We start from the raw sequence: 144,179 nt of genomic DNA, 5'->3' as shown, positions 1-144,179 counted from the left end.
TCAAATTATCACTTTTTGCAGATGACATGATGGTATACTTAGAGAACCCCAAAGACTCTGCTAAAAAGCTATTAGAAATAATTCAGAATTTTAGGAAAGTTGCAGGATACTAAATAAATCCACATAAATCCTTAGCATTTTTATACATTACCAACACAATCCAACAGCAAGAGATACAAAGAGAAATTCCATTCAAAATAACGGTCGATAGTATAAAATATTTGGGAATATATCTACCAAAGGAGAGTCAGGAATTATATGAGCAAACTTGCCACAAAAATAAAGTCAGATTTAAATAATTGGAAAGACATTCAGTGCTCTTGGATAGGCCGAGCGAATATAATAAAGATGACAATACTCCCCAAACTAATCTATTTATTTAGTGCTATACCAAACAGACTCCCAAGAAACTATTTTAATGACCTAGAAAAAATAACAACAAAATTCATATGGAAGAATAAAAGGTCGAGAATTGCAAGGGAACTAATGAAAAAAAAGTCAGAGGAAGGTGGTCTAAGTGTACCTGATTTAAAGCTATATTATAAAGCAACAGTCACCAAAACCATTTGGTATTGGCTAAGAAATAGACTAGTTGATCAGTGGCATAGGTTAGGTTCACAGGGCAAGATAGTAAATAAAAATAGCAATCTAGTGTTTGACAAACCCAAAGATCCCAAATTTTGGGATAAGAATTCATTATTTGACAAAAACTGCTGGGAAAACTGGAAATTAGTATGGCAGAAACTAGGCATAGAACCACATTTAACACCACATACTAAGAGAAGATCAAAATGGGTCCAAGATTTAGGCATAAAGAATGAAATCATTAATAAATTGGAGGAACATGGGATGGTTTACCTCTCAGACTTGTGGAGGAGGAAGGAGTTTGTGTCCAAGGGAGAACTAGAGACCATTATTGATCACAAAATAGAAAATTTTGATTACACCAAATTAAAAAGTTTCTGCACAAACAAAACTAATGCAAACAAGATTAGAAGGGAAGTAACAAATTGGGAAAACATTTTTACAATTAAAGGTTCTGATAAAGGCCTCATCTCCAAAATATACAGACAATTGACTTTAATTTATAAGAAACCAAGCCATTCTCCAATTGATAAATGGTCAAAGGATATGAACAGACAATTTTCAGATGATGAAATTAAAAGTATTTCCACTCATATGAAAGAGTGTTCCAAATCACTATTGATCAGAGAAATGCAAATTAAGACAACTCTGAGGTATCATTACACACCTGTCAGATTGGCTAAGATGACAGGAACAAATAACGATGAATGTTGGAGGGGCTGTGGGAAAACTGGGACACTGATACATTGTTGGTGGAATTGTGAAAGAATCCAACCATTCTGGAGAATAATCTGGAATTATGCCCAAAAATTTATCAAAATGTGCATACCCTTTGACCCAGCCATTCTACTACTAGGCTTATATCCCAAGGAAATACTAAAGAAGAGAAAGGGACCTGTATGTGCCAAAATGTTTGTGGCAGCCCTTTTCATAGTGGCTAGAAGCTGGAAGATGAATGGATGTCCATCAATTGGAGAATGGTTGGGTAAATTATGGTATATGAAGGTTATGGAATATGATTGTTCTGTAAGAAATGATCAACAGGAGAAATACAGAGAGGCTTGGAGAGACTTACATCAACTGATGCTAAGTGAAACGAGCAGAACCAGAAGATCATTATACACTTCAACAATGATAATGTACGAGGATGTATGCTGATGGAAATGTATATCTTCAACATAAAGAAGAGCTAATCCAATTCCAATTGATTAATGATGGACAGAATCAGCTACATCCAGAAAAGGAACACTGGGAAATGCGTGTAAACTATTATTTTTACCTTCTGAATCCAATTCTTCCTGTGCAACAAAAAATTCGGTTCTACACACATATATTGTATCTAGAATATACTGTAATATATTTAACATGAATAAGACTGCCTGCCATCTGGGGAAGGGGGTTGGGTGAGGAAGGGAAAAAATCTGAATAGAAGTAAGTGCCAGGGATAATGTTGTAAAAAATTACCCATGCATATGTACTGTCAAAAAAAAAAGTTATAATTATAAAATAAAATAAAAATTAAATTAAAAAAAAAAACAAATCAAATTGATATCGATGAGAATGATCAGCATTCATTGGAATTAAATTAGTAATGCACAAAAAAGCAATGTTAACAGGGTTCAACATTTTATACAAAACCAACCATGAGAATTTTCATTATTACAAGTGTTAGTTGACTGCTACAAATGACCCAGAAAAAGGTGATAAATCTGTCACATCTCTATCTTTATGGTATGGTAGCTAGTAAGGATTTCCTTGCTTTACTTTGGTATTATTGGAAAGACCTCTGAGAAGGTTCCTCTATTACATATGATGATGGCCTTTGATTCAATCAACTCAAAACTTCAACCATGATACATTAAGATATCTCTTCTCTCACTATACCATTAACCATTGCTATTTGCCTTATTTGTTTATCCTTACAAGCCTGATATCTATTTTTAATTTCTCTCACAATTAATTATTTGGGAAAATCTTTCTCATAGCTCTTAGTACAGTTGCTAAAATAGTTTCCCATAGTTATCTTAATTATTTTATAAACTTACTGTTCATATACATTGACTAGCAATCAGGGAATAACTTTTGCTCTTATATATTTGTATCTTTCCCATATATATATATATATATATATATATATATATATATATATATATATATATATATATATATATATATATATATATCTTCAAATTGATTATAATTTTATTTCATTATGGGTAGTAAAGAACATATTTGATTTTTTCACATTTTATGTGATTTTTCAGCACTTTACATGGCCAGTTTTTATAAAAGTGCCATATGTTCCTGAGAAATCAGTTTTTCTTTAATTTTCACTCAATAACTGAAAGAAATATTTCATGTGTAATTTTAATAAAATTATATTTAACCTGAATAACCAGGTTAAATTCTTGTTATTTTTATTCGATTTGGCCACTTCTTAAAAGAGTACATTAAAGTTTTCACTTATAAATTAAGAAGGATAAGTACATATCTGCTATGTACCAGGAACCATCACTGTACATAAAAAAAAAGTTACTAGTTAAAATTAGCTTATAATTCATAAAGATAATTATAAGAATAAATGTATAAATAAATATAAATATAGATAAATAGATTCAAACATACATATGTAAACAAACATGCACATATATATGTAAATCTGTCCACATGAGTATCCATAAATATACATATACATATATTAAAATATATGTATAAATGTATATACATTTATGTCATATTGAAGTATTAATAGTATTTCATTTCAAATATCAATATCATATCAAGAATCATATATCTTTTAAAACAGACAATTTACCTGCTTACATATATTAATTATATTTATTTGTCTGAAAACATGATTGTTCTTGATCTTTCTCAGATTATATCTGAGATATAAAAACCTTATTTTAACTGTAATGTGTTTGCTCCATATACTTCTTGTGAATCAGATTATATAAATATATATATATATTATTACATATATGTATATATATATATATAAGTACTTTAAAAATGTTAAAGCGCTATACAAATGCAAATGATGATGATGATGATGATGATGATGATGATAAGAACAAATATGGGGAACTATTTTCTAATTCATTCTTGCTATCCTCCTTTGGTTTAAGGGTAGATTTATTCCTTCAAATTCACTTTTATGATTGCTAAATATACACTGTCCTCTATCATATCTTGTTATTTCCATACCAAATGTGTGTTCACCCTTTGTTCAGTTCCAATGAATGAAGTCCTTGAAAGACCCAAGTCCCACACCACTTCTTATATGCTTTTCTTATTGTCTACCCCATTTATGGAAAATTTAAAATCCTTGCTTTCTTTCTAATATCTTTTGTAATATATTCCTTCCACCTCTATTTTCATTCTTTTCTTTAAAACACATATAACAAAGAAACTAACAGGCCTCCCATTTTTCTTATTTAGCTCCTTCATGATCTAAAAAATTAATTTTGAAGCTTGTCCCCAACTCCAGAAAAAACATAAAATATAAGTATTTCATTGTTGTTTGGTCTAGTCCCTTATTACTTTCCTTCAACACTCAAGTTTGCATTTTAGAGGTTCTACATAGCTCCATTTTGCTTTGTGTGTGTGTGTGTGTGTGTGTGTGTGTGTGTGTGTGTGTGTGTGTGTATGTGTAACCAGTAAATTTTTGCAGTAAATTTCCTTGGTAATTGAATTCTTTCTAGATTCTTATTAATAAGTACTTTATTTTTCTTTGATTTGGAAGCTCTGGATTTTGACTAAAACATTTATGTTCTTTTCTGTTAGGCTCTCCTTCTGAAGATGTTCATTAGAGTAATTTGGTTTTTATTTTAACCTCCAATTCTAATGATCTTGTCAATATTTTTAATGACATCTTGAAATATGGTATCCAATTGCTTTTTTCTTTTTGTCTTTTGACTGGGAATGGTTTGTATGAAGCCTGACAATTCTAAACTGTCTTCCTTTATTCAGGCCATTTTTTTCTCATAGTGTATGAATATTTTTTTCTATGTAAAAAAATTCATTTTATTCTGATTTTTTTTGACTCATGGAATTACTGAAGTCTGTGATCCTCATACCATTTCTAGAGGATTCTACTACTTAGGAAATGTTTCTCCTCTAATTTTTGTCTTAAGCTTAAAACAAACAAACAAAAAACTCCACAGCCCTTTCTAAAATTTTTGATTATAGTTCTTACCTTATTGTTGTGATATGGGAGCCATCTATCAGTGGCTGCTAGCGGCTAACTCAGACCTGTAGAATGGATCTCTTCATGTGAGAGGATGAAGATGATACAAGGAGACTGAGAAGCAGTTGTGTTCTCTGACCTCTCTCCTCTTCCCTCTTGCCTCCAATTTATTTCATTCTCAATCCACAAGGAACATCTGCTTTAGTAAAGACTGCTTTGCAGCTCCTTCAAGTGTTATGATCCATAGATGCAGAGGCACCTGAATGAGAGACATAAACACAAGAAACAAAGAAGCAGCAGTGCTTGAGAGCTGTTTGGGAGTAGGATCCTCCCAGATTTCCTTCACTATCTGTAGCCCTCTACACCTTATGTTTCTGACTTTAAGCCATCCTTTTGGTCTTTATGTCCAAGTGATTTTCCCTTTCACTGATCCTTTGCTTATGGATTTACCATTTGAGCTTCCCTTAAGTAAGAGTATTTTTTTTTTCCTTGTGTTCAACATTTTTTTTAACTTATTTTTTTACCCTCTCTTTTTGGATTAGAATTCTGCATTGCTGTGTCCTCTGCAACCTGGATATCCTTACTGCTACTATTTTGAATAGAGTGACTAGAAGTAGAAAATACCTTCTGAATTAATTTTATCTTGGTTTCTTAGTGGTTTGTTGTAAGCTTTGTTCTAGGTCAATCTTTATGTCCTTTTGCATGATTAAATATCAAAAGATATTTTGTGGTTTCTTTGTTTTTCTGTCCCATAGTTGGGCTTTGATAATCCCCAGTCAGAGTTTCCTGGATCTGGACTCAGGTTTCCTTTGAGGTCCTACACAGGATTGGCTTTCTCATACTTATTTGACCTTATTTTTTGCTCTGGATTCTAAACTCTCACCAATTATGCATGAACAATAGGGGCTGGATCTCTCTGATTCTTATCTGGTAATACAGGTCCAGGTTGAGATTTGTGCCCAAGTATAGACTAACTTGATAGATATAATTTGCCTTTACAGGGGTAGGTCTTCAAAGCAGGCTCTCAGAGAATACCCCAAGTTTTATTGTTTTCCATTTACTTGTGATAACACTGGTTTCCCTAGTATGATTATTCATTCTAGCCACATCCCATCCCCCACATCAGTACTTGACTGCAACTTAATTCTCTTTTTCTTTAGTTTTCTATTATGTTTATATCTGTTTACTTGTCAGATAAATGCTGGGTTCTGTACTATAGAGTTGGGATTCTACATATTCACACTGCCATAACTAGAAGTTCCTCCACCCCCATTCCTATACTGATATTTCTAAAATTTCAATCTCATATTCAAATCTTCATCCTAACATCTAATTTTGATCATATGAAGATTAAGTATAAATTGAACTAGAAGGAAAACATATTCACCCATACTAAAATGATTAAGAATGCTTTTTTTATCTCCATTTCATAAGAGCTAGGCATCAGCTAGTATGTAATCATACTAAAGTTCTTCATTCTTTTAACACTCAAAGCTTTGCCTAAGCACTTATTGAAGACAAATATAATGATAATGTAGTAATGATTGCCAAAAAACTTAACTGTACTTCTGCAGTAAAATAGAAAATGGGATACGATACAAATGCATAGATATATATTTAAGTCAACTAATGTCTCCCAGTGGAAAGAATAATATTAATGAAATGGCAAAGTAGTGCCTACTGTTTGATAGACTAAGTATGTTGCTAAATTAAGAAGTAAAACAGCATATCTTCCTATTTGCAAACATTTGCATGTTTCAACTAAGTCAGTCAGTTTAAGAAAGCCCATGAGCGAAAATTTCTTTTGCATATTTTGCAAATGATATTTTTTCTTTTTGACATGTAGAATCATGTAAAACATTTGCAAATTGTATTTTATGCAAGAAAAGTTGAATAACAGGAAAGAAAAAAGGAAAGAAAAGAAGGAAGAAAGAAAGGAAGGAAAGGAAGGAAGAAGGGAGGGAAGAAAGGAAGAAGGGAAGAAAGGAAGGAGGGAAGAAAGGAAGGAGGGAAGAAAGGAAGGAGGGAAGGAAGGAGAGAAGGAAGGAAGAAAATGAAAAATAGTATATTTCCGTTGGTTTTCAGATAATATCAGTTCTTTCTCCAGAGCAGATAACATTTTTATCAGGAACCCTTTGGGATTGTCTTGGATCACTGTATTGTTGAGAAAAGCCAAGTCATTCACAATTCTTCATCATACAATATTGGGTTTACAATGTACAAATGTTTTCCTGGTTTTAATCACTTCACTTTGCCTCAGTTTATGTTTTTTTGTTTTGTTTTTGTTTTTGTTTTGTTTTGTTTTTCAGATATTTTTTGGAAGTCATTCAGCTCATTATTTTGTATACTACAATAATATTTTACTATAATCATTTATCACAATTGGCTCAGTCATTTCCCCATTGGTGAGTATCTTCAGTTTTTAATTCTTAGCCACCAGAAAGAAGAGTTGCTACAAATATTTTTGAACTTTCTTGCCATCCCCTTTTCTTAATCTCTGGGATACAACCTAGTAGTGGTATTACTGCTTCAAAGGATATGCACAGTTTTATAGCTCTTCCAGAATGGCTGGATCAGTTCACAACTCCACCAACAAAACATTAGTGGCCCAGTTTTCCTGCATTCTTTCCAATATTTACAGTTTTTTTCACATTAGCCAATATGTGGATTTTCAGCATTGTAGGAAAAAACACACCCCTAATGCCAGTGATATGCAAGGGATAATTGTAGTTGATTATGAAGTGAACAAAAGCAAATTATGAGTCAAAGAACCTGAAATTAACAGAAATGAAATTTACCAAGAGATTTACAACTTAATTTTTCGGGACACAGTCCAAAGAGATATAATGTACCAGAAAGAAAGTAAATATGAAAGTCTAAAATCCAGGGAGTCAGTAAGGCAAACAACTGTTTTTTTTTGTTTTTTGTTTTTTTTTTGTACAGTAAGAAATAGAGAAACTTTGAAACAATGACACCAATCAGTGAAAATATCAAATTGAGCCTGATGCAACTTTGGCTCTTGAAATCTTTTCTATTTCTCAACGTATAAATAATCCTGGAAACAACTCTATTAGGAAAGCAACTTCAGTCAGCAAACGATTCAGATTCTTGTGGATACAATTTGATGCTGAACAGATATAGGAGGATCAATTAACAGGGAAGATATATTTTTTTTTCCCATCTGAAGTGAGTATTTCATCGCCATTTAGAAGAATATTTCAAAAATAGCACTTTTCCCTAAACCAGTCACAAAAATTTATTGTTTACTCATTTTTAGTTGAGTCCAACTTAAATTTTGTTGTTAGCATTCTCTGTGTGTGTGTTTCTCTGTCTCTTTTTCTTTTCTTACTTTCCTTTCTTTCCTTCTTTCCCTTTTTCTTCCTTCTTTCCTTCCTTCCTTCCTTCCTTCCTTCCTTCCTTCCTTCCTTCCTTCCTTCCTTCCTTCCTTCCTTCCTTCCTTCCTCCCTCCCTCCCTTCCTTCCTTCCTTCCTTCCTTCCTTCCTTCCTTCCTTCTTTTCTTCCTTCCTTCCTCCCTCCCTCCCTATCTGTGTCCTTCCCTCCTCCCTCCTTCCCTTCCTACTTTCCTTCCTCTCTTTCTTTCTTTCTCTCTTTTATTTGGCAAAAACACTGGAGTGGCTTACCATTTCCTTCTCCAGCTCATTTGACAAATAAAGGGTTAAGTAACTTGCCTAGAGTAAAAGAGCTAATAATTATATGAGGCTGAATTTGAACTCAGGTCCTTGACTTCAGAATTTTTCTATTATGCCATCTGTTTCCATTAATATTAATTTATTATGGGATATTAATTTGTCCTTTTTGTCCTATGTAAGACAATACTTTAAAAATGTCTTTAATTTTATACATGGAGACAAATAAAAAGGTTTTGAATGAATCACCCAAAGGTAAGTAGAATAATTTAAAGAACATTTAATGGTATATGTATAACTCTTTCTTGCTATCAATATAGTTAGTTCTCTTTCAATTCCTGGAAGACAAAATTTTTTCATAAAGATCCCAGAAATTATGCTTGCAACAAGAAAATTATAAATTTAATTCATAATGTTGTAATTGTGTTTGTGTGTGTTTATATACACACTCCATATACTCTCCATATACACATACACATACTTTCCATGTATATATGGAGAAAGGAGAGAGATAGAGACAGAGAGAGAAAGAGAGAGAAAGAGAGAGAGAGAGAGAGAGAGAGAGAGAGAGAGAGAAAGAGAGAGAGAGAGAGATCATACTTTATTATCTGAAATTGTCAACTTTTTTCTGTTTATTAAAAATTTCTGACTAACAGAAAAATTTTATATAGTTATGTTCATCTGGCTAATATTAAGATTGAGCTATATATGTAAGGTTAATAATCTAGGACTTCTGTGTATATTGTTAATTTAATTTAATTTTTAAAAATGTATTTCTTTTTTAATACACATTGCTTTATGAATCATGTTGGAAGAGAAAAATCAGATCAAAAGGGAAAAATCAGATCAAAATGGGAGAGAGAAAAAAAAAACAGAAAAAAAAAGTAAAAGTAGTATTTGTTGATTTACATTCAATTTCCATAGTTCTTTTTTCTGGATTCAGTCGGCATTTTCTGACCAAAGTCTATTGGATTTGGTTTGGCTCACTAAACTACTGAGAAGTACCAAGTCTTTCATAGTTGATCAATGCACATACTTGTTGTTTTGTAAGCAGTGTATTCTTGGTTCTGCTTGTTTCACTTAGCATCAGTTCATGTACATCTTTCTAAAATCAGCTTGTTCATCACTTTATAGAATAATAATATTCCATTATTTTCATATATCACAACTTATTCAGCCATTCCCCAATTGATAAGCATCTACTCATTTGCCAATTTTTTGCCAGCACAAAAAGAGCTGCTACAAACATTTGTGCACATATGTATTCTTTTTCTTTCTTTATAATTTCCTTGGAATACAGACCCAGTAATGGTACTGCAGGGTCAAAGGGTATGCATAGTTAGATAGTTCCTTGGTATAGTTTCAGATTGTTCTCCAGAATGGTTGGATCATTCCACAACTCCACCAACAATGGATTAGTGTCCCAGTTTTCCCACATTTTCTCCAACATTTATCATCATCCCTTTCCTTAGTCATAGATTATTGATTTTAAAGACTAACAATACAATAAAATTATATGTAATTCATAATATTAGAAAGTCCCTAAGATATTATAGAGTAGCTAAATGGTGCAGTTAATAGAATACTAGTCCCGGGATCGGGAAGACTATATCTTCTTAAGTTCAACTCTGACAACATACTAGCTGTGTGACCCTGGACAAGTCACTCAACCCCATTTGCTTAAATTGCCTCATCTGTAAAATTAAGTAAAGAAGAAAATGTATGTTTGCATTATAAAATCCCAAATGAAGTCTTCAAGAATTGGAAACAACTGAACACCAAGGAAAACAAGATAGTATTTTATCATGGCATTTAGGGTTGGAAAAGTTCAAGATTATTATTCACAATAACTTTATTTTGTTCATTTAAGAAAATGATTTAATCATTATTTGATGAGGTATTTATAAATTCCTGTGAAAGGAGAGAATAGAAAGCAATTTTTAATTTTGAAATTCAGAAATCTTTCTTTAAGAGGAAAACACTCCTATAAGTCCTTTAGGAGATTATTACTGCAGATCATTGGGCTGAATTTTCTTATATATTTTTAATTTAATTTATTTCTTAATTTATGAAATAAAACATTTCCACAAGATAGTATAATTTTTAAAAGATGATTACACATAAAATATTAAATCTATTATGTCCAAATCATTATTCCTTTTAAATATATAATATATTGGAAATATGTTAAAAATTAATCATAACCTATATCAATTTGCCCACTGTCTTGGAGAGGAGGTAAAGAAGGGAGGAAGAAAAAATTGGAACTCAAATTTTTTTTCTTTTTTTTGTATTATATATTTTTAATATTATCCCTTGTATTCATTTTTCCAAATTATGTCCCCCTCCCTCCCCCCGATGACAGGCAATCCCATACATTTTACATGTGTTACAATATAACCTAGATACAATACATGTGTGTAAATACCATTTTCTTGTTGCACAATAAGCATTAGATTCCGAAGGTACATGTAACCTGGGCAGACAGATATTAGTGCTAACAATTTACATATACTTCCCAATGTTTCTTCTCTGGGTGTAGCTACCTCTGTCCAACATTGATCAACTGGAAGTGAGGTAGCTCTTCTTTATGTTGAAGATTTCCACATCCATAAAAATATATCCTCAAACAGTATTGTTGTTGAAGTGTACAGTGATCTTCTGGTTCTGCTCATTTCACTCAGCATCAGGTGATGTAAGTCTCTCCAAGCTTCTCTGTATTCCTCCTGCTGGTCATTTCTTACAGAGCAATAATATTCCATAACCTTCATATACCATAATTTACCCAACCATTCTCCAACTGATGGACATACATTCATCTTCCAGTTTCTAGCTACAACAAAAAGATCTGCCACAAACATTTTGGCACATACAGGTCCCTTTCCGTTCTTTAGTATTTATTTGGGATATAAGCCCAGTAGTAGCGCTGCTGGGTCAAAGGGTATGCAGAGTTTGATAACTTTTTGGGCATAGTTCCAAATTGCTCTCCAGAATGGCTGGATTCTCTCACAACTCCACCAGCAATGTATTAGTGTCCTAGTTTTCCCACATTCCCTCCAACATTCATCATTATTTGTTCCTGTCATCTTAGCCAATCTGACAGGTGTGTAGTGGTATCTCAGAGTTGTCTTAATTTGCTTTTCTCTGATCAATAGTGATTTGGAACACTCTTTCATATGAGAGGATATAGTTTCAATTACTTCATCTGAGAATTGTCTGTTCATATCCTTTGACCACTTATCAATTAGAGAATGGTTCGGTTTCTTAAAAATTAGGGTCAGTTCTCTATATATTTTGGAAATGAGACCTTTGTCAGAACCTTTGTTTTTAAAAAATATTTTACCAATTTGTTACTTCCCTTCTAATCTTGTTTGCATTAGTATTATTTGTACAGAAACTTTTTAGTTTGATGTAATCAAAATCTTCTATTTTGTGATCAATAATGATCTCTAGTTCTCCTCTGGTCATAAATTCATTCCTCCTCCACAGGTCTGAGAGGTAGACTATCCTCTGTTCCTCTAATCTATTTATTACCTCACTCTTTATGCCTAAATCATGGACTCATTTTGATCTTATCGTGGTATATGGTGTTAAGTGTGGATCCATATCTAATTTCTGCCATACTAATATCCAGTTTTCCCAACAGTTTTTTTCCGAATAATGAATTTTTATCCCTAATGTTGGTATCTTTGGGTTTGTCAAAGATTAGATTGCTATAGATGTACCCTTTTTTGTCCTTTGTATCTAATCTGTTCCACTGATCTACCGGTCTATTTCTTAGCCAATACCAAATGGTTTTGGTGACTGCTGCTATATAATCTAGCTTTAGATCAGGTACACTTAGACCACCTTCCTCTGACTTTTTTTTTTCATTAGTTCCCTTGCAATTCTTGACCTTTTATTCTTCCATATGAATTTTGTTGTTATTTTTTCTAGGTCATTGAAATAGTTTCTTGGGAGTCTTATTGGTATAGCACTAAATAAATAGATTAGTTTGGGGAGTATTGTCATCTTTATTATATTCGCTCGGCTTATCCAAGAGCACTGAATGTCTTTCCAATTATTTAAATCTGATTTTATTTTTGTGGCAAGTGTTTTGTAATTTTGCTCATATAATTCCTGACTTTTCTTTGGTAGATGGATTCCCAAATACTTTATACTCTCAACATTTGTTTGGAATGGAATTTCTCTCTCTATCTCTTGCTGTTGCATTTTGTTAGTGATATATAAAAATGCCGAGGATTTATGTGGATTTATTTTGTATCCTGCCACTTTGCTGAAATTTTGAATTATTTCTAATAGCTTTTAGCAGAGTCTTTGGGGTTCTCTAATTATACCATCATGTCATCTACAAAGAGTGATAGTTTGACTTCCTCATTTCCTACTCTAATTCCTTGAATCTCTTTCTCGGCTCTTATTGCCGAGGCTAGCGTTTCTAGTACTATATTGAATAGTAATGGTGATAGTGAGCAACCTTGTTTCACTCCTGATCTTACTGGGAAAGGTTGCAGTTTATTTCTATTGCATATTATGCTTACTGAAGGTCTTAAATATATGCTCCTGATTATTCTAAGGAATAATCCATTTATTCCTATACTCTCAAGAGTTTTTAGTAGGATTGGATGTTGGATTTTGTCAAATGCTTTTTCTGCATCTATTGAGATGATCATATGGTTCTTATTAATTTGATTATTAATATGGTCAATTATATTAATAGTTTTCCTAATATTAAACCAGCCCTGCATTCCTGGAATAAATCCTACTTGATCATAGTGTACTATCCTGGAGATGATTTTCTGAAGTCTTTTTGCTAATATCTTATTTAAGATTTTAGCATCAATATTCATTAAGGAAATTAGTCTATAATTTTCTTTCTCAGTTTTCGATCGACCTGGTTTAGGTATCAGTACCATGTCTGTGTCATAAAAGGAGTTTGGTAGGACTCCTCCATCCCCTATTTTTTCAAATAATTTATATAACATTGGGGCTAATTGTTCTTTAAATGTTTGGTAGAATTCACATGTGAATCCATCTGGTCCTGGGGATTTTTTCCTGGGGAGTTGATTAATAGCTTGTTCTATTTCTTTTTCTGAAATGGGACTATTGAAGCAATTTACTTCCTCCTCTGTTAATCTAGGGAGCCTATATTTTTGGAGGAAGTCATCCATTTCACTTAAGTTATCAAATTTATTGGCATAAAGTTGGGCAAAGTAACTCCTTATTATTTCTCTAATTTCCTCTTCATTGGTGGAAAGATCCCCCTTTTCATTTGTAAGACTAACAACTTGATTTTCCTGTTTCTTTTTTCTTATCAAATTTACCAAAGGTTTATCTATTTTATTGGCTTTTTCATAAAACCAACTCTTGGTTTTATTTATTAATTCAATAGTTTTTTTTTTTTACTTTCAATATTATTGATTTCTCCTTTTAATTTTTGTATTTCAAGTTTAATTTTTGGTTGGGGGTTTATAATTTGGTCTTTTTCTAGCTTTTTAAGTTGCAGTCCCAATTCCTTAATTTTCACTTTCTCTATTTTCTTACTCTAAAGATATAAAATTTCCCCTTATTACTGCTTTAGCTGCATCCCACAGATTTTGGTATGATGTCTCATCATTGTCATTATCTTGGGTATAATTATTAATTGTTTCTATAATTTGCTGTTTCACCCAGTCATTCTTTAATATGAGATTGTTCATTTTCCAATGACTTTTTGGTCTATTTACCCCTAACTTTTTACTGAATGTAGCTTTTATTGCATTGTGATCTGAGAAGAAGGCATTTATTATTTCTGCCTTCCTACATTTAATTTTGAGATCTTTATGTCCTAATATATGGTCTATTTTTGTATAGGATCCATGAACTGCTGAGAAGAAAGTATATTCCTTTCTATTGCCATTCAGTTTTCTCCAAAGGTCTATCATACCTAGTTTTTCTAATGTTCTATTTACTTTTTAAATTTCTTTCTTATTTGTTTTGTAGTTTGATTTGTCTAAATCTGAGAGTGCAAGGTTGAGATCTCCCACTATTATAGTTTTACTGGCTATTTCTTCTTGTAATTCTCTTAACTTTTCCTTTAGAAAAGTTAGATGCTATACCAATTGGTGCATATATGTTTAGTATTGATATGGCTTCATTATTTATGCTACCTTTCAGCAGGATATAGTTTCCTTCCTTATCTTTTTTAACTAGATCAACTTCTGCTTTTGCTTGATCTGAGATAAGGATAGCTACCCCCGCTTTTTTAGCTTTACCTGAAGCATAATAGGCTCTGTTCCAACCTTTTACCTTTCCTCTGTATGCATCTCCCTACTTTAAGTGTGTTTCCTGCAGATAACATATTGTAGGGTTCTGACTTTTGATCCAGTCTGTTATCCATCTCTGTTTGATGGGAGAGTTCATCCCATCCACATTTACAGTTAAAATTACTAATTCTGTATTTCCTGCCATCATATTATCCCCAGATTATGCTTTTTCCCTTGACCACCCTGATCCCCCTCCTCGATGTTTAATTTACAAACCCCCCTTTTGACGCACAGCCCTCCCTTTTTTTAGTATCCCTCCCCCCTCCCTCTAAATCCCTTCACTTATTCTCCTTTTCCTTTTCCCTTTTCCTCTCCCCCCTTTTAATGAGGTGAGAGAAAATTCTCTTAAAAACAAATATGTCGAAGATGGCGGAGAAGAAACACAGGACTCAGTGAACGTCCTCACTCCCTCGCAACCAATTAGATAAATTAAGTCTCAGAATTAGCCCAGGACTGATAGATACCACAAGGACTGGAAGCACGACTTACCAGCTGAAGAGAATCTGGAGTTTCAATAGAGAAGGTCAGTTCTCAGGGGAGGAAGAAGAGAGACCAGCACAGATGGTGGGGTAGGGGCACACTGCACCCATTGCGCTGGGAAGGGCTCTGGGATCAGAGAAGCCACTGAGGTAAAGGAATCTGGCACAGGCTGTTAGCTCTTCTCTGCTAATTATTTAGCAGTTCAGAAGAGAAAGCCAAAATATTTTAAAACTCAGATTAGATTTTCACCGGATCCTGGAGGTGACTCAGCAGATCTGGGCACCAGGGGGCGTGGCTTCAGCTACCTCCTGAGAATAGTTAAGAGATTGACAAGTGGGTGGATATGACCCAAGGCAACACACATTGCCTAGCTTAGCTGGAGGGAGTGGAACTCAGCTCCAGGAAGTCCCAGAGAAGCGGAACCTTTGAACTAGGGACCTTGGTTTCTGGCAGACACTTCCAGTTTGAGCACAGGGGCTTTTCACGTCACCTGCTGCAGACATCCACTCCCCACCCGGACACATAGGCTGGGCTTCGTGCTGTCTTTACTATTCTAAGCCCTCAAAGCACAGTAGTGCTAATCACCTCTGAGGCACTTCCAGGGAGGGGGTGGGGAACTCTCTCCCAGAGCTCTATCTTAGCTCAGGCGCAGGGGCCGCTGCATCCATCCTGTCTGGGAGGAAGCTGGTAAAGAAGTAAATAAATAATTTCCTACCCCAGGGACAGACCCCAAAAGATTTTTTTAAGTATGAGCAAAAAAGCCAAAAAAACTATAGATTCCTTCTACACAGAGAAAGAGCGGGTATCCAACCCTGAGGAAGTTAACAGCAGAGAGACAGCAGATAACAACCTAAAGGGGAACGATTCCTGCCCCCCATCACATAACTTTCTCCTAGAAGAAACTCTTAAAAAATTAAGGGAGATTAAAGGAAAATGGGGAAAGGAAAGGGAAGCTAAGATAGAGAATAACAACGTCCTGAAATTGGAGTTGGAAAAAATAAAGAATTCACAGGAGATGCCTGGAAACAAAATTTATGAATTAGAAAAGGTTAAAAAAACATAGGAAAGTAGGATTTCTGAATTGGAAAAGATAAAAAAGTCTCAAGAAAATAGAATTTCTGAATTGGAAAAAGAAAATAATTCTCAAAAAAAAAATTAGGGAAATGGAAAAAAATTCAATAGAGCAAAATAATTCATTTAAAAACGAAATTGGGCATTTACAAAAAGAACTAAAAACTGTGAAAGAAGAAAATAACTCCTTAAAAGTCAGTATGGAAGAAATAGAAATGAATGATTCACAGAGAACCCAAGAATCAGTCAAACAAAACAAAAAAAAATGAGAAGCTGGAGAACAATGTCAAATACTTACTGGGAAAATCTATAGACCTGGAAAATAGATCTAGGAGAGATAATCTGCGGATTATTGGACTTCCAGAAAACTATGACCAAAAAAAGAGCCTAGATTCTATTTTACAGGAAATTATCAAAGAGAACTGTCCAGAGATAATAGAAACAGAAGGGAAAGTAGATGTGGAAAGAATTCATCGAACTCCTTCTGAAATAGACCCTAAAAAAAGAACACCATGGAATATTGTGGCTAAGCTGCAGAATTACCACACAAAGGAGAAAATCCTGCAAGCAGCTAGAAAAAAACAATTTAAATACCAAGGTGCCACAATAAGGGTCACCCAAGATCTGGCTGCCTCCACATTAAAAGATAGAAGGGCCTGGAACCTGATATTCCGTAAGGCAAAAGATCAAGGACTGCAACCAAGAATGAACTACCCAGCTAAGTTTAGCATCTTTTTCCATGGAAGAAGATGGTCATTCAATGAAACAGAGGAATTCTATATGTTTCTAAGAAAAAAACCAGACTTAAACAAAAAATTTGATCTACATCCACAAGACTGAAGAGAAACAGAAAAAGGTACACAGAACCCTTGAGAACTGTAACTCTGTTGTGGGTATATAAAAAGTACTCAAGGATAATTTGATTTTACTGATATAAAAGAAAAAAGGGGGGTGTAGTAAAGGGAAAGAGGTCGGTTCAGAAAAAGGGGAAGGAATGATAAAAAGAGGGAAACTACATCCCAGGAAGAGGCATAGAAAATACATCATATCTGAGGGAACTTAGTGAGGGGGAGAATCATTGTGTGAATCTTACTCTCATCAGGAGAGGCTCAAAGAGTAAATAATTAACATATTTGTTTTTTAGAGAATTTTCTCTCACCTCATTAAAAGGGGGGAGAGGAAAAGGGAAAAGGAAACGGAGAATAAGTGAAGGGACTTGGAGGGAGGGGGGAGGGATCCTAAAAAAAAAAAAAAAAAAGAGGGAGGGTTGCGCGTCACAAGGGGGGTCTGGAAATTAAATATCGGGGAGGGGGATCAGGGGGGTCAAGGGAAAAAGCATAATCTGGGGAATAATATGATGGCAGGAAATACAGAATTAGTAATTTTAACTGTAAATGTAAATGGGATGAACGATCCCATCAAACGGAGACGGATAGCAGATTGGATCAAAAAGAAGAACCCTACAATATGTTGTCTACAGGAAACACACTTAAAGCAAGGAGATACATACAGAGTAAAGGTTAAAGGTTGGAACAAGGCCTATTACGCTTCAGGTAAAGCCAAAAAAGCAGGGGTAGCTATCCTTATCTCAGATCAAGCAAAAGCAGAAGTAGATCTCGTTAAAAAAGATAAGGAAGGCAACTATATCCTGCTGAAAGTTAGCATAAATAATGAAGCCATATAAATACTAAACATATATGCACCAAGTGGTATAGCATCTAACTTTCTAAAGGAAAAGTTAAGAGAACTGCAAGAAGAAATAGACAGTAAAACTATAATAGTGGGAGATCTCAACCTTGCACTCTCAGATTTACACAAATCAAACCACAAAACAAACAAGAAAGAAATTAAAAAAGTAAATAGAACATTAGAAAAACTAGGTATGATAGACCTTTGGAGAAAACTGAATGGCAATAGAAAGGAATATACTTTCTTCTCAGCAGTTCATGGATCCTATACAAAAATAGACCATATATTAGGACATAAAGATCTCAAAATTAAATGTAGGAAGGCAGAAATAATAAATGCCTTCTTCTCAGATCACAATGCAATAAAAGCTACATTCAGTAAAAAGTTAGGGGTAAATAGACCAAAAAGTAATTGGAAACTGAATAATCTCATCTTAAAGAATGACTGGGTGAAAGAGCAAATTATAGAAACAATTAATAATTTCACCCAAGATAATGACAATGATGAGACATCATATCAAAATCTTTGGGATGCAGCTAAAGCAGTAATAAGGGGAAATTTTATATCTTTAGAGGCTTATCTGAAGAAAATAGAGAAAGAGAAGATTAACGAATTGGGCTTACAACTTAAAAGTCTAGAAAAAGACCAAATTATAAGCCCCCAACCAAAAATTAAACTTGAAATACAAAAATTAAAAGGAGAAATCAATAATATTGAAAGTAAAAAAAACTATTGAATTAATAAATAAAACCAAGAGTTGGTTTTATGAAAAAGCCAATAAAATAGATAAACCTTTGGTAAATTTGATCAAAAAAAAAGAAAGAGGAAAATCAAATTGATAGTCTTACAAATGAAAGGGGGATCTTTCCACCAAAGAAGAGGAAATTAGAGAAATAATAAGGAGTTACTTTGCCCAACTTTATGCCAATAAATTTGATAACTTAAGTGAAATGGATGACTTCCTCCAAAAATATAGGCTCCCTAGATTAACAGAGGAGGAGATAATGCTTCAATAGTCCCATTTCAGAAAAAGAAATAGAACAAGCTATTAATCAACTCCCCAGGAAAAAATCCCCAGGACCAGATGGATTCACATGTGAATTCTACCAAACATTTAAAGAACAATTAGTCACAATGTTATATAAATTATTTGAAAAAATAGGGGATGAAGGAGTCCTACCAAACTCTTTTTTATGACACAGACATGGTACTGATACGTAAACCAGGTAGATCGAAAACTGAGAAAGAAAATTATAGACCAATCTCCTTAATGAATATTGATGCTAAAATCTTAAATAAGATATTAGCAAAAAGACTTCAGAAAATCATCTCCAGGACAATACACTATGATCAAGTAGGATTTATTCCAGGAATGCAGGGCTGGTTTAATATTAGGAAAACTATTAATATAATTGACCATATTAATAATCAAATTAATAAGAACCATATGATCATCTCAATAGATGCAGAAAAAGCATTTGACAAAATCCAACATCCATTCCTACTAAAAACTCTTGAGAGTATAGGAATAAATGGATTATTCCTTAGAATAATCAGGAGCATATATTTAAGACCTTCAGTAAGCATAATATGAAATAGAAATAAACTGCAACCTTTACCAGTAAGATCAGGAGTGAAACAAGGTTGCCCACTATCACCATTACTATTCAATATAGTACTACAAACGCTAGCCTCGGCAATAAGAGCCGAGAAAGAGATTCAAGGAATTAGAGTAGGAAATGAGGAAATTAAACTATCACTTTTTGCAGATGACATGATGGTATACTTAGAGAACCCCAAAGACTCTGCTAAAAAGCTACTAGAAATAATTCAAAATTTCAGCAAAGTGGCAGGATACAAAATAAATCCACATAAATCCTCGGCATTTTTATATATCACTAACAAAATGCAACAGCAAGAGATAGAGAGAGAAATTCCATTCCAAACAAATGTTGAGAGTATAAAGTATTTGGGAATCCATCTACCAAAGAAAAGTCAGGAATTATATGAGCAAAATTACAAAACACTTGCCACAAAAATAAAATCAGATTTAAATAATTGGAAAGACATTCAGTGCTCTTGGATAGGCCGAGCGAATATAATAAAGATGACAATACTCCCCAAACTAATCTATTTATTTAGTGCTATACCAATAAGACTCCCAAGAAACTATTTCAATGACCTAGAAAAAATAACAACAACATTCATACGGAAGAATAAAAGGTCGAGAATTGCAAGGGAACTAATGAAAAAAAAAAAAGTCAGAGGAAGGTGGTCTAAGTGTACCTGATCTAAAGCTAGATTATATAGCAGCAGTCACCAAAACCATTTGGTATTGGCTAAGAAATAGACTGGTAGATCAGTGGAACAGATTAGATACAAAGGACAAAATAGGATACAGCAACCTAATCTTTGACAAACCCAAAGATACCAACATTAGGGATAAAAATTCATTATTCGGAAAAAACTGTTGGGAAAACTGGAAATTAGTATGGCAGAAATTAGATATGGATCCACACTTAACACCATATACCAAGATAAGATCAAAATGGGTCCATGATTTAGGCATAAAGAGGGAGATAATAAATAGATTAGAGGAACAGAGGATAATCTACCTCTCAGACTTGTGGAGGAGGAAGGAATTTATGACCAGAGGAGAACTAGAGATCATTATTGATCACAAAATAGAAGATTTTGATTACATCAAACTAAAAAGTTTCTGTACAAATAATACTAATGCAAACAAGATTAGAAGGGAAGTAACAAATTGGGAAATATTTTTAAAAACAAATGTTCCAACAAAGGTCTCATTTCCAAATTATATAGAGAACTGACCCTAATTTATAAGAAACCGAACCATTCTCCAATTGATAAATGGTCAAAGGATATGAACAGACAATTCTCAGAGGAAGAAATTGAAACTATATCCACTCACATGAAAGAGTGTTCCAAATCACTACTGATCCGAGAAATGCAAATTAAGACCACTCTGAGATACTGCTACACACCTGTCAGATTGGCTAAGATGACAGGAACAAATAATGATGAATGTTGGAGGGGATGTGGGGAAACTGGGACACTAATACATTGCTGGTGGAGTTGTGAAAGAATCCAGCCATTCTGGAGAGCAATCTGGAATTATGCCCAAAAAGTTATCAAACTGTTCATACCCTTTGACCCAGCAGCACTACTACTGGGATTATATCCCAAAGAAATACTAAAGAGCGGAAAGAGACATATATGTGCCAAAAAGTTTGTGGCAGCTCTTTTTGTTGTAGCTAGAAACTGGAAGATGAATGGATGTCCATCAGTTGGAGAATGGTTGGGTAAATTGTGGTATATGAAGGTTATGGAATATTATTGCTCTGTAAGAAATGACCAGCAGGAGGAATACAGAGAGGCTTGGAGAGACTTAGGTCAACTGATGCTGAGTGAAATGAGCAGAACCAGAAGATCACTGTACACTTCAACAACAATACTGTATGAGGATGTATTCTGATGGAGGTGGAAATCTTCAACATAAAGAAGATCCAACTCACTTCCAGTTGATCAATGATGGACAGAGGTAGCTACACCCAGAGAAGAAACACTGGGAAGTGAATGTAAATTGTTAGCACTAATATCTGTCTGCCCAGGTTACATGTACCTTCGGATTCTAATGTTTATTGTGCAACAAGAAAATGATATTCACACACATGTATTGTACCTAGACTATATTGTAACACATGTAAAATGTATGGGATTGCCTGTCATCGGGGGGAGGGAATAGAGGGAGGGGGGGTTAATTTGGAAAAATAAATACAAGGGATAATATTATAAAAAATATATATAATAAAAAATTAAAAAAAAAATAAAAAAACAACAACAACAACAAAAAAACAAATATGTCAATTATTTACTCTTTGAGCCTCTTCTGATGAGAGTAAGATTCATACAATGATTCTCCCCCTCACTAAGTTCCCTCAGATATGGTTTATTTTCTATGCCTCTTCCTGGGATGTAGTTTCTCTCTTTTTATCATTCCTTTCACTTTTTCTAAGACGACCTCCTTCTCTTTACTACACCCCCCTTTTTTTTCTTTTATATCAGTAAAATCAAATTATCCTTGAGTACTTTTTATATACCCACAACAGAGTTACAGTTCTCAAGGGTTCTGTGTACCTTTTTCTGTTTCTCTTCAGTCTTGTGGATGTAGATCAAATTTTTTGTTTAAGTCTGGTTTTTTTCTTAGAAACATATAGAATTCCTCTGTTTCATTGAATGACCATCTTCTTCCATGGAAAAAGATGCTAAACTTAGCTGGGTAGTTCATTCTTGGTTGCAGTCCTTGATCTTTTGCCTTACAGAATATCAGGTTCCAGGCCCTTCTGTCTTTTAATGTGGAGGCAGCCAGATCTTGGGTGACCCTTATTGTGGCATCTTGGTATTTAAATTTTTTTTTTCTAGCTGCTTGCAGGATTTTCTCCTTTGTGTGGTAATTCTGCAGCTTAGCCACAATATTCCATGGTGTTCTTTTTTTAGGGTCTATTTCAGAAGGAGTTCGATGAATTCTTTCAACATCTACTTTCCCCTCTGTTTCTATTATCTCTGGACAGTTCTCTTTGATAATTTCCTGTAAAATAGGAATTAGGCTCTTTTTTTGGTCATAGTTTTCTGGAAGTCCAATAATCCGCAGATTATCTCTCCTAGATCTATTTTCCAGGTCTATAGATTTTCCAAGTAAGTATTTGACGTTGTTCTCCAGCTTCTCATTTTTTTTTTGTTTTGTTTGACTGATTCTTGGGTTCTCTGTGAATCATTCATTTCTATTTGTTCCATCCTGACTTTTAAGGTGTTGTTTTCTTCATTCACAGTTTTTAGTTCTTTTTGTAAATGCCCAATTTCGTTTTTAAATGAATTATTTTGCTCTATTGAATTTTTTTCCATTTCCCTAATTTTTTTTTGAGAATTATTTTCTTTTTCCAATTCAGAAATTCTATTTTCTTGAGACTTTTTTATCTTCTCCAATTCAGAAATCCTACTTTCCTGTGATTTTTTAACCTTTTCTAATTCACAAATTTTGTTTCCCTGCATCTCCTGTGAATTCTTTATTTTTTTCCGACTCCAATTTCAGGACGTTGTTATTCTCTATCATAGCTTCCCTTTCCTTTCCCCATTTTTCTTCAAACTCTTAGCTTTTTGATAGTCTCTTCGATTAGAGAGTTATGTGATGGGGGGCAGGAATCATTCCCCTTTAGGTTGTTATCTGCTGACTCTCTGCTGTTAACTTCCTCGGGGTTGGATACCTGCTCTTTCTCTGTGTAGAATGAGTCAATGGTTCTTTTTGGCTTCTTACTCATACTTAAAAAATCTTTTGGGGTCTGTCCCTGGGGTATGAAATTATTTATTTACTTCTTTACCAGCTTCCTCCCAGACCAGATGGATGCACCGGCCCCTGTGCCTGAGCTAAGAGAGAGCTCTGTGAGAGAGTTCCCCACCCCTTCCCTGGAAGTGCCTCAGAGGTGACTAGCACTGCTGTGCTTTGAGGGAGCTGTGTTCTAGTGGCTTCCCTGAGCCTTGAGACTGAACAGTAAAGGCGACACAAAGCCCAGCCTGTGTGTCTCGGTGGGGCGTGGATGTCAGTAGCAGGTGATGTGAAAAGCCCCTGCTCTCAAACTGGAAGTGTCTGCCAGAAACCGCAGTCCCTAGTTCAAAGGTTCTGCTTCTCTGGGACTTCCTGGGTCTGATTTCCACAGCCTTCAGCTGAGCCAGGCAGTGTGTGTTGCCTTGGGCTGGATCCACCCACTTCTCAATCTCTTAACTAGTCTCAGGTGGGAGCTAATGGCCACACCCCCCAGTGCTGAGATCTGCTGAATCACCCCCAGGATCCAGGAAGATCTAATCTATCTTTGAATTTTTAAAGTAGTTTAGATTTCTCTTCTGAACTGCTGTATTATAAGCAGAGAAGAGCTAACAGCCTGTACCAGATTCCTTTATCTCAGTGGCTTCTCTGATCCCAGAGCCCTTTCCAGCATGATCAGTGCAGTATGCTAGCACCCAGCTGTCTGTGCTGGCCTCTCTTCTTCCTCTCCTGGGAACTGACCTTTTCTGTTGAAACTCCAGATTCTCTTCAGCTGGTAGTCATGCTTCCAGTCCTTGTGGTATCTATCAGTCCAGCGCTATTTTTGAGGCTGATTTATCTAATTGGTTGTGAGGGAGTAAGGACGTTCACAGAGTCGTGTGTTTCTTCTCCCCCATCTTTGCTCCACCCCCCAAACTCAAACTTTTTTAAAAAATCAATGTTGAAAAATCATCTTTACTTGTAATTAGGAAAAATAATATACCATTAATGTTAAAAGAAAGAAAATGAAATTTAAAAATAATCATACAATATATGTGATATGTAATATGTAAATTATATTCCTTTTTTCTTCCCTCCCCTCACATCCCAACAAAAATTATGTACCAGAGGTAGAGTGCCCCAAGTAAAGAATTGTACAAAATAAGCACCCAGAAAACAATTTCTAACAATTCTACTAAAGACAATAACAAGCCTAGTTGAAACTCCTTGTTAGACAGAATACCAGTCTTGTATTTTAAGTTTCTGCAACAGCTTAGCATATCACTACCTATAATTAGGAATAAAATAAATCAACAGTTATAAAACATTTAAGTAGTTTTTGTTTGCTACTAATCAGTGTTAGGTGTTGGAAGAGATACAAAGATAATTAAAACTCAAAAAGGTCACTGTCCTTAACTTCATAGAGTCTGCAGTCTAGTATTATTATTTGGAAAGGAGGATGGAAATGGTGGAGGGGAGTAGCTAGGTGGCACAGTGAATATCCTAGTGAGCCTGATTTCAGGAAGACCTGAGTTCAAATTACTTATTTGCTGTATTATTCTGGGCAATTCACTTAAAACCATTTATCTCAATTTCTTCATTCATAAAATAAACTGAAGAAGAAAATGGCAAATCATTCTAATATTTTTGCCAGAAAATTCCAAATGGGTTCACAAAGTATCAGATATGATTAAACAACCACAATATTTTATGAATATTAAAATGTGTGAAATGACTCATAATAAACAATAACCATGTAATATTGAGGAAAGGTGCACCAAATATCAATTTTTCCTTCTTTCTTTCTTTCTTTTTTTTTCTTTTTCTTCTCTTGTCTTTTCTCTTTTTCTTTTTCTCTTTCACTCTCTCTCCCCCACCTCCTTTTCAAAATCCATGACTTGGTTTCAGATGGCATATTTCTGAGTTTCAATTTTGTAATTCCATATGTTTTATTTTTCTTTATGTTTAAATCTCAAGCTTTATAGTATAGCTCTCTTGAGAGTTTAGCTCTAATTAATATCACTCTTTTTGCCCTGACCCATTTTCAGCTGAATGCCAGTCTTCCCTGAGCTGACTTTGGAGAATCAAGCCTAAAAGCTCTCCAAATCTCTGCTAAAACCTTGCATATTTCTCAGCACAGAGATTTAAGATTTTTCTCACTCCAAAAACCCCAACTTGTAATTTCTCTCATGTAATGATTTAATCATTTCCCTTGTACTAAAGACTGTTTTAAGCTAGTCTACAAGTTCTCTCATGATAGTTTTTGATGGTGAATTTAAGAAGTGAGCTTTAGATGTTGGCAGACCCCTTCAATATTTTACAAAGCACTTACCCATTGCCGATCTTTCATCAAAACATGGGTTCTCTAAAAACTGTATTTCTACAGATGAAGAGTTCAGAGGTTTCATAGCAAAAAAATAGATGATATGATAAACCTAAAACTAAATGACAGAATGAGTAGGATATTCATATACTGTTAAGAGACTATTTTGTTTCTTACTGTAAAATGCAAAAAACAAATAAATATCAACAACAAATATAAATAAATAAATAAAATAAAATAGTCTTGCTTCCCCAAAATCTAAAGCCTTATGTTCATAGTCAGCAAGATACAGACTGATTTAAAGATTTCAATAGAAAACTTTATTTTTGTGTGTGGCTTTAAACACCACCATTCTACATCTGACATGATTTTTGATTGTTTGATCAATACTAGTTTAAGCAAAGATAAAATGAGCTATCCTCAGAAGTCGATGCCATCCACAAAGGGACCAATCCTGAGGCTTCTAAACAATTTTTCCTACAACTGAAAGCATTTTAATCCATCACTTCAAGAGAGATCAATGTACAGACACCTATCATATGGGTTGCTGGTGACTTAGTTAGGAGAAAATATACCTGTCTGTGGTAGGATTTCAATGAAGATGAAATAAAACTTTCTCTAAGATAGGTAAGCTTAGTTACTCAAAGATGGTTATTAACCAATTATGATTAAAAGAGCCCTATAGTGTATCCTTAGGATAGAGGTTGGGAGTGAGAAGAGATAATGACAACTTTTTAAAATAGAAATTTTGGGTTTGCAGATTGTTTCACTGAATATTAATGGTGGTTCTATAGAGTAATTACGAAAATTGTCCCTAGTTTAGGGATGAGAAAATTGAATCTCAAAGATCTTATAGGATGGTATGTTTAGAGAAAAGGGATCAGAGGTCATATATTTAAAATTCTTCATTTTGAAGATGTGGAAACTAAGACCAAATAGAATAAGTGATTTTCCATAGTCAAATTCTTCCCCATTTTCCCCCATTATTAATGCCCTTAGAGCTATATTTTAAAAAATCAAAACAAAAAAGTATTAAAATAAAATGAATTTTACAAAGAAAATGGAAGTACACAATCTAACTCAGCAAAGATTCTTTCTTTGAATCGTATGTTAATATTACTGTTTCTCTAGTTCCTCCTATTATTCTCATCCCCTTTCACATTCCTCCAGTATCTAGTATGTTAGGCAACAAGTCCACTCTGATTCATTTCTCAGCAAGACCAAGCATTTCTCTAGGCAAAATTTTATTTCAATTTCAAGATAGTCAGGTTCCACTACAGGAGCTCAGATTTTTATAACTGACACCACTGGAAGACATAGACATTGATGAATTCAAGACATGCATAATATTGACAGCCAAGAAAAGATGAAATCCCAGTAATTCCTTCTGTAGAATATTGTTTAAATAAAGGTATTGTATATAGTCAGAATCTTATCTTTTCTAACAGCTATTCAGCTCAGAACTTTGAAAAAAAAATGAGTGATGAAAAAAGTTCACCCTAACCCTATGGCATTTTTCAAAATATCAAATTATTGATCAGAAACATTTCAGGGGACAGTGTGATGAGTTTTGGTCGGGAGTTTTTATTATTGTTTAGTTTCTCTGTTTGTCTTTTTTAATGGATCCCTTTGGCAGTCTAGTAAAGTCTCTGTACTCCATAGAATAATGTTTGTAAATGCATAAAGTAAAATTCAAAAGATTTCAAAGGAAACAAATTGTATTGAAATATATCCCACTGACAGACTGTAATCAATTGTGGCCTATTACTCAGTCTAATAACAATAATAATTTCAAAGTCATGATAAGAATAAAAGATATCTCATAATATTTATAATAATGTTACGTGAAAATACCTGATTTCTATTGATGACAAACAAGTACTGCTAATGATAAGGTTTATAATTGGGGTACCTAAATGAAATTAGGTTTAATTAGGTCTAGTGGCAGGTTTGGGGTACAGGGAGTCAAATAGAGCTCCCCTGTAACCCCTTTGGATTCAGGGCAAGGATACAGTTAAATGAGGTCAAGCAGTGGCGCAAGAGTCCCTTGTAAAGGAATTTACAGACCTGAAAACCTAGATTGACAAAAGAAGTTTATTATGGGGTTTGGAAGTAAGGTTAAAAAGTGTTAGGTAAAGAAAGGAGGGCACCGGAACCAGGGTTCCAGTGGATAGAAATCCTTTGACATGCGAGGCATAATGCTGCCATATTTGGGACCTCTGCAAAAAGAAGACTCCAGCTTGTCTCTTTTATAATAGGGAGCTTTGGCTACAAGCTGAAGGGGGCTCATGGGTGGAGTCCCAGTTTAGCTCCAGTCTGGGTTTCAGATAGGGTTAGAATTTGAATTGAATTCAATGGGTTTTGGGTCTGAGCCAGATAACAAAGCAGAAACAGTTTGTGCTTAGGGTGGAGTCCCCTCCCTGAGGCAGAATCCGAGGAGGTTTTCTCCTTTAAGGATTTTTCAGAGTTTTGGGGTTTCCTTGTCACTAATACTATTGACTTTGTTACCCTCATTTATATTGGAAGGAAATATTAATTTTTACAGATTACTAAAAATGCAGATCTAAATTCATTCCCTCTTCTCCCTAAATTCACAAACTTCTTGGGAGTGTATGTACCCCAGGATAAGAATTCCTCAATTATATTATGGAGTAGTTATATTAAACAAATTTTCTGTTGTATTCCCAATCACTAGTTTCCTGCCTTGTATCTTCTTAGTCAATGGATGAATAGTTATTCCTTCTCCCATTCCCTTGGGAATAGATGTTTTCTTTTCCCTTGTAGCTGTCTCTTAACTGGCTACAACTTCCATCCAATAGCTTTTCCTTACTTTTATGAAGTTTACCTGAATCTGTGTCTAGCTCTTCTTGTGGTGTGAGATTGGAAAGTCCAGATGTTCTGAAATGTAAGACCCCTTAAAAACTGGATGACAAAACAAAAGTCTCTGAGCTTGCTTATGCTATTCCAATTCCAATGTGGCTCAAGTATAGAGGGGATATTACTGAGGAATATTTCTGAGAATTTAAATTCTATATTATCACAATTTTTTTTAGCTTATACAGTGCTTCTGTCTTCTTATGGTATAATAGTTACTCTCTTTCATATAATTCTTTTGTTGTTGTGGACATTTTAGAATCAGAAATTTTGTTTAATATAACTACTCCATAATATAATTGAGAAATTCTTATCCTGGGGTATATACACTCCCAAGAAGTTTGTGCATTTAGAGAGAAGAGGGAAGGAATTTAGATCTGCATTTTTAGTAATCTGTAAAAATTAACATTTCCTTCCAATATAAATGAGGGTAACAAAGTCAGTAGTATTAATGACAAAGAAACCCCAAAACTCTGAAAAATCCTTAAAGGAGAAAATCTCCTGGGCTCTGCCTCAGAGAAGGGACTCCATCTTAAGCACAAAATGTTTCATCTTTGTTATTTGGCTCAGTCCCAAAACCCATTGAATTCAATTCAAATTCTAACCCTGGCTGAAAGTTGCTCTATTTGTGAATGTAAACAGGATAACAGTGATCCCACTCCTTACTCTTTAGATCATTAAAAGTAGAGAAATTAAGGAAAGAAGAAATCTATTGAAAATTCAAGAAGAAATACAGGTAAGAAACTATCTTGGCAAGATACACTAATGATAATGCCATGATAATAAATCTATAAGTGTTTTTTTTTTTTTTTTTTTTTTTTTGGAATTATCTTTTTTTTTAATTATATATATATATATATATATATATATATATATATATATATATTTATAATATTATCCCTTGTATTCATTTTTCCAAATTACCCCCCCTCCCTCTATTCCCTCCCCCCGACAACAGGCAATACCATACATTTTACATGTGTTACAATATAGTCTAGGTACAATACATGTGTGCGAATATCATTTTCTTGTTGCACAATAAACATTAGAATCCGAAGGTACATGCAACCTGGGCAGACAGATATTAGTGCTAACAATTTACATTCCCCTCCCAGTGTTTCTTCTCTGGGTGTAGCTACCTCTGTCCATCATTGATCAACTGGAAGTGAGTTGGCTCTTCTTTATGTTGAAGATTTCCACTTACATCAGAATACATCCTCATACAGTATTGTTGTTGAAGTGTACAGTGATCTTCTGGTTCTGCTCATTTCACTCAGCATCAGTTGACCTTAAGTCTCTCCAGGCCTCTCTGTATTCCTCCTGCTGGTCATTTCTTACAGAACAATAATATTCCATAACCTTCATATACCACAATTTACCCAACCATTCTCCAACTGATGGACATCCATTCATCTTCCAGTTTCTAGCTACAACAAAAAGAGCTGCCACAAACATTTTGGCACATATATGTCTCTTTCCGCTCTTTAGTATTTCTTTGGGATATAATCCCAGTAGTAGCGCTGCTGGGTCAAAGGGTATGCACAGTTTGACAATCTTTTGGGCATAATTCCAGATTGCTCTCCAGAATGGCTGGATTCTTTCACAACTCCACCAGCAATGTACCAGTGTCCCAATTTCCCCACATCCCCTCCAACATTCATCATTATTTGTTCCTGTCATCTTAGCCAATCTGACAGGTGTGTAGTGGTATCTCAGAGGGGTCTTAATTTGCATTTCTCTGATCAGTAGTGATTTGGAACACTCTTTCATGTGAGTGGATATAGTTTCAATTTCTTCCTCTGAGAATTGTCTGTTCATATCCTTTGACCATTTATCAATTGGAGAATGGTTCGGTTTCTTATAAATTAGGGTCAGTTCTCTATATAATTTGGAAATGAGACCTTTGTCAGAACCTTTGTTTTTAAAAATATTTTCCCAATTTGTTACTTCCCTTCTAATCTTGTTTGCATTAGTATTATTTGTACAGAAACTTTTTAGTTTGATGTAATCAAAATCTTCTATTTTGTGATCAATAATGATCTCTAGTTCTCCTCTGGTCATAAATTCCTTCCTCCTCCACAAGTCTGAGAGGTAGATTATCCTCTGTTCCTCTAATCTATTTATTATCTCCCTCTTTATGCCTAAATCATGGACCCATTTTGATCTTATCTTGGTATATGGTGTTAAGTGTGGATCCATATCTAATTTCTGCCATACTAATTTCCAGTTTTCCCAACAGTTTTTTTCCGAATAATGAATTTTTATCCCTAATGTTGGAATCTTTGGGTTTGTCAAAGATTAGATTGCTATAGATGTACCCTTTTTTGTCCTTTGTATCTAATCTGTTCCACTGATCTACCGGTCTATTTCTTAGCCAATACCAAATGGTTTTGGTGACTGCTGCTATATAATATAGCTTTAGATCAGGTACACTTAGACCACCTTCCTCTGACTTTTTTTTTCATTAGTTCCCTTGCAATTCTTGACCTTTTATTCTTCCATATGAATTTTGTTGTTATTTTTTCTAGGTCATTAAAATAGTTTCTTGGGAGTCTGATTGGTATAGCACTAAATAAATAGATTAGTTTGGGGAGTATTGTCATCTTTGTTATATTCGCTCGGCCTATCCAAGAGCACTGAATGTCTTTCCAATTATTTAAATCTGATTTTATTTTTGTGGCAAGTGTTTTGTAATTTTTCTCATATAATTCCTGACTTTTCTTTGGTAGATGGATTCCCAAATATTTTATACTCTCAACATTTGTTTGGAATGGAATTTCTCTCTCTCTCTCTTGCTGTTGCATTTTGTTAGTGATATATAAAAATGCCGAGGATTTATGTGGATTTATTTTGTATCCTGCCACTTTGCTGAAATTTTGAATTATTTCTAGTAGCTTTTTAGCAGAGTCTTTGGGGTTCTCTAAGTATACCATCATGTCATCTGCAAAAAGTGATAGTTTGACTTCCTCATTTCCTACTCTAATTCCTTGAATCTCTTTCTCGGCTCTTATTGCCGAGGCTAGCGTTTCTAGTACTATATTGAATAGTAATGGTGATAGTGGGCAACCTTGTTTCACTCCTGATCTTACTGGGAAAGGTTGCAGTTTATTTCTATTGCATATTATGCTTACTGACGGTCTTAAATATATACTCCTGATTATTCTAAGGAATAATCCATTTATTCCTATACTCTCAAGAGTTTTTAGTAGGAATGGATGTTGGATTTTGTCAAATGCTTTTTCTGCATCTATTGAGATGATCATATGGTTCTTATTAATTTGATTATTAATATGGTCAATTATATTAATAGTTTTCCTAATATTAAACCAGCCCTGCATTCCTGGAATAAATCCTACTTGATCATAGTGTATTATCTTGGAGATGATTTTCTGAAGTCTTTTTGCTAATATCTTATTTAAGATTTTAGCATCAATATTCATTAAGGAGATTGGTCTATAATTTTCTTTCTCAGTTTTCGATCTACCAGGTTTAGGTATCAGTACCATGTCTGTGTCATAAAAGGAGTTTGGTAGGACTCCTTCAACCCCTATTTTTTCAAATAATTTATATAACATTGGGGCTAATTGTTCTTTAAATGTTTGGTAGAATTCACATGTGAATCCATCTGGCCCTGGGGATTTTTTCCTGGGGAGTTGATTAATAGCTTGTTCTATTTCTTTTTCTGAAATGGGACTATTTAAGCAATTTGTCTCCTCCTCTGTAATTCTAGGGAGCCTATATTTTTGGAGAAAGTCATCCATTTCACTTAAGTTATCAAATTTATTGGCATAAAGTTGGGCAAAGTAACTCCTTATTATTTCTCTAATTTCCTCTACATTGGTGGAAAGATCCCCCTTTTCATTTGTAAGACTATCAATTTGATTTTCCTCTTTCTTTTTTTTGATCAAATTTACCAAAGGTTTATCTATTTTATTGGCTTTTTCATAAAAGCAACTCTTGGTTTTATTTATTAATTCAATAGTTTTTTTACTTTCAATTTTATTGATTTCTCCTTTTAATTTTTGTATTTCGAGTTTAATTTTTGGTTGGGGGTTTATAATTTGGTCTTTTTCTAGCCTTTTAAGTTGTAAGCCCAATTCGTTAATCTTCTCTTTCTCAATTTTCTTCAAATAAGCCTCTAAAGATATAAAATTTCCCCTTATTACTGCTTTAGCTGCATCCCAAAGATTTTGATATGATGTCTCATCATTATCATTATCTTGGGTGAAATTGTTAATTGTTTCTATAATTTGCTCTTTCACCCAGTCATTCTTTAAGATGAGATTATTCAGTTTGCAATTACTTTTTGGTCTATTTACCCCTAACTTTTTACTGAATGTAGCTTTTATTGCATTGTGATCTGAGAAGAAGGCATTTATTATTTCTGCCTTCCTACATTTAATTTTGAGATCTTTATGTCCTAATATATGGTCAATTTTTGTATAGGATCCATGAACTGCTGAGAAGAAAGTATATTCCTTCCTATTGCCATTCAGTTTTCTCCAAAGGTCTATCATACCTAGTTTTTCTAATGTTCTATTTACTTTTTTTCTTGTTTGTTTTGTGATTTGATTTGTCTAAATCTGAGAGTGCAAGGTTGAGATCTCCCACTATTATAGTTTTACTGTCTATTTCTTCTTGCAGTTCTCTTAACTTTTCCTTTAGAAAGTTAGATGCTATACCACTTGGTGCATATATGTTTAGTATTGATATGGCTTCATTATTTATGCTACCTTTCAGCAGGATATAGTTTCCTTCCTTATCTTTTTTAACGAGATCTACTTCTGCTTTTGCTTGATCTGAGATAAGGATAGCTACCCCTGCTTTTTTGGCTTTACCTGAAGCATAATAGGCTCTGTTCCAACCTTTTACCTTTACTCTGTATGTATCTCCCTGCTTTAAGTGTGTTTCCTGTAGGCAACATATTGTAGGGTTCTGCTTTTTGATCCAATCTGCTATCCGTCTCCGTTTGATGGGATCGTTCATCCCATTTACATTTACAGTTAAAATTACTAATTCTGTATTTCCTGCCATTGTATTATCCCCAGATTATGCTTTTTCCCTTGACCCCCCTGATCCCCCTCCCCAATATTTAATTTACAGACCCCCCTTGTGACGCGCAACCCTCCCTCTTTTTTTTTTTTTTTTTTTTTTTTAGGATCCCTCCCCCCTCCCTCCAAGTCCCTTCACTTATTCTCCTTTTCCTTTCCCCTTTTCCTCTCCCCCCTTTTAATGAGGTGAGAGAAAATTCTCTGAAAAACAAATATGTTAATTATTTACTCTTTGAGCCTCTTCTGATGGGAGTAAGATTCACACAATGATTCTCCCCCTCACTAAGTTCCCTCAGATATGGTGTATTTTCTATGTCTCTTCCTGGGATGTAGTTTCCCTCTTTTTATCACTCCTTCCCCTTTTTCTGAACCGACCTCCTTCCCTTTACTACACCCCCCTTTTTTTCTTTTATATCAGTAAAATCAAATTATCCTTGAGTATTTTTTATATACCCACAACAGAGTTACAGTTCTCAAGGGTTCTGTGTACCTTTTTCTGTTTCTCTTCAGTCTTGTGGATGTAGATCAAATTTTTTGTTTAAGTCTGGTTTTTTTCTTAGAAACATATAGAATTCCTCTGTTTCATTGAATGACCATCTTCTTCCATGGAAAAAGATGCTAAACTTAGCTGGGTAGTTCATTCTTGGTTGCAGTCCTTGATCTTTTGCCTTACGGAATATCAGGTTCCAGGCCCTTCTATCTTTTAATGTGGAGGCAGCCAGATCTTGGGTGACCCTTATTGTGGCACCTTGGTATTTAAATTGTTTTTTTCTAGCTGCTTGCAGGATTTTCTCCTTTGTGTGGTAATTCTGCAGCTTAGCCACAATATTCCATGGTGTTCTTTTTTTAGGGTCTATTTCAGAAGGAGTTCGATGAATTCTTTCCACATCTACTTTCCCTTCTGCTTCTATTATCTCTGGACAGTTCTCTTTGATAATTTCCTGTAAAATAGAATCTAGGCTCTTTTTTTGGTCATAGTTTTCTGGAAGTCCAATAATCCGCAGATTATCTCTCCTAGATCTATTTTCCAGGTCTATAGATTTTCCCAGTAAATATTTGACGTTGTTCTCCAGCTTCTCATTTTTTTTGTTTTGTTTGACTGATTCTTGGGTTCTCTGTGAATCATTCATTTCTATTTGTTCTATCCTGACTTTTAAGGAGTTATTTTCTTCTTTCACAGTTTTTAGTTCTTTTTGTAAATGCCCAATTTCGTTTTTAAATGAATTATTTTGCTCTATTGAATTTTTTTCCATTTCCCTAATTTTTTTTTTGAGAATTATTTTCTTTTTCCAATTCAGAAATTCTATTTTCTTGAGACTTTTTTATCTTTTCCAATTCAGAAATCCTACTTTCCTGTGTTTTTTTAACCTTTTCTAATTCACTAATTTTGTTTCCCTGCATCTCCTGTGAATTCTTTATTTTTTCCAACTCCAATTTCAGGACATTGTTATTCTCTATCATAACTTCCCTTTCCTTTCCCCATTTTTCTTCGATCTCCCTCAATTTTTTAAGAGCTTCTTCTAGGAGAGAGTTATGTGATGGGGGGCAGGAATCGTTCCCCTTTAGGTTGTTGTCTGCTGATTCTCTGCTGTCAACTTCCTCGGTGTTGGATACCTGCTCTTTCTCTGTATAGAAGGAATCTATGGTTTTTCTAGCTTTTTTGCTCATACTTAAAAAAATCTTTTGGGGTCTGTCCCTGGGGTAGGAAATTATTTACTTCTTTACCAGCTTCCTCCCAGACCGGATGGATGCAGCGGCTCCTGAGCCTGAGCTAAGAGAGAGCTCTGGGAGAGAGTTCCCCACCCCCTCCCTGGAAGTGCCTCAGAGGTGATTAGCACTACTGTGCTTCAAGGGCGTAGAATAGTGAAGACAGCAGGAAGCCCAGCCTATGTGTCCGGGTGGGGAGTGGATGTCTGCAGCAGGTGACGTGAGAAGCCCCTGTGCTCAAACTGGAAGTGTCTGCCAGAAACCACGGTCCCTAGTTCAAAGGTTCCGCTTCTCTGGGACTTCCTGGAGCTGAGTTCCACTCCCTCCAGCTAAGCTAGGCAGTGTGTGTTGCCTTGGGCCGTATCCACCCACTTCTCAGTCTCTTAACTATTCTCAGGAGGTAGCTGAGGCCACACCCCCTGGTGCCAAGAGTTCCGCCGAGTCACCCCCTGAATCGGGGAAAATCCAATTTGAGTTTTAAAATATTTTGGCTTTCTCTTCTGAACTGCTAAATAATTAGCAGAGAAGAGCTAACAGCCTGTGCCAGATTCCTTTACCTCAGTGGCTTCTCTGATCCCAGAGCCCTTCCCAGCGCAATGGGCGCAGTGTGCCCCTACTCCACCGTCTGTGCTGGTCTTTCTTATTCCTCCCCTGAGAACTGACCTTTCCTGTTGAAACTCCAGATTCTCTTCAGCTGGTAAGTCGTGCTTCCAGTCCTTGTGGTATCTATCAGTCCTGAGCTAATTTTGAGACTTAATTTATCTAATTGGTTGTGAGGGAGTGAGGACGTTCACTGAGTCGTGTGTTTCTTCTCTGCCATCTTGGCTCCGCCAATCTATAAGTGTTTAATAGAAAACTAATATTGAGGTTCAAAAGGAGACCCAAAAAGGTTGGGGTCTCATACTGATGTCACTAGTTATCTGAAAAGAATTTGTAGCTTTGAACCCATCTCCAAGTCAAGGGACAAAGTTTATTGTAATTATAACACCAATTGAAGAGGGCTAAATTCCAAAAGGATTTAACAAAGAACCAGGAGCAAGAAGAGCAAGAAAACAAATTTATAGAAAAAAAGATTCAGTTCTTCATGTCACTGATGTGCTAATTGTATGCCTCAGAGGTAGAACTGAGAAGTGCTATATTCACTATTGTCTCAGGAACTCATCAATGACTAGCAGATTATCTGACAATCAGCAATGTTTGCAGAACTATCCTAAGGCCAAAAGACTTTGGAATCATTGACAGGCAGATTATTAAAACAATAGCATTTTAAGGTCCGGGGACCTCATTCAGTGCTATATTTCCCCTAGAAGGTTTACCCTATCAATAGTATCACTTTATTTAATCTAGATTGGCAATACTCTGTCACAATACCTGGAAAATAGCCCTAAAACAAATAAAAACCACTTTTTTTTTTTTTCATTGATACTTCAGAGTTTGGCTCCTATAGGTACTAAGGGATTTTAACAATTGTCTGAGGTCTACTAGAAATCAGAAATATTATTCCTAGATACTCTAAAGTATCCAGTGATGGATAGCAACATGGAAAGTTCAGAGTGGTTGTCTCATTCATTTTTTCTGCTTATTATTGTATGATTACATACATTCTTCCTCAAAAAACTCTACAATTGCTATGTTTCCTCACTTTCACATGATTGATGAGAACGTTCACTATTTGTCCTCTTTATTTTGGGTAACCCACCTAAATCTTCTTAGTTTTAAATAACTTGTATTCTCCCAGTATCAAAATTCCAGTCATTTACAACAACTTGAATGTAAAGCTGAATTTCATACAAATCAGCTTGGAATTCAAATCCTTCATATTCTGGCAATAGCTTACCTTTCCAGTATTATTTATTTAATTTTATGAATTTTCCATTCTAGCCAACTTGACTTGCTTCTTCTCCCTCAAAATTATTATTCCTTCTCCCAACTCCAAAGCTTTGAAAAGAATTGTCTCTTATGCCTATGATGTAATCCCTTCTCACCATCACTACCTCTGCAAAAAGGTCTTTTTTTCTTTGTCAGACAGTATTTTTTTCTTTTCATTTTGGGGAAAAGCAGTTGGAAGCTGCAACCTTATGAATTTGAAAAAGTCAGGAGTCATCTAGAAATTGGGAAGTCTGGGTGGCTCAAAATCTGAGAGTTGAACCCATTCTGCATTTTTCATCCAGGCCAGCAATAATACCCCCAGGAAGGAAGAATGACTTACTAGACTCATTCAAACATTGGCTGCGAAGAACTATCTAACATCAGTGCTACATTTGGATTTTAACTTGGTGGAATTAACATAATGCAGAACTTTTGCTTACTTTGAGCCCAGATTTTTAGGAAACTGAATTAGGAGAGTGAGCTCACTGAGCAGTTTTTGTCAGAAAAATGTTTGTACTTTTATTCTTGTTTTATATATATGAGAAAGTTACTACTTGGTTAAATAGAAGTAATGTTCTACTCATTCCTGACTAACAGGGAGGTAAAATACCTGAAATGGGGACTACACCTATGATGAAACAATAACCTCACACATGTACTCCTTGGACTTTGGACCTTGAGGGAAAGATATAGTTGTTCTGGGTCTGGAAGAATGAGCCCAGAGCATGCTTTCTATGCTTTCTACATAGGTCTTTCATGTAACCTGGCATAATAGTATTTTCACCTTCCTTAAATAATTATAGATACCTTATAGTATTATGGTATTTTTGCAGTATATTTAGCAAGATTTGCAATGAATGAATAGGCATGGAGCCAGAAAGATCTGACTTCAAATCTGACTTCAGACAGTTGCTGTGTGATCCTAGGTAAGACACTTAACCTCTATGTTTTAATATACTAAAGAAGGAACTGGTAAAACACTACAGCATTTTTGTGTTTGTAAGAAAACCCCATGGACAGCTTTGGTCTGTGAGGTCTTGACTGAGTGACTGAATAACATTGTTGTTCATCCTTTGTTCTTGAAGAGGACCAATTATATCAGAAAGAAATTCAAAGTCTTAGTAGTTCAGGGAGAAGACAAATGACAATTCAACTAGAGATGGCCCCTGATGCAGTGGGAGACTTTGGCCTTTTTAAGCTAAAGTTTTTTGCAGCTTTGTCAGAAGTAACACCCATGAGTGATTAAGGACAAAAATAAAGATGCCTCATCTCACTACAAATATTTGACATAGTATAAGAAATATTTGAAAAAGCAATAGAAGAGAAAGAATTAAAGGCATAAAAACTGGATAAAAGAAAAGTGTCCCTTTAAGTGAATGATATGCTGGTTGATAGGGAAAAAAAAAAAAAAAAAAAAAAAAAAAACTTCAGATATTTGCAAATGAAATAATTGAGACTATCACTTTTGTAATTAGCAGAATATAAAATGAATGAGTAAAAATGCAAATTTTTCTTTATAATTATAGAAAAATACAGGAGAAAATAGAAAAGAAAATTTGTAACATATCTACAAAACACACAAAACATTTGGGAATCAATATAGTAAAGCACACTCAGCACTTGCTTAAAAACATTGAAAATTATTATAAGGATTATTAAGGATATTCATGATGCTATCTAAATTAATTTCTAGAACTAATATTATATGAATCAAATTAACAAAAGAATACTTATCAAGATAGGAAAAATATATTAAAATTCATTTAGAGAAATAAAAGATATACAATCTCAAAGAGAAAATAGTAAACAAAAACATAAATAAAAATTGAAATACCATTTTCAGACTGTTTTCTAATTTATAAAGGAAATTACAAAAGACAAAATAGACAATTTTGATTGTGCTGAATTTTAAAATTGATTTTATTTTCCCAATCACATGCAAAACAATTTTCATGTTTTTTTCAGATTTTGAGTTCTAAATTCTCTCCTCCTGATTGAGAAGGCAAACAATTTGACATAGGTTATAAAAATGTAGTCATACAATACAAATTTCCATGTAAGTCATTTTTTGTGAATGAAAAGAAACAAAAAGGAAGATATATATATATATATATATGTATATATATATATATATATATACACACACATATATATATATATACTTATATATACACACACACATACACACACATATATATATATCTATATATCTAGATAAATAGATAGATTTATCTATCTATCTATATATATATATATATATCTATATCTATCTATATCTATATCTATCTCTATATCTCTATATATCTATATATCTATATATATGTCTTAATCCAGGCTCAACCAGTTTTTTTTTTTCTTTCTAGATGGACAGTACCTTTCATCATAAATGATATAGAATTATCTTGAATCATTTCATTGCTCAGAATAACTTAAGTTATTCATAGTAGATCATCATGCATTATTGCTGTTATTGTGAACAATGGTCTCATGGTTCTGCTCATTTCACCTTGTATCAGTTCATGTAAGCCTTTCCAGATTTTTTTTGAGAGCATCCTACTCACTTTTTAAAGTATAATACTACTCTTTCACAATCATATACAACAACTTGTTCAATCATATTCCAATTGGTGGACCTATCCTCAATTTCCAATTCTTTGCCACCACTAAAAGAACCACTTTAAATATTTTTGTACATATACGTATTTTTCTTTTCTTTTTTTTTTTTTTTTCTCTTTGAGAAAGACCTGGTAGTGGTATTGTTTGGTTAAAAGGCATGCTTGGTTTTATAGCCAAATTGCCCCCCAGAATGATTGGATCAGAATACAACTTGTATGTTAATATTTTAGTTTTAGTTTTCTCATATCTCCTCCAATATTCATAATGTTCCTCTTCTGTCATGCTACTCAATCTGACAGGAGTTATGTGGTAGCCCTGAACTGTTTTAATTTGTATTTCTTTCATCAATAGTGATTTAGAGCATTGTTTTTCTTGTGGCTATAAGTAGCTCCAATTATTTTGTCTGAAAACTGCCTATTCATATTCTTAGACTATTTATCAATAAGGAATTATTTCTATAAATTTAATTCTGTTTCCTATATGTTTAAGAAGTGTTTAATTTTAACTTAACATGTTAAGAATGTTTAAGAAACTCACTGTAATTTTTTTTCACAGTAATGATTTTCAACTTTGTATTTCTCCCCATCTAGTTTCTCCCTGATCAAGTTATATAACTTTTAAAAGCCTCAGTTTTCTCATCTATAAAATTAGGATAACAATAGTTTGTATCTCCCTGGACTGTTATGTGGTTCAATTGAGATAATATATGTAAAGTATTTTTAAAATCTAAAATTGCCTTGTGTCTTAGCTATTTAATAATAGAATAATAATAAAAATAATGAAATCTCTTTACCCTTTAGATGAGGCCCTCCTCAACCCATGTCTATATCTTCTTTTAGTAGCAACCTTGCAATATTTTGAGGTATCCATCCATTAGAATCAATATTCCAAGGTCTCTATATCTGCCACAGGGCACTTTCTTGGGTTCTCTTCCCTTACAATACTTGACATGCACTTTTTATCCCAACTGAATTTTTTGTTGTTGTTTGCTCCGTAAAAGCTTGCCTTCTAGTATTAGACTAGAGCACCAGAATTGCTAGTTACAGCACATACATCTTGTATGTGAAGATATACCATCTGAAAAATCTGCTTTCAAGTGTTTCTGTATTGCCCCTGATAATTTGAGTATATGCCAACTGGTTAATGTTCACCTTCACTATTCTGACTAATAATGAGATGATTAGTGCATTTCAGAGAAAGCAAGATGAAATGAATTTCATTTGTTTTACAAGCTAATATGCCATGATTTCTTTTACTTATCACATGAAATGACATCCCACTTAAAAGAAACCATTTATTCCTTGAACTTGAGAGTTAATCTACTATTATAATTTCAGCTAGGCTATCTTGCATTGAAATCCAAAAAACTGAAAAAAAAGTTGGGTATTAATTTTCACCATTGACAAATACAATTGCTTTGAGACAAATTCTTTGAAATAATATAATATAGAGGTTCCTCTCTATATTCAATGATTTCATGGTTCATGGGTAATATCCGGGAATGTGGAGTGGGGTAAAAGGAGGAAAAATAGTATTCACTCTTGAATATAGTTACATAGGTAATCACAAAGTATATTTCCCTGTTTTTACTTGTATTTCTCTTTTTTTTCCCCCTGTTAAATGACTTGCCCAGGGTCACACAACTAGGAAGTGTTAAGTTTCTGAGACCAGATTTGAACTCAGGTCCTCCTGACTTCCAGGCTGGTGCTCTACCTACTGCACCACATATTTGCCCCTACTTATATTTCTTAAGAAGATCTTGCCACCTTTGCTCTATAGGCAAATATCCAATTCAATACAATACACATCAAAATGTCATGAAAAAGTTTTTTCTTTTGAAAGGATTTTGTTCAGTTGTGTCTGATTCTGTGACCCTATTTGTTTTTTTCTTGGCAGTGACACTTGAGTGATTTGCCATTTTCTTCTCAAGCTCATTTTACAGATGAAGAAACTGACAGCTAGTACTTTAAGATTTCCTTTTCCAGCTCATTTTATACATGAGAAATCTGAGACAAACAGGGTCAAGTGGCTTAGTCAGTCACATAGTTCATGTCAGGGGTCAGATTTGGATTCAGGAAGATGAGTTTTCTCGACTCCAGCTTTAGCATTCTACCTATTGTGCCAACTAGCTGGCTACTGAAGAATACAACATATATACAGATGAGTACAAATACAGTTTTTGAAGTATACAAAAAGCATTATAATCAGATCATTTAGAAAAGTAAAGAAGTTGATACCTGAGCTGTTATTTGGAGGAATCTAGGGACTGGAGCATGTAATGGAAGCAGTGAGAAGGGATTGTTTATGTGATATGGGAGAATAGTTTTACAACAGCATGGAGGCCTGGAAATAGAAGAAAAAACATATATTTTGCAAAAAGGCAAGTAAGATAGTTGTTGTTTTTGTTGCTGTTGATCTGTAAATTCCATTTAATGGAATAATTCTATAAAACCGAGTGATTGGAGCTTGAATGAAGGACTTTAAATTCCAAGCTGAGATGAACAATCACTGGTTTCAAATTCAGGATGAAAGACTGATTTGAGTTAATACAGTAAAAAATTAAATGAGAGTGAGGGAAGCCAAGAGAGTGTAATAAAGCCAGGAATCTTCTTAAGCTTTCCCATTTTCCTCTAAAATTACATGAAACAAGCCTCTGAAGAAAGTCTGTTGGAATGAAACCACTCACCTCCTTAAGATAGATTGGAAGAATTTCAAGAAAGGTCTGTCTCACTGGGATGAAAGGGGTTTTCACTCTAACTCAGATGGTGCCTGGGAAGGTCAGTAAAAGAGTCTTAATCACAGTAAATCAGAGACTACTGAGACACTCACTCCTGGATCAGTAGTGAAGAAGACCAGTGGGACAGCTTCCAGTATAAGCCTGGAAGGCAAAATGCCAGCCTGGGAAACCAGACTATATTCACTGGACAGAGAATGTTAGGCTATGCCGGGCTGTGAGCAAGACACAAACACAAGGTGCCCATATGCTCAAAGCCAAGTCAGCACCTCTTATACTCCAGGAACAGAGCTTGACCTCAAAAGTCAAAAAATAGGAAAAAAAGAAAGAGAATGAGCAAAAAAAAAAAACAAAAAACAAAAAACAGAAAAGAACTCTAACCATAGGAAGCTGTTATGGTGACAAAGAAAACCAAAATAACTCAGAAAATGCCCATGTAGAAAATCTCAAAGGGTCTCAAGTCCAAAGAGGCTTCTTGGAATTGCTTGTAAAGGATTTTAAAAGGCAAATAAGAGAGGTAGAAATAAAAAAATCAGGAAAAAGAAAATAGTGATATTCAATAGCTTGGAAAGGGAAGGACAAAATATTGAATGAAAAAAAAAAAAACAATTCCTTTAAAAAAAATACAATTGGCCAAATGTAAAAACAAATAAAAAACATCCATTGAAGAAAACAATGCCTTGAAAAGAATAATTAATTAAATGGAAAAAGATACAAAAACTAACTAAAATTATCATACATTAAAAACTAGAACTAGACAAATGGAAGCTAATTATTCTATGAGATAGGAAGAATTAGTCAGGCAAACTAAAAATAATGAAAAAATAGAAGAAAATGTAAAATGCCTTATTGGAAAACAGCTGACCTGAAAAAGAGATCCAGGACAGATAATTTAAAAATTATCGATCTAAGTGAAGGCCAACAAGGGAAAAATGCCTGAATAGCATACTTCAAGAAATCACCAAAAACAAAACAAAACAAAACAACAACTGATGCGGGTTGTGGTCCCTTTAAGAAACTAGTTCTTTCAGATTGATTTATACTCTTTCTAGTTCCCAACCCCTCCTTGTTGATGCATTACCAATTCAAGTAGCTAGGACCTTTGATTCACAAATCCTGATCAAAAGCACCCCTGTGAAATTTTTTTTTTTTTTGTAATTAAAATTTTTTTTTCTTTGAATTTTAATAGGAGATCTGGGCTCTCCCAGTCCCCATCAGATCTGAGCCAACTTGGTACTCCATCCACGGACCCCTTTAGCTAAATTTCTCATTATAAAAAAGCCAAGCTGGAGTCCTCTCTTTGCAGAGGTTTCAAACATGGCAGCCTTATGCCTGGCATGCCAAGGATCTCTGCCCACTGGAACATTGTTTCTCTTGCACTCTTATCTCTACCTTCATCTTTTACTAAGTAGGCTTTAACCTTCCTTCCAAACCCCATAATAAACTTCTTTCATCAATCTGGGTTTTCGGGCCTGTAAATTCCTTTATAAGAGACTCTTGCACTTCCACTGGACCTCATTTAACTCCCTATGCTTGTGCCAAATCCAAAGGAATTGCAGGAGAGCTCCATTTGACTCCCTGTACCCCAAACCTGCCACTAGACCTCAATTAAACCCTAATTTAATTTAGATAGCCCAAATCTATACCTCATCAACAACAACAACAACAACCCACTGCCCTGATATGCTAGAAGCAAAGGATGAAATACATCATTAAAATAATACATCAAGCACCTCCAAAAAGATAATTCACAATGAAAGCCCCCATAAAAATTGTTACAAAACTTTAAAATGATAATTTCAAGGAAAAAATACTGCAAACTGCCAGGAAAAAAAATAAAACAAACAAACAAACAAACATACAAACACAATTCAAGTATCAAGGAGTAATGGTCAGGATTACCCAGGATCTGGCAGCTTCTAAGATAAAGGAACAGAAGACTTGGAATACTATATTCCAGAAGGCAAAGGACCTGGGATTACAACCAAGAATCAATTACCCAGCAAGATTTAGCATCATCTTTCAGGGAAGGAGATAGTTCTTCAATGAGGTAAGAGATTTTCAATCATTTCTTTTGAAAAAAAAATCAGAATTAAACAGAAAATTTGATCTTCAAAAAATTTTTTGATCTCCAAACACAGGAATCAAGAGAAGTATAGGAAGACAAACAGTGAAAAATACATAATATTTAAAGGTTAAGATGTTTACATCCCTAAATGGGAAAAGGATACTTGTAACTCTTGAGAACTGTATCTTTTATTGAGGCAGTAAGGGGACATGGTGGGTTTGAATTGACTCTAATGTGCTGATATAAAAGAAAAATACATTAAAGGTTGGAAAAAAGATTGTACTGACAGAAGAGGAAAGATAAAATGGGATAAAGTAGATCACATGAAGAGGCACAAAAGATGTATTATAATAAAGGGAAAGCAGGGAGGCATATGAGCATTTTCTGAAGCATAATCTCATCCATTTTGGCTCAAAAAGCACATAACATATTTATTCAGTCTAGTGTAGAAATTTATCTTATTCTAAAAGGAAGTAGGAGGAGAAAGGGGGGAAAAAGGAGGGGCTGGATGGAAGAGAGTAGAAACACTAGGAGAAAGAGGTAAGAGATGTGACAATGTAGTGGTATTGGTACTAAATGTATATGCACCAAGTGGTATAATAGATTTAGAGCATTTTTTCATATATTCATGATAACTTTAATTTTTTTTAATCTGAAAATTATCTGGTCATATCCCTAATTGATAAGTTATCAAAAGATATGAACAAGTATTGATTTTCAAAATGCAAATTAACACATCTCTGAGGTACAATCTCTTACCTCTCAGATTGGCTAATTTGACAGAAAAAGATAATCATAAATATTGGAGGAAATGTGGAAAAACCAGGCCACTAAGGCTTTGTTAATGGAGCTGTGAACTGATCCAACCATTCTGGAGAGCTATTTGGAACTATACAAGGACTATAAAATTATGCATAGCCTTTGGTTCAGCAGTGACACTACTGGGTTTGTATCCCAAAGAAATCATAAAAAAGAGGAAAGGACACACATGTGCTAAAATATTTGTAGAAGCTCTTTTTGTTGTGGCAAAAAATTGGAAAATTAATAGATGTTCATCAATTGGGAAATGTCTGAATAAAAACGGTATATAAAAGTAATGGGATATTATTTTTTCATTAACAATAATAAACAGTTTAATTTTAGAAAACCTGGAAATATTTGCATAAATTGATGCTGACTGAATCCAGCAAAAGCAGGAAAACACTATACAAAGCAAAAGCAAAATTTTGGGATGATCAATTATGGCAAATTTGCTTCTCAGTTTTTCAGTGATTCAGAGTAATCCCAATAAACTTTGGAAGGAAAATGACATCCAACAGAGAGAGAGAGACCTATGGAGATTAAATGTAAATCAGCACATACTATGTTCTCTTTCTTTTTCTTTTTCTTCTGTTTTCATTTTCTCTCATTTTTCCCCTTTTGTTCTGATTTTTCTCTCCCAACATGATTTATAATGAAATATGTCTTTAAAATAAAAAAAAATTAAAAGAAAAGAAAGAAAAAATGAAAAGAAATATTTATTAGTGAATAAAACATTAACAGAGCAACTCTAAAAGGATGTACTTGAATCTCAGACAGCAGGGTGCTTGTAGTTGAGTACTTAATCTTGTGAGATGGTGGTTCTCTAAGCACATACTTGATGCAATGTAATGATGTGGTCAATCTAGTTGCCATATACTTAGGGTAATGTGGTGATGTGATGTTCTACAGCTGTACATGCCCAGGATGGTGATGTAATCTGTAGTTATGCTGGGGTATTTAAGGGAGTCCCAGTGAAAGAGGGCTCTCTTGGCCACAGCGATCTCAGCCACAGAAAAGACTTCAGATTCCAGATCCCATCTTTGACCAGGCAATGGTGGCTGCTCTCCTGCCTCCTTCACTTCACTCCTGCACTAAGCCCAAAGGCTCGGGCTGATCCTGAGGCCTACCAGAGAGTTAGTTAGCCTGGACATTACCCATTATGTTAAAACAGAAAGAATTATGGATCATAATTCAAACTTGAAGAATCATTCCTGGTCTGAGAACCTTGAATACTGTGCCATTTTCTGTTCTAAATCCAGTCATGCAGTTTGGATTAGGTTCAGTTCTGGGAAAACTAGCCTCTACTGAGAGTAGAGTTTTCTGTTTTCATGCTCTTTGGATTATTAGACTCCAAACCCAATGCCTCAGAAAGTGATTTACTGGTAGTTATGTCTAGGACCTCTCCAAAAAACGAGAGAAATAAGAAAGTGCTCAGTGTAAAATATAAATCAAGTACGACAGGTATTTTTTTTTTCCTAACACACACAGGAAATGAGAAATTAGAACTCACAAGAATGAATTAATAATGAATAGTTATAACTATTTCTACAGTCTGTTAGAGGCAGCTAATAAACTGTAAACATATATAGTAAACAGAGCATTGGATATAAAGTTTGAAAGTCCTGAGTTCGAAATTACAATGTTAGTTTTCATTAATCTTTATAGCAGTGATAAAGATATTGCTTTCATTGCCAAAACTCAAAAGAGAAAAATTCTATCATAGTAGAATTGTACTGTTGAAAGCAATCCTGATAGATAGTTGTAACAATAAATTTTGGTGTCTTGGACAAATTTTTTAGGTGTGTTGCAGAGAATAATTTTGTTCAGTCATAATGTAAGAGGCAATAGCTAATTCTCTTGAGAGATCCAAGGCAAAAAGAATGGCCATTGAGTATTACTTTTCATGCCTAGGAAGAGACTGAGGTGCAGCAGGTAGGGGACAAATGAATGTGAGATAGCAAGTTTTAGTAGAGAGACAGGATCTTCAGGAGAGGCTAGAAGAGTAAAACAGGATATGATGGTTAAAATGCTATCACAGGGAGGAAGCTACAGATCTTGGGATAGAACTCAGATCTCATATCTGCTAAAGTTATCAGTTCTAATGTATACATATACAGAGACACAGAAACATTTGTTATTTTTATAAATACATTATATATGCAAATATATATACATCATTTATAAGAGCACACATGTACATATTTTATACATATATGCACACATACAAATAAGCACAAATATATATTTTTATAGTTTCAATATTTTTCAATTTATATTCAATTCTTTTAACAACCTTATGAAGTAGGTAAGATAAAAATGACTTTCATTTTGTGGAATATTTAGTTGGTTGCTGTCCTTCAATCTCAAAGAGGACTAAGATAACATCACTATTTTAGAGTCAAGTCAATGTGCCTGACTAGTTTATCAGATCAATATGAACTTAGAACCCTCTGCCTCAAATCAAAACAAATGGTTCCTATGAACACTTGGAGTTATTTCTCTAGCTTTTCTTCTGAACAAATTCAATTCTGCTTCACTCATAAAACACATCTTGTCTGATGAGAGAAGAATCATTCTAGGTGGACCTGTGCCAATGTCTCTCATGTCATACAATAAATTCTAAAGTTCTTAAAAGTGATCTTGCATTGCTTTTTCTGACCACCTTGTGAGCACTTGTTCTATATGAGTTCTCACTAAAATGGTCTTTTGGGCAAGTATACATTTGACATTCTTACAATGTAGCCAGCCCAACAGAGATGCCTGCAGTAGAGTTTGAATGTTTGACAGTTTAGTTTGAAAAAGGACCTCAGTGTCTAGTATCATCCTTCCAGGTGATCTTCAGTCTTCCTAAGACAATTCAGATGGAAGCGATTCAGTTTCCTGGCATGGAACTGGTAAATTGTACAGGTTTCACAGACATACAAAAATTTCCTTAGAGCTTTCCCTGAAGTAGCTCTGACATTGTATGTATCAACCACATAATCAATGTGCACATCCCTGGAAAGTGTATTCCCAAGAAAAAATGAATCTATGCATAGTATTCAGAACTTGTATATTGGCTATAACCGATGGTTACATATGCATGGAGATTATAGTTGATAGATTATCTGCTTTATTAGTGTTACTGTTCAAATGTAATATAGGAAAACTACCAACGGCAGCAGAAATAACAAAAAGTATAATTTTTAAAAATGTGTTTTCATCCTAGTTATCCTTCTTGTTCTCTCTGTCACATTAGAAAAATTTAACAATTACAAGACTCAATTTTCTCTTTTGTAAAGCTGGAGGCTATGGCTGATGGTTTTAAAATATAAAATCTCTTCCAGAATTAAATACCATAAAAATTTAAGTGATTAGTGTAAAATTACTAGTAAATAAAGCTAGTAGAAGCTTTGATCCCAGATCTTGAGTTATAGCTCAGTGTTCTGTTCCCTATACTGCATTGCTTCTAGATTAGATAATCATTATCCATTATACAAAATGATTTAACATGATATACTTTTAACAGGGTAATTAGTTTATGCACTGGACAGAGTATTGAGGCTAAAAATCAAGAAGACTCATCTTCCTGAGATCAAATTTGACCTCAGACACTTCCTATGTGACCCTGGGCAAATCACTTAACCTTGTTTGCCTCATTTTCCTTATCTGAAAAAGGAGCTGGAGAAGGAAATATCAAACCACTGCAATATATTTGCCAAAAAAACAAAACTAAATGAGGTTAAAACTGAAAAACAACTAAACAATAATACTTTTAAACAGCTAGATACCCCATAACATTTAAAGTGATTGACTATACTAGAAATGTGAATTACAAATTCACAAAATACAAATGTCCAGGAAGATATGCTTTATTCCATAAGAAGTATAATTACATTAAGTCTAGAGAAGTATTGAGAGCCAACGGCTTTGGCCCAGCTGTCTCTCCCCCCTAAGTGGGCCTTACCCTCAGACAAATTGTTCTGAGAATCGGCCGACCACAGGTGGGCATCACCCTTAGACATATAGTTCCAAGAATCGGCCGACCACAGAATGTTCCAACATTGTATATGTTCCAACATTGTATATCCTAACAGCAAAATGTTCCTGTTCATTGAACCAGCCATTGCTCCTGCTCCTTTCCCAGGCCCAACCCTACTTCTCTTTCTCATGCTTTTTGCTATATAAGCTGTACCCCAAGAGCAATAAACTGAGACCTTGACAAGAATGTTTGGTCTTGCTTTTCTTCCTCGCCCGTTTCTCTTTCAGGCTGGGTTCCCCTCGACCCCCCAAATAACTGAGTCCCAGTGGACGGGATAGAGAAGGTTGTTATCAAAGCCTCATTTCAGTGACATTTTCAACCTCATAAGGAAGGGTGAATGTGGTGGAATATGAAACACTCAATGGCTAAAGCTACTTTTCATTTAGTTTTGACTTTCACCAGATACACAAGCAGCTGGGGCATGAGCAAGAGTGTTGCAGCTTTCACATGCCTGGGAATCTTCTGAGAGCCTTTGAGGCTAATCTGTCCAGATTGCAAGTGGGTAATCTAGCAGATCTGTTACAAAAGACAAATTGTAAACCACTCAGCCCCAGAAGAACTAGGGAGGTTGAGATTGCACTGCATCAGAAGTCAATCAACAGAACTGCCCCAGGGCAAACTAAAGCAGCTCTCCCTCCTTTGCTAAGAGCAGAGCTCAAGCCTTAAAAAAGAATGGACCCCAAATCCTGAGGTTCCTAAAGGAAAATCAACTCCAAGTGAAGCTCCAAAGGGAGACATAAACTGATCCCCATTTCACAAGTCTTTCTTGCAAGCTTTCATAAAGGATCTTAAAAGAGAGTCAGAAGAAAAATGGGGAAAGGAAATGAGATCTTTGTAAGAAGGAATGGGAAAAGCATATAACTCCCTACAAAACAGGTTTGATGAAATGGAAAAAAAAAAAAAAAACATATAACTCCATACAAAATATATAAGAGAAAAAAAATAACAATTCATTGAAAAACAGAATTTGTGAAATAGAAAAAAATGCAAAGAACAAAACAATCAATTGGCCAAATACAGAAAAGAGCTAAAAAAGGTAACTGGGAAAAATAATACACTAAAAATTAAAATTGTGAACAAATGGAAGTGAATGACTCAATAAGACTTCAAGAATCAAACAAAACCAAAAAATTACAAAAAAATAAGAAAATATGAAATACCTTCTAAGAAAAACAAATTACCTGAAAAAAGATCTAGAAGTGGTAATCTAAGGATTATTGGACTTATTGAAAGCCATGATGGAAAAAATAACCTAGTCATTATCTTACAGAAAATCATAAAGGAAAATTTCCCTCATGCCTTAGAATCAAAAGGTAAAATAGCTATTGAAAAAATTCACCAATCACCTCGTGAATGAGACCCCAAAATTAAAACTTCAAGTAATAACGTGGCTAAATTTACACAACTATTGAACCAAAATAAAGACAATGCAAGCATCCAGAAAGAAACAATTTAAATACAAAGGAGCCATAATAAGTATTACCTAAGACCTAACAGCTCCACCTTAAAAGATCAAAGGGCCTGGAATCTGATATTGCAAAAGGCAAAGAGGTGGAAAGTGGATTGTATGGAAAAAGAGGAGAAAGGAGGTAAAATAAGGGAAATACATATCACAAAGAGGAAAAGAAGGCCTATTGTAATTGAGCAAATGAAGAGAGGGGGATGAGCATTGTGTGAATCTTATTCTCATTAGATTTGCTTCAAAGAGAAAAAAAATATCAGACATATTTGGTTTCTCAGAGAAACTTGCCTCACCTTACATGGAGGCAAGGGGAAAAGAAAGGGGAAGGCTAATAGAAGGAAAAACAGAAGTAATAGGGAAAAGGTACAAGAAAAGGGGAGGGTCTGTAAAGGGGGACAGCTATTTCAGGGAGGTAGTGATCAGAAGCAAAATCCTGTGGAGTAAGATAGGGGGAAAGGAAAGAGAAAAGCATAACAGGGTAAATAAGATGGCAGGAAATACAGAATTAGTTAGTTTAATGGTGAATGTGAATGGGATGAACTCTCTCATAAAATGGAAGCAGACAGCAGACTGGATAAAAAGTCAGAATCCTACAGTATGTTGTTTATGCAAAACACATTTAAGACAGAGTGATACATACAGAGTGAAAGTAAAGGGCTGGAGCAGAATCTATTATGCTTCAGATATAGTAAAAAAAAGCAGGGGTAGCAATCTAGATTTCAGATCAAGTAAAAACAAAGATAGATCTAATTAAAAGAGAGAAAGAAGGAAATTATATCTTACTAAAAGACAGCATAGATAATGAAGCAATATCAATATGCTTTATTGTGGTGCACCAAATGGTGTAGCATACAAATTCCTAGAGGAGAAGTAAAGAAAGATGCAAGAAGAAATAGACAGCAAAACTATACGAGTGGGGGGGGGGGGAGAGGTCTAAAACTTGCTCTTTCAGAACAAGATAAATTAAACCACAAAATAAATAAGAAAGAAGTTAAGGTAGTAAACAATATGTTATAAAAGGTAGGTATAGTAGATCTTTGGAGAAAATTAAATGGAGACACAAAGGAATTTACTTTGTTCTCAGAAGTTCATGGAACATATACAAAAAAGGTTCCATATATTAGGGCATAAAAACTTAAAATCAAATGCAGAAATGCATTTTTTTCAGATCCCAATGCAATAAAAAAAAATCATATGCAATAAAAGCCCAGGAGAAAATAGACCAAAAATTAATTGGAAAATAAATAATCTAATCCTAAAGAATGAATGGGTAAAACAATGAATCATAGACACAACCAATAATTTAATCCAAGAGAATGACAATAATGAGACAATATACTAAAATGTGTGTGATTCAGACAAAGCAGTTACTAGGGATGTTTTATATCTCTGGATGCTTATTTGCATAAAATATAAAAAGAGATCAATGAATTGGACTTACAACTAAAAAAGCTAGAAAAAGAACAAATTGAAAATCCCCAATTAAATACCAAATTTGAAATTCTTAAATTAAAAGAGGAGATTAATAAAATTAAAAATAATAAATAAAACTGAGTTGCTTTTATGAAAAAAAAAAAAACACAAAATAGATAAACCTTTAGTTAATTTGATTACAAAAAAGAAAGAAGAAAATCAAACTGTGAGTCTCAGAAATTAAAAGGAAAAAATTTCCACCAATGAAGAGGAAATTAGAGCAATAATTAGGAATTATTTTGTGCAACTATATGTCAATAAATTTGATAATCTAAGTGAAATGGAGGAATATGTACAAAAATATAGATTGCCCAGGTTAACAGAAGAAAAAATAAATTATTTAAATAGTCCCATTTTAGAAAAAGAAATAGAACAAGCTATTAATCAACTCCCTAAGAAACAAATCTCCAGGTCCAGATGGATTTACGTGTAAATTCGATCAAACATTTAAAAAACAATTCATTCCAATACTCCATAAACTATTTGAAAAAAAAAATTAGGGAAAGTAGTCCTACCAAATCCCTTTTGTAACACATATATGGTGCTGATAGCTAAACCAAGTTGGGTGAAAGCAGAGAAATAAAATTATAGACAAATTTCCCTAATGAATATTGATATAAATATCTTAAATAAAATATTAGCAATGAGATTATAGAAAATCACCCCCAGGATAATACACTATGACCAAGTAGAATTTATACCAGAAATGCAGGGCTGATTCAATATTAGGAAAACTATGAACCAAATTGACTACAACAATAGTCAAGCTAACAAAAATCATATGATTATCACAATAGATGCAGAAAAAGCATTTGATAAAATGCAACACCCCTTCCTATTAAAAATACTAAATAGTATAGGAATAATGGACATTCTTTAAAATGATCAGTAGGATCTCTTTAAAACCAAAAGCAAACATCATATGTAATTAGGACAAACTAGAGCCATTCCCAGTAAGATCAATCAGGAGTGAAACAAGGTTGCCCATTATCACCATTACTATTCAATATTATATTAGAAATGTTAGCATTGACAATAAGAGAAGAAAAAGAGATTACATGAATTAGAATAGGTAATGAGGAAACCAAATTATCTTTTTTTTTTTTTTTTTTTTTTTCCCCTGAGGCTGGGGTTAAGTGACTTGCCTAGGGTCACACAGCTAGGAAGTGTTGTGTGTCTGAGACCAGATTTGAACTCTGCTCCTCCTGAATTCAGGGCTTGTGCTCTATCCACTGTGCCACCTAGCTGCCTCCAGGAAACCAAATTATCACTCTTTGCAGATGATAAGATAGTACACTTAGAGAATTCTAGAGAATCAATGAAAAAACTACTGGAAACAGTTCACAACTTTAGCAGAGTTGCAGGATACAAAATAAATCCACAAAAATCATCAGTATTTTTATATATTACCAACAAAGTCCAGTAGCAAGAGATATAAAAAGAAATTCCATTAAAAATAATTGTTGATGGTATAAAATATTTGGGAATCTATATGCCAAGGGAAAGTCAAAAACTATATGAACACAAGAACAAAACACTTTCCAAAAAAAATTCAGATCTAATCAGTGGCAAAAATATCAAGTGCTTATGGGTAAGCTGAGCAAATGTAATAAAAGTGACAATGTACCTAAACTGATCTACTTATTTAGTGCCATACCAATCAAATTCCCAAGAAGTTATTTTACAGATGTAGAATAAATAATGACAAAGTTCATCTGGAAGAACTAAAATTCAAGAATTTTAAAGGAATTAATGGAAAAAAAAAATGCCAATGAAGGTAACTTCGCTGTGCCAGATCTAAAACTACATTAGAAAGCAGCAGTCATCAAAATCATTTGGCACTGGCTAAAAAACAAAGTAGTCATTTAGTGGAATATATTAGGATCACAAGACAAAATAGTCAATAACTATAGAAGCCTAGTGTTTGATAAACCCAAAGACCCCAGCGTTTGGGATAAAGAGCTCATTATTTAACAAAAATGGCTGGGAAAAGTCTAAACTAGTATGGAATAAAATAGGCATTGACCTACACCTAACACCACATACATAAGATCTAACAATATAAGATCTAAATGGGTTCATGATTTAGACATAAAGAGTGATATTATAAGCAAATTAGAAGAACATAGGATAGTTTACCTCTCAGAACTGTGGAGAAGAAAGGAATTTGTGTCTAAAGAGAATTGTAACTCATAACTGTACATCAAATAGATAATTTTGATTATATTAAGTTGAAAAGTTTTTGCACAATCAAAACTAATGCAGACGAGATTAGAAGGGAAGCAATAAATTAAGAAAACATTTTTACATTTTAGGGTTCTAATAAAGGCCTCATTTCTAAAATATAGAGAGAATTGACTCCAAATCATAAATGGTCAAAGAATATGAACAGATGATTTTCAGATGAAGAAACTGAAACCATTTCTAATCATATGAAAAGGTGCTCTAAATTACTATTAATCAGAAGAAATACAAATTTAGACAAATATAAACAACTATACACCTCTCAGATTGGCTAAGATGACAGGAAAAGATAATGATGAATGTTGGAATGGATGTGGGAAAACTCGGACACTAATACATTATTGGTAGAAATTTGAACAGATCCAGCCATTCTGGAGAGCAATTTGGACCTATATTTTAAAAGTTATTTTGATCCAGCAGTGTCTCTATTGGGCATATTTAAAAAGAGATCTTAAAGGAAAGAAAGGAAAGAATGTACAAAAATGTTTGTGGTAACCCTTTTCATAATGTTAAGAAACTGGAAACTTTGTAGATACTCATCAGTTGGAGAATGGCTGAATAAATTATGGTATATCAATGTTATGAGATATTATTATTGTTCTGTAAGAAACACTCAGGAAGATGATTTTAGAGAGGCCTGGAGTGTTACATGAACTGATGCTAAGTGAAATGAGCAGAACCAGGAGATCACTGTACATGGCAACATCAATATTATATGACAATCAATTCTGATAGACGTAACTCTTTCTAATAACAAGATGATTGATGCCAGTTCCAATGATCTTGTGATGAAGAGAGCCATCTACACCCAGAGAGAGACTCTGGGAACTGAAGGTGGGTCATAACATAACATTCTCACTCCTTTTGTTATTATTTGCTTGCATTTTGTTTTCTTTCTCATTTTATTTCCTTTTTGATTTATTTTTCTTGTGCAGCAAGAGAATTGTATAAGTGTGTTTATACATATTAGATTTAACATGCATTTTAACATGTATTGAATTGCTTGCCATTTGAGGAGGGGGTAAGGGGAAAATTATAAGACTATGTAAGGATCAATATTGATAAATTATTTGTGCATCTATTTTGAAAATAAAAAGCTTTAAAAAAAGAAAAAGAAAATTTCCATTTAAGTTGGCAATGGCATGTCATAGAGAAGTCTAGTTCTCTTATATATACACCAGGCCATGCTATTATTATTCCCATTTTACAAGTAAAGAAATTAAAATTGCAACAGTTTTGATAACATTGTTATCAGTGTCATCTGATTTATGTGTTCAAGGCAACATTTGAATTTGTCTTTCTGACTTCAGGATTAGCACTTTTATATAGGATGTGAGCTAACTGTTTAAAGGCCTTACTGTGCTCAGAGATAATTTACAACACAGGAGGTAGAATGCAGCACAAACAACTATTCCTGAAACCTGTAGACTCTCTGAATTCAAGTTTCCAGGGGACTCTGAATCTGAGGAAATGTATCAGGGCCTGAAAATTTCAGATGACCTAAGTGGGAATGTACTAGAGAAGGAAGAGATTTGTGTCGATCCTAGTATAAAAGACTTCATAAGCACAGTGGGATACCAGCCCTGGCTTCTTGGAAGCATGAACAGCTTACCCTTATAATTTACTCTTAAAGTATACAGGACTGGATAGTGTTTTTCATAGACAACTTTGGTGCTATAATAGGAAAAAAGACCAGCACAATATCCAAGCAATCAATTGATTTATGGGTTGGTAGTATAAGGAATACTTTCAGAGGTCATAGCACTCCAGTGATTTTAATATAAGGTTAATGTATTTCAGGGAAGGGGATGGTGAGATACAACTAATCCTGCTTGAGAATTTTGAAAATAGAAGGAGAGAGAGAAAGGGATGAGAAGTATATCAAGGCATGAAGAGATAGAATAGAAATTAAGTATTGAGACATAAGATCATGCAGATAGCTCATTCAAAACTGCAAAGTCAATAGTATGAGACCACAGAGAGCACATGATCAAAAAGGTACTTTTCATTCTCAAAGAAAAGTAAAAGAGATAATGATAATTGGCCCAGAATTAAGTTCCAATCCAAAAACTGAGATGGGACAATAAAGAAACAGGGAAGGAAGGAAGAAGGGAAGGAAGGAAGGAAGGGAGGGAGGGAGAGAATGGGAAGGAAGGGAGAACAAAGAAAAAGGAAAGAGAAAAAAAAAGACTATTGATTAAGATAAGACTAAAAAGCTAAATCATTCATTTGGAAAAATAAAATACTATCAAAACACTATTAAATATTAGATACAATAAAATACTATTAAATTCCATTAAAATACTATTTTATTTACCATTAAAAAAGGAATTATCATCATCCCTCTATTCTTGGAACTTCCAATCTAGTGGGAAAATATAACACCATGGGCCAAGGCACAGATGTTCCATTGAAGGAATGGAAGAGTAGTACAACCTTGCTAGAACATAGAGCACATTGAGGATCTTCCATTAATTGTGTGATCTTGGAAAAGTTATTTCAATTTTCTCTACCTTAATTATTTTATGGCCCTTTATATGTTGACTACCATAAGATTTTGTGAAATATTATTTCAACTATAAAATATGCAGTAAAACAATAATTCTATTAAAAGAGCTATTTGCCAGTGGTCTAAACAGTTAAACAAAAAAAAGTTTGAAATCATTAGGTTACATTCATTGTTGGTATTTCTTTTAATTTTGTTTTTTTTCCCAGAGCATCAAATATATGGATAAAGAAGACATAATTTTTCAACTTTCCATCTATTTTAACTACAAAAAAGGATGTCAAAGGTAGTAATTTCCTTGCTCAGGTTTTCATCAATCAAGTTCACTGTCTTCAGAATTTTTTTTTTACTTTGACCTTACCCAGATGGTGCCTTTTTTCATGTGGTTTTTACTGTCATTAAGGAAAGAACATACCTCATTTTTTTAAATAGCTAAGCAACTTTTTTTTTCTTTGAGACAAAAAGAACCCCTGCAATCTAGATGATATATTTCTTGAATAATAATACTATTTTTTTGAAGAAGAAACTTTCCAAAACCAAAAGGAACTTGACCCTAAAATATATGTTCATAATTGTATATGGAACGAATAGGGAATATCAATTATGATTATTAAGTAACAGTCAAAAAAGTGAAAAAATATTGGTTAAAATTTATAAACTTTTCTTTAGCAAGGGCAGTGAAAACACCAAACTTGAACCCTCAGACCATAATTGGTAGAAACATGAATGCTAACAAAAATGGGAAAATGTAGCTGTATGAGAACAAGTGCATACTGAAGAGATTTATTGCAAATTACTAATATTGTGAGTATACTAAGGGATCAATATATAATATAAATAAAATAAAATGATAAGCAATGTTTGAAAATAATTCTAAACTTATATTAATATAAAAATGTGAGTAGGAGTACATCAATAATTATAAGTCTATGTACATTCTCTTATCGTAGAAAGCATTATGATAATAAATTATTCATTATTGAAGCTATATTTGATGAGGATATTTGTAAGGATTAAGCAAGTTTTCAAAAGTTTTATTTAACAATATAGCACATCTATCATCAAAAAAATAAATGCTTGTAAGAGAAAATGGGCTGATCATGTTGTGAATGCTAGTTTGATAGGCAGAAAACCTCAGTGCTTCTCTGGTACACTCCAGAAATCAGAAGAAACCAAAAAAAAAAAGTCTAATATTAGGTAGAACACTGTAATGAAGTTATGTTATGAATTGCATAGGATAGAGAGGTGTGGTTGGTTTATATTATTGGAGGGAACTTCTGAATTATTGAGTTCACAATTCCATGTTAATATTTGATTAGTATTTCTTTTGGAGGCACAAAACTATAGCATTCAAGTATCCTGTTTCTTATTCAGTTGGCATGCCTCGGCATTTTTGTACTAATCAGAGCAGCCCTTTAAGTCAGTATTGAGTTCTTTCAACAGCAAGTCTTCCTTGACATAAGCAAATGTGATCTTATCTTAATACAGCAAAGGAATGGATTAATTATTTTGTGGTCTGCTTATAGGTTAAAATTCAGAATTCTGTCTTTGTATTTTCTCCTAGAGGGAATTCTTCTATAGGTCTGCCAACTTTAAAAAGACTTCTAATATGTAGTAGCCTGATTCTTTGCCAGGCTTTGAGAATTTAAGCAAGCAAAATCTAGGATAATATGTTCAACCCAGTATGATTTATTGGCCTGAAATGTATCCAAACTAACTAAAATAAAATACTAATATGCTAGCCTAAATAGAGTGGAATAGATGAGGATGACTTTTTCCATGTCAGAATATATAGAAAGTATTATTTTTCCCCTAAGGTCATAATTCTGAAAGGCCATTTAAAGTCTGAGAGCATGAAGACAAGAATGATGTGTTAAGAACCATGCCTGAGTGAAGGTGCAGGTCAGTTCTCTGAGAGCCTCCAGAGCTGTGAATCATAAACTTGGAGGAGTTGCAAAGCAGCCTTCGAAGATGTTCCTTGTGTATTGGGAATGAAATAAATTGGAGGCAAGAGGGAAAAGGAGAGAAGTCAGAAAATGCAACTGCCTCTCAGTCTCCTTGTATCATCATCATCCTCTAACATTAAGGGGTCCATTCTACAGGTCTCAGTTAGACCTCCAACAGCCACTGGCAGGTGGCTCCCATATCAAAACATATGGTGCCTGAATGTGGGACATAAGAAATATAAGAAACAAAGAAGTAGCAGTGCTCAAGAGCTGTTTGTGAGAAGGATCCTTCCAAGAGAGTTCCTTTAGTATCTGCGGGGAAAGAAAGGGATAAGAGACCTGATAAGACTTTTTTAGTTGGGGTAATTAAATGGGCCAACACATCAAAGGGCCAAGCCAGGAGACTGATGAGAGACTTGTGAAAAATGCTTGTGCAGACTATAATCCTCTTCTCTGTTTGAAAGTTTGCTTCCATGATATCTCACAAGATTCAACACCTGTTATATTTCTGTTTGCACTCCCTAGCATTCTGACTCAGAGCTTAACATGTGGACTCAGATAACAGCTAATATGACTGATCATGCTATGAGGAGAAAATAACTGTGTCTCCATAAAATGTCTCTCATAAAAATATCTCTCATCAGTCTCCTGGCTTGGCCCTTTGATGTGTTGGCCCATTCAATTACTCCAACTAAAAATGTCTTACCAGATCTCTTCTCCCTTTCCTTCTCTGCAGGTTTCTGAAGGAATTCTGGGAGGATCCTACTCATGAAGAGCTCTCAAGAACTGCTGCTTCTTTGTTTCTTATGCTTCTTGTGTTTCTTATTCCGACATTTGTGTGCCATATGTTGTGGTATGGAAACCACCTGCCAGATGCTACTGGAGGTCAAACTCAGATCTGTAGAATGGATCCCTTAATGTAATGAAGTTACAAGGAGACTGAGAGGCAATTGTGTTCTCTGATCTCTCTTCTCTTTCCTGTTACTTCCAATTTATTTCATTCCCATTCACAAGGAACATATGGGAAGGCTACTTTGCAATGCCTTCAAGTTTATGATTCTCAGCTATGGAGGCTTTCAGAGAATTGACCTGTCCCTTCAACCAGTCATGGTCCTTAATAATGAGGAATATATATGTATGTATATATATATATATATATATATATATATATATATATATATATATATATATATATATATATATATATTATCCATGCATAGGTTTTGTAAATAAAAGGAATATATATATATGTATACCAATATATCTGTATCTATACCAATATATCTGTATCTATTCCAATATATCTGTATCTATACCAATATATCTGTGTATCTATATCTATATCTATATATCTATATCTATATACCTTTTTATTTGCAAAATCTATACATGGGTAATTTTTCAACACTGATCCCTGCAAAACCTTCTGTTCCAACATTTCCCCTCCTTCCCCCCACCCCATTCCCTAGATGGCAGGTAATCCAATACATGTTAAATATGTTAAATCCAATATATATATATATATATATATATATATATATATATATATATATATATATATATATATATATATATATATATATATATATATATATACAGTTATCTTGCTGCACAAGAAAAATTGCTGCACAATCTAGAAAGAAAGAAAAAACCTGAGAAGGAAAACAAAAATGCAAGCAAACAATAACAGAAAGAGTAGAAATGCTATATTGTGGTCTACACTCATTTAGGATAGGTCTCTATGGGTGTAGCTAATTCTCTTTACTGAACAATTGGAACTAGATTGAATCCTCTCACTGTTGAAGAGAGCCCTGTCCATCACACTTGATCATCATATAATCTTGTTTCCATATATAATGATCTCCTCATTCTGCTTATTTCAGTTAGCATCAATTCATGTAACTCTCTCCAGTCCTCCCTAAAATCATCCTGCTGGTCATTTCTTACATAACAATAATATTCCATAACATTCATGTATGACAATTTATTCAGCCATTCTCGAATTATTGGGCATCAATTCAATTTCCAATTTCTAGCCACTACAAAAAGGGCTGTCACAAATATTTTTGTACATGTGGGTCCCTTTCCCTTCTTTAAAATATCTTTGAGATTTAAGTCCAGTCATAACACTGTTAGATCAAAGGGTATGCACAGTTTTATAACTTTTTTGTGCATTGTTTCCAAATTGCTCTCCAGAATGGTTGGATTCATTCATAATTCCACCAACAAATCCCACATCCCCTCCAATGTTCATCATTATCCTTTCCTGTTACCTTAGCCAATCTCAAAGGTGTGTAATGGTATCTCAAAGTTTTCTTAATTTTCATTTCTCTGATCAATAGTCATTTGGAGCACGGTTACATATGACTAGAAATAGTTTCAATTTCTTCATCTGAAAATTTTCTGTTCATATCCTTTGACCATTTATCAATTGAATAATGGCTTGATTTCTTATAAATTTGAGTCAATTTTCTATATATTTTGGAAATGAAGCCTTTATCTTAACCTTTTAAATGCAAAAATATTTTCCCAGTTTTTTGCTTCCCTTCTGATCTTGTCTGCATTAATTTTGTTTGGACAAAAGCATTTTACAATCAAAATTTTCTATTTTTGTGTTCAATAATGATCTCTAATTATTCTTTAGTCATAAATTCTGTCTTCTTCCAGAGGTCTGAGAGGTAAACTGTCCTATGTTCTTCTAATTTATTTGTAATGAATCCATTTTGACCTTATCTTGGTATACCCTCTTAAGTGTGGGTCAATGCCTAGTTTTTGCCATACTAGTTTCAAAATTTCCCAACAGTTTAAGACAAATAATGGGCTCTGACCCCAAAATTTGGGGTCTTTGGATTTCTCAAACACTGGATTGCTAAAGTTATTGACTATTTTGTCCTATAAATCTACCTATTCCACTGATCAACTAGTCTATTCCTTAGCCAGTACTAAATGGTTTTGATGACAGTCGATTTATAATAATTTTAGATCTGGTACAGCTAGGTCACATTCATTTGATTTATTTTTTCATTAGTTCCCTTGAAATTTTTGACCTTTTGTTCTTCTAGTTGTTATTTTTTCTAGATCAGTAAGATAGTTTCTTAGGAATTTGATTGGTAGAGCTCTAAATAAATAAATTAATTTAGGTAGTATTGTCATCTTTATTATATTTTCTTAACCTATCCAAGAGCACTTAATAATTTTTCCAATTGTAGATCTGACTTTATTTGTGTGAAAAATGTTTTGTAGTTTTGCTCATATAATTTCTGACTTTCCCCTGGCAGATATCTGGAGGTATTCAATGAATTCTTTCAATGGCTATTTTATGTTCTGATTCTATGACATCTGGGTAATTCTCTGATGATTTCCTGAAAAATAGTGTCTAAGTTCTTTTTTTCATCATGATTTCCAGGGAATCCAATAACGCTTAGATTCTCTCTCCTAGATCTATTTTTCAGGTTTGTTGTTTTCCCAAGTAGGTATTTTAACATTTTTTTCCCATTTTTTTCCATTTTTTTGTTTTGTTTGTTTTCCTTGACTGATTCTTGATCTCTCATCGTCATTCATTTCCCTTTGTTCAGTTCTGATTTTTAATGAATTATTTTCTTCATTTACTTTTTTCTTTTTTGGCTCCTTTTTGTATTTATGCAGTTGAGTTTTTAAATGAGTTATTTTGTTCTATGGGATTTTTTTTCCCATTTCACAATTTTTTAAAGGAGTTATTTTCTTTTTTCCAATTCACAAATTCTGTTTTCCTGGGAGTTCTTTACCTTTTCCATTTCACATTTCAGGAAATTATTTTCTTTTTCCACTTTATCAAATCTTTCTTTTAATAAGTTATATATCTTTTCTAAACCTTCTTGCAGAGTTTTTCTTTCCTTACCCCATTTTTCTTCTAACTCTTTTTTAAGATCCTTTTAAATTTCTTCTAGGAGAGTCTTGTGTGGTGGGGACAAATTATATATCACCCTTTAGGGCTTCATCTGGAAACAATCTGCTTTTAGTTTCCTAGGGGTTTGAAATCTGTTCTCTTTCACTTTAGAAGCTGTCTATAGTTAGAGCTCGCTTTGCCTTTTTACTCATTAAAAAAAAAAAAATGTTGGGTTCTGCTTTTAGGGCAAGGATGTTCCAAGGTTCCTCTACAGACCTGGAAGTGACAGTGGCTGCAATAAGATCACACCGAGATTCCCGCAGCTAGGTGTGTGTGTGGCCAGATCCCATGAGACTCTGGCTCTTTGGGGTACACTCTTTACCTAAAATTGTAAAGCATTTAGCTCAGCTTCTGGCACATAATAAGAGCTATAAAAATGATACTTATGGGCAGCTGCATGGCACAGAAGATAGAATTTTGAACCTGGAATTGGAAAAATGTGTTTGAATTAAGTCTCAGATATTTACTAGCTGTGAGACCCTAGACAACACATGTTCATCTCTACTTGTGTTAGTTTCCCCATCTGTAAAATGATCATAATGATAGGATTTATGTCCCAGAGTGTTTGTGAGGAAGAAATAAGATAACTGTAAAGTACTTAGCACATAGTAAAAAATACATAAATGTCTCATCACCATCATCTTATCATAGTGCTCATTATTATTAGGCCATGTATCTTTTTACTAATAACATGTTGCCATTTCGATTGTGTATGTGTATGTGTTTTTATGCATATCTAATTTTTTTCTATCTCTGCATCTCCCTTCTTTATTCTGTCTCTGTTTTTCTCTTCCTCTGTTTGCATCTAATTCTCTCTACCTAATACCACACTATATACTCCCCAGGAAAAAAGTAGCATAAATCCAATTTAAACTTGGGCAGCAGATGTGCTTTTGTGGGAATTAGTCAATTGTGAGTGATGAGGACCTGTTAGGAATAATATTCAAGATGATGTGCCATGACCTTGCTTTGATTATCAGGTACTGTTGCTGCAATAACTCCACCAAGTCATCTCAGAATGTATTGCAGAGACCAGCAGTTTAAACATCTTGTGCTGGCCAGAAATCAGCAGAAATAATCCTGTTCTGTCAAATTGCTCATAAAAGCCAAGAAGGAAATGGCTTAGATAACCTACAGTAATTGTCACATGAGAGTATTTCAGCTGGTCTTTATTCTCTTTCTAATCACTTTTATTAATGTTAGAAAAATTCTTAAATCAATGAACTTGGTTTGTGCTGACAGACTAAGGTATATAAATAAAAAATTGTTTTGTTATTGTTTTGTTTTGCCTTTGGTTGTTTTTTTCCTGACAAAGTCTTGATTAGGTAGTTTTGCAAACATTACTACCCAAGACCTGCACTGTATGTGGGTAGAAGAGATAATCAGTAATCTATAATGTGTGATTTTAGAGATGGTAAAAGCATGCTGGACAAAATTCTTTCTATCTGTCCTTACTTTTCTTCTATTCCGCAAGTCTTCTGTGGGCTTTATATCTCTTATGTTAGTCATTATTTTAATAGTAGGTTATTGCTTTTTTTTCATTTTTACTTTTATTGTTTTATGGAAGAATAGAAGAAACAGACAGACCTACAGAGACAGAAAGGCTCAGGGAAGAAGAAAGGGAAATATGGAGAAAGGAAAGATGAAAGGAAAGAAGGATGAAAAGAAGAAAAGAAGGCTATAAGAAGGGAAGGGAATGGGGAAGGAATGAGGGAGGGAAGTAGGGATATAGAAAGGAAGAAAGGAAGGAAGGAAAGGAGCCCAATGGAGTGTACCCCAGTCACTTAGAGCTGTATCTAGTTCAAGCCATTTATTTTATAAATGAGGATACTGAGAATTTAATCATATTCTGCAATATCATATAGCTATTACTTATGAAAAGTGGCATTTGAACTCAGGTCTTCCTTATTTCTAAATCCAACTAACCATTTATTTCATCATATTGCTTTTTAGCTTCCAACTACTTCTCTCTAAACTCAAGATAAACATATACAATCACTCTTCTATATAGTAATCCCTTTACAAATACCTGAAGACAACTTCTACACCACCTGTTAATATCTTCAATAAAGTAAATATTGTTCTTTAAAACAAACTTTAAATACCATTCATAATTTTGCACCCCCTCTTTACTATTTTCTTCTATCTGCAGTCAGAGTTCACAATACTTTCTCTGGATGAGGCCTTGGAATTGTTTGGGATTAATGCATTGCTAAGAAGAGCTAAATGTATCATAGTTGGTTAGCATGCAATATTGCTATTATTATGCACAATGTTCTCCTAATTTTGCATACTTAATTCAGCATCAGGTGATGCAAGCCTTTCTGTTTTTTTTTGTTTTTGAAATCAGTCTATCATTTTTTATGCAACAATAGTATTCCATTACATTGCTATAACATAACTTGTTCAGCAGATCAGCATTCCTTCAATTTCCAATTCTTTGCCATCAGAAAAAGAGCTGTTATAAATATTTTAGCACACATGGGTCATTTTCTTTTTTTTAAGACCTTTTCTGCATACAGACCTTGTAATGGTCTTCCTGGATCAAATAGTTTGCACAGTTCTATAGTCCTTATAGTTTAGTTTTAAGTAGTTCAAGAATGGTTGTTGCAATTCATAACTCCACCCACAATGAATCATTGTTTCAATTTTAACTCATCTTCTCCAATATTTATCATTTTCTTTTTTCTTTCATATTTGCCAATTTGGTAGGTGTAAATTGGTATTTCAAAGTTGTTTTAATTTGTATTTCTCTAATTAAATGTAACTTAGGACATTTTATGATTAGATAGCTCTAATTTTTCCTTCTGAAACTTGCTTGTTCACATTCTTTTATCATTTACCCATTTGGGAATAACTTGTATCCCTTATAAATATGACTCAGTTCTCTAGATATTTTAGAAATGAAACCTTTTTCACAAACACTTAAAAAATTATTTTTCCGACTTTCTGCTTTTTTATCTTTGTTACATTATTTTTGTTTATGCAAAACCTTTTTTAATTTAATGTATCAAAATTATCAATTTGCATTTAATAATGTTCTCTATCTCATTTGGTCATAAATTCTTCCTTTCTTCAAAGAAGTGATAGGTAAAATATTCCTTGCTTTTCTAATTTACTTATGTTATCATGATTTTTTTTCTTTTTTATAATTTTTTTTTCATATAGTTCCTGGGTTTTTTTTCAGCAGGTAAACTACCAAATATTTTATATTTATATTTATATCTCTGTGATCTCTGTTGTTAATAGGGGTGAGTGCTGTATTGTGTCAAAACATTTTTCTATATCTATTGAGATAATCATATTATTTCTATAATTTTTTTATGGATATGATTATGTTAATAGTTTTCCTAATATTCCTAGTAAAATCCCAACTTGTCATAGTGTGTTTTTCTAATGATAAAATGTTGTAATCTCTTTGATAATATTTTATTTAAATCTTTGCTTCAATATTCATTAAGCAAATTGATCAATAATTTACTTTCTCTGTTTTGGCTCTTCCTGGTTTAGGTATCAGCAATATATTTGTGTCATAAAAAGAATTCGGTAGATTCCTTCTTCACCTATTTTTCCAAATAGTTTATACAGTATTAGAATTAATTGTTCTTTAAAGTTTTGCTAGGATTCACTTGTAAATCCATCTAGTCCTGGAAATTTATTTTTTCTTAAGGAGTTCACTGGTGGCTTGTACCATTTCTTTTGTTCATAATAGGATTGTTTATTTATTCTATTTCCTCTTTTGTTAATTGAGGCACTTTTCTATCCTCATTCTATTTTTTCCAGAGGCCAAATATATCTAAATTTTATAAATTTTTATTCTTATCCTTAACTGCATTCTCACTTATTTCATGGTTAGATTTATCTAGTTATCAGAGGGGGAGGTTAAGGTCCCCTATTACTTTGATTTTGCTGTCTGTTTCTTCTTATAACTCTTAACTTCTCCTCTAAGAATTTGGATGCTACACATGTTGGTGAATATATGTTTAGTGTTGATATTACTTCATTACTTGTGATACCTTTTAGGAAGATATAGTTTGCTTCCTTGTTTCTTTTAATTAAATCTACTTTTTGTTTTGCCTGAAATAAGGATTTCTGCACCTGTTTAAATATATATATATATATATATATATATAAAGAGAGAGAGAGAGAGAGAGAAAGAGAGAGAGAGAGAAATATATTCTGATATAGCCTTTACTATATGTATCTTTCTGCAGCATATGTATTTTCTGTAAACAACATATTGTTGGACTCTGTTTTTTAATCCACTCTGTTATATCCACTCCATTTTATGGGAGAATTCATCCCATTCACATTCATAGTTATGATTTCTAATTATGTATTTTCTTTCATCCTATCCCCGCCCCTATTTATACTTTTCTCTTTACTTGCATTCTATCTTTCTTCACCAGTATTTTACTTCTGATAAGTACCTCCCTCAATCCTAGCAACTCTCCCCCCCACCACCTATTTTTCTTTCCTCTTCCCCCTGTCCTGCTTTCCTTTAGGATGATATGGTTTTAAATCAAACTGAGTGTATATGTTATTACCCATTTGAGCCAAATCCATTAAGAGTAAGATTCAATCACTTCACCCCCTCTCTTTATTCCCTTTACTGCAACAGGTATTGTTCACTTTTTCAGATGATGAAATTTATTATATTCTGCTTTTCACTTTTCTCTTCTTCCAGGAAAATCCTTTTAAAAAAATTATTCTTCTTTTTTTTTTTAATAGCATCACATCAAAGTTAATTTATACCTATACCCTCTGGTTATGTATATTCCTAACAGCTGTAATAGAATTTAGTTTTTAATATTTAGAAATATCATTTTCCTCTATAGGAATGTAAACAGTTAATCTCATTGAATAAGATGTTTTATTTTGTTTTCTCACCTGTTTACCTTTTTGTGCTTCTCTTGAGTCTTGTATTTGAAGATCAAATTTTCTGTTCAGCTCTGGTCTTTTCACCAGGGAAGATTAAAATCCCCCTATTTCATTGAATGTCCATATTTTCCTGAGTAGTTGGTTCTTGATTTTAATCCAAGCTTCTTTGCCTTCCAGAATATCAAATCCCAACCTATTGATCTTTTCATTTAGAAGCTGCTAAATTCTGTATAAACCTGACTGTGATTCCTTGGTATTTAAAATGTTTCTTTCTGGCTGCTTGCTGTATTTTTCTCCTTGACCTGATAATTCTTGAATTTAACCGCAGTATTCTTTGGAGTTTTCATTTTGAGATCTCTTTCAGGAAGTGATTGGTAGATTCTTTCAATGACTATTTTTCCTCCTAGGTACAGGATATCAGTGCAGGTTTTCTTGAAAATTTCTAAAGGTGATATCCAGGTTCTTTTCTTGATCATGATTTTCAAGTAGTTTAATCATTATTAAATCATCTCTTCAAGATCTATTTTTCAGGTAAATAGAAAATCTCATTTCTTCATGAGATGTTTTATGTTTCCTTCTATTTTTTTCAGTCTTTTGATTTTGTTTGACTCATTCATAACATCTCTTAGGGTCATTACCTTACACTTGCTCAATTCTATTTTTAAAATAACTTTTTACATTTAAAATACATGCATAGATAGTTTTTAACATTCACCCTTGAAAAATCTTGGGTTCCAAATTATTTCTTCCTCCCATCTTCCCACCCCCTACTCTAAAAAGTAAGTTTTCCAACATTTGTTAAATATATGCAATTCTTCTGTACATAGTTCTACAATTATCATGCTGCACAAGAAAAACATAATTCCACTCTTTTGTAGACACTATCACTCCACAATCCATGTAGAAGCTTGATTAATAATGTTTCCAAGGGAAACTGGGAGAGCTCAGGGAACTTCCTGGCTTCTCTCCACCATTTTGTCTCCACTCCTCCATTCTCTGATTATTTTTCCATTGGCTTGGATAAATGGATTTGTAAACTATTAACTACATATGATGCCATTTGTGTAATTGGCATTTGATGGAAAGTGAGTCAAGCCTTTGTCTATGTATCTTGGGATACTCCTTCTTATTGAAAGAATAGCTACCATGGTCAAAGACTGAACATAAAAAATTATTTTTTTCTTGAGTGATAATTTTAAGAATAGCACATCATTACATTTGGAGCCTCATATCCTGCTTTTTGAGGGAAGGGGAACAGTCAGCCTTTTAGTGCCAATTTTTTTATTACCATTCCATTCATCACAGAAACAGAATAGGATGTAGGCTTTTAGTTAGTAAGACTAAGAACTTTAACAGAGTTACAGGGAAACTGACTGTTGGCAGATCCTGCTATAGTCTGGTCCAGGAATATCAGTGTGTAAGCAAAATCAGACTTAGACTTGGAACACAGTCTGTTGAGAAAAGCATCTCAGGCTCTCAAGGAGTGGTACAAAAAATAGTCAGCACAATGCAGATAGAAACTAAAGTACAATTTGTAAAACCTCATTGCATGAAGAAAAGATAATATATAGATTAAGCTCCCAATAGTCCTATTTTCCTTTTGTTTTTACCGTTTTAGTCCAGTGACTGTGACCCAGTGAACTCCTTCCTCCAAAGGCTGCCATTGATTGAAGGAAGGAGAGCACAGTTGTGATATGGAAGCCAGACAGAAGAAATGCCATATGCTAGATCAATATTTTAATTAGTAGTTTTTTTGCCAACTAGATATTAAACTCTGTTGTAGTTTACCACTTATGAAATGCAATTTCAGCATCTTTAAAATTTTGGTGATTTTAAGCATAGCCCTTTTTGGAATGCCTTAGTTTCACAACAGCACATATCCTGCATTGAAAGCTGTAAAGGGCATAACTCTGGAGAAGTGTACTTGGAACAAGGTGTTAACTCAGAGGAATTGATAAGAAAATGATTATCTAGTTTAGCAAGGTGATTAATAGTTCTCTAGTTCAGTATGATTGATTTAATCCTAAAACAAGATGTTAACAGTAGAATTAAGATAATGATTCTCTAGTTTACATGTAGTTAATACTTAGTATATTTCTACAAATTGATATCTATTTTACAAGATTGACACTTATGATGATGTACTTATAATAAAGTATATAAGAGCTAAGAGATCTGGAAGGGAGACCGACTGGAAGATTAAAAACCCTAGTGTTTGCTGTCCTGTTTCCTTCACTTCTTCACTGACATGAGAGATGATTCCATCTTTGATCAGCCTTGTGGTGGCTCTCTTGCCTCACGCGTTCCTCCATTGAGACCAAGAGTCATTCTGGAGGACCTCCAGAAAGTTAGTCTGGCCTCAGGTAAAGGAGATAGATTGTAAAGGAGATAATAACAGACTGTGAAGGACAATAAAGACTTTGGACTCTATTCCTGACCATTCTTGTGGTTTTAATTGTGCTGAGACCAAGGCTAGTCCCAAAACCTCCAGAAAGTAACCAGAACATTGCAAAAAGCAGTTTAAAAGGTTATATATTCTAATTCTCTCTTTTTACAGTTGTGGAAAATATGGCCCTGGTAACTAGAGTTACCTTTGTCATGATTTCACAGGTAATTAATGTCAGAGGTAGTAGTGTACCCAGGCACTTTGACTTATGTTTCCATATTCTTTTCAATGTAACATGTTAAAATGGTAGCAATAGGTTACCATTGGCCATTATTTTCTAAGCTCATTTTGTAAGGCATAAAAGGAATAAGGATAGAGAAGGATACACAAAGACATTTTCCCCAATGCTTCTGCCCCTTAAAGAATGGGATAATTGACTGGTTAGTATGCTTATATAAAAGGGTTTGTTCTATCATCTCTTCTTCCATGTGAATCATTAGCAGTAATGTCAATGAAGTTTCTTCTGTACTAAGAGTAACACTGCAGAGATACCCAAATTGATCATCTTGTACAAAGATAACTATAGCTTCATATCTGGAAGAGCAGGAGGCACAGACATATAACTTAAAGTTGACAGGGTTATACTTTTTATTTTTATTTTATATGTAAAATACAAATGAAAATATCATTCCTGATTTAATTCTTTTTTGCAGCTAAAAGAGGAATGGTATCTAGTAGTCTCTTCAATATCAAATTAAGTTACCAATGACTACATAGTTGTGTTATGTTATTGTGAAAAGTACTTAATTTAGAGGACCTGTATTACCAACCCAGCTCTTATACTCATTGTTTGAGCTTTGTAAATTCATTTAACTATTTTTATTCTGAATTTCCTCTATGTATCCCACTTCTACAAAAAAGTGCTATATATATGGCTTGAAAAGAAGCAACAACAGACATGTTCCTGTTGGGAAGGAAAGCAGAAGTTTGGGACTTTTCTTTTTAGAGAAACTGGCTCTTCTCTCTTCTGAAAGCATTAGGAAAGAATTGTGTCTATCAGCAACCTTAAATATTGTTAGTCTGGGACATATACATTTTAGTTTCAAATTAAACCTCTGATCACTACATTTAATGGAAAAGGACCTCAAGTTTTATATATAAATCTTGATTCCCTTCTCACTAAATACCATTTTCAGAATGAATTGACATACAAAATGGCAAAAATACATAAATAAAGAAAAAATAAGGATACAAACATAAATAAAATTATACAAGTCAATACTAAAACAGAAATTAAGGAAAGTATAGATATGAGAATATATCCCAGATAATAAATGGTGAAGTAGCTTTGGGTATGAAGGAATCTCAACGAAACCAAAACAGAGTCCCAGATCTTACTCAAAGAAGAAATTTCCCAAAGGCTCACTAGGGTTAGGGGCATAGTGAAGATGAACACCTTTTTTTATCTTAATTTCATCCAAATCTTTGTCTCCCTTCATCAACCTCTGAACTAAAATTGGTACCATCCAACTTCTTCTACAAGTTAGAAGAACTTGAAGAAACTGAAGACTTCTCTGTTGCTAACTCTGTCACATCTCTTTTGCAGATATAGGGCACTGATCTACAATAATGAGAAAAGAATCACATGAATGGGCTTTGGGTTACGCATATGTTTACATATATGTATGTTTGTATCTGTGTATATGCCTACTTACATATATTTAGATATATGAATGCATTTATTTATAAACCATCTTAAAACTAAACTGACATCATGTAAACCTTCTGTTCTTCACACAAATAAAAGAACATATCATGTGTCATGATTTACCATATCAGAAACTATAGAGTTATACAGTACAGGATGATAACTTAGAATGTGCTCCTGGATCTTTTGAATTGGCACAGTAAAAATGACTAGCATTTTCTCACAAAAAGACATTTTCATGCTTTGTTTCTTTTATCCTTATGATGCAAAAAAATAAAATAAAATAAAATAAAAAATAAAAAACTAGCTAAGGCAAGACCTGCTATCTTATATAATGAGATCAGAATAATGTCAACTCATTAGAGAAAATATCAATGGTAGCCAAGAAATAAACACTTAATGGATGAAAATAATCTAATAAGAGGAATCATGCCATTAATTATGAAATAGTACAAGCTGTAAAGAACTTGCTAACAAACTAAATTTGCTTCAAAGGGATTTTTGCATGGTGTAGTGGAAGGACAACTTTTACAAAACTGGAATAAAAGATCTTTCAGAAAATATCTCATCAGAAAAAAAGACAAGTCAGTCAATTAGCAATAATGAAGGATAACAGAGAAGCCCGAGTGTTCCACTGGTGCCCATGGAATATTGTAAGAAACAGAGAGTGGGTGAGATAGGTAGAGAAAGATTAATTTAAGACCCTTTATAAATGGCAGCCTACTGGAAAGATCCAATATGAAGGATGTGAGGGGTGGCATGAAAAAGAATTATAGAGGATGAAAACATATAAATGGGATACTCTGCACTGCACTGGAGTGACTACATCAAGATCATCATAGATTTATAACAGTATTGATGTCAATAATGGAAATACAAATAGACTGGGAAGAAAAAGCCTTGGTTTTCTTCTAGTTATAGCTCTGTTTTAAAGTAACCATTGGTCAATTCATAAGAAAGGGGCAATGTGGTGCACTGAACTTTGAGTCAGAAAATTGCTGTATTTGAATCCTACTTCTGACATTTACCATCTGTGACTTGAGGCAAATCATTTAATTTATATAAGAACAAGCTGGTCACCTGAAAAAAAAAAGGGGGAGGGAGGTAATAATGATATTTCTAATTCTTATCTGTTTGGTAATATCCTTGTGGTGGTCTCATAAAATATATGTAAATTCCTAGGTTTAAAGCAAAGGAGAAAACAAACTTACAAGTGCCCACTATTTAATAGGCATTGTATTAAGTGCATTATAAAATATTATCTTATTTGATCTTCATAACAACCCTTGAAGACACATGTTATTATTATCCCCATATTACTAGTGAGAATACTGAAACATAGTATAAATAACCTATTCAGCATGACCCAGCTAGGAAATGTCTAATGTCAAATTTAAACTCATGTCTGTTATGACCCCAGGTCCAGTGCTCTCATCACTGTTTCATCTACCTACTTCTGGTTTTGCTTCTGCAAGTTATGACCTGAATTCCATGGGGACACAGTACTTAACTTCAACTCTATTTGCTGATTTAAAAACAAAAACTGCAAGAATGGAAGAGAGAGAGAGAGAAAAGAGAGAGAGAGAGAGAGAGAGAGAGAGAGAGAGAGAGAGAGAAAGAGAGAGAGAAATTGGCTGAAAGGAAGGAAGAAAAGAAAGAAGGAAGGAAGAAAGGAGGATGGAAGGATAGAGGGAATGGAAGGAGGGAGGGATGAAAGGATAGAAGAGAGGAGAAAAAATGAAGGAAGGAAGAGAGGAAAGAAAGGAGGGAAGGAGAGAGGGAGGGGAAGAGGGGAAGGAAGAGAAAATGAAGGAAAAAAGAAAGGAAGGAAAGAAGGAAGAAAAAGAAAATGAAAGAAGGAAGAAAGGATTGAAATGAGGGAGGAAGGGAAAGGCAAATGAAGGATTTTGACATCTCCAAAATCATTTTCAGTTCAATTCTTTATGAACCTCAATGTTTTTACCTGTACAATAAGGAGTTTGAACTAGTTGATTTTTGAAGTCTCTCTAATGTTAATAGTTTGTCAGTTTAAGTATAGAATGTTAACATTTTTAGAGGATTTTTATTAAACAGAATTTAATGAACCCTCAGAATATGATGTATTTTACTTTTAATAAGTGAATATCCATCTTCTGTAGAATAATAATTTCTCTCATTTTGAAATCAGGTGTCAGGAATTCAGTGTCAATGCTTTCCTTTCCTTATAATATATTAGATGTTTTAATTCCCTATTGAACTCTGTTTACAAGTCAATTAAAACATGCTGATTCACTTAACAGAATTAACTTACTCCATTCTGTTTTCCTTCTTTCTCTGTGGCATGATTAATAATATATAGTTATATAATATCCTTCAATTTTGCCATTGATTCCAATTAAGAATTTCTTTTTGGAGAATCTAATGACCACATTAATTAATAATAACAGCTAACATTTATACAGTGTTTATTATGGTCCAGCACTGTACTAAGTACTTTATAGTAATTATCTCATTTGATACTAACAAAAACCCTAAGAGGCCTTTTATTATCTTTATTTTAAAAAACGAGGAAACTGAGACAAACAGAAGTTAAGTAACTTTTTAGGCCAGATCTCTAATGTCTGGGACCAGATCTTCCTGAGTCCAGGCAAAGTATTCTATCCACTAAGATGATGATGATGATGGTGATGATGATTACTTACATAAAGTTTTATGGTTTAAATATGATCTTATTTTATTTTTGCAACATCCCTGGGAAGTAGATGCTATTAGTATCTCCATTTTAGAGATTTGAAGCAAATAAATATTAAATAATTTGTCCAAGGTCTGAGGCCATATTTTGAACTCAGGTTTTCCCGATTCCAGATTACAGACAACTAATAAATTTCAGTATCAAAGATCAAATCTAAGACCTGATCTTTCTAACTGCTTTCTCTTGTTCTTTCTACTATTATTGTGTCTTACTGTCTCAAAAATACCTACTTGAATTACATGAAAAGTTGAAGAGACAAATTCTCCATGTTTTCTATTTCTATTTTTAATTTAATTTTGAGCAAATACCTAATACAAGGGAAACTGATGGATTTGAAATTTAAAGGATTGTTTGAGGTATGTTTTTATTTTGCCTCACAATATTAAAAGAAAAATATCTGTTCTATGTTTGTATGCCTACGCTTTTTGTAATTTAGATTGGGTCCATCCAAAGAGAAAGAATATTAAATTTAGAAGCTATCAGGTCCAAGTTTTTCATTTTACAATTGATGAAAATAATTTAAGAGGTTAGAGTAGATTTCTCACTTTCACAAAAAATAGTAAATTGTAGAGCCATAATTCAAATCCAGGTTCTTTGATTTGAGATCCACCTAAATTTTCACTTTTTCCATAAGGATTCCTTATAAGGGGCCAATGATTCTATATTTTGTAGATTTGTTAGATTACTGTGAGATCAATTTATTTGAAATAAATTCAACTCAGAGTGAAATGGGCTATCCCAATCACTAATACAATTATTATTTGTGAAATGGAATTAGCAGATGCCACATATGGGGTATGGTTATTCAATTTGTGAGATGTGAGTGTAATGGAAAATCACTATGTTGTAAGAAACAATAAATATGTCAAATACAGGGAACTGTGAGAAGACTTGCATGAACTGATGGAAATTTAAGTTAGTAGAAAAAATAAAAATGTAAATAGTACTTCTACAATAAAAATAAAAACAACAACCAAATATCAGCCAATCATTCTATAAACAGCCAGTTGACCAGGCACTGTACCAAATACTAACCATCCAAAGATAGGAAGAAATAGTTCCTGCTCTAAAGAAGTTCACAGCATAATGGTTAAAAGGAATAGTATTAGATGAGTTAGAAGGGGGCAAGAGGGAATTCTTAATAATTGACATCAATTAGTTGCAATAAGAGATGAGGCAAGATTCTTAGTTGAAAGTATAGGAAGGGGTCACTGAACATTTGAATAAGTTTGAAAAATCTTTGGAATAGGTGCTGTGAGGAATGGGATAGGGAACAGTTAGAGAAATATAAAATGATTGCCTTGCAAGAGTGTAGGAGACCTGTTGATTTACTTAACATAAATTTATAGTGTACCTAGTCAGCAGGATTCCATTACTTTCTTCAATTTAATTCAGCAGCACATATATAGAACCAAAAGCATCACATATTGGGAATGATCCAAGGCTAAGGCTTGACAGGGAAGATTGGTGATTAGAACAAGGAAAGCAAGAAAAAAGAGAAATACAAATAGAAGTGGTTCACTAAGGGATCTAGATGGAAAAAGGAGAATATAGCAAGGGAAGGAGTGCTGGTGTGGTTGAAAAAATTAGAGATTATGATATGGAGGAAGAATAGGATTTGCAGTTGAAAGATGGAGATAGAGATGAAATAATAATAAATCATGATCATTTAAGGAAATTTTAGAGATCATAAATATGGAGGTTTTGCATTTTGGCATGGTGGAAAAATCAAGCTTGTTCATAGCTCACCTTCTTCATAAAGTTTCCTGTGATTAATACAAAATTATTTTAATCATTGCTCTCTTTATTGTTAATTTATTTAAGTACTGAATTACTTTATTAAAATAATTCAGTTAGAAAATAGTAAACATTTAAACATTTTAATATTGCTTTGTAATTGCTTTTAAATCAGTTGCAGGCATATAGATTACATTTCCCCACTGTATTACAGATATTTGGTGAAGTAGAGCATTTTCTATCTTGGAAAATTTATTTATAATTCTAATCTAAAACTATTAATATATTGGCTGCTCACTAAAAGTCTGATGAGAAACATTGAAACACATGAAATAAATAAAGTTAAGGGGGAAAAAAATCAATCTTATTTTGTGAACCCCAAAATGTATGGAATTGGGATAGAATCAAGAAAATAGCATTAAACTGAATTTCATTGATCTGAATTAAAATCCTGGACCTGCTTTTTTATTAGTATGGAACAAATAATTTCATCTTTTGTTTGCATATCAACTCCCTCATCTGCAAAACAAGGAGACTGAACAAGAAACTACCTGTCATCCATTTATATGTACCATGACACTATTGTCTTATGAATTCAGTTCTCATGTTTTTTTTTTCATCTTTGTCCTAAAAATATGAATATTAATACTTTCATCTCAGCAGATTGAAAACTTAATGGCCCTTCCTTGAAATGCATACATATATATATATATATATATATATATATATTTACATATACATATACATATATATGCATACATATACATATACATGAATATTTTCTGCTTGTGTAATATGATATATCCATACATATCCATATACATACATATACATATACATGAATATTTTCTGCTTGTGTAATATGATATATCCATTTGTATATTTTTAAATATTGATAAATTGTGATCTAGACTGTGCTTGTGACTTCATTATCAGATTTACCTAGTAAAGAAATTATTCCTACTAAAGAAGAGCAATGACTCTTCTATAACTATAATGTTTGAAGAGTTGACTTGATCATCAAGAGATTGAGCTCCTTGTCCAGATTCAGTAAAATTATGTTAAAAATAGTACAAGAATACAGCATATCCTTTCTCTAAGAATATCTATCTACAATATCACACTATATTTTCCATCACATAATCACTATGAGTATGTCTATTTAAATCAAGAGATTTTACTTTAAAATTTCAACTTGGTTAATTATATATATTAAAGCATAATTGAGTTGTTAGCATTTAAATTTTTTTCCAATTATATGTAAAGACTTTTTAAAAAAATTATTGTGAGTTCCAAATTATTTCTATTCCCCTCAATAAGAAGTCAATTTAATATGCTTCATGTGCCATCCTAAAGCCACATTTCCATATTAGTCATGGTTTTTGAAAATATTTTTTTTTAATTAAATATATCATTAAAAAAAAAAAAAAAAACAGAAAAAGAAAGACAGAAAAGAAAAAAAAAAATTACAAAGACAAAAGATTTTCACATGCCCCACAGACAATCAGGGGAAATTCAAAAATATATAAACAATAAATTCCCCTTTCAGGACACATATATAATAACAGAAGAGATTATATTCATGACTTTCCATCTTTTATTTGCTTCCTTGTAGGTTATTATTTTGCTTTCGGCTCTGTCATTTTTACTTTATTTTTCCCCCTTTTTATCCCTCCCAACTTTCCAAGAAGGCTATATATAAAGGCTATCTTTAAGTTTGACAACATCTGAGACTAATAATAACTAAACTTACTTTTTTTTTTCTTATAAATTCTACTCAATCTTTGTTATACTATTTTTTATTTACCTCTTTTTTTCTATCCCTGCTAACACTTCTACTTTGTCTATTCCTTAAATTGCTTTGCTCATATTTCCTATCCCTGATAACTCTTACTTTCAATTCTACTTCTTAACTTGCCTGACTATTACATACCTACCCCCATGGATTTCTCCCTTATTTACTCTCCCCACTGTTTCTTGCTTTTTTTATTCCATCCCCATTAATATATACACCATGTACCTCTACCATAACTTTATACTTCCTTCTATATCCCACATTACTCTATTTCTTCCCCCCTTATTTCTTTAAAGATTTTGGAGAAGTACTAGACACTTAAAATCATATATTTATCTATCTTTCTAGATAGATAGATAGATAGATACAAGTATAATTTTCTCTATTTAACCCATTCCCAATGTGAGTAGTTTTTCAGAATTATCAGTCCTCTTTCCCTGTCTAAGATTTGTATGGCATGATTACTATTTTTATCTTTGCCTAGATAATTTTGCTTCTTAAGTCAAATCCTACTCCACTCTGCCCCAATCTTTCTTGTGAGATACTCAATTACTGATGTCAACTTTAAATATATGATATACATTTCCATGAAAAAAATAAACAATTTGTCAAAGTTGAGTCCCTTAAAATTTATCTTTGATATTGGCTTTTCTTGGTTAAATTTTCTCTTAAAATTTAGGTTTGGTAAAGACAAAGTCCTGAAAATCTGTAAATTTACTGAATGTACATTTTTTCATTCATTATTATAGTTAGTTTTGCTGGGGTGATATTTTTGAGTGCAAGCCTAATTCTTTTGATTGTTCAATAAATATTATTCTAGAACTTGTGGCTTTTTATTGCAGATACTGACAACTTTACTTGTAACTAAAGCATTTTTTAATGTTTTGGTTTGTTTCTTGCAAAATTTCCTTTTTGATCTAGGGGTTTTGAAAGTTAGCAATAATATTCCAATGTGTTTTCTATATAAGATCTCTTTGAGGAGGTGAGAAGTGGATTTTTTTCTATTTCCACTTTCTCCTAGTATTCTATAACTCCAGGACAATTTTCTTTGATAATTTTTTTGCATTATTGCATCAAGGTTCCTTTATTGTTACATTACTTTATCTGATAGGTCTGCAGTAGTACTTACAAGTTGTTTAGACCATTTTTTTCCCAAATAACTATAGATAGCTTTGATATTTTCATCTGAAAACTATCTTTGACTCCATATTGAGAAATGACATTCAGCCTTGTAAATTTGATTAAGTTCTTAATATGTTTGAGAAATGTCTTTATCAAAAAAAAAAAAAAAATGCACTAAAAGATTTTTCACAATTTTGATTACTGTGTATTTTCTGCATCATATTCCCCATTTATCTTTCTTTTTACCTCCCTCTCTCTCTTTTTTTCTCTATCCCTTCATTTCTTTCTTCTTTTATTCTGTTCCTTCTTAAAAGTGTTTTCTTCTAACTATTGCCTCTTTTTAAACCATCCTTCCTCTATCTGTATCCCTCCCATCTTTTATCCCCTTCTCCTGCTGATTTCTATACCCAACTGAATATGTGTGTTATTTCTTCTTTGAGTCAATTCCAATAAGAGTAAGGTTTAAGCTTTGCCCACTCATCCCAATTAATCTCTACTCCAATCATTGATCTATATCTTGTCACTAAACACAGATAGCTATGGAGGGAAAAGTGAAGCAGGTGACCATTCACACTCCTCCCTCAATTAAATCCAATTCACTTGAATATCACGGCATCCCAGAACCTGACTTCATGCTTGTCTTCAAGAACAAAGGACAAACAACAATAATACCTCTAATAAAAAAGTTCTTTTGTGCCTCTTTTATTTGAGATAATTACCACTCCTTTCTCCCTTCTCCCAGTACATCCTTTCTCAAACTTTATTTTTTAAGATTCCTTCCCATTATCATACCCTTGTCCTCTGTCTATGTATGGTATATGTATGTATATGTCTTCTGTCATAATAATGGTAAAAGTTCTTAGGAGTTACAAATATCATCTATATATTTAGGAATGTATATTATTTACTCTTATTGTATTCCTTTTGATTTGTTTTTCCTGTATAACTTTTTACTGCTTGTCTTGAGTCTTTTATTTGAAATTGAAGTTTTCTCTTTAGCCATTGTCTTTTGTCAGGAATATCTGAAAATCCTCCTTTTTCCTTAATTTATTTATTTTTCTTCCTGAAGGAATTTACTCAGTTTTCTATGTAGGTAATTCATGGTTATAGTACTAACTCTTTTACCCTCCAGAATATATTGCAAGCCCTCTGGTTCTTTATAGGAGAAGTTGCTAAATCTTGTGTGATGCTGCCAGTGGGTCCCTTTCTTGCTGCTTACTATATATTTTATTTGACCCAGGAACTCTGGAATTTGGTTATAATATTCCCAGGACTTTTCATTTTGGAATCTTTTTGAAAGTAATTAATTTCTATTTTACCCTCTGTTTCTAGAATATCAGAGCAATTTCCCTCGATGATTTGTTCAATGATGATGTCTAAATTTTTAGATAATAGAAAATTCTTAAATTAATTCTCCTTGATTTATTTTCCAGGTCACTTAATTTTTCAATAAATCATTTCATATTTTCTTCTATTTCCCCCATTCATTTGACTTTATTTTATTATTATTTTTTTTTAAATTTCTTATGGAATTATTTGCTTTCACTTGTCTGATTCTAAATTTTAAGAATTTATTTTCTTTAGTTTCTTCTCTTCATTCTTTTCATTTAACCAATTCTATTTTTCAAAGAATTATTTTCTTCAGTGAGTTTTTGTATTTATTTTTCCATTTGGCATATTCTGTTGAAGGTGTTATTTTGTTCTGTATTTTTTTCTACCTCTTTTACAAAGTTGTTGATCTTTTTTCATATTTTCCTTGCATAATTCCTCCACAATTTTCTCTCTTCCTCTTTTATTTGCTTAAAAATATTGAGATCTTCCAGAATTTTTTTTCCCCCCTAGGGGAAGGTGAGGAAAAGGGAATGTGGGTGGATTGAGACTATTTCACATTTTTCTCTAAGGCTTTACATGCAGCTGTTTTGACTTTGTGGTCCTCTTCTGAGTTTTTCTTTTGTTTTTGATCTTTGGTTACTGTAGCAACTTCCTATGGTCAGTTTTTTTTTTTTTTTCCTTCTTCATTTTTCTGGTCTATTTCTCTACTTTTAACTTTATGTTAAATTGGATTCTGCTCCTAGGATGGAGAGGCCACTATTCCAAGCTTTAACTTTTCATCCTGCTGTTTTCAGAGATAATTCCATTATTAAGTTTACCATTCTTCCAATGTGTCATGATCTAGAAAAAGGAAAGGACATTGTTCTTCTGGATTATGCTCCAGTATGTTAGTAACTACAAGTATTCTTTTCACTAAGGAACTATAACCAGAATTCCTGTGTTCTGTGGCTTTAATGTTCTAGTGCTCCTTCTTGCCTTGAGACTGAAATCTAGAATTACTTATGGGCAATGAAACAGAGTACTGCACCCAAGGCCAGCACAAGATTTCCTGTAATCTTCTTACCTGCTGTCTGATCCTCTTACTTGTAGTTGAGAAAGTCCTTGAAGTTGTTGCTACAGATTCATTCTCCCTCAATTGCCCACCAATTTTTCTCTATCAAGCCTGTTGCTTGTTTGCTGGGGGCTAGCTGCTTTGAACTGCACTCTATTCTCACCTCAAAATGACAAACTTTTTCTTTCTGACCTTCTCAGGCTTCTTGGCCTTGAATATTTTTTACCCTTTTTGTTTGTTTGTTTTTGTTGATTCTGCTGTCCCAGAACACTTTTTGAAGCATTATTTTAAAGTTATTTGGAAAGATATTTGGGAGATTTAAGGCAAATCAATATTTTTATGATCTTGATTCTGCTGTTCACATTAAAAAATATATATATATATATACATATATCACATTTTATAAGAAGGTTCTAAATTTACAAGAGTGGCTTTTTATTTATTTAAGCAAGCTTTTCTTAATTTTGCAGACTAAATACTGTGTTAAACAAATAATAATTATTATAAAATATATATATATGTACATATACATATAACATTCTATATAATATATATATATGTATATATATATATATATTTATATTTATATTTATACATATTTGCCATTTTGCTATATCTTGTTGTTTAATATAAGCTTGAAGGAACAGATAATCACAAAACTAAAGAAATAGTCATCTGGCTTGGAACATTTTTATTCTTATATAAGGATTAGTATTATGCATACAAAAAGTAAACAACTGCTTATTCAATGTGACTTACAGTCAAGGCATGTGTGGGGGTGGGGGTATCTTTCCCTAAAATAGTTTATCAAACCATATGCCTTTGTTGGGGATGTGCAGGCTTTTGATGAGACAAGGTGAGGGTGAAGTAAAAGAATATACTAAATTATAAGTAAAAGTAGAAGTAAAAGTTCATTATAAATCATCAAGAGATCTCAAATGGAGCAGAACTCTTTGATGGAATTAGAGTTCTGTCCATTCTGCCCAACCTCCCATTCTTCCCCCCCCCTTGTATATAAGATTTGAGACAATACAGAGCTATTGGGTTTGAATACGCTTCAGTAAGGCTATAGAAAGTTTGATTAATGATAGTTCAAATTGTATAGAGCTTAAGTGGAGGTACTTAAAGTGGAATTCAGTTCTATTGAAAGTTAGGTAGGGGTACTTAGCTTTAGTTCAGCTCTATAGAAAACTTGGGTAGTGTCAGCTGAACTCTATAGAAAGGTAAATTAGTGGTACTTAATAGATGTGGGGTTGGGCTGACTTCTAGGTCTGGATAACGTGGAAAGTTATTTTTTTAGGGTCTCCAGCCTCAGTTTCCCTGGTCAGATTCCCCGTCACCTTGATGCCTACAATTCTATGATTAGAAATTCATTACTTGTGCCATAGTTTTCAGTATCCTCTCTTGATTATATATGACAACATATGGAAAGAATAAAAATTTAAAAAATGTATTCTTGATGTTTTTTGTAAAAATATTGTTTTTACTTCAAAATGTAGTCAATTACCTCTACCTTTCCCCATCCTCTCCCTGATAAAACAATGCTAATTATGATAGAAATACAGCACACTCAAGTGCTTATCATAGTGTCTAGGCACATAGTGGATATTTAATAAATATACTGATTGACATCCTAATACTTGCTATTCTTGGAAAATTAAACAAATTGTACAGTTTACTGTGTGATACTTTGAATACTTTTCTTTAATCATGCATTTATGTAGAACTTACTCTGTCATGACAAACACTTCTTTATCTGGCTGGTGATCCAAAAGAATTAATGTGTCAGGGATTATTGAACTTGATTTAAGTGGATATGGAAAAAAAGGTGAGTCACCTTTCCATTACTCTTTTTCCTTTGTAGCTGCAAAATGAAGCTAGATTAGTTTGAAGTCCAATTAAAATATAGATGGAGGAAGGTGGATACCTAATTTTTCATCCATATATGGCAGCCAGTGGATATTTGTCTTTTTAGTGCAATTTAGTACCCCCAAAATGCAATTGTTTATGTTGTAATTATGTGAACTCCAAAAGCTCTAAAGCCTTGAGTTTACAACATGAATATTAGTGTCCACCAGAGCATCAGTGGCCAATGGAAAATGAAGCACCATCATAAAGAACAGAAAGACACAAATGAAGACTTCAGAAACATTAATGTAATTTCAGGGAGAAATGTTAACTACGATCTAGAAAGACACCAATTCTTAGAACCCAGCAGAAAACTATACTTTAAAGAACTTTATGGAAATACTATGATGGGAAAAAAAAAAAAAAAAAAATTATCTGTTACCACTGAAATGAATTATCTCTTGTACCACATGTATTTTCTACTTTATACCTCACAACCTTTGTTGCTCCTTCTATGGAATCTGTATATAATAAAACCAGGTTTCTGGACAGTATTTAGTATATCACCTTATGATATACTAATTGAATCAACTGATTTATTGTTAATCAGGAGAAACACTGCAAAATTTGAAAAATAGTTTCATAGGTTTACCCCTAAAGCCTTCAGAGATAGTAATCACCTCTCTATGTAACCAGTAGAGATGTGATAGTATCCCATGCAGAGATATAGCCCATTCCTCTTTTGAATAATTCTATTACTTTTCATAAAGATATCTTGTGAGAAAGAAATTTGTGGATTCATAGAATTTTAACTTAATTTCTATATTGTACTAATTTATATTTATACTATGTATTGTTCATATTTTCTCACATTGCCTAATTATTTCATATTTAAGTCATACTTCCCAAAGTATACTGTTAGATACTCATAAATTTACTTTATTTTTAACATTTCTATTTCTCAGTGTCTAGCCTAATGCTTATCATAAAACAACAACAACAACCACAACAACAACAATAATAACAAAAAAATAAATAAATAAATAAATGCTTGCTAATGATTTTGGTCAATGATATGGTTTGTGGTTAATATTTAGATTAATATTTTACTATAGGGAGATTACATTTTTTCTTTTTGATCTTCACAGTCAGTGACTGACCTAATACATTTATATAAAACCTTAGCATGATTACTCAAAGATATTTAATGGGTTGTTATTATTTAATGGATTGTTATTAAATCAGATATATGCACCATTTCTTGTGCTTTCTACTTCTTATTTTTGACTACAATTTCCCTGAACTTAGGACTGAAATCTTCTGCACTCTGATAAGATGAGCAACTATCTTTCATAGTCTTCACTTCATTAAACTCTCAATGACTTGGTTTTCATATTTTAAAATAACAGAGTTCAACCTCCTCTTTATGCCATACTTAAGTGGAGAAAGAATTGGATTATTTGTTATGAAAAGAGCACTTGGGCGTGGAAACCATTTAGGAGGTAGAAGGCTGGGAAATAGAGAACCAGAAGGGTCAATATTAAGGCCATTTTTTTTCCCACTTTATATGTTAATGACCTGGAAGAATGAACATGCTGCAGAGAAGGGAGAGTTGCTGATGAGGCAAAAAAAAAAAAAAAAAAAAAAAAAGTGAAAGAAATCAAGGGAGGGGAGCAGAGAGCAAGGCAGAGGGAGGAAATGCAACTGTAAAGAAGCCAGGCAGAGAGTTCAGGCTTTGGCAATTTAACATGAAGAGCTGGGAAGTAATGAGGCTAGGGACAAAAAACAAGGAAAGTTAATAAAACTCCTAATAGTGGTGTGCTACATTACCCCAAACAAAAAACTGGCTTAGGTGGTGATGGAAATAAAGCTCAAGCTTAAACCCATTCAGGGCTTAAGTATAATTAGGAGATATAGAGACTGGGAAAGAAGCAGTTTCTGTAAAATTTAAAAGTGACACAGCTAATTTAATTAAATGGATAATTTAAAGGTTTAGGAGTTAGGGCAAAGATGGGAGGAAGCCACAATTCAGTGAAATATAATATAATGAAATAAAATGGAGATGGAAAAGGGATTTTAGAGAGGAAATGAAGGTCTTCAGCCTTTCTTCCCTCCTCTACTAATTCATCAGTGAATACTAAAAATGAATACTTCTCTGACACCAAAGAAAAACATGCTGTCCCCTTTTTTCACTACTTGGTAGATCCCCAAAACAATTGAATAAATGCATGACAGAATGAATAACTGAAGAAGCTGTTGTTATGTGTGAATCAACAAGTATTCATTAAAAATCCCACTATATGCCAGACACTGTGCTAAATGTTGGGAATAGAAATATAGTGGTACCTCAGCATTCATCTGCTTCAAAACTCAATGAATTCAGTACTTGATGCATTTCAATTGGAGAAAAAAAATATTTCAGTGCTTTACCCTTGTTTGGCACTTGTCCCACTTGGTTGTTGTCTTTATTGAGTAGAAAGGATGTGAACTTGGTCTGGCATACTGCCCATACCACAGCTGCTACTATTGCCTTCTATTCCTCACCAGTGAAGGAGGAGATGGACAGGACTATCAAGATGGAGTTGATGCTGAGTTTGTGCAATGTATGTGAACAGACCACAGGAAGATCACATTGTCCTGTAGCATGATGCAACATCAGCAGATAGGTTCCCAAATCCAAAATAGTAGGAAGGAGCACAAAGCAGCTAGTGTGTTAAATATAAGGAGAAGCAGCAAGAGCAGTAGCAGTGGTGGTATCCCAGGCAAAGGTGATGGAAACAGTAATAGAAGAAGAGAAGATCCAGAACTCTAGGAAGAGACCAGATTGGACTGAGGAGGGTACAGTACCAAAGCTGTCACCTCCACATCCAAGGAATGAAGTATGGAATGAGGAGAGAGTGCAAAGGTCTTGGTTCCTTTAAGAAAGTAAGTTGGAGGAGACAGACTGGTTAGGGAAGTCTCATTTGCCCCTTTGGAGAATCAGGGATGGTTAGATTGTGCATTGGACATTTACTCATTATGAAGAATATTTATTCATTTCTCATCATTTTTGCCACTAGTCCTGGTCCTGCTTCCTAGAACAATGAACAAGTATGCAACTAACAATTTCAAGGGAAAAGAAAGATAGTTTTTCCCCTTAAGGAACTTATATTCTAGTGGAGAAGGCAACACACCAAATAAAGCTGAAAAGGAAAGAGAAAGTACACAGTAGAAGAAGAGGTAGTGGATAATTCCAGAAAAGAAAAATGAAAAATTAAGCCCTTAATATAATTTAGGCACTGAACTGATACAAATATAAATGAAATATAATGTAATGAAACAAAATGGCAATGAAGATGGGATATCAGAGAGAAAGTGAAGTTCTTCCATTAGAGAAAGAGGGAACACATGTAAATGTTAGCCAGAGAGAAGTTCTTGGGGAAGTCAAAAGGAATGGTAATTGTTGTCATAGGGTAAGTGAATGACTTGTTCTTTCTGTGATTTGAGTGCTATTATCACAGTTAGAGCTAGAAGGGGGAAGATAAATGTCCATTAGACAGAATAATAATAAAATTTTTCAAACTTTGTAAAGACGGAGCATTCAGTGGAAATACAAAGGACAGTGAATTGGAAAGCTGATAGTACAAGTTTGTATGTATCAAACACAAGTTTATAAAGTGCTTTATATACATAATCTCATTTGATCCCTACAAACTTGTGACAGAGGTGCTCCTATTATTCCCATTTTACATATGAGGAAACAGATATTCTGAGAAATTTAGAGTTATTATTCACAGCAACACAAAGCTAGCAAGCATCAGACAGGATAGAAACTCTAGTCTTGCTAGCTCTAATTTTGCCAATTTGTTTCACCAGTACACATACCTCTTTTTTTAATCAGGGAAGGGCATTTTTAGAAATGAAATTAATATGAATGTTAATCTAGTACTCTTATTTTATACATAAAGGAAAGAAAGAATAAAGGGAGTAAGTATTTTGATGAAGATATCAGTGCAACTCCAGGTCTCATTAAAAAAAAAAAAAATTGGGTAGTTTTTTTTTCTTTATATTTTTGTAAAAACTTTTTATTTTTATTTTTATTTATTTATTTATTTGGTTTTTTTATTCATTTTTCCAAATTATCCCCTCCCTCCCTCCACTCCCTCCCCCCAATGGCAGGTAATCCCATACATTTTACATGTGTTACAATATAACCTAGATACAATATATGTGTGTAAATACCTTTTTCTTGTTGCACATTAATTATTAGCTACCTAAGGTATAAGTAACCTGGGTAGATAGACAGTAGTGCTAACAATTTACATTCGCTTCCCAGTGTTCCTTCTCTGGGTATAGTTATTTCTGTCCATCATTGATCAACTGGAAGTGAGTTGGATCTTCTTTATGTTGAAGATTTCCACTTCCATAAGAATACATCCTCATACAGTATTGTTGTTGAAGTGTATAGTGATCTTCTGGTTCTGCTCATTTCACTCAGCAACAGTTGATTTAAATCTCTCCAAGCCTCTCCGTATTCCTCCTAATGGTCATTTCTTACAGAGCAATAATATTCCATAACCCTCATATACCACAATTTACCCAACCATTCTCCAATTGATGGACATCCATTCAACTTCCAGTTTCTAGCTACAACAAAAAGAGCTGCCACAAACATTTTGGCACATACAGGTCCCTTTCCACTCGTTACTATTTCTTTGGGATATAATCCCAATAACAGCAATGCTGGGTCAAAGGGTATGCACAGTTTGACAACTTTTTGGGCATAGTTCCAAATTGCTCTCCAGAATGGCTGGATTCTTTCACAACTCCACCAACAATGTATCAGTGTCCCAGTTTTCCCACATCCCCTCCAACATTCATCATTATTTGTTCCTGTCATCTTAGCCAATCTGACAGGTGTGTAGTGGTATCTCAGAGTTGTCTTAATTTGCATTTCTCTGATCAGTTGTGATTTGGAACACTTTTTCATATGAGTGGAAATAGTTTCAATTTCATCATCTGAGAATTGTCTGTTCATATCCCTTGACCATTTATCAATTGGAGAATGGTTTGGTTTCCTATAAATCAGGGTCAGTTCCCTATATATTTTGGAAATGAGACCTTTGTCAGAACCTTTACTTTTAAAAATATTTTCCCAATTTGTTACTTCCCTTCTAATCTTGTTTGCATTAGTATTGTTTGTACAGAAAGTTTTTCGTTTGATGTAGTCAAAATCTTCTATTTTGTGATCAATAATGATCTCTAATTCTCCTCTGGTCATAAATTCCTTCCTCCTCCACAGGTCTGAGAGGTAGACTATTCTCTGTTCCTCTAATCTATTATATGATCTCATTCTTTATGCCTAAATCATGGACCCATTTTGATCTTATCTTGGTATATGGTGTTAAGTGTGGATTCATATCTAATTTCTGCCATACTAATTTCCAGTTTTCCCAACAGTTTCTTCTGAATAATGAATTTTTGTCCCTAATGTTGGTATCTTTGGGTTTGTCAAAGATTAGATTGCTATAGATGTACCCTTTTTTGTCCTTTGTATCTAATCTGTTCCACTGATCTACTGTTCTATTTCTTAGCCAGTACCAAATGGTTTTGGTGACTGCTGCTATATAATATAGCTTTAGATCAGGTACACTGAGACCACCTTCCTCTGACTTTTTTTTCATTAGTTCCCTTGCAATTCTCGACCTTTTATTCTTCCATATGAATTTTGTTGTTATTTTTTCTAGGTCATTAAAACAGTTTCTTGGGAGTCTGATTGGTATAGCACTAAATAAATAGATTAGTTTGGGGAGTATTGTCATCTTTATTATATTCGCTCAGCCTATCCAAGAGCACTGAATGTTTTTCCAATTATTTAAATCTGACTTTATTTTTGTGGCAAGTGTTTTGTAATTTTTCTCATATAATTCCTGACTATTCTTTGGTAGATGGATTCCCAAATACTTTATACTCTCAACATTTGTTTGGAATGGAATTTCTCTTTGTATCTCTTGCTGTTGCATTTTGTTGGTGATATATAAGAATGCTGAGGATTTGTGTGGATTTATTTTGTATCCTGCCACTTTGCTAAAATTCTGAATTATTTCTAATAGCTTTTTAGCAGAGTCTTTGGGGTTCTCTAAGTATACCATCATGTCATCTGCAAAGAGTGATAGTTTGATTTCCTCATTTCCTACTCTAATTCCTTGAATCTCTTTCTCGGCTCTTATTGCCGAGGCTAGCATTTCTAGTACTATATTGAATAGTAATGGTGATAGTGGGCAACCTTGTTTCACTCCTGATCTTACTGGGAAAGGTTGCAGTTTATTTCTATATGCTTAATGAAGGTCTTAAATATATGCTCCTGATTATTCTAAGGAATAATCCATTTATTCCTATACTCTCAAGAAAAACTTTTTATTTTTAAAACGTATGCATGGATACTTTTCAACATTCACCTCTGCAAAATCTTGAGTTCCAAATATTTTTTTCCATCCCTTCCCCGACCCCATCTCCTAGATGGAAAGTAATCCAATATATGTTAAACATGTGCAATTCTTCTATATGTATTTCCATAATTATCATATTGCACAAGAAAAATCAAATAAAAAAGGGAAATATAAGAAAGAAAACAAAACTCAAGCAAACAACAACACAAAAAAGTGAAAATACTATGTTGTGATCCACACTCAGTCTCCACAGTCCTTTATTTGGATGTACATGGCTCTCTCCATCACATAGCCATTGGAACTAGCCAGAATCACCTCACTATTGAAGATCCATGTACATCAGAATTGATCATCATCTAATCTTGCTGTTGCTGTTGCTGAGTATAATGATCTGATTCCACTCACTTCACTTAGCATCAGTTCGTGTAAGTCATGTAAGGTCTCCAGGCCTTTCTGAAATCATCCTGCTGATAGCTTCTTAAAGGACAATAATATTCCATAACATTCAAATATCATATCTTATTCAGCATTTCTCAAACTTATGGGCATACACTCAGTTCCTTTCCACTATAAAAAGAGTTGCTACAGAATTATTGCATATGTGGGTCCTTTACCCTATTTTATGATCTCTTGGGGATACAGGCCCAAGAGAGACATTGCTGGATCAAAGGATATGCACAGTTTGATAGCCTTTTGGGTAAAGTTCCAAATTTTTCTCCAGAATGGTTCAATCAGTGCACAACTCCACCAACAATGGATTAGTGTTCTAGTTTTCCTACATCTCCTGCAATATTCATCATTATTTTTTTCCTGTCATCTTAGCCTGAGAGCAGCATAATAGTATCTCAGAGTTGTCTTAATTATATGACCAGGAAGGGTTTTTATTACTACATCTGAAAATTTTCTGCATCTTTTCACCAATTATCATTTGAAGAATGGCCTATATTCTTATAAATTTAGGTCAATTCTGTGTATATTTTAGAAATGTGATCTTTATCAGAATTCCTGGATGTAAAAAACAAACACTTTTTTTTTTTTTCAGTTGACTGCTTTGCTTCTAATCTCACCTGAATTGGTTTTGTTTGTACAAATCTTTTAACTTAATATAATAAAAATTATCAATTCTGCATTCCATAATGTATACTTTTTTGCCAAAAATTCTTATCTTCTCAATATGTATGAGAGGTAGACTATCCCTTCTTCTCTTGATTTGCTTATAGTGTCACTATGTCTAAATCAGGAACCCATTTTCACCTTATCATTTTATTGATTTTAGATGTGGGTCAATGCCTAGTTTCTGCCATACCAATTTCCATTTTTCCTAGTAATTTTAATCAAATAGTAAGTTCTTATCAGAAAATATGGGGTCTTTGGATTTGTCGAGTACTATATTACTATTATCATTGACTATTGTGTCTTGTGAACTTAACCTGTTCCACTGATGAAGTAATCTACTTCTGGTTTTGATGGCTGCTGTTTTTATAATATAGTTTTTGGCCTGGAACAACTAGACCACATTCATTTCCATTTTTTTCATTAATTCCCTTTAAATTCTTATCCTTTTGTTTTTCCAAAAGAACATTGTTATTATTTTTTCTAGCTCTGTAAAATAATTTGTTGGGAGTTTGATTAGTATGGCATTGAATAAGTAGATTAATTTTGGTAAAATAATCATTTTTATTATATTAGCTCAGCCTACTCATGAGCACTTAATATTCTTCCAATTGATTACACCTGACTGTATTTGTATATCAAGGAAATTATGTTTCACTATATTCTTAAATCAATAAAAAGTACTTATCAAGGAATTGAGCCATGCAACTAAAATACTAATAAGCTAAATAAATAGATAATTTTTAAAAATTAGAAAGTGAACAAATTTAAAACACCCACTTGAACACCAATTAAAAAAACCCTGAAAATCAAAGCTGAGAATAAAAACATTAGAAAAAAACTTCTGAAGTAATAAGTAAACTAGATAAGAAAACAGATAAAACATTGGTTAATTTTGTTTTAAAAAGAGAGAAGAAAAGCAAATATTTAGTCTTAAAAAGGAAAACAGTGAAATCTCTACTAATGAAGAAGAAATTAAAACACTCATTAGGAAATTTTTTGGTCAAATTATATATCAATAAATGAGAATTGGAGTGAAATAAATATTTGATAAAATATCAATTAGATGGATCAACAAACCAGGAAATACCCAAATAACCAATCTTAGAAAAAGAAATTGAAATAGCCATAATGAACAACTTAGCAAAAATTAAAAAAAAAAAAAAAAATCTAAGAGCCAGATGAGTTCACAAGTGTACAAAACATTTGAAGAACAATTAATTCCAACACTATATAAAGTATTTGGGAAAATAGGCAAAGACAGAATGCAGACAAACTCCTTTTATGACTCTAACAGGACTACTGAGTTAGTTTAATATTAGGAAAACTTTCAACATGATTGATCATATCAAGAATAAAACCAATAGAAATCATATGATTTTCTTAATAGATGTTTAAAACTTGGGGGCAAAATTCAGTATCTATTCCTTATCAAAAAGATTAGAGACTTCAGGACTAAAGGGAACATTCCTTAAAGTGATAGTCAATATCCACTAAAAACCAACAATAAACATTATCTGTAATGGGTTATCTTCCTAAAAAGACTGGGATGAAACAAGGATGTTCTTATCACCACTATTATTCAATATAGTACTAGAGATGTTCGTAATAATAATAAGAGAAATCAAAGAATTGAAATAAGCATGAGGAAACAAAACCATGTCTTTGCAAATGATATAATGATATGACTAGAAAACCCTAGAAAATTAATTTAAAACTTCTTGAAATAAGTAACAACTTTAGCAAAATAGCAGGATATAATATAAACCCACATAAATACCAATATTTCTTATATGACCAACAAGTTCAGCAACAAGAGAGAGAGAGAGAAATTCAATTTAAAATGAGTGTACCTACTAAAATAAATCCAGGAACTATATGAAATAAATTACAAAGCACTTTTCACACAAATAAAGTCAGATCTAAAACAACCAGACAAACATCAATTGTTTTTTTTTTTTTTATTTTTTTATTATATATATATTTTATAATATTATCCCTTGTATTCATTTTTCCAAATTGCCCCCTCTCCCTCTATTCCCTCCCCCCGACGACAGGCAATACCATACATTTTACATGTGTTACAATATAGTCTAAGTACAATACATGTGTGTGAATATCATTTTCTTGTTGCACAATAAACGTTAGAATCCGAAGGTACATGCAACCTGGGCAGACAGATATTAGTGCTAACAATTTACATTCGCTTCCCAGTGTTCCTTCTCTGGGTATAGTTATTTCTGTCCATCATTGATCAACTGGAAGTGAGTTGGATCTTCTTTATGTTGAAGATTTCCACTTCCATCAGAATACATCCTCATACAGTATTGTTGTTGAAGTGTACAGCGATCTTCTGGTTCTGCTCATTTCACTCAGCATCAGTTGACCTAAGTCTCTCCAGGCCTCTCTGTATTCCTCCTGCTGGTCATTTCTTACAGAGCAATAATATTCCATAACCTTCATATACCACAATTTACCCAACCATTCTCCAACTGATGGACATCCATTCATCTTCCAGTTTCTAGCTACAACAAATAGAGCTGCCACAAACATTTTGGCACATATATGTCTCTTTCCGCTCTTTAGTATTTCTTTGGGATATAATCCCAGTAGTAGCGCTGCTGGGTCAAAGGGTATGCACAGTTTGATAACTTTTTGGGCATAATTCCAGATTGCTCTCCAGAATGGCTGGATTCTTTCACAACTCCACCAGCAATGTATCAGTGTCCCAATTTCCCCACATCCCCTCCAACATTTGTCATTATTTGTTCCTGTCATCTTAGCCAATCTGACAGGTGTGTAGTGGTATCTCAGAGTGGTCTTAATTTGCATTTCTCTGATCAGTAGTGATTTGGAACACTCTTTCATGTGAGTGGATATAGTTTCAATTTCTTCCTCTGAGAATTGTCTGTTCATATCCTTTGACCATTTATCAATTGGAGAATGGTTCGGTTTCTTATAAATTATGGTCAGTTCTCTATATATTTTGGAAATGAGACCTTTGTCAGAACCTTTGTTTTTAAAAATATTTTCCCAATTTGTTACTTCCCTTCTAATCTTGTTTGCATTAGTATTATTTGTACAGAAACTTTTTAGTTTGATGTAATCAAAATCTTCTATTTTGTGATCAATAATGATCTCTAGTTCTCCTCTGGTCATAAATTCCTTCCTCCTCCACAAGTCTGAGAGGTAGATTATCCTCTGTTCCTCTAATCTATTTATTATCTCCCTCTTTATGCCTAAATCATGGACCCATTTTGATCTTATCTTGGTATATGGTGTTAAGTGTGGATCCATATCTAATTTCTGCCATACTAATTTCCAGTTTTCCCAACAGTTTTTTTCCGAATAATGAATTTTTATCCCTAATGTTGGAATCTTTGGGTTTGTCAAAGATTAGATTGCTATAGATGTACCCTTTTTTGTCCTTTGTATCTAATCTGTTCCACTGATCTACTGGTCTATTTCTTAGCCAATACCAAATGGTTTTGGTGACTGCTGCTATATAATATAGCTTTAGATCAGGTACACTGAGACCACCTTCCTCTGAGTTTTTTTTCATTAGTTCCCTTGCAATTCTTGACCTTTTATTCTTCCATATGAATTTTGTTGTTATTTTTTCTAGGTCATTAAAATAGTTTCTTGGGAGTCTGATTGGTATAGCACTAAATAAATAGATTAGTTTGGGGAGTATTGTCATCTTTATTATATTCGCTCGGCCTATCCAAGAGCACTGAATGTCTTTCCAATTATTTAAATCTGATTTTATTTTTGTGGCAAGTGTTTTGTAATTTTTCTCATATAATTCCTGACTTTTCTTTGGTAGATGGATTCCCAAATATTTTATACTCTCAACATTTGTTTGGAATGGAATTTCTCTTTGTATCTCTTGCTGTTGCATTTTGTTAGTGATATATAAAAATGCCGAGGAGGATTTATGTGGATTTATTTTGTATCCTGCCACTTTGCTGAAATTTTGAATTATTTCTACTAGCTTTTTAGCAGAGTCTTTGGGGTTCTCTAAGTATACCATCATGTCATCTGCAAAAAGTGATAGTTTAATTTCCTCATTTCCTACTCTAATTCCTTGAATCTCTTTCTCGGCTCTTATTGCCGAGGTTAGCGTTTCTAGTACTATATTGAATAGTAATGGTGATAGTGGGCAACCTTGTTTCACTCCTGATCTTACTGGGAAAGGTTGCAGTTTATTTCTATTGCATATTATGCTTACTGACGGTCTTAAATATATACTCCTGATTATTCTAAGGAATAATCCATTTATTCCTATACTCTCAAGAGTTTTTAGTAGGAATGGATGTTGGATTTTGTCAAATGCTTTTTCTGCATCTATTGAGATGATCATATGGTTCTTATTAATTTGATTATTAATATGGTCAATTATATTAATAGTTTTCCTAATATTAAACCAGCCCTGCATTCCTGGAATAAATCCTACTTGATCATAGTGTATTATCTTGTAGATGATTTTCTGAAGTCTTTTTGCTAATATCTTATTTAAGATTTTAGCATCAATATTCATTAAGGAGATTGGTCTATAATTTTCTTTCTCAGTTTTCGATCTACCAGGTTTAGGTATCAGTACCATGTCTGTGTCATAAAAGGAATTTGGTAGGACTCCTTCATCCCCTATTTTTTCAAATAATTTATATAACATTGGGGCTAATTGTTCTTTAAATGTTTGGTAGAATTCACATGTGAATCCATCTGGCCCTGGGGATTTTTTCCTGGGGAGTTGATTAATAGCTTGTTCTATTTCTTTTTCTGAAATGGGACTATTTAAGCAATTTATCTCCTCCTCTGTTAATCTAGGGAGCCTATATTTTTGGAGGAAGTCATCCATTTCACTTAAGTTATCAAATTTATTGGCATAAAGTTGGGCAAAGTAACTCCTTATTATTTCTCTAATTTCCTCTTCATTGGTGGAAAGATCCCCCTTTTCATTTGTAAGACTATCAATTTGATTTTCCTCTTTCTTTTTTTTGATCAAATTTACCAAAGGTTTATCTATTTTATTGGCTTTTTCATAAAACCAACTCTTGGTTTTATTTATTAATTCAATAGTTTTTTTACTTTCAATTTTATTGATTTCTCCTTTTAATTTTTGTATTTCGAGTTTAATTTTTGGTTGGGGGTTTACAATTTGGTCTTTTTCTAGCCTTTTAAGTTGTAAGCCCAATTCGTTAATCTTCTCTTTCTCAATTTTCTTCAAATAAGCCTCTAAAGATATAAAATTTCCCCTTATTACTGCTTTAGCTGCATCCCAAAGATTTTGATATGATGTCTCATCATTATCATTATCTTGGGTGAAATTATTAATTGTTTCTATAATTTGCTCTTTCACCCAGTCATTCTTTAAGATGAGATTATTCAGTTTCCAATTACTTTTTGGTCTATTTACCCCTAACTTTTTACTGAATGTAGCTTTTATTGCATTGTGATCTGAGAAGAAGGCATTTATTATTTCTGCCTTCCTACATTTAATTTTGAGATCTTTATGTCCTAATATATGGTCAATTTTTGTATAGGATCCATGAACTGCTGAGAAGAAAGTATATTCCTTCCTATTGCCATTCAGTTTTCTCCAAAGGTCTATCATACCTAGTTTTTCTAATGTTCTATTTACTTTTTTAATTTCTTTCTTGTTTGTTTTGTGGTTTGATTTGTCTAAATCTGAGAGTGCAAGTTGAGATCTCCCACTATTATAGTTTTACTGTCTATTTCTTCTTGCAGTTCTCCTAACTTTTCTTTTAGAAAGTTAGATGCTATACCACTTGGTGCATATATGTTTAGTATTGATATGGCTTCATTATTTATGCTACCTTTCAGCAGGATATAGTTTCCTTCCTTATCTTTTTTAACAAGATCTACTTCTGCTTTTGCTTGATCTGAGATAAGGATAGCTACCCCTGCTTTTTTGGCTTTACCTGAAGCATAATAGGCTCTGTTCCAACCTTTTACCTTTACTCTGTATGTATCTCCCTGCTTTAAGTGTGTTTCCTGTAGGCAACATATTGTAGGGTTCTGCTTTTTGATCCAATCTACTATCCGTCTCCGTTTGATGGGATCGTTCATCCCATTTACATTTACAGTTAAAATTACTAATTCTGTATTTCCTGCCATCGTATTATCCCCAGCTTATGCTTTTTTCCCTTGACCCCCCTGATCCCCCTCCCCGATATTTAATTTACAGACCCCCCTTGTGCCGCACAACCCTCCCTCTTTTTTTTTTGGATCCCTCCCCCCTCCCTCCCAGTCCCTTCACTTATTCTCCTTTTCCTTTTCCCTTTTCCTCTCCCCCCTTTTAATGAGGTGAGAGAAAATTCTCTGAAAAACAAATATGTTAATTATTTACTCTTTGAGCCTCTTCTGATGAGAGTAAGATTCACACAATGATTCTCCCCCTCACTAAGTTCCCTCAGATATGGTGTATTTTCTATGTCTCTTCCTGGGATGTAGTTTCCCTCTTTTTATCACTCCTTCCCCTTTTTCTGAACCGACCTCCTTCCCTTTACTACACCCCCCTTTTTTTCTTTTATATCAGTAAAATCAAATTATCCTTGAGTATTTTTTATATACCCACAACAGAGTTACAGTTCTCAAGGGTTCTGTGTACCTTTTTCTGTTTCTCTTCAGTCTTGTGGATGTAGATCAAATTTTTTGTTTAAGTCTGGTTTTTTTCTTAGAAACATATAGAATTCCTCTGTTTCATTGAATGACCATCTTCTTCCATGGAAAAAGATGCTAAACTTAGCTGGGTAGTTCAGTCTTGGTTTGAGTCCTTGATCTTTTGCCTTTCGGAATATCAGGTTCCAGGCCCTTCTATCTTTTAATGTGGAGGCAGCCAGATCTTGGGTGACCCTTATTGTGGCACCTTGGTATTTAAATTGTTTTTTTCTAGCTGCTTGCAGGATTTTCTCCTTTGTGTGGTAATTCTGCAGCTTAGCCACAATATTCCGTGGTGTTCTTTTTTTAGGGTCTATTTCAGAAGGAGTTCGATGAATTCTTTCCACATCTACTTTCCCTTCTGTTTCTATTATCTCTGGACAGTTCTCTTTGATAATTTCCTGTAAAATAGAATCTAGGCTCTTTTTTTGGTCATAGTTTTCGGGAAGTCCAATAATCCGCAGATTATCTCTCCTAGATCTATTTTCCAGGTCTATAGATTTTCCCAGTAAGTATTTGACGTTGTTCTCCAGCTTCTCATTTTTTTTGTTTTGTTTGACTGATTCTTGGGTTCTCTGTGAATCATTCATTTCTATTTGTTCCATCCTGACTTTTAAGGAGTTATTTTCTTCTTTCACAGTTTTTAGTTCTTTTTGTAAATGCCCAGTTTCGTTTTTAAATGAGTTATTTTGCTCTATTGAATTTTTTTCCATTTCCCTAATTTTTTTTTTTTGAGAATTATTTTCTTTTTCCAATTCAGAAATTCTATTTTCTTGAGACTTTTTTATCTTTTCCAATTCAGAAATCCTACTTTCCTGTGTTTTTTTAACCTTTTCTAATTAACTAATTTTGTTTCCCTGCATCTCCTGTGAATTCTTTATTTTTTCCAACTCCAATTTCAGGACATTGTTATTCTCTATCATAACTTCTCTTTCCTTTCCCCATTTTTCTTCGATCTCCCTCAATTTTTTAAGAGCTTCTTCTAGGAGAGAGTTATGGGATGGGGGGCAGGAATCGTTCCCCTTTAGGTTGTTATCTTCTGAATCTTTGCTGTTAACTTCCTCGGGGTTGGATACCCGCTCTTTCTCTGTATAGAAGGAATCTATAGTTTTTCTAGCTTTTTTGCTCATACTTAAAAAAATCTTTTGGGGTCTGTCCCTGGGGTAGGAAATTATTTACTTCTTTACCAGCTTCCTCCCAGACGGGATGGATGCAGCGGCCCCTGTGCGGGAGCTAAGATAGAGCTCTGGGAGAGAGTTCCCCACCCCCTCCCTGGAGGTGCCTCAGAGGTGATTAGCACTACTGTGCTTCAAGGGCGTAGAATAGTGAAGACTGCAGGAAGCCCAGTCTATGTGTCCGGGTGGGGAGTGGATGTCTGCAGCAGGTGACGTGAGAAGCCCCTGCGCTCAAAACGGAAGTGTCTGCCAGAAACCGCGGTCCCTAGTTCAAAGGTTCCGCTTCTCTGGGACTTCCTGGAGCTGAGTTCCACTCCCTCCAGCTAAGCTAGGCAGTGTGTGTTGCCTTGGGCCCTATCCACCCACTTGTCAGTCTCTTAACTATTCTCAGGAGGGAGCTGAGGCCACACCCCCTGGTGCCGATTCTCTGCTGAGTCACCCCCAGGGTGGGGGGGAGGGAATCTAATCTGAGTTTTAAAATATTTTGGCTTTCTCTTCTGAACTGCTAAATAATTAGCAGAGAAGAGCTAACAGCCTGTGCCAGATTCCTTTACCTCAGTGGCTTCTCTGATCCCAGAGCCCCTCCCAGCGCAATGGGCGCAGTGTGCCCCTACCCCACCGTCTGTGCTGGTCTCTCTTATTCCTCCCCTGAGAACTGACCTTTCCTGTTGAAACTCCAGATTCTCTTCAGCTGGTAAGTCGTGCTTCCAGTCCTTGTGGTATCTATCAGTCCTGAGCTAATTTTGAGACTTAATTTATCTAATTGGTTGTGAGGGAGTGAGGACGTTCACTGAGTCGTGTGTTTCTTCTCCGCCATCTTGGCTCCGCCCCCCCAAACATCAATTGTTAATGAGTATGCTGAACCAACAAAATAAAAATGATAATTCTGTCTAAACTAATTAATTTAATTTAATTTAATAATAATTTAATAAATTTAATTTAAATTTAATAAATTTATTTAATTTATTCAGTGATATAAAACAAGAATTATCAGATGGAGCTAAAAAACAATAGCAACAATAACAATATTCAACTGGAAGAGCAAATGGTCAAGAATATCAAGGGAAGTAATGGGGGAGGGAAATACAAAAGAAGATGACCTAGCACTACCCATTATCAAAATATATTATTAAACAGTAATCATCAAAACTATCTACCACTGCCCAAGAAATAGATTGATGGATCAATGGAATAGACTAAGGACACAAGACACTGTAGTTAATTACTATAATAACCTAATATTTGATAATCTCAAAGATTCCAGCTATTAATCTAAGAAATAATATTTTTTTTTTAAGATCTTATTTCTTTTTTGAGTTTTTTTTTTTTATTATTATATATATATTTTATAATATTATCCCTTGTATTCATTTTTCCAAATTGCCCCCCCTCCCTCTATTCCCTCCCCCCGACGACAGGCAATACCATACATTTTACATGTGTTACAATATAGTCTAAGTACAATACATGTGTGTGAATATCATTTTCTTGTTGTACAATAAACATTAGAATCCGAAGGTACATGCAACCTGGGCAGACAGATATTAGTGCTAACAATTTACATAAGAAATAATATTTTACAAACTGCTAGGATAACTGGAAAATAATAGGGCATAAATGAAGTATAAATCAACATCTCACTATATATATATATATATATATATATTCGTATATATACGTATATATATATACATATATATATATACCAAGATAAAGTCTCAGTGGGCAGATGATTTAAACATGAAGGGTGACATCATAAGGAAAGTAGAAGAGCAAAGAATAATCTTTCTAAGGGTAAGAGAAGAATTCATGACCAAACAGGACATAGAGAATATCACAAAATGAAACATGAATAATTTTGATTATATTAAAAATTTTAAAGCTTTGTATAAAGTCAATGCAATCAAGATTAGAAGGAAATCAGAAAGCTAAGGAAACAATCTTTCTAGCAAATATCTTAATAAAGGCCTCATTTCTTAAATATACAGAGAACTGAGTCAAATTTATAATACTAGCCAGTTCCCAATAGATAAATTGTCAAAGGATATGACCAGGTAGTCTTCAGATGAAGAAATCAAAGCTATCACAAAGCATATGAGGAAATGTTTGAAATCACTTTTGATTAAAGAAATACAAATTAAAAGAACTCCAAGAACACACCTATCATATTGACTAATATGACAAAGAAAAGAAAATGATAAAATTTGGAGAAGATGTGGGAAAATTGGAACACTAATTTATTGATGGATTTGTATACTGATCCAAACATTCTGGAGAGTAATTTTGACTTATTCCTAAAGGGCTGTACAACTATGCAGACCCTTTGACTAGTAGTACTGATTCATATTCTGAGTGAAGTTAGCAGAACCAAGAAAATATTGTGCACAGTGAGAACAAGATTATATAAGGATCAATTGTGATACATTTGGCTTCTCTCAACAATGCTGTGATTCAAGGCAATTCCAATATATTTGGGATAAAAAAATACCATCTGTGTTCAGAGAGAGAACTATGAAGACTGAATGTGGATTGTAGCATAGTATTTTCACTTTTTTTCTTTTTTGCGTTTTTTTGAATCTTTGCATCTGATTTTTCTTGCACAACATGATGAATACAAAATATGTTTAAGAGTATTGCATATATTTAACCTACATCAGATTGCTTGTTGTGTTGGGGAGCAGTGTATCAGAGACAGAGAGGGAGAAAAATTTAGTACACTAAGTCTTACAAAAATAAATGTTGAAAACTATTTTTACTATTGAGAAAAGAATCAGAAATCATAAAAAGTGAAAAGGATTAATATATGCAAAAATATTTATAGCAGTCCTTTTTGTGGTAACAGAATATTAGAAATTAAGGGGATCTCCATTATTGGGGAATGACTGGAAAAGCTTTGGTTTACAAATGTAATGGAATACAGTTTTACAGACAGATTTTAGAAAAAATGTGAAAAAAAAAAAAACAAAAACAACTTATGCACACTGATGAAAAGTGAAATAAGAACCAGGAAAACATTGTATCTTCAACATTGTGTGATAATCAACTATGAATGACTTAGCTCTCCTTAGCAACCTAATGATCCAAGACAAATACAAAGCACTCACAAAGGGAAATGTTAGACATATCTAGAGAAAGAATTAATGGATTCTGAAGGCAGATCAAAGCATTTTTTTCACTAATTTATTCTTTTTTTGTGAGTTTTTTTTCTTTTGATCTCTTTCTTCTTTCACAACTGTGACTAATAAAGAAATTATAGAAATATACATGATAACACATATATAACCTATATATAATAGTCCATCATTGTTAGAGGAGGGGACGAAAGGGAAGGAAGGGAGAAAAAATGGAATTGAAAATCTTGTGAAAATGAAAGTTTAAAAATCTTCTTTACATGTAATTGGGAAAAAATAAAATACTATTTTGAAAAACATGCCAGATTTTTTAAAAGCTTCAATGACTTGAGCTCTTATTTTTATGTACTTTAAATTAGATCACCAATTATTAAACAATAAGTTTTTAGGAGATTATAATGAATTCTTTATTAGTTAAACTCTTTAGCAAATGATTATAAAGTCATACCATCTCAACTAATGGAAATAGAGGAATTAGGCCCAGACACCTTTAAGTACTTTGTATTTACAATAATATTGAATTTATACAATGTAAGTAATGTAACAATGTTGAATTAACATGATGTAAGTAATCTTTTTGTTATATTTAATTTGAAGTTCTAAAAGTCAAACTTATTTGCTAATCATCATGTTTGAAGAATCTAGTAATGTCTATGTAGTTCTAATTTATTTTATTTTTAAGCTTAAAATTAATATTTCACATTATTTTAGCCTAAAAACTTGTTGAAATATTTTATCTTAATTTGATTTTTAGTTACTTTATCAACTACTGATATTGTTGTGGCCACCTTGATTGAGAGCTCAAAGTATTTGAACCCTTTGATTTTAGAGGTGAGATGAATGAGATGGGAAATTCATTGAATGTGAAAAGAGCTCCAGTTTATTCTATGGTACAGCTTTGTTGACAGTTTTACAAACGTAATCAGCATGTGAACAGTAGGCAATCCCCAATCAAAATTTAGAGAAGCAGCTCTTGGGCTTTGTGAATGCATGGTTTTCTGTCAATGGGAGGAGAACTGATCCAGCAATTCTAGAAACCTGCTCACAGGTGAGAGGCCTTGTCAAGGTATCCCTTCTTAAGAGCAACTATATTATAACCTCAGACTGAAATCTTTCCCATGGACATAAATCATTGCTCCTTGGCCTTGCACAGGGCATTTCTGCAATGTGGTAGAAAACTTATTGTGCATCAAAGGTCAAGGTGGCCTCTGTACTCTCTTTTAGCAGGGTCCCATGCTCTAACATGACACACAATTGTTCCTGTTGTTAAAGAATATGAAATTGAATTCAATAGTTGAAATACATAATTAGTTAATACAAATTTATTTTCACCTCATTTTTTTTCTGATTCTCAAAATATTATTCTGGTTGACAAAAATAAATAAATGAAATATGTCAGAGTACATGTTGATGTTTATACTTCACTAATACTTTAATATTTGGGAAAAAATATTATAGTGTGCAGTTAGTCTTTGGAAATTATAAGTAGAATGTGATGAATAAAAAATATGAAAAGGCTGGATATCATTTAGAATTAGGGTTAAGATTTCTTAATAACAGCCACAATAGGACAGTAACATTTTCCAAGGTGTAGAGAGAAATCTATTCCATTATTCACTCTGACACATGATGTCTAACAATTAAGTATTCAATCAATATTACAATTTTGTAACTTATACTCAGTAATCTACTATTATATGTCCAATTAAATGCTTTTTCAAATTACCTCCATAGCAAAAGTTTTTTTAGTGTGGCTTCCAATTTTGACATTTTATATCTTGATCTACTAATTTGTTTATATCACCCTTTATGTCCAAATCATGTATCCCTTTTGACCTTATTGTGGTATGTGGTGGAGACGTAGGTCCATGCCAATTTTCAGACATTATTTTCTAGTTTTACCAGGAAATTTTGTGTAATAGTGAGTTTTTAATCCCTCTTCACTGTATTACTTATTCATTGATTATTGTACCATGTGTATCTAACCTATTTCACTATTCCAGCACTCTACTTCTTAGCCAGCACCAAATGGTTTAGATTACTGGTGATTTATAATAAGGTTTTAGGTCTGATACTGCTAAGCTACCATGCTTTGTATTTTTTTTTTCATTAATCCCCTTGATATTCTTGATCTTTTGTTCTCTAGATGAATTTTATTATTTTTCTAGTTCTATAAAATATTTTCTGCAGTTTGATTGGTATGACATTAAAGAATTTGGATAGAATTGTCACTTTTTTGTATATTAGCTTATGAGCAATTGATATTTTTCAAATACTTTAGACAGGACTTCATTTGTGTAAGCAGTGTTTAGTAAGGTGATGGAGTGAAACCAGAAAGTTGCTCAACCAGGTTTCCCTTGAAAACCACATGAAACCAAGCCTCTGAAAAGTGTCTGATGGAATGAAACCATTCTCCATCTCAAGATAGATTGCAAAAACTTCAGGGAATATCAGTCTCACTGGGGTCATAGGGATATTCAGTGCAGCACAGACAGAGAATTTCTTAATCACAGAAAATGAGCAACTGAAACCATAAGTCCTGTTTCAGTAGCAGAGTACACTGGTAAGGCTGTCTCCAGTCCCAGCTCATAAGACAAATTCTGGGAAACTAAGTTCTTTCCTGTTAGGATTCTTTTACTATTATTATTATTATAGCTTTATATTTACAAGATATATGCAAGGGTAATTTTAAACATTGACGATTGCCAAGATAATACATACTACATATGTTAAAATATAAATTAAATACAATATATGTATACATATCAGAACACTTACTTTGCTGTACAAAAAGAATCAGACTTTGATATAGTGTACAATTAGCCTGTGAAGGAAATCAAAAATGCAGATGGAAAAAATATGGGTACTGGGAATTCTATGTAGTGGTTCATAGTCATCTCCCAGAGTTCTTTAGCTGGATTTATTGGAACTGCTCTTTTGGAACTGATTTGGTTCATCTCATTGTTGAAGATGGCCACGTCCATTTCACTCAGCATCAGTTCATGTAATTCTCTACAGGCCTTTCTGAAATCATCCTGTGGGTCATTTCTTACAAAATAATAATATTCTATGATATTCATATACCATAATTTATTAAGCCATTCTCCAACTGATGGACATGCACTGAATTTCCAGTTTCTGGCCATTACAAAGAGGGCTGACACAAACATTCTTGCACATACAGGTCCCTTTCCATTCAAGATCATTTTGGGATATAAGACCAGTAGTAACACTGGTGGATCAAAAAGTATCCACAGTTTGATAACTTTTTGAGAATAGTTGCAAATTGCTCTCCAGAATGGCTGGATGTATTCACAATTCCACCAACAATGTATCAATGTCCCTGTTTTCCCACATCACCTCCATCATTCTGCATTATCTTTCCCTATCATTCTAGCCAATCTGACAGGTGTGTAGGGGTATCTCTGAGGTGTCTTAATTTGCATTTCTCTGATTAATAATGACTTGGAGCATCTTTTCATATGGCTAGAAATAGTTTCAATTTCTTTATCTAAGAATTGTCTGTTCATATCGTTTGACTATTTATCAATTGGAGAATGGCTTGATTTATTATAAATTAGAGTCAATTCTCTATATATTTTGTAAATGAAGCCTTAATCAGAACCTTTGACTGTAAAAATGTTTTCCAAGTTTATTGCTTCCCTTCTAATCTTATCTGCATTAGTTTTGTTTGCACAAAAAATTTTCAATTTGATATAATCAAAATTTTCTATTTTGTAATCAATAATGTTTTCTAGTTCTTCTTTAGTCATAAATTCCTTCCTCTTCCACAGGTCTAGAGGTAAACTATCCTATGTTCTTCTAATTTATTTATAATCTCATTCTTTATGCCTAGGTTATGAACCCATTTTGACTTTATCTTGGTGTATGGTGTTAAGTGTAGGTCAATGCCTAGTTTCTGCCATACTAATTTCCAATTTCCCTAGCAATTTTTTTTCAAACATTGAGTTCTCATACCAAAAGCTTGGGTCTTTTGGTTTGCTAAACACTAGATTATTAAAGTTACTGACTGTTTTGTCCTTTAAACCTAACCTATTCCACTGATAAAATAGTCTATTTTTTAGCCAATACCAAAAGGTTTTGGTAACTAATGCTTTATAATATAATTTTAAATCTGGTACAGCTAAGCCACTTTCCTTTGATTTTTTTTTTCATTTATTCCCTTGAAATTATTGACCTTTTGTTTTTCATATGAACTTTGTTGTTATTTTTTCTAGGTCATTAAAATATTTTTAGGGGGTCTGATTAATAAATAGATTAGTTTAGGTAGTATTGTCATCTTTATTATATTTTCTCGCCCTATTCAAGAGAATTTAATATTTTTCCAATTGGTTAGGTCAGACTTAATTTGTTTGGAAAGTATTTAGTAGTTTGGCTCATATACTTTCTGATGTTCCCTTGGCAGATAGATTCCTAAATATTTTATACTATCGGTAATTACTTTAAATGAAATTGCTCTTTGTAACTCTAATTGTTGGATTTTTGTTGGTGATATATAAGAATGCTGATGACTTATGGCTTTATTTTCTATCCTGCAACTTTGATAAAGGTGGGAATTATTTCTAATAGCTTTTTAGTAGAATCTCTGGGGTTCTCTAAGTATACCATCATATCATCAGCAAAGAGTGACAATTTGATTTCCTCATTACCTACTCTAATTCTTTTAATCTCTTTCTCAGCTTTTATTGCCAAAGCTAGCATTTCTAATACAATACTAAATAGAAATGGTGATAGTGGGCAACCTTGTTTCACTCCTGATCTTACTGGGAATGGTTTCAGTTTATCCCCATTACATATGATGCTTATTAATGGTTTTAAATAGATTCTATGGATTATTTTAAGGATAAGTGCATTTATTCCTATACTCTCAAGTGTTTTTAATAGTAATGGATATTGGATTTTATCAAATGCTTTTTCTTCATTTACTGAGATGATCATATGGTTTTTGTTAATTTGGTCATTATTACGGCCAATTATACTGATAGTTTCCTAATATTGAACCAGCCCTGCATTCCTGGTATAAATCCTACTTGATCATGGTGTATTATCCTGGGAATGATTTTCTGTATTCTTTTGCTAATATCTTATTTAAGATTTTAGCATCAGTATTCATTAAGATTGGTCTATAGTTTTCTTTCTCAGTTATTAACCTACCTGGTTTAGGTATCAGTACCATGTCTGTGTCATAAAAGGAATTTGGTAGGACTCATTCATTCCTTATTTTTTCACATACATTATATAGCATTGGGGCTAATTGTTCTTTAAATGTTTGGTAGAATTCACATGTAAATCCATCTGGTCCTGGGGATTTTTTCTTAGGGAGCTGATTAATATCAGGCTCCATTTCTTTTTCTGAAATGGAATTATTTAAGCAATTTACTTCCTCCTCTGTTAATCGGGGAAGCCTATATTTTTAGAGGTAGCCCAGGAGTAGCACTGCTGGATCAAAGGGTATGCAGAGTTTGATCACTTTTTGGGCATAGTTCCAAATTGCTCTCCACCAACTTTCTTTGACAACTCCACCAACAATGCATCAGTGTCCCAGTTTTCCCACATCCCCTCCAACATTTGTCATTATTTGTTCCTGTCATCTCAGCCAATCTGAAAGGTGTGTAGTGGTATCTCAGAGTTGTCTTAATTTGCATTTCTCTGATCAGTAGTGATTTGGAACACTCATATGAGTGGAAATAGTTTCAATTTCATCATCTGAAAATTGTCTGTTCATATCCTTTGACCATTTATCAATTGGAGAATGGTTTAATTTCTTAAAATAAGAGTAAGTTCTCTATATATTTTGGAAATTAGGCCTTTATCAGAACCTTTAACTGTAAAAATATTTTCCCAATTTGTTACTTCTCTTCTAATTTTGTTTGCATTAGTTTTGTTTGATGTAATCAAAATCTTTTATTTTGTGATCAATAATAATCTCTAGTTCTCCTTTGGTCATAAATTCCTTCCTTCTCCATAAGTCGGAGAGGTAAACTATCCCATGTTCCTCTAAACTATTCATGATCTCATTCTTTATGTCTAAATCATGGACCCATCTTGATCTTATCTTGGTATATGGTGTTAAGTGTGGGTCCATATCTAATTTATGTCATACTAATTTCCAGTTTTCCCAACAGGTTCTTTTCAAATAATGAATTCTTATCCCAAAAGTTGGAATGTTTAGGTTTGTTAAACACTAGATCGCTATAGTTGTACCCTATTTTGTCCTTTGCACTTAATCTGTTCCACTGATCAACTAGTCTATTTCTTAGCCAATACCAAATGGTTTTGGTGACTGCTGCTTTATAATGCAGCTCTAGATCAGGTACAGCTAGACCACCTTCATCTGATTTTTTTTTTCATTAATTCCCTTGAAATTTTCAACCTTTTGTTCTTTCATATGAAGTTTAATTTTTATTTTTTCTAGGTCATTAAAATAGTTTCTTGTGAGTCTGATTGGTATAGTACTAAATACATAGATTAGTTTAGGGAGTATTGTCATCTTGATTATATTCGCTGGGCCTATCGAAGAGCACTTAATGTCTTCCCAATTATTTAAATCTGACTTTATTTTTGTGGCAAGTGTTTTGTAATTTTGCTTGTATACTTCCTGATTTTTCTTTGTGAGATGGATTCACAAATAACTTATGGTCCCAACAGTTGTTTTGAATGGGATTTCTCTTTGTATTTCTTGCTGTTGCATTTTGTTGGTGATGTATAAAATGCTGAGAATGTATGTGGATTTATTTTATATCCAGCAAGTTTGCTAAAGTTGTGAATTATTTGTAATAACTTTTTTATTAGAATCTCTGGGGTTCTCTAAGTATACCATTATATCATCTTCAAAGAGTGAAAGTTTGATTTCCTCATTACCTACTCTTAATCTCTTTCTCAACTCTTATTGACAAGGCTAGCATTTCTAATACAATATTGAATAATAATGGTGATAGTGGGCAAACTTGGTTCAATCCTGATCTTACTGGGAAAGGTTCCAGTTTATCCCCATTGCATATGATGCTTACTGACAGTTTTAAATATATGCTGCTGACTATTTTAAGGAATAATCCATTTATTCCTATAGTCTCAAGTGTTCTTAGTAGGAATGGATGTTGCATTTTATCAAATGCTTTTTCTGCATTTGTTGGAATGACCATATGTTTTTTGTTAATTTGTTTATTACTATGTTCAATTATACTGAGTTTCCCTAATATTAAATCAGCCCTGTATTCCTGGTATAAATCCTACTTGATCATAGTATATTATCCTGGGGATGATTTTCCGAAGTCTTTTTGCTAATATCTTATTTAAGATTTTAGCATCAATATTCATTAAGGAGATTGGTCTATAGTTTTCTTTCTCGGTTTTCACCCTACCTGGTTTAGCTATCGGTACCAAGTCTCTGTCATAAAAGGAGTTTGGTAGGACTCCTTCATCCCCTATTTTTTTCAAATAGTTTATATAACTTTGGGGCTAATTGTTCTTTAAATGTTTGGTAGAATTCACATGTAAAGCCATCTATCTGGTCCTGGGGATTTTTTCTTGGGGAGGTGGTTAATAGCTTGTTCTATTTCTTTTTCTGTAATGGGACTATTTAAGCAATTTACTTCCTCATCTGTTAATCTGGGAAGCCTATATTTTTGGAGGTAATCATCCATTTCACTTAAATTATCAAATTTATTGGCATAAAGTTGGGCAAAGTAACTCCTTATTAGTGCTCTAATTTCCTCTTCATTGGTGGAAAGATCCCCCTTTTCATTTTTAAGACTAACATTCGATTTTCCTCTTTCCGATCAGATTTACCAAAGGTTTATCTATTTTATTGGCTTTTTTATAAAACCAACTCTTAGTTTTATTTATTAATTCAATAGTTTTTTTTTTTTAACTTTCAATATTACTGATTTCTCCTTTTAATTTTAGAATTTCAACTTTAGTATTTGGTTGGGGATTTTTAATTTGGTCTTTTTCTAGCTTTTTAAGTTGCAGGCCCAATTCATTGATCTTCTCTTTCTCTATTTTATTCAAATAAGCCTCTAAAGATATAAAATTTTCCCTTATTACCACTTTAGCTGCAACCCACAAATTTTTGTATGATGTCTCATCGTTGTCTTTATCTTGGGTGAAATTATTAATAGTTTCTATAATTTGCTGCTTCACCCAATCATTCTTTAAGATGAGATTATTTAGTTTGCAATTACTTTTTTGTTTATTTACCCTTAACTTCTTGTTGAATGTAGTTTTTATTGCATTGTGATCTGAAAAGAAAGCATTTACTATTTCTGCCTTCCTGCATTTAATTTTGAGATTTTTATGCCATAAAATATGGTCAATTTTTATATAGGTTCCATGTACTGCTGAGAAGAAAGTATACTCCTTTCTATCACCATTCAGTTTTCTACAAAGATGTATTATACCTGATTTTTCTAATGTTCTATTTATCTCCTTAATTTCTTTCTTATTTGTTTTCTGGTTTGTGTTATCTAGTTCTGAGAGTGCAAAGTTGAGATCTCCTCCTATTATAGTTTTGCTGTCTATTTCTTATTGCAACTCTCTTAACTTCTCCTTTAGGAAGTTAGATGCTATATCACTTGGTGCATATATGTTTAGTATTGATATGGCTTCATGGATTATGCTCCCCTTTAGCAGCATATAGTTTCCTTCCTTATTACTTTTAATTAGATCAATTTCTGCTTTTGCTTGATCTAAGATAAGAATGGCCACCCTTGCTTTTTTGACTTCTCTTGAAGCATAATAGATTCTGTTCCAGCCTTTTACCTTTACTTTGTAAGTATCCCCCTGCTTTAAATGTGTTTTCTGTAAGCAACATATTGTAGGGTTCTGACTTTTGATCCAGTCTGCTATCCGCCTCTGCTTAATAGGAGAGTTCATCTCATTCACATTTACGCTTAAAATTACTAATTCTATATTTCCTGCCATCATATTATCCCCAGATTATGCTTTTTTCCCCTTGTGCCCCTGAACCCCTTCCCCAGTATTTAATTTATGGATCCTACTTTTGTCATGCAGCCCTCCCTTTTTAGTGTCCCTCCCCCCTTTTCTTAAATCCCTTCCCCTCTCTTGTACCCTTCCCTTATTTCTCTTTTCCTTTTCCCTTTTCCTCTCCCCCCTTTTAATGAGGTGAGAGAGAATTCTCTGAAAAACAAATATGTCAATTATTAACTCTTTGAGCTTACTTTGATGAGAGTAAGATTCACACAATGTTTCTCTCCCTCTCTAAATTCCCTTTTTGCCTCTTCCTGGGATGTAATTTCCCTCTTTTTATCTCCCCTTTACCCATTTTCTGATACTATCACCTTTCCCTTTCTACTTCCCCTTTTTAAAAATATTATATCTGTAAAATCAAATTATGCATGTGGACTTTCTGTATATGCACAACCGAAAAACTTTTCTCAAGAGTTCCTTTTACCTTTTTCTGCTTCTCTTGAGTCTTGTGGATGGAGATCAAAGTTTTTGTTTTAGTCTGTTTTTTTTTTTTCTTAGAACGAAATAGAATTCCTCTGTTTCATTAAATGTCCATCTTCTTCCATGGAAGAAAATGGTAAATATAGCTGGGTAGTTTATTCTTGGCTGCATTCCAAATTCTTTTGCCTTTCGGAATATTAGATTCCAGGCCCTTCAATCCTTTAATGTGGATACAGCTAGGTCTTGAGTGACTCTTATTGTGGCACCTCAATATTTGAATTGTTTTTTTCCTGGCTGCTTGCAATATTTTTTTTCTGAAGTTTGAAAGTTCTGCCACAATATTCTGTGGAGGTTTTTTTTTTTTTTTTTTTTTTTTTTTTGGGTTTGTTTCAGGTGTTGGATTAATTCTTTCAACTTCTATTTTCCCTTCTGTTTCTATTATCTCTGGACAGTTCTCTTTGATGATTTCCTGTAAAATAAAATCTAGGCTCTTTTTTTGGTCATAGTTTTCGGGAAGTAAAATGATCCTCAAATCATCTCTCCTAGATCTATTATCCAGGTCTATAATATTTTCCCAATAAATATTTAACATTATTCTCTGGCTTTTCATTTTTTTTTTTTTTATTTTGTTTGACTGATTCTTGGTGTCTCAATGAATCATTCATTTCTATTTGTTCAGTACTGATTTTCAATGAGTTATTTTCTTCATTCACATTTTTAGTTCTTTTTATATATGACCAATTGAGTTTTTAAATGAATTATTTTGCTCTGTGGAATTTTTTTTTCCATTTTACTAATTTTTTTTTCACTGAGTTATTTTCTTTTTCCAATTCACAAATCCTACTTTCTTGAAAATTCTTTATTTTTTCCAATTAAGAAATCCTACTTTCCTGTGATTTTTAATCTTTTCCAATTCACAAATTTTGTTTCCATGCATTTCCTGTGAATTCTTTATCTTTTCCAATTCAAATTTCAGGACATTGTTACTCTCTAGCATAGCTTCTCTTTTCTTTGCCCATTTATCTTCTAACTCTCTTTTCAGGTCTTTAAAAGTCTCTTCTAGAAGAGAGTTATGTGATGGTGGCCAGGTAACATTCCCCTTCAGGGGATTATCTGGAGACTGTCTGCTGTTAGCCTTCTCAGGGTTAGAGATCTGCTCTTTTTCTATATAGAAGCTGTCAATCATTCTCTTCAATTTCTTACTCATTTTTTATAATTTAAGGGGTCTGATTTCTGATTAAGTGGTTTCCAGCTTCCTCTACAGAACAGAGATATGAAAGGCTGCTATCTTGTGAATTGGGTATAAATGGTTCAAGAGTACTCTGGGAGAGAGTTCCCTCTTCCTCCTCCAGAAGTGGTTCAGAGCTGGGCTGCAGGTGTGCCCAGTGAAGGACCCCTGCTTTGTAGCCTAGCGACTGTCCTAAGGCTAGAGGCTGAACAGTGAAAGCATCACAATCCCAGGCCAAAGCCCCCTGTGGGGCCATGGATATTAGTAGCTGACCGGCCCCAGGGCACAGACTGGAAGTATCTCCTCCCCGGGATGCACAGTCACTGTAGCTGCACTGCTGTGCATTAGAGGCTGCTTCAGGCTGTGTCTCCCCCACTGCTTTGAAGGTTCTTAATTGCTCCAAGGAAAAGCCCCGGACAGCAGAAGGCGTGCCCTGATTTGTGCTGTCTCACTTCCAGTTTGGGGTAGCTATAGACAGGTCTTGGTGTTTTTTGTTTTTTGTTTTTTTTTTAAGTGGCTTGAGTTCTCTGCTGGTCAGCTCTTTTGCAAGCAGAGTAGAGCTATCAGCCTATGCCAGAATCCTCTTTCTCATTAGCTTTTCCTCAGGGACCTCTCCAGCCCAATTGGCACAGTAAACTAGCCTTTAGTCTCTCTCTGTCTGTGCTGGTCCTTTTCCCCCTCCCTTCATTACAGACCTTTTCTGATGATGTTCCAGATTCTCTTCAGCTGGTAAGTTGTTGTGTTTCTAATCTTCATGATTTTTAGCAGTCCAGTGTTATTTTTGAGGCTGAATTATATAATTGGTATTGAGGGTAAGGGAGAGCTTAGAAATTCTCATATATCTTCTCCTCCATCTTGGCTCTGCCCCCATAAAGTAACTCCTTATTATTTTTCTAATTTCCTCTTCATTGGTGGAAAGTCTTCCCTCTTCATTTTTAAGACTAATAATTTGATTTTCCTCTCCCCTTTTTCTAATCAGATTTACTAAAGGTTTATCTATTTTATTGTTTTTTTTCATAAAACCAAATCTTAGTTTTATTTATTAGTTCAATAGATTTTTTTTACTTTCAATATTATTAATTTCTCTTTTTAATTTTAGAATTTCAAGTTTAGTAATTGATTGGGGGGTTTTAATTTGGGTTTTTTCTAGCTTTTTAATTTTCAAGGCCAATTAATTGATCTTCTCTTTCTCTATTTTATTCAAGTAAGCCTCTAAAGATATAAAATTTCCCCTTATTACCACTTTAGCTGCATCCCATAAATTTTGGTATGATGTCTCATCATTGTCATTATCTTGAATGGAATTATAGTTTCTATAATTTGCTGTTTCACCCAATCATTCTTTAAGATGAGATTATTTAGTTTCCAATTACTTTTTGGTCTATTTACCCCTAACTTCTTGTTGAATGTAGTTTTTATTGCATTGTGATCTGAAAAGAAAGCATTTACTATTTCTGCATTACTGCATTTAATTTTGAAATCTTTATGTCCTAATAAATGGTCAGTTTTTATATAGGTTTCATAAACTTCTGAGAAGAAAGTATACTCCTTTCTATCACCATTGAGTTTTCTCCAAAGATCTATCATACCTAATTTTTCTCATATTCTATTTACCTCCTTAATTTCTTTCTTATTTGTTTTCTGGTTTGAGTTATATAGTTCTGAGAGTACAAGGTTGAGATCTCCCACTATTATAGTTTTGCTGTCTATTTCTTCTTACAACTCTCTTAACTTCTCCTTTAGGAAGTTAGATGCTATACCACTTGGTGCATATATGTTTAGTATTGATATTGCTTAATTGTCTATGCTGTCCTTTAGCAAGATATAATTTCCGTCCTTATCTCTTTTAATTAGAGCAATTTTTTTTTTTGCTTGGTTTGAGATAAGGATAGATACTCCTCCTTTTTTTTACTTCACTTGAAGCATAGTAGATTCTGCTCCAGCCTTTTACCTTTACTCTGTATGTATCTCCCTGCTTTAAATGTGTTTCTTGTAAACAACATATTGCAGGGTCCTGACTTTTGATCCAGCCAGCTATCTGCCTCTGCGTAATAGGAGAGTTCATCCCATTCACATTTCCAGTTTAAATTACTAATTCTTTATTTCCTGCCATCTTATTATCCTGAGATTATGCTTTTCTTTTTCTTCCACCTCTTAACCCCCTTTCCCAGTATTAAACTTATGGACCGCACTTGTGTCTCACCACTCACCCTCTTTATTATCCCTCCCATTTTCCTTTGAATCTCTTCCCCTTTCTTGTACCCTTCCCTTATTTCTCTTTTCCTTTTCCCTTTTCCTCTCCCCCCTTTTAATGAAGTGAGAGAAAATTCTCTGTAAAGCAAATATGTTAATTATTTTCTCTTTGAGCCAACTCTGATGAGAGTAAGATTCATACAATGGTCCTCCCCCTCTCTAAATTCCCTCAGATGTGATAGGTTTCCTTTGCCTCTTTGTGGGATGTATTTTCCTTCTTTTTATCTCCCCTTTCCCTTTTTTCTGACACTATCACCTTTCCATTTTACTTCCCTTTTTATGTTGTATCAGTAAAATCAAAGTATACATGTGGTCTTCATGCATATCCACAACAGAAATATAGTACTCATGAGTTCCTTTTACCTTTTTCTGCTTTTCTTGAGTCTTATGATCAGAGAGCACATTTTTTGTTTAGATCTGGTGTTCTCCTTAGAAACAATTGGAATTCATCTGTTTCATTAAATGCCCATCTTCTTCCATGGAATAAAACACTCAAGTTAGCTGGGTAGTTTATTCTTGGCTGCATTCCCAGTTCTTTTGCCTTTCAGAATATCAGATTCCAGGCCCTTTGATCCTATAATGCAGATGCAGCCAGATCTTGAATGATCTTTATTGTGGCACCTTGATATGTGATTTTTTTTTTTTTTTTCTGGCTGCTTGCAATATTTTTTTCCTTAGTCCGATAGTTCTGAAATTTGGCCACAATATTCCTTGGAGTTTTTATTTTAGGGTCTTTTTCAGAAGGTGTTGGATGAATTTTTTCAATGCCTATTTTATCTTCTGATTCTATTATATCTGGGCAGTTCTCTTTGATGATTTCCTGTAAAATAATATCAAGGCTCTTTTTTTCATCTTAATTTTCAGGAAGTCCAATCATCCTCAGATTATCTGTCCTAGGTTTCCAGGTCTGTAATTTTCCAAGAAGATATTTAACATTTTTCCCTATTTTTTTTTTTTTTTTTTGGTTTTTCTTGACTGATTCTTGATGTTTCAATGAATCATTCATTTCTATTTGTTCAATTCTGATTTTTAATGAGTTGTTTTCTACATTAGCTTTTTTTTTTTACTTCTTTTTGTATATGTCCACTTTAGTTTTTAAATTAGTTGTTCTCTATGGAATTTTTTTCCATTTCATTAATTTTTTTCTAGTGAGTTATTTTCTTTTTCTAATTAATAAATCTTACTTTCTTGAGAATTCTTTATCCTTTCCAGTTCACAAATCCTACTTTCCTGTGATTTCTTCACCTTTTCCAATTCACAAATTCTGTTTCCCTGCACTTCCTGGGAATTCTTTAACTTTTCTAATTCACCTTTCAGGAAGTTATTACTCTCTTGCATAGCTTCTTTTTCCTTTCTCCATTTTTCTTCTAACTCTTTTGAGATTTTTAATACTCTCTTCTGGAAGAGTGTTATATGGGTATTGTCTGGAGGCTGTTTACTATTAGTCTCCTTGGGGTTGAGAACCTGCTCTCTCTCTGTATAGATGTAATGATTGTCCTTTTGATTTTTTTACTCATTTTTAAAAGCATGTACATTCTGCCTTCAGGGCAAGGAGGTTACCAGCTTCCTCTGCAAAGCAGGGATAGGTGCTAGCTGGCTACAGAGAGTGGCCAGGTATGGGAGTGCTCTGGGAAAGAATTTCCCACCGGAAGTGATTTAGACCTGATTAGCTCAGCTGAGTGTGGAAGAACCCAGTGAAGAATCCTGCTTTGTGGATTAGTTACTGCCCTGGAGCTAGAGACTGGGCAATGAAACTGTCACTGCCCCAAGCCAAAGGCTGCTGTGGGGCTGTGGGTATTAGCAGCCGACCAATAAATAGCCCCTCACCAACTAGACGTGTCTCTGCCCGGGGAAGCACAGTTGCACTGAGGAAATTCTATTGCCCAGGCCGAGCCCCACACTGTGCAGATTAGAGGCTTCCCCAGGCTGTGTTCCCCTGCTGTGCAGATTTGTAACTGCCCCCAAGGAAATGCTTTGTACTGCAGAATGTGACTGTACAGCTGTATTGTGGTCTGTGCTGAGTCACTTCCGGTTTTGCGTGGTATACCCAGGTCCTGTTAGGAGCCACAGAGGTCAACCCCTCCCCCAGTCCACTCTGTTTGCTAATCTCTCCTAATTTCTTGTTTGAGCTGATCTATTCCAGCCCCTCAGGACAGACTTTTTCTGATGAACTTCCAGATTATCTTTGGCTGGTGAGTTGTACTTTTAGTCTTAATGAATTTTGTCAGTCAAGTGCAATTTTTGAGGCTGAATTTAATTATTGGTCATGAGGTATGAGAGGAACTTAGAAAGTAACATGTGCCTTTTCTGCCATCTTGGCTACGCCCCCCTTCTGTTAGGATTCTTACAAGGTGCTAAATCAGTTGTCTAATTTAGCATGGTACTTAACAGCTCTCTAGTTTAGAGTTCACACCTTTCACATCTTTAAAAGATCATATAAAAGGACAAGCCCACTGGAAGCTGGAGGAGATCCAGAGTCAAGATTCATTCCCACTTCCACCTTTGTGATGGTTGGAGACATTTGGACAAGAGCTCTTGGGAACCAAAGAGAGAGGAAGGCCTCCAGAAAACTAGCCAAGCCCCAAGTGAAGGAGATAAGATTTTGGAAGAGACAATAAAGAAGTTGGACTTTAACTAATGGCTGCATTTGGGACTATTGAACTGAACTGAAATAAAAGCTGCCTTCAGAAGCTCCCCAAGGGATCTTCTCACAGAGAACAATTACAATTTAGAGAACAGAACGCTACAGTTTCCTTAAAAGAGCATAAAAAATTAGTCCCTGCAAACACCAGGGCACCCCTGTGCTAAAAAACAAGGCTCAGAGCTGCAGAAGAAGTTTGAAACAGCACCCCCTTTATCCCAGGAGCAGAGTTCCACCTTTAAAATAAAAATAAATAAATAAATAAATAAATAAATAAATAAATAAATAGATAGATAGATAGATAAGTAAATAAATAAATAAATAAATAGATAGATAGATAAATAAATAAATAAATACATGCATAAATAAATAAATAAATAAATATTTGAAAAATGAAATACCCAAAGAAAAGGGAAGAAAATTATCAAGAAAAAGAAAAGAATCTTGATAATAGAAAGCTATTATGATGATGGGGAATTTCAAAACACCAACTCAGAGAAAGACAAAATATCCTTAGAGAAAATCTCAAAGAGGGATATGAATTGGTCTTGAGACAAAGAGGCTTCTTCAAAATGCTCATAAAAGACTTTAAAGGCCAATAAGAGAGATAGACGAAAATATGAGAAAATAAATTACAGGCATGCAAGAGGGTCAACAGCTTGGAAAGGAAGGCAATTCCTTAAAAAACATGTATAATTGCCTAAATGAAAAAAAAAATCCACTAAAGAAAACAACAACTAGTAGGGGGGGTTGGGATACAAAAGTTAAATTGAAGAAAATCACACATTAAAAACTAGAGTGGGGCAAATGAAAGCTAATGACTCTATAAGACTTCAAGAACCAGTCAAACAAACTAAAGGAGAAAGCAAAATAGAAGAAAATGTAAAATACCTCATTGGAAAAACAGCTGACCTAAAAAATAGATATAAAAGAGACAATTTGGCTAGTATTTATCAGCATTTGGACTTGCAACTAAATCTTCCTCACTCTGAAATTCTTGTCCACTGTCATGGCTTCAGTTATTATTATTTTCCAGAACATTTTTCAATAGAACTCTTCCTTGAAACAAATAAGAGCCATCAAGCAAAAATTAAGCAGAATAAAATCAGTTTGTTGACATGACTGACAGATTGTGGTCTACATATATGGTCCATTATTTTCATCTCAATATAAAGAATCCTGTATGTCATTCTCAATTATCTATATTAAAAATTAATCATTACATTGATCTAAATTCTGTTGTCTTTCAGAGCCATTTTTTTCTTTCCATTACTATGGTCATGATATATAGTCTTCTCTCAATTGTTCCTACTTTACTCTACAAACTTCATATAAGTTTCCCAAGTTTCTTCATAGTTATATTTTTGTAGTACGATAATATTCAATCATATTCATGTACAACAATTTGTGGTAGAATGCTTTCAAACTAATAGTTCATGAATTTGGACTACTTGCTCAAACACTGCTGCATTTATATTCACTTGTACTTCAGGATCAAATTCAGTCTCCTTTCTGACTGAAAAATATGTTGGCTGATTCACTGGGTAAAAGTAATAGCAATGGCAATGCCTGCCCAGGGCTAGAAATAGATTTTTTTTTTTTTTTTTTGTTAGCAGGAGCAATAGCCAAAGCCTTTCAAAAGCACCTCTGGCTTCAATGAGAGTTGAGAAAAATGTATTTGTGAAAGTAAATTGGGAAAAGATTATGAAAGAAATGTACCTTTGAGAAACCAAGTCCAAATTCAACTTTTCATTGGCAATAAACCTTCCTTTCATTCAGATAACATATCAGTGTTCATTCAGGACACTCTGACCTGTTTTAAGTGTTTCTCATTGCTGGGCACCTAGGGCATTTCTGGAAAGATCTAGAAGATAATTCCAAAAATATATAGATTATTTGGAAGGAGGAAACAAGGAATCCTAAGGAAGATCTAAGGTTAGAAGCAAGTTTGCATTTGAGAAATAGAAGCAACCATAAAGTTAAGAAGAAACTTAGAAGAACACCCAAAGAAATGGGAGAAAGTAATATAATATTAATACATAAACATTGGAATTTTTATCTAAGATCTCCAGAAAAGTAGCTTCAAATTTCCAGCTTGGAAAGAGAATATTTGAGGAGGCTATCCCCATCAGGGATATTTTATATAAGTATCATTTAAAGAAGGAAAAGAAAGAGAAAAAAATCCTAACCAGCTCAGAACAAAACAAAAGTACATAATATTAATGGAAAGAGAAGACTAAAAATCACAGGCTTCTTCCCTAAAGACAAAGTCATGAATCTTAAAAATCTTAACTGTTGGTGAATGATGCCAAATCTTTGCATTTCATATTAAATTATTTTTATAAAGTCAAGTTTATGAGCATGATCAGCAACAAAAATATTAGCCCAGAATGCAATTGGTACTACTTGTAGCACAGTCACCAATCTTCATCAAAGTCAAGATCACATATCAGTATTTAAGGGATCATTACTTTCTGACATGCAGCCTGATACAAAGCTGACTTTAATATGGAAACTCACTTTGTTAACACTTAAGTAATGTTCCCTGAGTCATTGTCCAGGGACTTCTTTCCTTGAAAGTTTCATGAAAGTAATTCCAAATCTACCCTGTTATGGAACTCTGCTAAAATTTGCATCTTTTATCCATGGGGTTAAATATACAGTAATAATTTAACAAATAAATTTATATAATTAAAAAACAAGGAATCTAGAAAAAGTGCTCCCCTTGTTCTTTCAAATCATGTTGTCTCCCATTAATTTTAATCGTTTGTCTTTGGTTCAAGGACAATTATAGAGTTGACTACTAGTTAATACATTGGAGAGACTTAACTGGTTCTGAATTATAGTAATTTAGTAGAATATAATATAGTAATATATAAATTATAGTAGGCAAGGGTCACCCATGCAAATGTCTATTCCACAATGACTTGAGCTGCTGTTTGTTCTGCTACCATCAGTAATGTGACATATTCCACTAGAATATGAATATTGGATTACCAAATGATAAGAGGTTCTGACCAACCTGATTAAAGGTTGAGTTTCCCCTTCTGTCAATGTGTCATTTTTTTTTTCATAGTAGAAACTCTACTGCCAAAAAGCTTTAAAGGGAAGCAATATAAAAAAATTTAGCAGCATAATATAATAAATATTACAGTATGCTTTTAGTCATGGAATTGAATTCTACCACTCTCCCATGATTCTTTTTCTCTTCAATGGTCAGAACATTTCATCTCTGAGTCTAGGTCATTTTATGGTCGATTTTGCAATTCCAAAAGTATGTATTAATACTGGTATTGTATAAGTGTTACTTGCTTGAAATATATTTTTTTCCATTAGAGCTTTGATTTTAGGAGATCTTAGTATACATATGCACAAACGTACTTGAATTAATAAGTTTTCTTTTCATTATCATCTCAACTTTGAAAAATGCAGTTAGAATATAGTCATTTTGAATAAAATGTTTTTGCTAATCTTTAAATTGGGAGATTGTTAATATCAATGCAGTAACAATGACAGCGTTGGATCAAATTCTTCAAAGGCCTAGGTTCTACTAGCTTACAAAGTACCAAGTTATGTTGTTGTTCACACTTCATTCTCAGAGGACCGATGACATTGCAAGGTAGATGTATTAACTAGTACATGAACTATTTCTAAATATGAAAACTAAGATTTAAGTGCGATAAAGCTGCACAAAGTCATCAGCTTCATCCTCTCCTTTAGGGTTATCAAAGTCCAGTAGCAAGATAAAGGTTCAGACAGCTGGTGGTAATTCAAAATGCAATGGTCAAGCTTGGATGTTTTAATTAAAGTCTTTTCTAAGTGTCAGTTGTGACAAAAGATGGCCCCATTAAGCAACCCAAAAAGTCTATTTTTAAAATGTTTTTCACTCCCTAATTATTTTCATCTCTTGATTTCTCTGGCTCCCATAAAGTTCCAGTTAAAGCCTCACTCCCTCTTAAATCTAGAGTCTCCTTTCTGTTGATTGTATATTTTTTTTTTCTTTTTGTATATAGCTTATTCATACATAGCTAAATGCTTCTTGTCTTCTACATTAGATTGAACTCTTGACCACAAGGACAATCTTTGACTTTTTATACCCAATACTTAACATAGTGGCTGGCATATAATAGAAATGAAACAAAAAACCTATGTATTAATTATACCATCTCTTTTTTTTTCTTTTTTATAGTTTTTTTTTTATTTTCAAAATATAAGCAAAGATAGATTTTAACATTTACCCTTGTAAAACTTTGTGTTCCAAATTTTCTCCCTCCTTTCCTCCTGTCCGTTCCTCTAGGCAGTGAATCATCCAATATATGTTAGACATGTACAATTCTTCTATAAATATTTCCATTTAGATGACATGATGGTATACTTAGAGAACCCCAAAGACTCTGCTAAAAAGCTATTAGAAATAATTCAGAATTTTAGCAAAGTTGCAGGATACAAAATAAATCCACATAAATCCTCAGTATTTTTATACATTACTAACACAATCCAACAGTAAGAGATACAAAGAGAAATTCCATTCAAAATAATGGTAGATAGTATAAAATATTTGGGAATATATCTACCAAAGGAAAGTCAGGAATTATATAAGCAAAACTACAAAACACTTGCCACAAAAATAAAGTCAGATTTAAATAATTGGAAAGACATTCAGTGCTCTTGGATAGGCCGAGCGAAAATAATCAAGATGACAATACTCCCTAAACTAATCTATTTATTTAGTGCTATACCAATGAGACTCCCAAGAAACTATTTTAATGACCTAGAAAAAATAACAACAGAATTCATATGGAACAACAAAAGGTCGAGAATTTCAAGGGAAGTAATGAAATAAAAAATAAGTGAAGGTGGTCTAGCTGTACCCGATCTAGAACTATATTATAAAGCAGCAGTCACCAAAACCATTTGGTATTGGCTAAGAAATAGACTAGTTGATCAGTGGAATAGGTTAGATTCACAGGGCAAGATATTGAATAAAAATAGCAATCTAGTTTTTGACAAACCCAAAGATCCCAACTTTTGGGATAAGAATTCATTATTTGACAAAAACTGCTGGGAAAACTGGAAATTAGTATGGCAGAAACTAGGCATAGACCCACATTTAACACCACATACTAAGAGAAGATCAAAATGGGTCCAAGATTTAGGCATAAAGAATGAAATCATAAATAAATTGGAGGAACATGGGATGGTTTCCTCTCGGACTTGTGGAGGAAGAAGGAGTTTGTGTCCAAGAGAGAACTAGAGACCATTATTGATCACAAAATAGAACATTTTGATTACAACAAATTAAAAAGTTTCTGCACAACCAAAACTAATGCAAACAAGATTAGAAGGGAAGTAACAAATTGGGAAAACATTTTTACAGTTAAAGGTTCTGATAAAGGCCTCATCTCCAAAATATACAGAGAACTGACTTTAATTTATAAGAAATCAAGCCATTCTCCAATTGATAAATGGTCAAAGCATATGAACAGACAATTTTCAGATGATGAAATTGAAAGTGTTTCCACTCATATATGAAAGAGTGTTCCAAATCACTATTGATCAGAGAAATGCAAATTAAGACAACTCTGAGATACCAGTACACACCTGTCAGATTGGCTAAGATGACAGGAACAAATAATGATGAATGTTGGAGGGGATGTGGGAAAACTGGGACACTAATACATTGTTGGTGGAGTTATGAAAGAATCCAACCATTCTGGAGAGCAATCTGGAATTATGCTCAAAAAATTATCAAAATGTGCATATCCTTTGATCCAGCAGTGCTACTCCTGGGCTTATATCCCAAGGAAATATTAAAGAACCCAAAGGGACCTGTATGTGCTAACGTGTTTGTGGCAGCCCTTTTCATAGTAGCTAGAAACTGGAAAATGAATGGATATCCATCAATTGGAGAATGGTTGGGTAAATTATGGTATATGAATGTTATGGAATATTATTGTTCTTAAGAAATGACCAACAGGAGGAATAAAGAGAGGCTTGGAGAGACTTACATCAACTGATGCTAAGTGAAATGAGCAGAACCAGGAGATCATTATACACTTCAACAATGATACTGTATGAGGATGTATTCTGATGGAAGTGGATATCTTCAACATAGAGAAGAGCTAATCCAATTCCAATTGATCAGTGATGGACAGAATCAGCTACATACAGAAAAGGAACACTGGGAAATGAGTATAAACTGTGAGCACTGTTTTGTTTTGTTTTGTTTTGTTTTTCTTCCCATATTATTTTTAGCTTCTGAATACAATTCTTCCTTTGCAACAACAACAACAACAAAATTCAGTTCTGCACATATACCTAGGATATACTATAAGATATTTAATATGTATGGGAATGCCTGCCATCTAGGGGAGGGGGTGGAGGGAAGAAGGGGGAAAATTTGGAACAGAAGGGAGTACAACGGATAATGTTGTAAAAATAAATTACCTATGAATATGTACTGTCAAAGAAAATGTTACAATTATAAAAATTAATAAAAAATTTTTAAAAAGAAGATAAAAAATTAAAAGACAAAAAGCAAAAAAACATATTTCCATTATGCTTCACAAGAAAAATAAAAAAGGGAAAATGAGAAAAAAACAAAAGCAAGTAAACAACAATAAAAAAGTTGAAAAAACTTTGTTGTGATCCACACTCCGTCCCAACAGTCCTCTCTCCATCACAAGCCTATTGGAATTGGCTTGAATCACCTACATGATGAAAAGAGCCATGTCCACCAGAATTAATCATCACATGATCTGAAAAATTATTTATAAATATAAAATGGGCAAGATGGCACTTGTCCTGTTTATCTTTTATTCTATAGTATTAGAAGGTCATCAATTTCAAGTTTGAAAACTTCTTATGTCACAGAATCATAGAATCACAGAGCTACCTCAGTAGACATCTAGTATACCCATAGATCAGAGCAAAGTGCCTTCTGCCATATTTGACAAGTAGCCATCTAGTCTTTGTCTAATGATATCCCTGGGAGGAAGAACCCAGAACTTCCTCATACAATGCCATCCTATTGTTAGACAGCTTGAATTATTACCAATCTTCTGATAATATAAGCTTGTTTTTTTTTTTTTTTTCTAACTTCTACCTATTGCATTTGGTGCAACCCTTTCATTTTACAGATGAGGATATGAAAACCTAGAGAGGTTAAGGGTTTTGTCTGAGTAAGTGTAGTTCCAAAATTTGAACCCCAGATGCACTGGCTCCAAATCCAAGACCCTGCTGCTGTAATTATCAAATGAATGAGATGTGATTTGAGACAAAAGAAAGCACTTTAAGACTATATCAAATATTGAAAGACTGCAATAGCTTTTTGCTAATATTCAAACCCACACACTCAGTTTTTCAGGTCAGATCAACCATCTTGTCATCTCGGATAAGCTGTCTCTTCGGGTTACACAATTTTACACAACTCACCACTTGTCAGGAATAGTCAGATAAAACTAGAAAAGGGAACCAAGTTCCTCACAATGCACAGGAAATTAATTCTCTCTTCATTTAAGATCCTATGTGCATGGTAATCTGATAACATGAATAGTAATCGGAAGTCGCTACCCATGAGTACATGTAACACACTGGAGAAGCTCTAGTAGCATCTTGTATGGTTTCTGTCTCCAGAAGGATAAAGATAAAATGTGCTCAACAGATACATTTCAGTCAATATCACCACAGCCCCAGAGGTCCTCATGTTTTGTTGAAAGGCGCTGAGGGCTCAGCAGGACTTGACAAATCATCAAAAGGCCAGTGAGAGGGCCTTGGACAAAGAGAGCAATTGTTTCGCCTTGTGGCAGACAGAGTATCAAGCATTCATTATTACTTCTTGGGTGTCACAACTTATAATACTATCCCTCTCTGGGAAGCTAAATTATGCCATGGGTTTATTTTCTAAATGAAACAAGTTGGTGACACTGAGAAGGGGCAAGCTGATAGCCCCAGAAAATGAGATACTTTTCTTCAAAAAAAGAAGAAATGGATTTTCCCAAGTGTGAGGCATCATGTCAGAAATGGTCATCCCTGAGAAGGAAGAGTGGAACTCCATGTTAGAGGTACTTTTGAGTCACAGATTCCCACAAAATGAACAGTATTAGAGTCACTCGTTTCCAACAGAGGTGTCATGTTCCTGGACATGGACATATATTTTCTGGGGCAGGGCTTTAAATCTGCTAATACTCCCGAACTTCCTCACCCCTGCAATAAAAAGGTCTCAGATGGTAATGAGCTGGGTTCACTGATGTAAGGCTGGGTTTCAAATACATGTACTGTTTCTATATATCTTTTATGCTCTTTCCCCTCTGTCAATGAATTTGACATAAATAATCCAATGCATTAATATTCCCTTTCCTTTCCTTTTCAAAACTGTCCTTTCCCCTCCCCAAAGGGGAGTATTTGCAAAGAGGTAAAAGTTTTGTTCTCAAAGGCTTAGATAAAATGTCTTTATAGTGTCCATATGGTGTGCATTTTTCCACAGCATCATTTAATTTTCCCATATACTGACCTCCCTAAATTTTTTCTTTTTTTAATTAATTTTATACTTAAAATTTTTTGACAGTACATATGCATGGGTAATTTTTTTTACAACATTATCCTTTGTGCTCACTTTTGTTCTGAATTTTCCCCTCCTTCCCTCTACCCCCTCCACTAGAAGACAGGTAATCCCAAAAATGTTACATGTGTCATAGTATATCCTAAATACAATATATGTATGAAGAACCAAATTTCTTGTTGCACAGGAAGAATTAGATTAAGAAGGTAAAAGTAACCTGGGAAGAAAGAAAATAGTGCAAACAGTTTACAATCATTTCCCAGTATTCCTTCTCTGGGTGTAGCTGATTCTGTCCATCATTGATCAACGGAAACTGAATTAGATCTTCTCTATGTTGAAGATATCCACTTTTATCAGAATACATGTTCATACAGTATTGTTATTGAAGTGTATAATGATCTCCTGGTTCTGCTCATTTCACTCAGCATCAGTTCAAGTCAGTCTCACCCAGCCTCTCTGTATTCATTCTGCTGGTCATTCTGCTGGTCATTTCTTACAGAGAAATAATATTCCATAACATTCATATATCATAATTTACTCAACCATTCTACAACTGATGGGCATCCATTCATTTTCCAGTTTCTAGCCACTACAAAAAGGGCTGCCACAAACACTTTGGCACATACTGAAGTAAAAAGAGGTTCTTCTAGCCTGAATAATAATGGCAAATGGCTCCTTTCCCAAAAGAAATCAAATAAAAAACACTGAGGAAAAGCTAAAAAAAATGTAAAATCTAAACATAAAAATCATCCAAGAAAAACAAGATTGTTTAATTAAAATTAACCAACTAAAATTTAAAACCAACTAAAAAGGAGATAGAGTCATAAAGATGAATATAACATTTTGAAAATTAGAATTGGACAAGGGGAAGGCAATGAAGCTACAAGAGACCAAGAAATAACAACAACAACAACAACAACAACAACAAAAAAAAAAAAAAAAAAAAAAAAAAGAACGACTGAAAAAAATAGAACAGAATGTGAAGCAACTTATAAGAAAAACAACATATCCAGATAACATATCAAGAAGAGAATATATGAAATTAATTGGACTACTTGAAAGCTATGACCAAAAAAAAAAATGAACCTTGACAAAATAATACAAGAAATAGTCACTGGAAATTGTCCTGGATTGACAGAATAGGAGGGAAAAGTAGAAAGAGAAAAAAGCTACTCTTCACCATTGTAAAGAAATATTTTATGGTAAATACATAGGAATATTATTGCCAAATTAAAAAACCCCCAAATCACAGATAAAGTTTTACAAAACAAACAAACAAAAAATAAAATAAAAACATTAAATATGTTGGAAATGCAATTAAAATTGTGCAGGACTTAATAGGAACTACAATAAAAGGGCACAGGTCTGGGAATAATATATGCAATCAATCAAAATAATTAAGCCTGGATTTAAAAATATCATTCAGAAATATTATCCATAATATAAAATGAAAAAAATAGACATTTAATGAACTTGCAGATTCTCAAGATTTTCTTTTAACCAAACTGGAACTCAATAGAAAATTTGAATTCATAAGAGCCAATATCCAGGATTAATTTCAAGGAAGTTTGGACATGAACAATTTGTTTATGTTTTTATATAGAAATGTTTAAGATTGGCATCCGTAATTGGGTAGCTCAAAGGAAAAAAAAAATTACACAGCTGAGGTACAGAGGAAGAATAGATATGAAGGCATTAGAGGGGGGAGGAGGGCTCATAGTTCTGAAAATCTATTCACATCAAGAATGGGTCAAATATATCATAAAGAGTATAGCACTCTCAAAATCTATAAAGACATATGGGAGGAAGTAGAGGAAGAAGTAAAAAAGAGGGGAAAGAAGACAATGGAAGATTTTATGTATGGGGGAAAGTTAAGTAATAGCAGAGCAAGTTAAGGAGCAGAATTAATGTAGAAGCAGGGATAGGAAAGAAGAGATATATGCAATCACTACAAGGATCAGAACTCAAATTTATTAGAAAAAAAAAATACAGTTAGTAATCAATGATCTTAAGCAAAGTCAAACTTAAAGATTCAACCAAAAGAGAAATCTAGTTTATGTCAGCTATATTAATATTGTTTTAGATACATATTTACATATGAGTAAATGTGTGTATGTCTGAATATATAAAGATATGTAAGCATGTTGCCTATTCATGGGTGTATATAGATATATGTAGATGAGTGTGAGTGTGGATCTGTGGATTGGTTTGAATGTATATCTATCCATGTATTTGTATATGTGTGTGTATAAGTGTGTCTATTAAATATATCTGTGCTTAATTAGAGACTGGTTGGGGAAAGAGAGGAATGAAAGAGAGAAAAAGAATAAAGTAAAAAAAAAAATTCACAACAGAGAATAAAAGAACAACCTATAAGGAAGTAAAGAAAATATAGGCACTGGTAAATATAAATTTTTCTACTTTAAATAGTAGAAAACTGGAACTGGAAAATTATTGTTATATATTTTGAATCCTCCTTGACGTTCTCCTGCTTTGTTTTGTTTTCTTTTGTTTTTCTATATTTCTCTTTTCTATTCAGTTTTTTAAATAAAAAGAAAATTTAAAAATCGAAAACAAAAAAAAATAAATTAAAATGCAATAAAATCACAATTGATGCTATGTAACACTATAAAAAAGAACACTAAAATTTACATAATTCTTTCCTCACAACAATCTTGTCTTCTCTTACATATTCTTCTCTCTTTGTGTTTTTAAGACATATCTTTTCCTGCTCCTTCTCACATCAGGTCTCTCCTTCTTAGTCTCCTTTGCAGAATATTTATTGAGATAACACTAATGTGGGTTTTCACAGGGTTCTGTCTTAAATCTTCCTATTTACTCTCTTTCTATTACTTCTTTTGGTTATTTTGTTAGCTCCCATTTATTTAATTATCTTCATATTCTTATTTTTTAATCTATTTATTTGGTACCAACCTTTCTCCTGATATCCACTCTCTCATCTTCTGCTTTTCAAATATCTAAATGGATGTCCTGTAGACAATTTAAATTCAAAATGTCCAAAATCAAACTCATTACCTTTCTCCCTAATCCATCTCCACCTCTTAAGTTTTCTATGACTTATTAAAAGCAACACTATTCTCCTAATCTTTCCCTCTCAGAACCTGAGTTTATTCACTCTCTCATATCCCCTCTCATTTTCCAATTTATTTTCAAGGCCTGTTGATATAAAGTTTGCCACATAAATATATCTCCATCTTTCTTGTGACTCTGCCACCACTCAATTGCAGTCCTTCCTTACCACACACCAGGATTATTATAATAATGTATTGATGAATTTATCTGCTTCAGATTTCTCCCTATTCCATCCAGCAAAAAATTATTTTTCTTACATTGCAATTTCAAACATTTTATTCTATCTCCCCAATAAGCTCTAATGGTTGCATATCATCTCCAGTTTCAAATTAAAAATTCTCTGGTGTTTAGAGCCTTTAAGTACCTAGTTCTTGACTATCTTTCCAGTATGCTTATACCTTAGTCCCCACAATATTAGATCTAGTGATACTGACCTCCTTTTCATTTCACAAACAAAACATACCATCTCTTAGCTATGAGAATTTTCTCTGGACATTTGCTGTGCTTGGAATTCAATGCCTCCTCATCTCTGAGTACTGCTTTCCTTAGTTTATTTCATGTCCCAACTAAAACTCTACCTTATATAAGAAGTTTTTTCCCAATCTCTCTCAATCCTAGTGCTATGAGTGTTAGACTTCTATTTTCTTTTATTGTTTTTTCTATATTTTTCTTTTGTTGGATTGTCTGTTGTTTTTAATCTCTTTCACTCTTGAAAATAGAATTTTGTCCCTATGGTTAACTTTGTTTAAGCAGCTTTAATGTGGAATAGTGTATAGAGGGCTAAATTTAAAGTCAGGAATACTTGGTTTCAAATCCCATTTCATATGCTTATTAAGTGGGAAGTAAGTAGTGTTCAGGAGAATTAGCATATTTGGTGTGTTCTCTTTTCAGGGCTTCTCATTCAACTTTGGTGTCTACTCCCTATCACCCAACTCTCACTTTGGTGTCCTAAAAGCTATAGCATCCATGGGGGACACATCCCATAAAGGATAACCAGTAGGCCTTAAATCCATCAATTAATTCAGGGAACATCTGCGCAAGCATGTGGATACTTCCCCTGGTAGAATGGGCAGATAAAAACAAGTTATCCAATGGCTCTTAATGAGGCTAAAGCAGGTATTGTAGAGGACTTAGAGCTTCATCAGACCTCAAAGATGTTAAAGTCATCCACTCCATTTCTGTTGTTTGACAAGCATTTTAGCTTTTGTCTCACCATTGGACTTGATAACTCTGGAAGACAGAGCAAGGCTGAAGATTTTGTTATTCTGTTTCATTTAAATCCAATTCATTTGCAAATCAAGACATCTCCTTTCATCCACTGTTTTACTCCAACATCTTGATGTAATTGTTCCTCTTCAAAACGGGATGAACAATAGCAAAGACAACAATAACAACAAAAAAACAAAACAACAACAACAACAATAACAAAACCAAACACTTCTCTCTTTTGATTGTTTCCTGCATTATATTGTATCTTGGATACATCTTATTTATACATAGTTGCTTGCTTCTTGTCTCCCCTATACAACTGTGAGCTATTTGAGGGCAAGTTCTGTCTTGTGCCTCTTCCTGTGTCTCCAATACTCATCAGAGTGCCTAGTAGACAATTAATCAGTATTTATTTTCTGAATGAATGACTAAAGTAGGTGATGTTATTAAATAATATATTATGTTTTTGAGGTCAAGAATATTTGGGTCCCTAGATTTTATCTCAAATGACACACATTTCCCAGATATCATCTCCCAGATAAGTAAATAGGTTCAGCAAGATAAAACCAAGTGATCACTGTAACTATTTAATATTGTATTAGAAACGCTAGCCTCAGCAATAAGAGTCAAGAAAGAGATTAAACGAATTAAAAGAGTAGAAAATGAGGAAATAAAACTATCAATCTTTGAAGATGATATGATGGTATACTTAGAGAACCACAGAGATTCTAATAAAAAGCTATTAGAAATAATTCAGAACTTTAGCAAAGTTGCAGGATACAAAATAAATCCACATAAATCCTCAGTATTTTTATACATCACCAACAAAATCCAACAGCAAGAGATACAAAGAGAAATTCCATTCAAAATAATTCAAAAAGTATAAAATATTTGGGAATCTATCTACCAAAGGAAAGTTAGGAATTATATGAGCAAAATTACAAAACAGTTGCCACAAAAATAAAATCAGATTTAAATAATTGGAAAAAAATATTAAGTTCTGTTGGATAGGTTGAGCGAATATAATAAAGATGACAATACTCCCTAAAGTAACCTATTTATTTAATGGTATACCAATCAGACTCCCAAGAAACTATTTTAATGACCTAGAAAAAATAACAACAAAATTTATATGGAAGAACAAAAGGTCGAGAATTTCAAGGGAATTAATGAAAAAAAAAATCAAATGAAGGTGGCCTAGCTCTAAAACTATATTGTAAAGCAGCAGTCACCAAAACCATTTGGTATTGGCTAAGAAATAGACTAGTTGATCAATGGAATAGGTTAGGTTCACAGGACAAAATAGTGTACAACTATAGCAATTTAGTATTTGACAAACCCAAAGACTCTAACTTTTGGGATAAGAATTAATTATTTGACAAAAACTGCTGGGAAAACTGGAAATTAGTATGGCAGAAATTAGGCATGAACTCACACTTAACACCACATATCAAGATAAGATCAAAATGGGTCCATGATTTAGGCATAAAGAATGAGATCATTAATAAATAGAGGAACATAGGATAGTTTACCTCTCAGACTTGTGAAGGAGGAAGGAATTCGTGACCAAAGAAGAACTAGAGATCATTATTGATCACAAAATAGAAAATTCTGATTACATCAAATTAAAAAGCTTTTGTGCAAACAAAAGTAATGCAAACAAAATTAGAAGGGAAGTGACAAACTAGGAAAATATTTTTACAGTTAAAGGTTCTGATAAAGGCCTTATTTCCAAAATATATAGAGAACTGACTTTAATTTATAAGAAATCAAGCCATTTAAAATGACAGGAACAAATAATGATGAATGTTGGAGGGGATGTGGGAAAACTGGGACACTGATACATTGTTGGTGGAGTTGTGAAAGAATCCAGCCATTCTGGAGAGCAATTTGGAACTATGCCCAAAAAGTTGTCAAACTGTGCATACCCTTTGACCCAGCATTGCTGTTATTGGGATTATATCACAAAGAAATATTAAAGAGTGGAAAGGGACCTGTATGTGCCAAAATGTTTGTGGCAGCTCTTTTTGTTGTAGCTAGAAACTGGAAGTTGAATGGATGTCCATCAATTGGAGAATGGTTGGGTAAATTGTGGTATATGAAGGTTATGGAATATTATTACTCTGTAAGAAATGACCAGCAGGAGGAATACAGAGAGGCTTGGAGAGACTTAAATCAACTGTTGCTGAGTGAAATGAGTAGAACCAGAAGATCACTATACACTTCAACAACAATACTGTATGAGGATGTATTCTGATGGAAGTGGAAATCTTCAACATAAAGAAGATCCAACTCACTTCCAGTTGATCAATGATGGACAAAAATAACTATACCCAGAGAAGGAACACTGGGAAGCGAATGTAAATTGTTAGCACTACTGTCTATCTACCCAGGTTATTTATACCTTCGGAAGCTAATAATTAATGTGCAACAAGAAAATGGTATTTACACACATATATTGTATCTAGGTTATATTGTAACACATGTAAAATGTATGGGATTACCTGCCATCGGGGGGAGGGAGTGGAGGAAGGGAGGGGATAATTTGGAAAAATGAATTAAAAAAAAAAAAAAAAAGAAATCAAGCCATTCTCCACTTGATAAATGGTCAAAGGATATGAACAGACAATTTTCAGATGATGAAATTGAAACTGTTTCCATTCATATGAAAAAGTGTTCCAAAGCACTATTGATCAGAGAAATGCAAATTAAGACAACTCTGAGATATCACTACACACCTGTCAGATTGGCTAAGATGACAGGAACAAATAATGATGAATGTTGGAGGGGATGTGGGAAAACTGGGACACTGATACATTGTTGGTGGAGTTGTGAAAGAATCCAACCATTCTGGAGAGCAATCTGGAATTATGCCAAAAAGTTATCAAATTGTACATACCCTTTGATCCAGCAGTGCTACTCCTGGGCTTATATCCCAAAGAAATACTAAAGAAGGGGGACTGTATGTGCCAAAATGTTTGTGGCAGCCCTTTTCATAGTGGCTAGAAGCTGGAAAATGAATGGATGCCTATCAATTGGAGAATGGTTGGATAAATTGTGGTATATGAATATTATGGAATATTATTTTTCTATAAGAAATAACCAGCAGGATGAATACAGAGAAACTTGGAGAGATTTATATGAACTGATGCTGAGTGAAATGAGCAGAACCAGGAGATCATTATACACTTCAACAGTGATACTATATGAGGATGTATTCTGATGAAAGTGGGTATCTTCAACAAAGAGAAGATCTAATTCAGTTCCAATTGATGGACAGAGTCAGCTACACCCAGAGAATGAACACTGGTAAATGAGTGTAAACTGTTTGCAATTTTGTTTTTTTTCCCCAGGTTATTTTACCTTCTGAATCCAATTCTTCCTGTGCAACAAGAAATTTGGTTCTGCACACATATATTGTATCTAGGATATACTATACCAAATTTAACATGTATCGGACTGCCTGCCATCTAGAGGAGTGGATGGAGGGAAGGAGGGGAACATTTGGAAAAGTGAATGCAAGGGATAATGTAGTAAAAAATTACCCATCCATATGTACTTTCAAAAAAAAGTTATAATTATAAAATTAATTTAAAAAAAAGATAAAAGCAAGTGGCTACATGGCACAACTTATAAATATTTAGATGTGAGGAAGACTGAAATAAAAATCTTAATTTGGATACCATCTTTATGATCCTTATCAAATCACTTAATTTCTGCCTCAGTTTCTTTATATGTGAAATGGGAATAAGAAAGCATCTTCCTCATGAGTTGTTATGAGAATAAAATGAGAATTTGTTAAGTATTATGCTTATTATAAATAAGCTAATTGTGTAGGTGCTTATCATAAGTATTATGAAGGGACTTACTCTCCATTATTTGGTTGGTAAAGGTGCAAAGCTGAGATTTACATGATTTCATTGGATCTAAGGGAAGGTAAAACCTTCATGATCATTATTTTGAAAGATAGTAGACAAAATACATTTTAAATCAATTTTACATCCCCAGATTAATAACTGCTAATTTAATCTAACCCTCTCCTCCACTTTACAGATGAAGAAATTAAAGTCCAGGGATCATTGTGACCTATTTAGTCACTGAGTTCATGAATGAAATTACAACTAAGAGTTGCATCTACGGACCAGCCTGATATTTCTTCAGTTTTCCTGTATTGTCTTTCCTCAAGTCAGGTCACTTGATCCCAATTTCAAGCTCATCCAGGTCATTGTAATGTCAGTTTATGAATTTCTCAGTGTAATTTAAAATTGAAAACCTCTCAATGATATACGTTAAAAGTTGCTTTGCTGGAATAACCTAAGATGTCTTCTTCAAATATGGACCTTAGAAGGTGGTATGGGATATATAATTAAAAAAAAAAAAGAGGTTAACAAAATTTGCAAGATATAATGTATGTCTGTGATAGACTGGGAGAAGCAGGAGTGACAAAATAAAATAGTAATTACAGCATACATGCAATGAAGGAAATAGCTTTCTCCAAAATTTACAGCGCTACAGAGCATGTCATCTCTTGAACTCTCTTAGGTAAGCTAACGAGAGCCTGTAATCTTCAAGGTTGTTTACTGAGTTGTAGCCCAGGTAGAGCTGTGCTGAAAAGAAAGGAAAGTTAATTTAAAAACCATTAGAATTAACTGTCTAAATTGTGCATAAATGTGTGGATTAACTTCCTAAACCTTCCTCTGCTTAATTATTACTGATGGTGGAGCAGGGTTTGCAGGCAAATGCCTGCTTTCTAACATAGGATTCTATTGTGCCCACATACTTAGCAACATCTTTTGAGTTAAATTCAGTGATGTGTAGTCTTCCTTGAAAAGACAAGATCAGTTAAAATGTACTGGCAACCACCTAATTTTGTCCACTCAAGCAGGAAAAATACAATTGAGATTATGTATATAAAGTCTTTCACAACCTTAATGTACTAAATAAATGCAAGATGTTATTAGTAAATTCTCACCCAATTGAAGGAAACAGATGATAGCATCACACCTAGAAATAAAAAAACCCAATTTTTATGATATCATTTCATTTTTAAATTGTTTTTCTTGTCTATTAGGCTTAGATAGAGCCAGAAACTCTCCTTCCCATGAAATCTATAGCAAATTATTAACCTGTGGTCTACCAAAAGGGTCCATAAATGGATTTCAGGGGATTATCAACTTGTATACAAAAATTCTATCTTTATTTCAATATAATTTGTTTCCTTTGAAATCTTATTTATTTAATTTTGATGCATGTTAAAATATTTTTTGAAAAGGGATTTGAAAAAGTGTAAGCTTCACCAAACTGCTCAATGAGTTCATCAAACAAATGTACAAAGAGCCCTTGGTCAGAATGACTGTGAAGTTCTAGTTCTATAATGTAATTATTCATTCTTTCCTACAAAAAGTCTGTTGGGGGGGAGGGGACTTTCTTCTTTCTCACCTTCCTTCTATCCCCCTTTTCTTTCTCTTTCTCTCTTTCCTTCTTCCTTCCTTCCTTCCCTTCTTTTCTTTCCTTTCTTTGCAAACTCCTGATTAATTTTCTCTAGGTTTTATCCCCAGCTTTTAAGATTATGGGCAGGTTTAATATTTAATTAAAAATACAACTTTTGAGTGTTCAATAAACTCTACACTATCCTGATTTGAAAGACAGTTTCATTCACCTTAAGAGTAAACAGATTGATACAATAGAAAGAACACCAGTGCTGAAGCCAGAGAACCTGAGTTAAAAGTAGTTTCTGCTCCATTTTTTTGTCATAGCTATATATCACAAAAATTCTCTAACGATTAGGTTCTTCCTCTGTAAATGAGACAGATGAGTGAGGTAATCTTAAAATTCATATCAAATGCCCTTTTTTATGCAGATCTTGAAATTTCCTTTAAAAGCAATTAAGATTTCTTCTTTCCATTGTGCCATTCCCTTCCAGTATATTTTGTTGCTCACTCCCATCCAATTTATCCAGTAAAAATTGGTTTTTATTTTCCCAACTGAGTGCCCTCTGTGTTTTTATTCTCTTGGGAATGTGCACATCTCCAAAATTAGTGATTCTACTATGTGCTCCCTCTTTCTCCTTCTTGTGCACACAGGACTGAATGGATGTTTTCCAATGATTTTTTAAGACAATCTAATCTTTATTATTATCACATAATTGATGGCAGTTGGAGATTTCATGTCACTAATCCTATTTTTTGCATTTTAATTATTCTACACATTTGATCTCCCAAAAAACTACAGGAAAGCTGATCACCAGGACATTCCCCTTCAGGATTGCACAAGAATTTAGATCTCTTTGTTAATAAATTTACTCTGACAGCTACTGAAAAATTTACCAAGCCTGACAACATGGTCTGAAAGCAAAACTTGGCAGAACATTTACCTAAAACATTTATCTTTTTGAGAAGAAAAAAAATGTACTTTTAAATCTATGACTAAGAAGTATTTGAATACTTGTTTGTCTGTTACTCTGTGATCTGTTTTTTTTTTAAGTTTATTTTATCAGTTATTCCATTTTTAGGGTTTGGGAAAGACAAATTATCTTGAAAAAGCAAGGAACTAAACTTGACATGAAAAGCATGTCTACTACATGTCTTTTCAGAGAAAATGAAAGTTTTTCTACAAAAAAATAGAGACTAAGCAAGTCACTGTAGGGCATTTGGCAAAAGGAACTTCTTGACCAAAAGGGAAATACTCTCAGACTTTCCAAAGCAAATTGACTTCACTACTATCAAGACAGATGTGAATTCATCCTACTTGTCATCTCAATGCTTCCCTGGTGTTAATGACCTTCCAGGGGTCTTCAAGAAATGAAAACCAATCTGTGTGACTGTGGCTGCCCTAAGTGGTCAGACTGCTGTGCATCAATTGTTTGTTTGGTGGTTTACAAGGTAGACTGGTCCATTGATTTGTTTAAATGGAACATTGCATTAGTATTTCTTATCTCCTCCCCAGGCTGCCATTCCATCCCATTCCAAAGAAGATAACCCACTTCATTACAGAAAGAACATGTGTTATCCAATGACTTCAAATATGATTGACTGAATGGTATTGATTTTTTACCAGTGTGTGCTTCAGACATGATTCCAAGTTGAAACTATACAATCACTCACTCTCAGGAGGGAGCTTGCCAGAGAATTCAGAGCTGTTCAGTGTTCAGTGTTCAGCTTTTTGCCAGACCCTCCCTAATTGGCAGCCCTGATTCCAAAGTTGTATTTTTTTAAAAACATGGCTCAGTTTTATCACAATGGTTCCTCGCCACAATTATGGAGGCAAGTAGCTCAAATGCAATTACCCCCATACTATATAGAAGCAGAAAGTAGATTTTAAATGGGTTAGTGATAAAGCAAGTCTTTTACCTCATAGTAGGAAATTTGAGAACCACAAATAGGTAATTATTTTCATAAAATCATATAGGAGGTAGTAACAGTCAGATAATTAAACGTCAAGTCTGACTCTATCTGTAGTCCATTTCTGACAATAATTGTTTAAAAAAAGACAATCTACAATCTAATCAATTAATAATTTCCTACTTTGTGTGAAATGCAGTGCTAGGCACTGGAGACACAAATACAAAGAATGAAATAAAATTTACCAACAAGAAAGCACATTCTGTTGGTGAGAGACAATAAATACATATATGAGTACAAGTAATTATATAAAGAAAATAAATACACAAGGGGGCACTTGTGGAAATGAGGAAAGGTTTTATGCAAAGTCATGCTTGAATTGTGTCTTGAAGGAAAAGAGAGACTCTATAAAGCAGAGATAAGGAAGGATTGCATTCCAAGTCTGGGACCCAGACAGTTATAATGTTACAGAGACAGTAGTGTTACAGAGTGTTATAGAAATAGAGTGTTATTTTATGTTATATTATTTTATGAAGCACAGAGAGGTCAAATTGTTTGGACTGTTGAATTCCAGAATAAGGCTATTATGTTTTGATGCTAAGTTCAAGCCAAGTTATTAGTGACTTTAAAAGTCAAAGAAAAGTTTATATTTTATCTTTGAATCCATAGAGAGTGCTTAGAGTTTATTAAGTAGGAGAATACAGTTTAAATCAGCATCTAAGGACAATCACTTTGACAATTATGCAAAGAATATGTAGGGAACTACTCATCACAGAGACCATGGGGAAGAGTAGGCTTAAGGAGGGGTTTTATAAGCACTCTACAAAGAGTGAAAGAACACTGAAGCCTGAAGAATCAGGAATTGTGAGTTATTGTTGATTCATCAATATCATAGCATGGATATCAAGGAAATGATCTTGGGGCTTATGTTCTCAGTGTTTCCTAGGACTAGCAAATTGTATCTTTAGAGTCTCTATATCTATTTCTCTCTAAGAAGTAGTGTGATTATTCTTCCATTCCTCTTAGCTTCTCTTCTGCTTGCTTATAACATCTCCCCATATTCCATATAAATTGACTGGTTATCTCATCATATTGTCTAACCAATGCTGATGAACACTTCCTCAATATTATCAATGCCATTTGTTAGCACCCCACTATCATCCATTAGCTCAATTAGCATTTACAAACCTACTTTTATTGAGAAAATATTTTGAGAACAGAAGTACAAATGTCTCTTCCTGGACCAGGCCATTCTTCCCTCTGCCAACTTGGTCCATGAGAAAAGTTGGTTCATGCTTAAAATAGTTATTTAAAAAAATCCATCCCATCATGATCTCTTTTCTAAATGTATTATGGCCCATGGACAGGGATCACTCCTTTGCTTACAGGTATAGGAATTTTGTTGTTACATTGATCCAATTCCAAATGGCTATATAGATCATTCCTTAGAGATGGACATCCTCACCTTAGATGCTGGACCTCTAACATTTTTTCTGATCTTTCAAGATTCTAGCCAAGTCCATTCCATTGCTACACAAGGACAGAATCAGCACATGAAGGACTCAGTGGGGATATTAATTTGAATTTATAAAGTTAGAAATACTTTAGTTTGAATCCCTCTTCATATACAAACATATATGATGTAAAATGTTTTGTAAACCATTAATTATTATATTAATTATAGCTAAAGAATTAGCTTTTATTCCTACAACTTGTTCTCATAAATTCTTTTTCTTATGAATAAGAGATTATATTTATTTTGCAATTTAGTTTACTACTTGTTTAATAGAATAATAGGATTTAGAGTTTAAAGACACCATAGAAAGAAATATCTGCTTTTTTCAGTGAAAAAACCTTAAGGCCAAGGTGAATAAATGGCTTGCTCAAGTCAGAGATTCTGAAGAGAAAAGCTGAATTTTGAGCCCTGGTTCTTTGTCTTCAAACCCTCAATTATCTTCATTATGTTACAGTCTCTTACATAAACCCTGTGAATGAAGTCATACAAGTCTTATGATCTTCATTTTATAATGAGGAAAATGAAGGTCAGAAAAATTAAGGGACTTGTCCACAATCATACAAAAGAATTGGGGCCTGAGCTCCTATTCTGCTATTCCATATCAACATCTGACATGCTTCCTATTATATTATTTTGTCTTTCGTGTGTTTCTTCTTTCTCCTTACTTCATTAGGTCACTGTACTATTTGTCAGGTATGAAAATTCCAGACTTTCTTCAAGAAGAGATCCCTGAAGAGGATGTCCTGAAAGAAGCCAATATAGAGAGGATTGTGGTCATACTAGAGACTTCAGGGAATTTCCCCTTGAGTAAAATCTAGGATTCTCTTGTGGTTGGGGCAAGATATCTTCTTCTCAATGCCAGAATTTATATGCACTCTGTTCATAGTCTGGCATATTCTAATATGTATAATCTTTTAAATTCATTTTTGCTTTTGACAAGACAATAAATAAGTTTATTTGCTATTTATTATATGTATGTGATATTTTATATGTTGCCAAAGAGTCAAGTCTTTGAATATAATTTAGATCTATTTTTTTCTCCCCAAAAAAAAAAAAAGAACACAGCTTGAAATGAGAAAAAAATTCATAAACATAAGCATGAAGGGAAGCTGATATAATTCTCATTTGGCAACCTTTGTCTGAGGAGCAAAGACAGGAATCCATTTTGGAAAAGGGCAGAAATTTTAGTTATTCCACATTACAAAAACTGACAGGAAAAGATATAACATATATGGGTAACAAAGAAACATTCCATTCAACTGTTGCCCAAAGACAATGAACTGAAAGTTCACCCAAAAAAAGGCATGCATTTTTGAGAAATAGTCAATGTGGGAATTATTTGTTTTGCTGAACTATGCATCTATGTATTGAGAGTTTTGTATATTTTTTCTTTGTTTTTTATTTTTTATTTTTTTCTCAATTGGAAAAGTTCATTAGAGGACAAATTAATTTAAAAAAAGATTTATGTATGATATTCCACATTTATCAATACAATTTACTGTTATCAAGTGGTATTGCTCAGCATTAAAACACTGAACTATACTGCCAAAGAAATCAGAATGAAAAACCTTACATCATTTTATTATAAAAGTAATAATAAAGGACACATATATAATGCTTTAAAACTCATAAAGCACATCCTTTTAATTTGTAGATAGGCGCTATATTATCTTCCTTTTATGAAGGAGGAAACTGAGACAGAATGACTTGTTCATTCTATAAATGTATGAATGAGGCTCAGGAAAATTGTCCAGAACCATACAATACTAAATGCCAGAATCTGGATTCCAATCCTGCTATTCCAAATCAAAGTCTGACATGTTTCTTACTATATTATTTTGTCTTTTCCTGTAGAACAATTATTTTTAAATTTAACAGATTTAAACTTGACATTTTGTAGATTTAAATTTCAGTCTTCAAGTCCAGTGCTCAATGTACTATATCACCAGGCTTCATTTGACACCTTTTCTTAATTAGGTAGGACTGCTCTTCATATTGCTACTATTGGAAATAAACAGGTTGTATTTATGGGGGAGGAAGGGAATGATAATTATGTATCAATAGGAAGGGGAAAGAAAAGGGGAAGCAGAAAAAAAAAAGATGAGGAAGAAAATTTCCTATTTGCATACTCAGCACTTGGTTCAGTGCTTGAAAAATTGTACACAATTCAAAAATGTGTTTTTATTTCTTCCTTTCTGTGTATTCCTCTGAGAGAATTTAAAAGGATAGTATATGTTCATTTTTTTCTTGTTCTTTTGTGTTTCTTTAAGTTAGTGACTGGAATATAATAGGTATTTAATAAATATTATTGATTGGTTAATTGTTGCTGCAAACATCCTTGAAAAGGTGGTGTAATCTTCATCATCTGATTTCTTGCTTCATGGGTACCTATGACATGGAGAGGAGAGGAGGTAAGATGCTTGTAGTATTCATGAATAGGAGACAAGAGTGGAGATATCATATCTGGGAATAATTTAGGAGAATCTGAAATATTCATGAAAGGTAATTGCTAAATAAAAGACCCAGATTTATTCTCTGTATATCTGAGCAGATTCACAAGAGTCATGTGATTATTTAAAAAAAAAAAAAAAAAAAACAACTTCCTGAAATGGTGAGAAAGCCCCAGATTAGATTTTTTTTTTTTTGGGGGGGGACTAGGAGTAGGACACTTTGTCAATCCCTTTCATCATTATTGCCTTGGGCATCATGTGTTGTAAAGTCAAACACTTTACTGAAAAGCTGTTTTATTATTATTTTGTTTTGTTGTTTTTTGGAGAGTAAGGGGTAGGTGTATGGGTATGTAGGAGGTCAGAAAGAAATTAGTCTGGTGAAAACAATGGACTTTTTCTGAAGTTATTATTTTTAATGCCTAAAATAAAACCCATAGGAATATAAAGGGAATCAATTATGCTGAAGTGCAGTTATTTAAAATATTTATATATTCAAATATATATATGTGTATGTGTATGATGCATTTATATATAAGTGTCTCTGTGTGTGTGTGTGTATGTGTGTGTGTGTGATTCTATCTGTCTGTATATATGTGAGCAGCTAGGTGATGCAATAGATAGAGTGCCAGGTCTAAGTTAACAAGACTAATTTTCCTACATTCAAATCAGGCTTCAAACATTTAACTAGCTGAATGACCCAGGGCAAGACACTCAATCCTGTTTGCCTCAGGTTCCTCATCTGCAAAATGAACTGCAAAAAGACATGGCAAACCACTATAGAAAATCTCAATTTTCCAAGAAAATCCCAAATAAGATTACAGAGTCAGATACAACTGAGACTGAACAACACCCTGTATGTATGTATCAGACTCTGTACCTGTATACATTTGTCCCTCTACTTATCTCCCTATTTCTCTTTCTTTCGCTCTCTCTAAATCTTTATCTATATGTATCTATAGGAGAAAGAAAGACAGAGACAGAGATAGACACACACACACACAGATATAGTGATAAAGAGAGAGAGATGGAAAGACAGAGAGAAGTAAAGAGACAGAGAGACAGAGACAGAATATACAAAATGAAATACATAGTGAGAGAGTGAGACACAGAGACAGAAAGAGATAAAGACACAGCAAGACAGAGACAGACAGACAGACACAGAGACAGACAGCAAAGCAGAGATAGACAAATACAGATATGAAGACAGAGAGAAAATCAGAGAGACAGAGATAGAACTAAATATAGTCAGAAACAGAGTCAGAAAGACACAGACAGGAAGAGACAGAGAGAAAGAGTAACAGAGAAATAGATACAGAAACATAGATAAAGAAGAGATAAAGAAACAGACAGAGAGAGATCAAGTCAGAGAGAAACAGAGTCATATAGAAATAAACACAGAGAGATAGAGAGACAGAAACAAAGAGAGAGAGAGAGAGAGAGAGAGAGAGAGAGAGAGAACAACAGAGAGAAAGAGACAAAAATAGAAAAACAGAGATACAGATAGATAGAAGACAGAGACAGAGAGACATAGAGAGAGACAGAGAAAGAAACAGATAGAGACAGAGAGAGAGAGAGAGAGAGAGAGAGAGAGAGAGAGAAGGAACAAGAAAGGGAGAGAGAGAGGGAAGGAGAAAGGGAGGACAGAGATTGAGCTCACAGACCCCAACTTTAAAATGCCTGCTCTAAAGAAATTATCTCCAAGTTTGGTAGTCTTCACCCCTCCCAATGCCCTTGCTGGTATCTTTGTGTTTCTAGCTCAGCAGCCACTCTGCAGGGATTATAAAGCTTAGCAGGGGACAGATTTTCTTTTGCTTTTTTTCCTCTTTTTTCTAGGGAAGCATTTCCAGCTTTGTTTCTTCTGCTGGAGTTGCTGGGACAAGTAGTTAAACTCCATTGACTCGGATAGCTCAAACCCCAAAGTGCACTTTTGTAGGCAAGGTAAATGATTAATGCCCTGAAATTAGCTTAATGAGAGCAATGGATTGCTCTCAGAACTTGTGGGGAGGGGGGAAGGGAAAGAAGGTGGGGGAGGAGGGGGAAAAAAGAAAGATAGAAAGTTAAATCAGTGGGAGACCCAAATAATGAGAACCCTAAGGAACCTAAATTTTGAAAGTCAGAGAGAATCTAACACAAAACTTAGAAAAAAAGAAGTTGAATAAATTGAATAAGGCTTTTAGGAGGATTCTTAGCAGTATATATGATAAGTTAATAGGGAAGAGTATAATGTTGAGGGTGGAGGAAGACCTAGTACTCACTGCAAAAGAAAATGATTGAGGATTTCAGGTAAATTCACACACCACAGCAGCCACTGTTTAACATGCCCACATCCCTGCAAATGAAAAACACATATAATTTAGTGACAACATTCATATTAGATAGAAGACCCCATATGGTTCAGAGTATACTGACTCTATGCTTATATCTATTGGACCAAG

The sequence above is a fragment of the Sminthopsis crassicaudata genome, chromosome 4 (assembly GCF_048593235.1).
Source record: "Sminthopsis crassicaudata isolate SCR6 chromosome 4, ASM4859323v1, whole genome shotgun sequence".
NCBI classification, from domain to species: Eukaryota; Metazoa; Chordata; class Mammalia; order Dasyuromorphia; family Dasyuridae; genus Sminthopsis; species Sminthopsis crassicaudata.
Note: the sequence above shows the minus strand (reverse complement) of the source record.